This window comes from Amblyraja radiata, chromosome 11 (assembly GCF_010909765.2).
Source record: "Amblyraja radiata isolate CabotCenter1 chromosome 11, sAmbRad1.1.pri, whole genome shotgun sequence".
Classification (NCBI taxonomy): Eukaryota; Metazoa; Chordata; class Chondrichthyes; order Rajiformes; family Rajidae; genus Amblyraja; species Amblyraja radiata.
In genome coordinates this window covers 60,673,995-60,818,173 of record NC_045966.1, presented here as the reverse complement: position 1 = coordinate 60,818,173, position 144,179 = coordinate 60,673,995, and the positions used below count along the sequence as shown (strand labels likewise).

General features: G+C 43.6%; 1 protein-coding gene across 1 annotated transcript; it reads right to left on the bottom strand.

Moving 5' to 3' along the window:
• Positions 1-39,899: 39,899 nt before the first annotated feature.
• On the bottom strand, positions 39,900-143,809 carry fgf18 (fibroblast growth factor 18). Its single transcript, XM_033030004.1, has 5 exons — positions 143,335-143,809; positions 143,152-143,188; positions 138,312-138,489; positions 42,007-42,113; positions 39,900-40,811 (listed from the first exon to the last, which is right to left on the bottom strand). Exons 1-5 carry the CDS (start codon positions 143,364-143,366, stop codon positions 40,545-40,547), a joined length of 621 nt encoding a protein of 206 aa, XP_032885895.1. The 5' UTR covers positions 143,367-143,809; the 3' UTR covers positions 39,900-40,544.
• Positions 143,810-144,179: the final 370 nt, after the last annotated feature.

The following is a 144,179-nucleotide window of genomic DNA, read 5'->3' as shown; positions in this document are numbered from 1 at the left end:
ACAGGCCCTTAAGACTGTAGTAGGATGTAGTCAGAGCAGAGTTGGGCAGATCTTTGGCAAAAGCAATTTGGTCATAAGGTCAGAAGTGATAGGACGCATTTGTGATCATTTTCCAATGCTCTATAGATTCAGGATCAGTTCCTGTGGATTGGAGGGTAGCTAATGTTATCCCACTTTTTAAGAAAGGCCGGAGAGAGAAAACAAGGAATTATAGACCAGTGAGCCTGACATCAGTGGTGGAGAAGATGCTGGAGAATTATAAAAGATGAAATAGCCGCACATTTGGATAGCAGTAACAGGATCGGTCTGAGTCAGCATGGTTTTACAAAGGGGAAATCATGCTTGACTAATATTCTGGAGTTTTTTGATGATGTAACTAGGAAAATGGACAAGGGAGAGCCAGTGGATGTAGTGTACCTGGACTTTCAAAAAGCATTTGATAAGGTCCCACATAGGAGATTAGTGGGCAAAATTAGGGCACATGGAATTGGGGGTAGAGTGCTGATATGGATAGAAAATTGGTTGGCAGGCAGGAAACAAAGAATAGGGATTAACGGGTCCCGTTCAGAATGACACGCAGTGACTAGTGGGGTACCGCAAGGCTCGGTGCTGGGACCGCAGCTATTTACAATTTATATTAATGATTTAGATGAAGGGATTACAAGTAACATTAGCAAATTTGCAGATGACACAAAGCTGGGTGGCAGTGTGAACTGTGAGGAGGATGCTATGAGAATGCATGGTGACTTGGACACGTTGGGTGAGTGGGCAGATGCATGGCAGATGCAGTTTAATGTGGATAAATGTGAGGTTATCCACTTCGGTAGCAAAAACAGGAAGGAAAATTATTATCTAAATGGTGTCAAATTGGGAAAAGGGGAAGTACAATGGAATCTGGGGGGTCCTTGTTCATCAGTCAATGAAAGTAAGCATGCAGGTAAAGCAGGCAGTGAAGTAAGCAAATGGCATGTTGGCCTTTATAACAAGAGGAGTTGAGTATAGGAGCTAAGAGATGCTTCTGCAGTTGTACAGGGCCCTAGTGAGACCACACATGGAGTATTGTGTGCAGTTTTGGTCTCCAAATTTGAGGAAGGACATTTTTGCTATTGAATTTTTATTTTTATTTTTATTTAACCTTTATTTAACCAGGATAAGTCTCATTGAGATTAAAAATCACTTTTACAAGAGAGTCCTGGCCAAGACAGGCAGCAGCACAGTTCCACAGTTACAGACAATAATTTAAAAAAAACAACAGAGAACATATAAATAGAGTCACAGTCAGAACATCATCAAACAAAGCATGTACAGACAGAAGAGCCCGCTTCAACATCATTAAGAAGGGATTTAAATCTGTTTATAGAAACCAGCTCCTTAAGTTTCAGTTCATTCTGCAGCTGGTTCCATGCGAAGGGAGCAGCATAACTAAATGCCCTTTTCCCCAGTTCAGTACGGACTTTAGGTACAGTTAGTAAGAACAAGTCCTCAGAGCGGAGCTGATAAGTTCCTGTGCTTTTTCGAATTACATACTTGAAGGAGTGCAGAGTAGTTTCACAAGGTTAATTCCCAGGATGGCGGGACTGTCATATGCTGAGAGAATGGAGCGGCTGGGCTTGTATACTCTGGAATTTAGAAGGATGATGGGGAGATCTTATTGAAACATATAAGATTATTAAGGGTTAGGACACGCTAGAGGCAGGAAACATGTTCCTGATGTTGGGGGTGTCCAGAACCAGGGGTCACAGTTTAAAAATAAGGGGTAAGCCATTTAGAACGGAGATGAGGAAACACTTTTTCACACAGAGAGTTGTGAGTCCGTGGAATTCTCTGCATCAGAGGGCGGTGGAGGCTGGTTCTCTGGATACTTTCAAGAGAGAGCTAGATAGGGCTCTTGAAGTCAGGGGATATGGGGAGGAGGCAGGAACGAGGTACTGATTGGGGATGATCAGCCATGATCACATTGAATGGCGGTGCTGGCTCGAAGGGCGGAATGGCCTGCTCCTGCACCTATTGTCTATTGTATATTGTCTATTGACCAGAATTAGGCCAGTCAGCCCATCAAGCCTACTCTGTCATTCAATCATGGCTGATGTATCTCTCCCTCCTAACCCCATTCTCCTGCACTTCTCCCCATAACCCCTGACACTGATACTAATCAAGAAACTATCTATCTCTGCCTTAAAAATATCCATTGACTTGGCCTCCACAGCCTTCTGTGACAGAAAATTCCACAGATTCACCAGCCTCCGGACTAAAGGAAATCCTCCTCATCTCCTTCCTAAAGGAACATTCGTTAATTCTGAGGCTATACCTCTAGTCATAGACTCTCTCACTAGTGGAAACATTCTCTCCCCACCCACTCCATCCAAACTTTTCACTCTTCAGGAAGTTTCAATGATGTCCCCCCACATCTTTTTGAACTCCAGCGAGTACAGACTCCTAACAAGTGTGAAGTGATGCATTTTGGAAAGTCAAATAGGGCTAGGGTGTGTGTCATGTGTGGTAAGGCACTGCACAATGTTGATGAATAGAGGAGAAACTTAGCGATCCACATCAATAGATCCCTGAAAATTGTAGCTTGGGTCAACACAGTAGTGAGGGAGGGGTAGGTGATGCATGCAAAGGTTTTTCCATCCACCGCAAGGACTAGACAGTGATGACAGGAAAGAGGAAGAGGCAGTGGTGTCGTCTTCATGATAAACTCAGCATGATGCTCAGACGTGGTTGCGTCTCATTCCTGCTCCCCCGATCCGTAGCTTCTGGCTGCAAACGTTCTAGTTTGAGTTTGTGTTTATTTTATTTTAATTTAGAGATACAGCGCGTAAACAGGCCCTTCGGCCCATTGAGTCCGCCCCGACCCATGATCCTCACACATTATCACTATCCTGCACACACTAGGGACAATTTTACAATTTACATTTATACCAAGCCAAGCCTGTACAAGCCTGTACGTCTTTGGAGTGTTGGGGGAAACCGAAGATCTCGGAGAAAACCCACGCAGGTCACGAGGAGAACGTACAAACTCCATGCAGACATGACCCGTAGTCAGGATCGAACCCGGGTGTCTGGCGCTGTAAGGCAGTAGCTCAACCGCTGCACCACCGTGTCGCCCGCGTTCTCCACCCTTCAACTACACCTGGGAATATCTGACCACCTGGCTGTGCCTCTGAGCAGCGGCGGAGGACACCACGGCTCCGCTTGGCCAGTCCAGGACTTTGAACTTGATGAAATGGTGCCAAACATGGAGGTGCCGGCATCATATACAAAATGAATTTCACTGTGTAATGTTTAATTCCATACGTGACAACAAATATCCATATAAGCATTGAAATGCTGGTAATTGCTGCCTTACAGAGCCAGAGACACGGGTTCGATCCTGACTACGGGCGCTTGTCAGTATGGAGTTTGCACGTTCTCCACGTGACCTGCGTGGGTTTTCTCCGAGATCTTTGGTTTCCTCCAAAGACGTGCAGGTTTGTAGGTTAATTGACTTGCTGTAAGTGTAAATTGTTTTTAGTGTGTGTAGAATATCGTTAGTGCGCGGGGACCGCTGGTCGGTACGGACTTGGTGGGCTCAAGTGCCTGTCCTGCACTGTATCTCTAAACTAAAAGTTCTGCAATGAGCATTCCAGTAACACTTCTCTACCAACAACCCTGAGGCACAGTAGGGAAGGCTCAAGTCAGACCAAACGATCGTGACTCGATTAGATGGGAGAACAAAACAGGAGATTCTGCGACCACAGATGGGAATCATGGATGGTGTGTTGCCTCCCTGGTGCCAGAGTCCAGGATGTCTCAGAGCAGCTGCAGAACATTCTCCAGGTGGAGGGTGAACAGCCAGAAGTCATTGTGCACATTGGCACGTCATAAGATCATAGGAGCGTAAGTGATAGTAGAATTAGGCCATTCGGCCCATCAAGTTACTCCGCCATTCAGCCGTGCCTGTTTCCACTTTGTCTGACTCTATGACAAGAGGGAAACACGGGTCACTTTGAACAGATGGTTCTGAGATGAGTTCTCCTGTTTGCTAGCTAAAGATAACTTTTCAGTATTTGTTTGATTTTCAAGTCTGTGTTTTCTGAGGTAGAGGTCTATGACGTTCAGTTTCAACCTTTCCCCCCGACGTACCTGCATGTAGACAGGAGTCATCATTCCAGCTGTACCCACATCCCCTGGTCGCTGTGAAAAGGTTAGTGCACAAATGGAACTTGCTCATCGTCTGTGGTTCCAGAACTCATTCACTAACCTCTGAGTCAGAATGTTGTGGCTGTTTGGTTCCATCCAACATCTTGAGCAGAAAGACTAGACAAACACTCTGGGAATGCTGCACTGTCAGAGATGCTGCCTTTCAGATTAACCTTGTTACTAAAGCCCCTGTCCCACTTCGGAGACCTAAACAGCAACCTCTGGTGACCTTGCCTGCCACCCAAGGTTTCCATGAGGTCACCAGAGGTTTTGGTCACTCTCCCCAATGGTCGAAAGTAGTTTCCGCGTGGTCGAGGTTTCATCTAGGTTGCTGCTATTTTTTCATCATGTTTAAAACCGGCCTCGACTAAAAATAGGTTGCCTTTTTAAAAATCGATAATTTTTTAGTCGCAGGTCTAGTCGAAGCCGGTTTTCTTCATAGTCGAGGAAGGTTTTCAACATATGCGTGGGAGGTGGTAGGAGGTTGCCGGTCACCTTGACCTTGATTTTGTTTTGGGTGGTGGGCAAGGTCACCGGAGGTTGCTGTTTAGGTCTCCTGAGTGGGACAGGGGCTTAACTCTCTCGTGTTTCGGAAGGAATACAGATGCTGGTTTACTTTAGAGATGCCGCGTGAAAACAGGCTCTTCAGCCCACCAAGTCTGCACCAACCAGCGATCCCCGCACACTAACACTATCCTACACACACTAGGAACAATTTTACATTTACACCAAGCCAATTAACCTACAAACCTGTACGTCTTTGGAGCGAGAGAGGAAACGGAAAATCTCAGAGAAAACCCACACAGGTCACGGGGAGAACGTACAAGCTCCATACAGACAGGATCATCTTGTGTCTCTGGCACTGTAAGGCAGCAACTGTACCGCTGCGCCACCATGCCACTCTTTAAACCAAACATAGACACAAACTGCTGGAGTAATACAACGGGTCAGACAGCTGGAGAAAATAAATAGGTGACATTTCGGGTCAAGACCCTTCTTCAGACTGAGAGTCAAGGGAGCTGGAAATAAGAGATTTGGACGGTGAGATAGAGAGAAAAAGAACAAATGTATGAAATATATGCAAAAAAAGATACAATGATAAAGATACATTGGTAGCTGTAGGTTAGGTGAAAATGAGTTGCAGACAATGAGACTCAACAAGACGGCTTTGAAGAACAAGACTCCCTCTGGCCTGTCAATTGTAGTGATCACATGGGACCTTGGTACAATTTGTCCTCGAGTTTCAACTGGATCTTGGACTAACTGACTCATCACAATAAGTGAGGATAGGCAGCAACACATCCTCCGTGAAAATCCTCAACGTTAGTGTCCTGCAAGGATGCTTTCCCAGCCTTTTAATAAACTCCTCGTCACTCACAACTGTGTGGTTACATTTGCTCCAGCCCCAGTTACAACTTTGGGCCAGCATATTAGGTGGGATCTCAAGTAATGACAATGCAGAGTACCGGACGGAGATAGAGAGCTCAGTAACATGGTATCAAGACAACAGCCTCTCCCTCAACATCACGAAGACTAAGGAGCTGGCCATTGACATACATTAATCATTAGTCCTGGGCCAACCACATTGAAGTTACGGCCATGAAAGCACTCCAACATCTCTATTTCCTCAGAAGACCAAGAAGCAACTCCAAGACCAAGAGTCACTTCCCTCTGGAAGGCGACTCCGGATTGTCAAAGCTGCCACAGCCAGACATAAAAACATTTTTTATCCACGAGTAGTTGCTCTACTCAACAGCCAAAAATCTGTTTCCTCCCTTTGATCTGGTATTTTGTTGGTTCACATGCTTGATCAATGGTGTTTCATCATTAATATTTTATTATTATTAATGTTTAGTGTTTTCTGAGTCATTCGTAACTGTCACTGTATGTCATGTTGTTACTTGTGGGTGGAGCACCAAGGCAAATTCCTTGTATGTGAATACCTGGCCAATAAACTTACTTACTGACCAATTTCAAAAGATGTACCATCGAAAGCACCCTGTCATGAAGTGCCACAACTTGATGGCAACTGCTCTGCCCAAGACTGCAATAAATTGCAGAGGCTTGTGGATGCTGCCTAGTTCATCGCACAAACCAGCCTTATCTTGAGGTCCAAATCCACAGCTCCCCGACAGTAGGTAGAGTGATCGAAAAAGCATATGCTATGCTTGCCTTCATAGGTCTAGGTATTTTTTCCCGGAGTCGGGAAGTCCTGTTGCAACTTTATAGAACTGTGGTTAGGTCAGATTTGGATTATTGCATGCAGTGCTGGTCGCCCAATTGCAGGAAGAATATAGAGGCTTGGGACCAGGGTTACCAGAATAATACCCGGATTAGAACATAAACCATCAGGAACAGTTGGACAAACATGGATTATTTTCTTTGAATCATTGGAGGCTGAGTAGAGACTGTACAAGGTACAGGTAGGGAAGAAACCAAACCTTTTTTTTCCCTGGGTGGATATGTTAAAGATTTAAGTGCGTGGAGAGGGGAGGATGTTTACAGGAGATGTGCGGGGTAAGATTTTACACAGAGAGTGCTGGGTGCCTGGAACGCACTGCCTGGTGTGGTGGTGGAGGCAGTTATGATAGTGTAAGTCAAGGGGATTTTGGATACGCACATGGATAAGCAAGGAACGAGAGCTATGATCAAATGCAGGTGGAGGAGGTTGCTTTAACTTGACATCGTGCTTAGCATGGCCATTGTGGGCAGAAGGGCCTGTTCATGTGCAGTAATACATCCTATGTTTTAATGCCATCTACACTTCATGTTGCCTTGGGAAAGCAGCCAACATAATTCATTCCCCAATCAATCCGTCTTCTCTCCTCTCCCAACGGACAGGTACAAAAGCTTGAAAACACAAATTACCAGATTTAGAAACACCTTCTTCCCCACTGTAAACAGACTACGTAACAGACAGCTCATAAACGAAAGCTGTAGAATTAATCTCCTAGCCTACTTCCTTGGGGCCCTTGCACTTTTCTTACATGGTATGGTATGGTATTTTATTTGTCACGTGTACTGAGGTACAGTGAAATTCATTTTTGCATACAGTTCAGTACAAGTATCACTATACATAAGCACTTAGATACATATTAGATAAGCATCTCAGATACAGTGCAAGTGTACAGCAGTGGTTCATTGAGACAGTGTACAGAGTCGCCATTTTCAAGCCCCAGTGTTGTAAGTGCAGGGATCTTAACCTGACCATGAAGGTCCATAGTCCTGGTGGCGTTGGAGGGTCGGCCTGGCCAAGCGTGGCCGTTGTGTTCTCTGCCACTACTCCATCGCTCCGTGCCGCTGTTGGCCGCGTCCGGTCCACGTGCTCGGTCTCTGGTCCAACCGAGCCCCAGACTGCTGCAGGGTCTCCAGCGGGCCACTACACCCACCCAGCCGGTCTGCTTCCCGGCCCTCCGTCCGGCTGCTTCCACTCTAGGCGGATGAGCCGGACCTTCCGGGTGGTTTCCCGGTCCTCGATCCCCCGCGGGTGAGTTGGGCCTACTGGGCGGGTTCCCATCTGCGATGCGTGTCTGTCCTCATCAGGCTAGCCAGGTCTACCAGGTGGCTCCTCTGTCCATGGCGGGCGAGTCCCTGATCTGCAGTGGGTGACCTGGGCCTTCTTTTTTTTTATTTATTTATTTATTTTTTAATCAAAAATATTTATTCAAATATTAAAATTGTATTTACAATACAATAAAACAAAACACCACCATAATACAAGATGAACACATATGCTAAGCAACTGCTAAACAACTATATTACAATCCTTGTCAAGGATACATTCAACCCCCCTCGGTGCCCAGCGGTCGCGGAACTCCCTCAGGGTGCCCGTAGACAGGGCGTATTCCCTTTCCATCCGCACCCGGGCACGGACGTAACCCCGGAAAAGGGGCAGGCAGCCGGCTCGGGTAGAGCCCTCCACTGTCTGGCGCCTTGACTCACGGATGGCCAGCTTGGCCAGGCCCAGGAGCAACCCAACCAGGACATCTTCAGCCCTACCCTCTCCCCTACGCACAGGGTGTCCAAAGATGAGGATGGTGGGTGAGAAATGCAGCCAGAAGGCAAGGAGCAGCCCCCCTGGGCCTTCTTGGCAGGTTCCCAGTCTGCTGCGTGGGTCCTCGATCCACGGCGGGCAGGTCGGGTGGGTCATCCGTCCACAGGGGGAAAGGCCCTGGTTTGAGGCAGGTGAGAGGGCCCTTCCAGGCGGGCCCTTGGTCTTCTGGCCGTGACTTGTCGGGATACACCTGCCGTGCGCGGCTTGCTGGGTTGTGCACTCCCTGTATCTGTGGCAGTGTATACATCGCTGTAACTTTAAATTCTGTATTTATTTATTTTGTGCTTACAAAATAAATATTTATTTAGCTCTTTGTTATACTTGAGCACAGCTTGATTGATCTCATATATGGGATGATTTGACTGGATAGCTTGCAAACAATGTTTTCCACTGTATCTCAGTGCAGGCGGCAATGATAAATCAATATCTATACCAATTAACCAAGGTTCATTGTCATTTGTGGAAGATTGTGCCAAGTTGTATCAACCATCTGTGTGTAGAAACATTTCCCAATTTAATTCCTGGAAGACTGGTCCCAAGTTTCCCAATCAGCAGAAATGGTTTCTGACCATTTTCCCCCCATAATATTTTGAAAATTTCAATCATTGCTTAACCTTCTAATCTCCAAGGTATTGCAACCTTAGTTACGGAATCTCTCCTCATAATTTAACTTGGGGAATTTGTAGTATTCTTTGCAACCTAGGCTATTCTCCATCCTTCCGTCTGTGGTTCACTGAACTGGAGATTGATTTATCCGCAGCGTAACCTCCACCCCCTGGATATATACACCAGATTTTTGGTTATTTTCTGCTCCTATCCATGACATTTTATGAACCTTGTGCGCAGGGATCTGACACTCATTGGATGACACAAAGTAGCTGGAGTAACACAGCGGGTCAGACAGCATCTCTGGAGAAAAGGAATAGATCTATCTTGGGTTTAAAGCAGCAACTGCAGTTCCTTCCTAACAATCTGTCCTCTGCTGCTTCCAGCTTTTCACCACTCAGGAAGTATTCTATTCTATTCTCTTTTACATCAATCACGTTAATCAACAAGGAACCCCATTTGTCACGGTTCAGCCCTTTCGTATTTAACGCTCTTTGTAATTTAATGCTTCCATTTACTCTGCTAAAGTGCTGCCAATCCTGGTGTCGTGGGTGAGTTTGCAAATGTGGCTCTCTCTCCCTTCTTCTAAGCAGTTTATAAATACTGTGAATAGTTGCGGCCCCAATAGCGATCCTTGCGGGACACCACTAGTCACATCTTGCCAATTTGAGCACCTGCCCTTTACGCACGCTCTCTGTCTCAGGAGGTTCAACCATTTTCCCAACTAGGTCTTCAATTCCCTGAGCTAATTAATTGCACTGTCTTGCAACTTACTTAATTGGCTCCACAGCACTTTGGGATATCCTTGAAGTTAAGGAAGGTTCTAATTGCTACTTGTATTCTATATGCCGATCTTCTGGATGGCAAAATGAAGGGAGGTAGGATTGAGTAGGAAGGAACTGCAGATGCTGGTTCAAACTGAAGACAGACACAAAGTGCTGGAGTAACTCAGCGAGACAGGCAGCATCCCTGGAGAGAAGGAATGGGCGATGCTTCAGGTCGAGACACTTCTTCAGACTTGAGAGTCGGGGGAAAGGTAGAATTGACATTGATAGCACAGAATAACAAACATAGAACATAGAGCAGTACAGAACAGGAACAGGCCCTTCAGCCCACAATGCCTGTGCCAGCCAAGATGCCAAATTAAACTAATCTCTTCTGCCTGCATGTGATCAATATCCCTTAATTCCTTCCATATCTTTGTGCCTATCCAAAAGCCTCTTAAATATATTTATCTCCACTACCACTCCTGGCAGCACGTTCCAGGCATCCACCAAACTCCGTGTAAGACACTTGCCCCTAGTTTTGCCCCTATATCCAATTTAGGGAAAAGGTTCTGACTGTCTATCCTATCTATGCCTCGTATAACTTTTTATACTTGTGGCCAAGTCTGTCTAAAATCTCTCTGTAGCTAATATCCTGTAATCCAGGCAGCACTTTAGTAAACCTCTTCTGCACCCTCTCCATAGCCTCCGCAGCCTTCCTGTAAAGTTGCAACAGAAATCCATGCTACGCTCCAAATGCGGCCTAATCAAAGTCTTGTAAAGCTGCAACATGACTTCCTGAGTGTTATACTTAATGCCCCGTCCATTGAGCGCAAGCATACCATATGCCTTCTTCACCACTCTATTTACTTGTGTTGCCACTTTCAGGGAGCTATGGACTTTTGAACTCCAATAGTTCTCTGTACATCAATGCTGTTAAAAAATGTGCCATTAACTGTATACTTTTCCCTTACATTTAATCTCCCAAAGTGCAAGCTCAAAAATCCCAAAGGGAAATCCTGCAACCCAATTTCAACATCTGCAACATGACCTCCCAACTTCTATACCCAATACTCTGACTGATGAAGGCCAATGTGGCAAAAGCCTTTTTGACCACCTGATCTACCTGCAACTCCACCTTCAAGGAACCATGCACCTGGACTCCTCTACAACACTCCCCAGAGCCCTACCATTCTCTAAGATTTAATAGGAATCTAAAGGGTAACCTTTTCACACAAAGGGTGATGGGTGTAAGGAACGAGCTGCCAGAGGCTGGGATGATCCCAACGTGTAAGAAACAGTTAGACAGGTACATGGATAGGACAGGTCTGGAGGGATATGGATGAAATGTGGGCAGGTGGGACTAGTGTAGCTGGGACATGTTGGCCGGTGTGGGCAAGTTGGGCCGAAGGGCCTATTTCCACACTGTGTCACTCTATGACTCCTTGACTCTATCACTGAGCTCATGCATGACACCAGTTCACAATGAACGTTCAAGAGACTAAACTCTTGGTGAATCAAGGCTACCACCATTTCTGTCCTGCACAAGTTAAGATCAGCTGATGGGAAGACAGAAGAGCAAATTAATCATGTCCTCTAGCTCTTGCTCATACTTCAAACTTGTGGTCGAACAGGAGCCAGTCAGAATTTCTTTTCAAAATATTTGTCCCTGGGACATGAAGGACCAAATGTTGGGGCAGGATTTATTTGCTACATGTGTTTGTTCACCCTCTCAATGGATAGCCTTGTGGTTGTTGAATAAGCCAAGCAGCACAGAGAGAGTGGGATCAAATCCAGCCATGGGAAGCATGGAAATTCATTCCAACACGACTGAAATTTACTTGTAGAAGATCAAATTGAAAAGGTGCTTTAAGTAGAGCATGAAGTCGATGGCTAAGTGACCGGTTCCTACACTCAATTTCCTCTGTTATCCGCTGCTAATTCCAAGATTCGACCATGAAATCTGCCAGTCTTCAGTCACGTCAATCAGAGAAGGGAATCTGCCATTCTGCAGAGTGCAGGCGTGGAATTGACCAGTTCCACGCTGTGCGGTTCACTATTCATGCCTTCAGGGAAGCAAGTGCTGGCCAGTAAATGTCAAAGCAGCTTATATTCTGAGAATCGTTTTAAGCCGTGAGTGTTCACAGATTTGGCTATTTGTTCTGGTCAAACAGATGTCCCCACAGGTTAATGTTACGCAGCCTTGCTTTACAACCAATCTCTGAAAATATAAGATAGATAGCAGTAGATAATGGTGATCCCCTGACACACTTTAACTCCTCCTCCCATTTCCACACTGACCTTTCTGTCCTGGGCCTCCTCCACTGTCAACCTTACAACCCAACGGTATGAATATTGATTTTTCTAACTTCAAGTAACCCTCTCTCTTCATTCCTACCCCATCCTAGTTCTCTGACCAGTCTGACTGTCTTCCTGATTAAATTTTATTTTTGAAAGCTTCATAGTCACCTTCCCCTAGCTAACAATGATCTAAACTAAATTTTCCTTGAACCTCATTCCCTTTGATCTCTCATTTTCACACTTTACCCTTCCTTATCGCTGTGTCTCCCTCTCCCCTGACTCAAAATCTGAAGAAGGGTCTTAAAGATAGCGGAGACAAGGGATATGGGGAAAAGGCAGGAACGGGAGTACTGATTGGGGATGATCAGCCATGATCACATTGAATGGCGGTGCTGGCTCAAAGGGCCAAATGGCCTTCTCCTGCATCTATTGTCTATTGTCTATTGTCTCAACCCGAAACATCACCCATTCCATCTATCCAGAGATGCTGCCTGTCCCACTGAGTTACTCCAGCATTTTGTGTCTCAAAATGTGCAGGTCAGGAGGTTAATCTGCTGCTGTAAATTGCCTCTCGTTTGTGACATATCTTTACGAGCTCTATCTTAAACCCCTGTCCCACTTAGGAAACCTGAACGGAAACCTCTGATGATATTGCGCCCCGCCCAAGGTTTCCATGAGTCGCCAGGGGTTTTGGTCACTTGCCTGGAAAGCCTCGACCGAAGCGTGAGCTGCATCAACTGACCAAAGATCGTACAGGATCTTTGCTACCGACCACACACACACACAAACACACACACACACACACACACACACACACACACACACACACACACACACACACACACACACACACACACACACACACACACACACACACACACACACACACACGCACACACACACATCGCGAAGGTGGGGGCCAGAGACAGCGGAGGAGCGCTGCCTGCGTGATGAAGAGGAAGGTAAACGGTTGCCACAGAGCACGGTACGTCCTTTAGAGAGCGCGGGAGGGAGGGAGAGAAGGGGAAAGAAGGGAAGAGAAGGACAGAGAAGGGGAGAGAGAAGGGGAAGAGAAGGGGAGAGAAGGGGAGAGAAGGGGAGAGGGAAGGGGATAGAAGGGGGGAGAAGGGGAGAGATGGGGAGGAGAAGGGGGGTAGAAGGAGTGGAGACAGTTTTAAGAAGTTTAATAAAGTTAGCGGGCATTTTACCTTCCGGCAGATCTTCTAGGTCCTGAAAACCAAAGATCCTACAGGATCTTTGCTGAAAACTCCAATGAGCCAATCAAAATGGTCGGTCAGCGAAGGAGATTGCCTTCGACTGCCTGTAAGTAAATAGCGATCCCACTCCACCGGCTGCGACCAAACGGCAACCTATTTTTAGTTGAGGCCGGTTTTGGTTTTGTTGAAATAATCGCAGGAACATAGAAGAAGCCTCGGCTACGCGGAAACCACTTTCGACAATTAGGGACAGTGACGAAAACCTCCGGGAACTTCACGGAAACCTTGGGTGGGGCGCAAGATCTCCAGGCGTTTACGTTCAGGTTTCCTAAGTGGGACAAGGGCTTAACTCTCTCTAGAAAGCATCCAGAGAATTGGCCTCCACTGCCTTCTGAGGCAGAGAATTCCACATATTCACAACTCTCTGAGTGAAGTTTTTCCTCATCTCTGTTCTAAATGTCCAACCCCTTATTCTTAAACTGTGGCCCCTGGTTCTGGACTCCCTCAACATCTGGAACATGTCCAATCCTTTAATAATCTTATATGTTTCAATAAGATACCCTCTCATCCTTCCAAAGGGCCTGGCGACAGTCACAGACGAAGCAGGTCGCCGAAAAAGTGGCGATTGGCCCCCCCACGACAATGTCTATGACAAGCTACGACAACCTACCAACTAGTCGACGTCAAGCTGCCAACAACCGGCGACCGATTAGGACGTCCACCTACGACCACACCTACCACAACCTACCACAACCAAAGTCAACCTACGTCCACCCACGACAAGCTACGACAAGCAACGACCCTGTCGGCGACAACTGAAGACAATTCAGTCGCTGGTAACCTGTCGCCGGTTGACGTAGGTTGTCGCCAATGGAATTCACCAGTCAGCACCCAGCGACAACCAACGTTACCTGGCGACAAACTGCGTCATCCATGGCAACAACTTACGACAGCACCTACAACACGGAATAACAAGCTACATCAAGCCCACAGTCGCTGAAAAGTTTGGAAAATTTCAATATCCGGCCGCGACCAGAAAACGTTACAAACAGGCGACTTGAGGAGACTACTCGCGGCCATACAGGCATCACCCCGCGACCATGTGGCGACAGCCTAGTCGCCTGTAGTCGCCAAAAAAATCACCTAAGTGGGACAGGGGCTTAAGTTCCAGCGTATACAAGCCAAGTCACTCCATTCTTTCAACATATGACAGTCTCGCCATCCCAGGAATTAACCTGGTGAACCTACGCTGCACACCCTCAATAGCAAGAATGTCCTTCCTCAAATTAGCAGACCAAAACTGCAAACAATACTCCAGGTGTTGTCTCACTAGGGCCCTGTACAACTGCAGAAGGACCTCTTTGCTCCTATACTCAACTCCTCTCGATATGAAGGCCAACATGCCATTAACTTTCTTCACTGCCTGCTGTACCTGCATGCTCACTTTCAGTAAGGGTGGGTGATAGTGTGGGTGAGAGTTTGGGTGTAATGTGAGGAGAACAGGTGGCAGAGGATGTTTGTGGCATTTGGTAATGGTCCCTGAGCCTGCATGGATCTAATGGGCTAAATGGCCTCCTTCTAGGTGGGAAGTAACAACTGGTCAGTAACAGCACATCGTGGACAAGTAACATCGCAGGAACCTTAGAGGTTACTTGTGGTAGAGGTAAGAGAGCAACCAAATAAAGAGTAATCGATAACATGCATTGGAGAAGGCAGGTGCCACCAATGGATCAGTTGTTCAATGATTCTTTATTACCACATGTACCGAGGTACAGAAAATTATTTTTTCGCATACATTTCAGTAAATTATTACCATACAATACCATACAAGCACAATCCTAGTTTAAGTACAAAGTGTATAGAAATTGTCCACGAGATCACATACATGAGGCTAGGTCTTGACCATTTTCAGAGATCAATTTGCTCTAGGTGCAGCTGGCCATGAAGGCCCATTGTCCTGCAGGCGTTGCAGGGTCAGAGTTCAGTTCCGTTCAGTTACAGTTCAGTTTGGTTTATTGTCACGTGTACCGAGGTACAGTGAACAGCTTTTGTTGTGTGCTAGCTAACCAGTCAGCGGAAAGACAATACGTGATTATAATTGTGCCATTTACAGTATATAGATACACGATAAGGGAATAACGTTCAGTGCAAGGTAAAGCCAGTAAACTCAGATCAAAGATAGTCCGAGGGTCATCAATGAGGTAGATACTGTAGTAGTTCAGGACTGCTCTCTGGTTGTGGTAGGATGATTCAGTTGCCTGATAACAGCTGGGAAGAAACTGTCCCTGAACCTGGAGGTGTGAGTTTTCACACTTCTATACCTTTTGCCCGATGGGAGAGGGGAGAAGAGGGAGTGGCCTGAGTGTGACTCATCCTTGATTATGCTGCTGGCCTTGCCAACAGGGTTGGCCTGGCTAAGCCAAGGTGCAGGTGTCCTCCACTGCTGCTCCACCTCTCCGTGCCACTGCAGGTCGCGTCTGGTCCGAATGTTCGGCATCCTGGAGCAGCGCCCAAATCCCTGTCCAGCTTGCGTGCTTCAAAAGGTCTACCCACTCGATAACGACATTACCATTACATATCATACCACACGCTTGGAAGGAAAACTTGATAAAGCTTCTCCCTGTCTTGATGCATTTATTTACATGCACTTAATATGACACAGGTGAAGGCCATTCAGCCCATTTAGCGTCATTGCTGGCTCATAGTATTTCCCCCTCTCCTTATTTCCATGTACCTTATTTCACCGTACCTTAATTGGTTAAGTGACAATAAAAGCAAACTTGAACTTGAACTATAGTTTTTCCCCTCACATGTCAACCAACTCTCCTTTGATTCTATTGCCACCCACCTACAGTAAGGAGTAATTTATAATACCCAAAGAACCTAACACAATCTGACCACATGCACCCCACTCCCAGCTTTCAGACAGTGTCCATATCTGTCTCAGCAACCATCTTGTTTCACTTGGAACTCGAAAATACCACCAGGTGAATGGCTAACAAATGGTTGAGCTCAGATTTCACAGCAGATTTTGCTGTTTCAGATTCTGCTCTGACCACAAACTCTGACATGGCCACAGACTATTAAACAAGTCCACACCACATCCACCCCCCTTTTTTCCCCCAGAGTAAGAAAAAAATCCAGTGGGAAAAAATAAAAAAAATTTAAAAATCTGGCCCGCGGGATAAGGGAGTGCCCATTTCGCTGGGCCTGGGGAGGGGGGGGGTCTGCCAGCCTGGTCCAACGTCTCCATCCGCGGCGTCGGAGCCTCACCAACGGCTTGCCTGGCGACCGGGAGACTGTCCTCCCGTCGCCGGGCGGCAGTGGCTGAATCTGAACCCAGCGGCTGTAACCCCAACACCAGATGCCGCTGTGGCGGGGCCCGCTCCCCTCACCTCCCCCCACCGCCGGGACCCAAGCCATCTTCCCCCCACGCCACCCCCGCTGGGCCCACACCACCCCTGCTGGCCCACGCCACCCCCGCTGGGCCCATGCCACCCCCACTGACCCCTGCTGGGCCCACGCCACATCCTCTGATCCCCGCTGGGCCCACGCCACATCCTCTGATCCCCGCTGGGCCCACGCCACCCCCGCTGACCCCCGCTGGGCCCACGCCACCCCCACTGGGCCCACGCCACCCATGCTGGGCCACGACACTCTCACTGGGCCTAAGCCACCCCCGCTGGGCCCATGCCACCCCCACTGGGCCCAAGCCACCCCCGCTGGGCCCACACCACCCCCGTTGGGCTCACGCCACCCCCACTGGGCCCAAGCCACCCCCGCTGGGCCCACACCACCCCCGCTGGGCCCTCGCCGCCCCCGCTGAGCCCCGCTGGGCCCACGCCACTCCCGCTGGGGCCACGCTACCCCAGCTGGGGCCACGCCACCCCCACTGGGGCCACGCCACCCCAGCTGGGGCCACGCCACCCCCACTGGGCCCATGCCAACCTCGCTGGGCCCCATGCCACCTTCATCTGCGTCCCCCAACCAGAGGGGGGGGATGTGGGAGGGGGAGAGAGAGAGGGGAAAGGAGGGGAGAGAGAGATGGGGGAGGGAAGGGGGAAAGGGGGATTATCTTTAGTGAGATTGCAAAATTAAGGTAGGTTTTAGAGCTATTATATTTTCTCCTCCATATGAATAATTTTAACCAATATCAAATAACATCAAATAATTGGAACTGCTTTCTTTTCCTTGATAATAATACTGAAAAATATGAATTCCATAGTTTGTGACATAAATATACATTTAAGTGGGATCATTATATACAGATGTAACATTTCCATTTCGAGATCGGGGGGAGGGGGGGGGGGGGGGGCAAATATGCATCAAGCCGATAGCCTAATCGTTAAAGAGTTAAAAGATAGCCTAATCGATAAAGAGCTGAGAAGAGGAATCGGAGCTGCCAAGGAAAGGTACTCTGAGAAGTTGAGGAGCAAGTTTTCAGCTAGTGACTCTTCTTCAGTTTTGAAGGGCATGCAAGAAATCATCAGCTATAAGAGGAAAGCCCCCCGCTCTTTGGACAATCGTCAGCTGACGAACTACCTCAATGAATTTTACTGCAGGTTTGAAAATCAGAAACGTAACCCTGGTACCCTCTCCCCAACAAACACAGCCAGACCCCAGTCTGCAAAGAATGGACCATGCACCCTCTCCTTCCCATTCACCACCTCACACCTACTTAAGGCAAGACTCTAGTAATGAATAGAGTGGACCCTTTCCCACCCCCACCAACACTTCACACCCAATTACTCATTTTTAACCAGTCCTTGCAAAGATGCACTGTCACTGCCTGCTTCAAAGTCTCCACTATTGCCCCTGTACCCAAAAAGGTAAGGATTACTGGCTTGTCGCACTGACCTCTGTAGTCATGGAGACCGTTGAAAGGCTTGTGCTGGCCAAGCTGAAAAATATCACAATCCCTCTGCTGGACCCTCTGCATTTTGCATATTGGGCCAATAGATCTGTGGATGATGCAGTCAATCTGGGCCTACACTTCATCCTCCAGCACCTAGACCGCCAGGGGACCTAGGCGAGGATTTTGTTTGTTGATTTTAGCACTATATTCAACACCATTGTACCAGAGCTACTACGCTCCAAACTTTCTGAGTTGACTGTGCCTGAACCCCTCTGCCGGTGGATCACCAGCTTCCTGACAGACAGGAAGCAGCATGTGAGACGGGAAAGCTTTTCTCTCGGACCCGCAAACGCTCAGCATAGGAGCACCGCATACTCTCCCCTCTCCTCTACTCTCGCCACACCAATGACTGCACCTCCACAAACACCTCTGTCAAGCTTCTCAAGTTTGCGGACGACACAATCCTGATTGGACTGATCCAGGATGGGGATCTCTGTACCCTTTGACATCTTTCCTATAACATGGTGCCCAGAACTGAACACAATATTCTAAATGCGGTCTCACCAACACCTTATACAACTGCAACATGACCTCACAACTTCTATACTCAATACTCTGACTGATGAAGGCCAAAGTGCCAAAATACATTTTGACCACCTGATATACCTGCGACACGACCTTCAAGGAACCATGCAACCATCAACCATTCCTCTGCCCACCTGGCTAATTGATCCAGATCCTGCTGCAATCTTTCACAACCATCTTCACTATATGCAAAACCACTCACATCTGTATCATCAGCAAACTTGCTAATCTTGCCCTGTTCTGTGACGTTTCACAGAGTGCTGGAGTAACTCAGCGGGTCAGGCTGAGTATGGAGGTTGGGAGGTCTGTGAAATTTCACCTATTCATATTCTCCGCAGATGCTGCCTGACCCACTGAGTTACTCCAGCACTTTGTGTCTATTTTCCCTTCACCCATCTGCCCAAGCCCACTCTCCCCCCTCCTTTCCTATGTTCTTTTCCACCTATAAACCTCTCTCTGCCTTTACATTTCACTCCTCTTTCAAATCTGCTCTACTTATCTACATTCGTTTGTCTTCTTAACTTTTTAGTCATAAAATGATGCAGTGTGGACACAGGCCCTTCAGCCCAACTTGCCCACACCGACCAACATGTCCCATTTAAACTAGTGCCACTCACACGCGTTTGGCCCATATATCCATCTAAATCTGTCCTATCCATGTACGTGTCCAAATGTCTCTTAAACATTAGGATAGTCCCAGTCTTAACTACTTCCTCTGGCAGCTCGTTCCATACACCCAGCACCCTTTGTGTGAAAAAGCTACCTCAGATTCCTGTTAATTTCTGAAATATTGGTCATAAATTTGGTGCAAAAATGCTCCAAAATAAGGCTCAGAATGAATCAGAGAGCATCTAAAACCCCAGAGCTTCCAGGACCCTTAAGCGGGCCCTGAACCCCGGCATCGAGGGACTTCACGCTTTGCGCTCATGATGTGCGCAATGCGCACACTATTTCACATTAAATTTTTTGTAAACTTGTCATGCCACCCCCCTTTTTGGAAAGCTTCGTACGGGCCTGCTCGTCTAACTATCCGATAAGAAGCAAGATGTTGAGATGACCTTGATGTTGCTGGGATCAAGATGTATGATTAACCAGTGACATAGTACAGCTTGACTTCAACTCTATGCTGCAACACCACTATTAGGATATACGGTATGAATATTGACTTCTCTAACTCCAAGTAACCCTCGCTTTCCCTCTCTCTCCATCCCTCCCCCTTCCTAGTTCTCCAACCAGTCTGGCTGCCTCCCTGATTAAATTTTATTTCTCTATGTTTTGTTGTTACTTCCCCTAGCGAACAATGATCTACTTCCTTGATCCCCATCCCCTTTGATGTCTTGTTTACACTCCTTAGACTTCCATATCTGTGACTCCCCCTCCCCTAACTCCAACAGACTAAGGAAGTGTCTCGAACCGAAACGTCACCCATTCGTTCTATCCAGAGATGCTGCCTGTCCCACTGAGTTACTCCAGCATTTTGTGTAGATCTTCGTCTCTGCAGTTAATACCTAACCAGCATCTGCAGTTCCTTCCTACATTTTACATTTTCAAACATTGTCTCGTTGTTACATGAGGTACAATTTTGTGAGCCACCAACTTCAATTAAAACTGGTAAACTCCTACTGAAGCTGAGTCTGGGCCTTTTAGAGAAGTTCCCTTTGTCAAAAGCTAGTGACAGCAGTGTCGAGATGTTTGGAGGAGCTGGTCACGGCACACAGGTTTGGCCTGCCTCCTTAGTGACATGCACTGCGCTGAGTCTCATGATCAAGAGGCTGGAGCAGAGACTTGGCCTCAACTCACATGAAGTCATGTCCTGTAAACAGCATGGAATATAGAGCAGTGGAGACAGGAACAGGCCAATGTCTGTGCCATACATTATGCCTGTATTTGAGAGTATTAGCTAAAACAAAAGGTGCTGCAGGACAAACCTGGATTGGTTTCTAGTAAACCCCTTTTGCACCCTTTCAATGGTCTTCACATCTTCCCTGTAATGGGGCAACCAGAACTGCACACAATATTACAAATGTGGTGCAGTCAAAGACCTATGAAGGAATGAATGAATAAGTTTATTGGCCAAGTATTCACATACAAGGAATTTGCCTTGGTGCTCCGCTCGCATGACAACATGACATACAATGACAGTTAGGAATGATACATAAAACATTAAACATTAACAATAAAACATTATTGATTAAACATGTGGATTAAATAAAATACCTGAGCAAAAGGAGGCGACAGATTTTTGGTTATTGAGTAGAGCTACTACTCGTGGAAAAAAAAGCTGTTTTTATGTCTGGCTGTGGCAGCTTTGACAGTCCGGAGTCGCCTTCCAGAGGGAAGTGATTCAAAGAGTTTGTGGCCAGGGTGAGAGGGGTCAGAGATGATCTTAACCACTCACTTCCTGGCCGTTGCAGTGTACAGTTCGTCAATGGAGGGAAGGTTGCAGCCAATAACCTTCGCAGCTGATCGGACGATTCGCTGCAGCCTCCGGATGTCGTGCTTGGTGGCTGAGCCAAACCAGACTATGATGGAGAAGGTGAGGACAGACTCTACGATGGCCGTGTAAAATTGGACCATCATTGCCTGTGGCAGATTGTGCTTCCTCAGCTGTCGCAGGAAGTACATCCTCTGTTGTGCCTTTTTGCCTGTGGAGTAAAGAAAGCTGCAATATGCCTTCCTAATTCTTATACTAAATAGCCTGAACTATGGAGCCAAGCCTATCGTACATCTTTACCACTCTATCTAGCTGTGCTGCCACACTCAGTGAGCTATGTACCTGCACTCCAAGATCCATCTGCATATCTTGCCATTAAGTGTACACTTTCCCCTCACATTCAACTTCCCAAAGTGAAACACCTTACATTTGCTCAGTTTAAACTCCATCTGCCATTTTTCAATTAATTTTTCTGTAGCTGACCTACACACCGCTGTATACTTTGACAACCTCTCTCGCTGTTCACAACTCCAGCAATTTTGATGTAGTCTGCAAACTTATTAACCAACTATTCTACATTTACATCCATAACATACGGGGCGGCACAGTGGCGCAGCGCTTGCAGCGCTCGCAGCACCAGAGACCCGGGTTCGATCCTGACTACGGCTGCTGTCTGTACGGAGCTTGTATGTTCTCCCTTGTGGGTTTTCTCCGAGATCTTCGGTTTCCTCCCACACTACAAAAACACACAGGTTTGTAGGTTAATCGGCTTGGTACAAATGTAAAAATTGTCCCTAGTGTGTGCAGGATAGTGTAAATGTGCGGGGATCGCTGGTCGGGGCGGACCCAGTGGACTGAAGAGCCTATTTCAATAGACAATTGACTATAGACAATAGACAATAGACAATAGGTGCAGGAATAGGCCATTCGGCCCTTCGAGCCAGCACCGCCATTCAATGTGATCATGGCTGATCATCCCCAATCAGTATCCCGTTCCTGCATTCTCCCCATATCCCCTGACTCCGCTATTTTTAAGAGCCCTATCTAGCTCTCTCTTGAAAGCATCCAGAGAACCTGCCTCCACCGCCCTCTGAGGCAGAGAATTCCACAGACTTGCTGTATCTGTCAACTAAACTAAAAAATATCACATGGAGGTCCCAGCACAGATCCCTGCAGAACTCCACTGGCCACAGAATGCCGGTCAGAATAACATCCTACCACTACAACTCTCTGCCCTCTATGCATAAGCCAGTTCAGAATCCAAAGTATCAAGTCGCCGTGGATCTCATGGATCAGCCTACTATGAGTGACTTAGAGTCATAGTCATATTGCACGGAAACAGGCACTTTGGCCCAACTTGTCAATGCTGACCAAGATGCCCCATCAAGATGCCCCATCTCCCATTTGCCTGAATTTGACCCATATCCCTCTAAACCTTAGGTAGACATAAAATGTTGGAGTAACTCAGCGGGACAGGCAGCATCTCTGAAGAGAAGGAATGGGTAACGTTTTGGGTCGAGATCCTTCTTCAGATTCCTCTCTCTAAACCTTTCCTGTCAAAGTACCCATCCCAGTGTCTTTTAAACACTGTTATAGTATCTGCCTCAACTACTTCCTCCAGTTTCTCATTCCATATACCCGCCACCCTCTGAGTGAAAAAGTTGCCTCTCAGGTTTGTATTTAATCTTATACCTCTCACCAGATTCCCCTACCCTGGGTAAAAGACTGCACATTCACCGTATCTATTAGCCTCATGGTTTCATACACCTCAAAATGATCACCCCTCAGTGTACTGCACTCTAAGGAAAAAAATCCTCACCTACACAACCTCTCCCTAAACCACAGCCTCTCTAGTTGGCACAGTGGCAGTGCTCGTGGGACTGCTGTGCCACAACGCCAGAGACTAGGATTTGATCCTGACCTCGAGTGCTGTCCGTGTGGAGTTTGCACGTTCTCACTGTGACTGCGGGGTTTCCTCTGGATGCTCCGGTTTCCTCCCACATCCCAAAGACGTGCGGAATTGTAATTTAACTGGCCTCTTTAAATTACCCTTACTGTGCAGGGAGTGGATGAGAAGATGGGATATTGTAGACTTTATCAAATGCTTTACTAAAATCTATAAATATATAGATGGCACAATGGGCTAAGTGTTCGGCTGGCAACCGGAAGGTAGCCGGTTCGAATCCCGCTTGGAGTGCATACTGTCGTTGTGCCCTTGGGCAAGACACTTCACCCACCTTTGCCTGTGTGTGAATGTGTGTGAATGTGTGTGAGTGACTGGTGGTGGTCGGAGGGGCCGTAGGTGCAGATTGGCAGCCACGCTTCCGTCAGTCTGCCCCAGGGCAGCTGTGGCTACAGAAGTAGCTTACCACCACCGAGTGTGACTGAGGAGTGAATGAATAATGCGATGTAAAGCGCCTTGAGTATTAGAAAGGCGCTATATAAATCCCATCCATTATTATTATTATTATTATCCACTGCCCTATCCTCATCGATCACCTTGCTGACTGTCCCTAGGTAGCCATTTCTCTTCCAATTAGCACATTCACTTCCATTTTTTTCTTAACATGACTCTGTATGGCTGAGATGGTGAACCCTGGTAGTGGACATACGAGCAAGTAGAGACATTACCTCGCATCAACCTAATCATGTTTCACAATACATTTTTATTTTTCTGGAGATCACCTGTCAATCTTCTAAACCCAGGAGAATAAGGGCCAAGTGTGCTTAAACTCGCCTAATCTAACAGTTCCCACGATCCTATTAAACATCATTATCATCTGCCTCTTCCACCACCCCAGGTAGCGCATTCCAGGCATCTATCACTTCCTGTGTAAAAAAAAACTTGCCCCACATGTGTTCTTTAGCGATTTTTTCGGCAACTGCTGGCGTCATATTTCAAAATCCAGCAGCGATAAAAAAAAATGTTGCGACACTTGAAAAAACATTGCGTGTCAATACGTCATCACGCCGCGTCACGCCGCAAATTTTTCGCTGACCTGATACGTCAATCAATGATGCCGGTAGTCGCTGAAAAAAATCGCCGTGGTACGGGCCCTTTGAACTTTCCCCCTCTGACCTCTAGTCGTTGACTCTCACCCTGGGCAAAGGGATCTGACTGTTTACCCTGAAGTCATTTTTCCCCAACCCAAATTAATCTGTTAATTCTGTCTGTTATCTGATCCCTAATCCTCACCACTCACTCAATTTGTTAACCTGTTGTGTAGCAACTTATTGATGGCCTTCTGAAAGTCCAAATATACCACTTCCACTGCTCCGCCTATATTAACATAGGAATTAAGAGCAGGAGTTGACTATCTGGCCCATCAAACCTGCTCCACTGTTCATGTAGGTCCTGGCAGATCTTCCACCTCAACGCCGCTTTCCTGTAATACCTTCAGATCCCTTGAGGCCCTGGATGTCTAGAAATCCATCGACCTCTGTTCAGAATGAACCCATTGAATGACCACCTACAGTCAAGGTTAGACAATTCCAAAGGATGACCATTCTCATGAACAAGTTCCTCCAGACGTCTGTTCTAAACAGCCTAGCTCGTATTCTAGAGTCTAGAAACAGTGCCCCTAATTCTGGACTCCTCAGCCAGGTAATAACTCCTTCCTTGCTTCTACCCTTTAAGCCCTGTGACACAGTGATGAACATATCCAATTCGGCATGGTGGGCAACTGTAGAAGCTTGCCGGTGATCATATTCCCTTGTGACTACAATTGTTACCCATCTAGTTTCTGAGTTTCACAGGTGTAGAGGTGCTATGGAAAGAGTTGCATCAGGCAGCTACAGGGCATTTTGTAAATAGCATGTTACAAAGCAGTGTACCAGTAGGAGAGGGACTAGATCAGGGGTGGGGAACCTTTTCATGTTGGAATGCCGCATTAAGTTAGCTGTAATCTAATAAAGCCGCATTGAAGAAACTTCAATTAGATATACTGTCTAAGCGGAAGCTCAGAGGGGATAGAGCCTTTTCTGTTGCTGCTCCGGCACTCTGGAACACCTTGCCGCTGCACATCAGACAGGCCCCCTCACTGTCCATCTTCAAATCCTCCCTAAAAACACATTTTTATTCTTTGGCTTTCGACACTGGCTGAGGCATTGCTCCTGTTTTTAGTGCTTTTAATGTCTTTTAATTTTTAGTGTGTTTTTATAGTCCTTCGTTTTACGGTTTTTAATGGTTTTTAATTGTTTGTAATAGCTTTTTGTTCATGAGTTCTCATGTACAGCACTTTGTGGCAACTGTAGTTGTTTAAAGTGCTTTATAAATAAAGTTATTATTATATTATTATACATCAAAATGTACATTATTTTATAAATATCTAACTAATATATACTAACTTCAAGAAAATGAAAAAAATTTGTTAATTCTAAAGTTAACTAACCTTTTAATGAGCGGATTGAACATTGAATTCTCACAATTCTGTTAACCCTTGCTGTCTCCTCCCCTTCCTGCCTCAGCCCTCGGGCTCCTCCTCCTCCTTTTTCCTTTCTTCTCCCCACCTCCCCCCACCCCCTATCAGTCTGAAGAAGGGTTTCGGCCCGAAACATTGCCTATCTCCTTCGCTCCATAGATGCTGCTGCACCCGCTGAGTTTCTCCAGAATTTTTGTGTACCTAACCTTTTAATGACTTTGTTGTGACTGCTTTCTAGAGTCGAGAGTCGCATTAGAACTAAATCATGAGTTTAACAAGTGTTAAATTAGCCCTCATGACTTACTAATGTTTTAATTGTGGCCGCCAGTTGGGGAGGATTCTTTCGTTGAATCTTCTTTTACTCTTTGGTTTTTAAAATACGTTCATTTTAAGACTAAAATAAAAAATAATAAAAGACGAATAAAAACACATTAATTTGCCTGCAAGAAGGAATCTCATATCTTCCAGGTGTAATGTTTCAAACATATTTGAAATCCACATATTTATTGTTGGTCTAGGAGCGTTTTTCCAGAATTTAAGTATAAGCTTTTTTCCCGTTATTAACCCGTAATTAAATAGATTATTTTGAAACACATTTAGTTCAGGGCTACCTTCCATTGTTCCAAAGATAATCCATTCAGGTTTTGGTATCAATTTTATTTTAAATAATTTTTTGAAGATTCCGAAAAGTTCAGTCCAAAATTTTTGAATTTTTATACAAAAAACAAATTAGTGCGCTTTAGTGGCTTCTTGATATCGGCATTTATCACAAATTTATCTCATCCAAAAGATGTGGTCTGCATTTATCGACTTACTACAAGTATAAGGTGCAACAGTACTTTAAAAGAAATGGTGTCAGGATCTGGTAAGGAGGGATGAAAAATACAAAGTTGGTATATCCCTTTTTCGACGGTCTTCATAATAGAGCTTTTGTTTCTTTTTCTTTTTTTCTTTTCTATTTCTTAACTTTTTTCCCTAACTCTTTGTTTAATGGGTTTTTCTTTTTGATCGCTCTTTCACATTATCACGACTTTCTCTCACTTTCTTTACTTTCTTTATTTCTTTCTCTCTTTAAAGCTTAAAAAATGAAGTGGTACAATAAATGTAATAAGATACATTTGGCTTGTACTATTGTAATGTACTGTACTTCTAATAAATAAAATTATTTAAAAAAACCAAAAAAAAACATTAATAAAAAAAGGATATGTTCTACAAATTTTGGATTCATTCAAAAGGCCGCACTTAATGGCCTAGAAGGCCGCAGGTTCCCCATCCCTGGACTAGATGCTTCTCTTAGTGGAATGAGTTCCAGTTAAGTGGACTGTTCTGTTCTGGGTTGGGTCACCATTGCCTGTTGCATGTCATACAGCACCAATACAGGTCCATTGGCCCACCCTGCTGACCTTTTGTAGTTGGGCCTGGACTCACCCAGATGTGGGGGGGGGATTATTCTACCACATTCTGGATATTGGTGAGGATTTGGAAGTCATTCACTGTCAAATAATATGTCTTTGACAAGTGCTTATTAGCAGTAACCTCAGTAACCCCTCTCCTCCACACCTCCTGTCGGCAGATGTCTGGAAATTTGGTAAAGATATTGTTATTGTGCGGCACATCATGAAGTTAGACTCACTCTTGTTGGACACAGTCATTGCCTGGTGGGTGTAGTTAGCAGGGAGAGGTCTCAACCCAAAACATCACCTATTCCTTTTCTCCTTAGGTGCTGTCTGACCTGCTGAGTTACTCCAGCTTTTTGTGTCTATCATTGATTTAAACCAGCATCTGCTGTTCCCTCCTACACATTTAATCTGCTCCAGTGCTAAATCTCCTCAAGGTACGCCAACTTTGAAGAAGTTCTCCTCTCTCTGATGAGAGTTCTGCAGCATCCTCTCTCTCTGCTTCCCCTCCATAATTCTTCCTGCTCATTCATTTGTTCAATATCTCTGTACATCACTGTCTATATCTCTCGTTTCCCTCTCCCCTGACTCTCAGTCTGAAGAAGGGTCCCAACCCGAGACGTCACCTATTCCTTTTCTCCAGAGATGCTGCCTGACCCGCAGTTACTCCAGCTTTTTGTGTCTGTCTTAGGCAGTACTTGCTGTTTAACAGCCATTCAGATGTTACCTGTGGGCATGGACTACTTCATCATCTGAAGACAAACAAATGGAGTGTGCACTATGCAATTATTCCTTTCAAAGGATGGAGGCTAGACAGATCCAATTACACTCCAGACAGTTCTTACTCATCTTACCCATCACAACATACTTACTGGAATTCTCTCTTCCCACCCTTTCCCCATATTCATCTGGTATTTTCTACTTTTTGCTATTTGCTTCAATTGTTCAATGTATGAGTTGCTTCCACATCCCCACCACCTAATGTGTAAATAAATTCTCCCTATGTTTGAACAGTTTTAATGGTTATCTGATCTGAGTCATCTGAGCCTCCCTCTTCCTGGACAAGGTCTCCAGCTTGCTCCGTCTGCTCTGTTATTTTGCTACATAATTATCCTGCTCTCATGATGATCACCCGACCCACAAGGGAGAGGAGTGGTGGGAATGGCGTTGAGGTGAACAAGATGAATGTCCTTGGAAAAACTAGAGGAAGAACGGAAAACAATGTATAGCGGTAGGCAGCTCCGCTGATGCACGAACACCAACATAAAACTGGGCTGGCAACTTTCCCTGAGCTGAGACTCAAAGCCTGCAGCAAACGAGTACCAGCAAGATGTCAGCAGTGGAATGCCTAATTCTGACCATACGCGCATAGAACTGTACAGCATAGAAATAGACCCTTCATCCCACTACATCCATATCAACCATTATGCCTATTTATTATATCATTTATAATAATATTTATAATAATACTTTATACATAATAATTATTTATAATAATTAATGATTTATAAATAACTATTTATAATAATTATTACAATAATCCCATTTGCCTGCACTAATTTCATACGGTCATATGGGGTTGGAGTAGAATTAGGCCATTCGGCCCATCATGTCTACTCCGCCATTCAATCATGGGTGATCTATCTCTCCATCCTACCCCCTTTTCATAGTTCATATCCCTCTCTGCCCTGCTCATTCAAGTACCTATCCAGATGCCTTTGAAATGTTGTCACAGTTTCTCCCTCCTTCACTTCTCGACACCAGTGATTTTTTCTGTGAAGAATTTGCACCTTAGGTCCCCTTTAAATCTCTTCAACCTCTGCCGTCATGTTTTCCATCACACCCCAAGCAAGGCAAACAGACACTGGCTATCTACCCTATAGGTGACTCTGATCATTTGATATACCTCTATGTATTCTATAAAACCTATCATTCCTTGAGACATCATTCCTTAATTAGACCAAACATCTCCTTTGACCAAATTAGACCAAACATCTCGTACAGAATACATTAAAGGAAGAGATGCAGAAGCAGAAGTGTAGATTGTTAGTGAGGGGACATGTTACACTTGGAGGAACAAACACAAGAATTAAGGAATGCGGAGGAAGTGGGCTCAGGGACTGCACAAAGACCCTTGTTGAGTAATTTATCATGCAATATGAGCAGGTGTAGTTGGTGACCTTCCAATCAGGCTTGCCAACCTCTGGGGTCTGCAGAGCCCCTGCAGCTAAGAGATGTAACTTGCTATAAGAAGCATTCACATATTTTTTTACCAATAGGACCATCCTCTCACTGGTGATAGACACAAAATGGTGGAGTAACTCAGTGGGACAGGCAGCATCTTTGGAGAGAAGGAATGGGTGACGTTTCGGGTCGAGGCCCTTCTTCTATCACTTGGTGTATTGGCTTGTAGAGTTACCTGTAGATGAACAATTCTTGCACACTTCTGACATAAGTCAAGCTAGTTAACCAAACAGCAAAAGTACCCAGCCTCAACTACCTCATCTGGCAGATTGTTCCATACACCCACCACCCTTTGTATTATTAGCTCCAACAGCAGATTACTGCAGTGTTAACTCAGCGTCTTTCTCCACACCTGCTGTGGGCTTTTATTTTATATTTCAGAAGGAAATAGTTTGCAGTGGACACATGGTCATCGGAGGTATTGGGAAGAAGGGTCTCGACCGGAAGTGTCACCCATTCCTTCTCTCCAGTGATGCTGCCTTTCCCGCTGAGTTCCTCCAGCATCTTGTGTGTGTCTCTCTGGAGGTTTTGGGAAGCTGGCTGGGAGCAGTTGCAAATTGCTGAAGTGTGAGGAGAGGTCTCGTCCCATCGTACGTGGACTTCCAGAACAAGGAATCTTCCGTTCAACGCCGGGGCCCTTCACACCCAAGATCGCTCACACCAATTCCCAAAACTCCAACAGCCCATTAGATAACTGTGCTTGCTGTTTATGGATGATTCAGGGGCCATCTGGACTGGAGCCTTAAACTGTTGCCAGTCTCCTTGAACATAACAACACCACAGCTTGTTTACTGCCCTCTCAAGCAATGGCAAGCATCCAGCACAATAGTCAGCTGAGACAAGCTGCTCAAAGAATTAGGATACAACTGAGAAAGGTCAGTCTGTGCAACATTAGCCGTCAGTGTAATCTGATCCTAATGGCACAGTAGGTGGCCACAAACCTGTTGCTCCTGTGACTAAAGCCCCTGTCCCACTTTCCCGAGTTACCACCAATTCTCCCGAGTTTTTCCCTTGATTCAAACTCGGAGAATTACGGTAATAGCTAGCCGGAGGTACACGGGTCTATTTTTTTTAACTAGTGGACATTTTTCAACATGCTGAATAAACGTCCCGACTTACCTGATGCCCCGAGTACCTACGGCTGGCATTACGAGCCGCTACTAAATATCTACGGACTCCTACGGACTCGCTACGGACATTCTCCGAGTTTGAATCAAGGGGAAAACTCAGGAGGATTTGTGAGTAACTCGGGATCGTGGGACTGGGGCTTTAGACTAATGCCTCAAGTGTTCATTCTTGGCATTACAACCTCAGGTGGCATCAGACAATGCTAGTCAGAGCTTATTTATCTGTCTGTAATACCTTGATTAACATAGATCCAAAAATCAACACAAAGTTATTGTCTGCAATTTTACTGACTTGATTTTTTAAACATACATTCATACATGTTAAAATGTACAAAATCATGAGAGGAATAGATCAGGTAGATGCACAGAGTAGGGGAATCGAGGACCAGAGGACATACGTTTAGTAGGAATCCGAGGGGTAACTTTTTCCACAGGTGGGTGTATGGAACAAGCTGCCAGAGGAGGTAGTTGAGGCTGGGACTATCCCATCGTTTAAGAAGCAGTTGGACAGGTACATGGATAGGACAGATTTAGAGGGCTATGGACCAGGCGCGGGACATGTTGGCCGGTGTGGGCAAGTTGGGCCGAAGGGCCTGTTTCCACACTGTATCACTCTAGGACTCGATGACTCCCTACAACATTAAAGCCATCTCACTAGACATACACATGTAGTGTGACTATTAGATGACCTTTCTCTATTTAGTTCAGTTCAGCATAGGGCGCGGAAACAGGCCCTTCGGCCCACCGAGTCCGTACCGACCAGCGATCCCCACTCAATAACACTATCCTATATTAGGGACTATTTTTACATTTATACCAAGCCAATTACCCTGTCCCTGCATGCTTACTTTTAGTGACTGATGTACAAGCACACGCAGGTCTCGTTGCATCTCCCCTTTTCCTAATCTGACACCATTCAGATAATAATCTGCCTTCCTGTTCTTGCCCCCAAAGTGGATGACCTCACATTTATCCACATTGTGGGCCTTGCATCTGCCCACTCACCCAACCTATCCAAGTCACCCTGCAGCCTCATAGGACCCTCCTCACATTTCACACTGCCACCCAGCTTTGTGTCATCTGCAAACTTGGAGGTGTCACAATGAGGTGTCCCTCATGTAAATCGTTAATATATATTGTAAATAACTGGGGTCCCAGCACTGAGCCTCGTGTCACCCCACTAGTCACTGGCTGCCATTCTGAAAAGGACCCGTTAATTCCTATTCTTTGCTTCCTGTCTGCCAACCAGTTCTCTATCCATGTCAATACCCTACCCCCAATACCATGTGCTCTAATTTTGCACACTAATCTCTTGTGTGGGACCTTGTCAAAGGCTTTTTGAAAGTCCAGATACACCACATGCACTGGCTCTCCCTTATCCATTCTACTTGTTACATCCTCAAAAAATTCCAGAAGATTAGTCAAGCATGATTTCCCCTTCATAAACCCATGCTGACTTTGACCGATCCTGTCACTGCTTTCCAAATGCGCTGCTATAACATCTTTAACAATTGACTCAAGCATCTTCCCCACTGATGTAAGGCTAATGGGCTTGTCCCACTTAGGTGATTTTTCAGCGAACGGCCACGACTGTCAAGTTGCTGGCAGTCGCCTGAAAAATCGGGAACTGGAATGGCGACTGTCAGAGTGGAACACACACACACACACAAACACATTGTAAAGGCGGGGGCCAGGGCAAGCGGGGGGAGCGCTGTCTGAAATTCACACGGTGCAAAGCCAAGGTGATACAGACACATACTGCGATAAACAGGAAGGTTGGCGCTGTCATTAAGACGGCTAGCACAGTGTACGGTAAGTCCTTTAATAGAGGGGAGAAGGGGGAAGAAGGGGGGAGAGGGGGGGAGATGGGGGGTGAAGGAGTGGGACAACTTTTAAGAAGCCAGACAACTTTTAATAAGCCAGAGATACACAGCTGTGAAGTTCGGCGGGCATTTAACATTACCGGTCGGTTATCCTTGGTTCTGAAAACTCCTGCTTACGTTTTTTTCCCCCAATGAGCCAATGAAAATGACCAGTCAGCAAAGGCGATTAACTAAAACTACCTACAACTACCTCGACTACCCATAACTACATGGCGACCCCACTACAACTGCACCTACGACTACATGATTATCGATTTTCTCCATGGCGGCCAATTTTTGGTCGCAGAAAATGTTTCAACATGTTGGAAAATTTGCGACGACCATACTGAGGCCGCGATTAGTTCCCAGAATGCGGGAACTCTTCGCGACCATGAAGGAGACTCACCAGAGATCACCAGTGAACATGTGGCGAGCGCAGAGTCTCCTATACTCGCCTAAAAAGTCACCTAAGTGGGACAGGTCCATGACTGGTCTACAATTCCCCGTTTTCTCTCTCCCTCCTTTCTTAAAAAGTGATTACATTGGCTACCCTCCGGTCCACAGGAACTGATCCACAGTCGAGAGAACATTGGAAAATGATCATCACGATTTCTAGGGCCACCTCCTTGAGTACTCTGGGATGCAGACAATCAAGCACTGGGGGTTTATCTGCCTTCAGTCCCAACAGTTTACCTTTCTCCACTTCCTGACTAATATGGATTCCCTTCAGTTCCTCCCTCCCACCAGATCCTTGGTTCCCTAGTATTTCTGTGAGATTGTTTGTGTCTTCCTTAGTGAAGACAGAACCAAAGTACTTGTTTAACTGATCTGCCATTTCTTTGTTTTCCATTATAAATTCAGCTGTTTCTGATTGTAAGGGACCTACATTTGTCTTTACTGATCTTTTCCTTTTTACATATTTAAAGAAGCTTTAGGAGTAAGTTTTTATGTTCCCACAAGCTTTCTTTCTTGCTATCCCCCCCCCCCCTCTTAATTAACCCCTTTGACCTCCTCTGTTGACTTCTAAATTTTTCCCAGTCCTCTGGTTTGCTGCATCCTATGGCCAATTTGTATGCCTTTTCCTTGAATTTAACATTATCCTTGACTTCCCTCGTTAGCCACGGTTGAGCCGCCTTCCCCGTTTTACCCACATATTCATGTTACCTGAAGACCTAATGTCTTTGTAGGTCCACTGTGTTGCTTTGGACTTTTCAAAGGTATTTGTGTTGTGAGCACTTACTTCTTGACGAAAATGACACAATCAGTGGAAACTTGTCACTCGTTCCAAAACTTCCACTGGGTTAATTGCCAGCATATAACCACATATAACCACATCTTCTCTGTGGATTGTCACCTTGTCGTGGTGGAGAAGCTTGTGTGGACCTGAGACCTGGAGAGCGATGCCGTCTGGAGCTATGCTCCTGGTAGGGCCACCCATGGCGGTAAGGTGGAGGGGGAGGTCTCTGACAAAGTGCAATCCAACCAAGACCTCAAGGGTGGAACAGGCGGAGGACGATGGCTGACCTTAGTGGAGCGTCACAACGGCTGGGAAGGCGGATGAAGGCTGCAGCAGAAAATGGTCTCCGGTCGTCTTGGACTCCATGCCACTGGATCCTGATCCAGATCCTGTCAAGGACTGTGGGGTGGCTGTCTGTGTACCGGTCTCCCCACGTTAAACAAAGTCATGCACAGGCGTCCCCCATATAGGGAATAGCACCCTGGAGACACCCATGGTCAGCCATGACTGAAGGGGGCCTAAGAAGAATAACCACATAACTCTTCAAAATCATTTTGTCTGTCTCTTGTTAGAATTAAATGACTTGCGCGTGCATTCCTAATTTATTAATTTACTTTCACAAGGAATGCCTCCCGCATCCTATTCCTGAATATTTGATTTGCTAGTTGGTGTTAATGCATGAATTCACTCATGTTGTCTAAATTGCCTTTGTCCATGGCTTGAGTCCTAATACATTTCCTATTCCAAATGTGTGGCCTGGCTTTTCTCTCAGTTTATTGTCACATGTACCGAGGTACAGTGAAAACATTTTGTTGCGTGCTATCCACTCTGCAGAAAGGCCGTACGTGTTGCAATCAAGCTATTTACAGTGTCTACTGTAGATACATGATAAGGGAATAACGATTACTGCAGGGAAAAGCCAGGAAAGTCCGATCAGGAATAGTCCGAGGGTCACCAATGAGGTAGATAGTAGTTCAGCACTGCTGTCTGGTTGTGATAGGATGGTTCAGTTGCCTGCACGTGGCTAAACCAACTTCACCAACCCACTGGTATGATCTTGCAATTTTCCAATTTCAGATCATCTCTACACTCTGTGGGCCATTGTGTCTCTCGTTCCCATCCAGCACAGGTTCAATCAGCCATCATTTCCAACCCCATTCCCCTGTTTTTGCTTTCCTCCCACACCTGGTTCCATCTGCCTATCACCCACACATTCTACCTACTGGGTCTTCAATCTACTTCCCCAGCTGGTCCCTTCTGCCCACCACCCTCCTTTATCTGGCTCCACACATCACCTTCCTCATTTATCAGATTCCAGCATATGCAACCTCCACTAACCACCTTCCAGCCTCTGTCCCTACCTTCCCCTTCCCTCCCCCTACCTGGTTCCATCATGCCCCATTTTCTTAATCTACCTCTACCACTCACCCACCACCTCCACCTCTTCCCTCCCCAACATGGCTTCATTTGTCAATGAAACCCCCGACCTCAACTGGTTGAACCCATCACCTGCCTCACTCTCCCACCTCACGTCTTTATACTGACTATTTGTGCTCCTCACTGCCAGTCCCGATGCAATGCCAACCACCCCTTTACCTTCACCGATGTTGCCTGCCCCTCTGAGTTGCTCCAGCATTTTGTTTCTTGCTTCATATTCGAGCATCTTCAGTGCCTAATGTCTCAGTCAGCTGGATGTAACCTATTGTGCAATTTGGCACGGAGTTGCAGTGTTCTCATTGATGTGCCATTGTTAAACTTGAACACCCGATAATCATTGTTTTTAGTGCCTCTTTGATCATTCTCACTGATCCCATTTGGCACTGGAAGTAAATAGCAGGATCAACAAAGGAGAGGTTCAACAAATAGTCCTCCGTCATTCTCGCCACCTCCAACGTGACCCCGCCACTCGCCACATCTTCCCTTCTCCCCCCCTGTCTACTTTCCGCAAAGACCGCTCCCTCCATAACTCCCTGGTCAATTATTTTCTTCCCACCCGCACCACCCCCTCCCCGGGCACTTTCTCTTGCAGCCGCAGGAGACGCTACACTTGTCGCTTTACCTCCCCCCTCAACTCCATTCAAGAACCCAAGCAGTCGTTCCAGGTGTGACAGAGGTTCACCTGCACCTCCTCCAACCTCATCTATTGCATCCGCTGCTCTAGATGTCAGCTGATCTACATCGGTGAGACCAAGGCTTGGCGAGCGTTTGGCCGAACACCTCCGCTCGGTCCGCAATAACCTATCTGATCTCCCGACGGCTCAGCACTTCAACTCCCCCTCCCATTCCGAATCCGACCTTTCTGTCCTGGGCCTCCTCCATGGCCAGAGTGAGCAACACCGGAAATTGGAGGAGCAGCACCTCATATTCCGCTTGGGCAGTCTGCACCCCAGCGGCATGAACATTGACTTCTCCAATTTCCGGTAGCCCTTATTGTCTCCTCCCTTTCTCAGCCCTCCCTCAGACCTCTGGCTCCTCCTCTCCCCCCACCCCTCCCCCTCGACCCTACATCAGTCTGAAGAAGGGTTTCAGCCCGAAACGTTGCCTATTTCCTTCACTCCATAGATGCTGCTGCACCCACTGAGTTTCTCCAGCACTTTTGTCTACCTTCAACAACGGAGAGTCAGTGGATGTTGGTCACGTGGATTTTTAGAAGGCCTTTGATAAAATGCCACATGTGAGGCTGTTAAACAAACTGAGAGCACATTGTGTTAGAGGGAAGATACTACCATGGATAGAAGTTTGGTTGAATGGCCGAAGGCAAAGAGAGGGAAGAAAGGGGTCATTTTCTGGTTGGCTGCCACTGAACACACACCCCCCATAGCCAAGTCTGAAGACGGGTTTTGACCCGAAATGTTGCCTATTTCCTTCGCTCCATAGATGCTGCCTCACCCGCTGAGTTTCTCCAGCATTTTTGTCGAACCCCCATAGCCAATATTTTGTGCTGCTACAACACCATACTGTGAAATATTGCACATTCTGACAACGTTTTTCTTGCCGTTTTTGTTGTTTCCATTGTCGTTATTATTTATCTGTTATGTTGAAGCTCCTGAAATTTTGTTGTATATATTTACAATGACAATAAAGTATTATTATTATTATTAGTGGTGGTCAGTAGGGGTCGGGGTTGGGTCCACTAATCTTAACCTTGTACATTAATGATTCGGATGATGGAAATGATGGCTTTGTGGCCAAGTTTGCAGGTTTTCTGGAGATAGATGGAGGGGCAGATAGTTTTGAGGAACCAGAAAGGCTGCAGATAGGTTGGGAGAGTGGGCAAAGGAGTGGTAGATGGAATACAGCACAGCAATGAGTACAGTCAAGCACTTTGATAGTAGGAATACAGGTGTAGATTCTATTCTAAATTTGGAGACGATTCAAAAATCAGAGGTGCAAAGGGACTTGGGAGCGTTGGTGCAGGATTCCCAAAAGGTTAAGTTACAAGTTGAATCGGTAGTAAGGAAAGCAAATGCATTGTTAGTATTCATTTCGAAAGGACTATAATATAAAAGCTGGGGTGTAATTATGAGGATTTATAAGGCACTGATCAGACCACATTTGGAGTATTGTGAGCGGTTTGGGGCCCCATATCTGAGGAGGAATGTGCTGGCATTGGAGGGGGTCCAGAGGAGGTTTACAAGAATGATTCTGGGGATGATTGGGTTAATATATGATGAGCGTTTGATGGAGAATGATGAACAGGGACCTCATTCAAAACTCACCAAATAGTGAATGTGGAGAGGATGTTTCCACTAATGGGAGAGTCTATGAGCAGAGGACACAGCTTTAGAAAGGAGATGAAAAGTAATTTATTTAGCCGGAGGATGGTGAATCTGTGGAATTCATTGGCACACAAGGCTGTGGGGGCCGTCAATGCGGATTTTTAAAGCGGAGATTGACAGGTATCAAAGTTTACGGGGAGAAGGCAGAGAAAGGGGCTGAGAGGGAAAGATATATCAGCTATGATTGAATGGCAGAGTAGACTTGATGGGCCGAATAGCCTAATTCTGCTCCTATACCTTATGAGATGTACGTATAGGCTTAATGTCTCATCATCAAGCACTCAATTAAGTTAAGGGTCATTACCGAGTCTCCACAAAATCCTCCTGACACAGGAAGGTAAACTTGAATTCCCCGGAGAGTGGCACGGTGGTGCAGTGGTAGAGTTACTGCCTTACAGCGCCAGAGATACGGGTTCGATCCCGACTAAGGGTGCTGTCCGTATAAAGTTCCACACGTTCTCCCCTTGACCTGTGTGGATTTTCCCCGAGATCTTCGGTTTCCTCCCACATTGCAATGAAAATTGTCCCTGGTGTGTGTATGGTAGTGTTATGTGCAGGGATCACTGGTTGGTGCGGGCCTGTTTGTGCACTGTAACTCCAAGAAATTTAAGAAAAAGTAAACCAACTTCCATATCCTCTGTGAGGAAAACATCTGCAACATCTGATTCCCAGCTTTGCATTGTGCAGGCCACAGCAATCACATGTCCAACACCAGTCTCCTTAAACAGTCTATTGCACGTTCCCTCACAACCATCATCACCAGGCAGACAGAGAAAATAACTTACAGTTGTGCTCAAAGCCCATTTAAAAAAATGCCATATCCCTCGACAGGTCCCTAATGTTGGAGAATTCATCGTTTATACCATTGGGTTGGAAGCTGGCATGTAGAATATGAGGTGCAGTTCCTCCAGTTTGCTTGTGTGACCTCATTCTGACAATGAAGTTGGGCCCAGGTCAGAAAGGTCAGTGAGGGTATGGGAAGGGGAGTCCAGCCGCAGGCAGCGCTGGATTTAAAACACCACGGAGCCTGGGGTCCGAGATCGCCAGAGTCGGAGCTCCAACCAGCGCGGCCTGTTGACTTCGGGAAGCGCAGTCTCCGGGGATGAAGCGGCCGCTCCAGACATTCCAAACCGCTGAGGAGTGTTCACCCGATGCCGGAGTTCCATCTTCCCGGCAAGAGGGCCTGAAAACATCGGACTGCCATAGCAGCGACTGCAGAGGACACAAGCATCTTCAGTCAGAGACTGATTGCACCAATGTGCAAAACTGAGAGACATAGGAAGTCTTGTATACCAGCTGCTATAAGGTTATATAATGCGCATAAATAACTACACTTTTTTTCATTCATTGTATTTTAACTTGTATTTTAACTTGTATTTTAACTTGTTAAGTATGGAAGCTATTTGAGGAAATGTGTGGTGTTATGTCTGTCTTGAAGCTGTCGTGGCACTGTAATTTCCTGTAAAGGATTATTAAAGGTATAATCAATCAATAGGCCAGACTACGGGTGAACAGTGGACGGGAGTAGACTTTGCTGCCTTCCCCCACATTGTGGGTGAATAATTTTATGTTTATTGTTAAATTCTTTAATGTTGTGTCTTATCTTTATTCGTGTGCTGCAATGGCAAGTCAAGTTTCACTACACCATTTGGTGTATGTGATAATAAATGTCCTTTGTATCCTTAAAAATGGTTATCTCCCATGTGCTAATGTTTTTTAACTCCCCTTCCCATTCCCCAATATCAGAAGCATAGTTGAAGGATAGGCAGGGTATAGAATTTTGAGGCAGGACAGATGTTGCAGGGTTGATTGAGGAGTCCATAACCACAACGGGAGGGGAAACATCCTGGAAAGCTCTTCAAATGGGTGAAGCTTAGACACACAAATTAGTGCGAGGAAATGATACATACTTGGCCCAGAGCAGATAGTCATAGAGTTATGCAACACGGGAACAGACCTTTTCACCTAATAAGGTGAAGTTCTGTGAGCAATCCTAGTCACCATATTATAGGAAGGAAGGATTACATCGGAGTATGCACACAGGAGATTCACCAGGGTATTCCCTTGGAAAGAGCAAGTCAGCTTTGAGGAGAGATTGAAAAGATTGATTTGTGACCCTTGGAGTGCAGGAGACTGAGAGAGGACCTGGTGGCGGTATACACAATTATAATTGGCGTCGATAGGAAGGGAAATCTAGAACTTGAAAGAACAGGTTTAAGATGAGCTGAGAGGGGTACATTTTCACACAGATGACAATGAATATCTGGAATGAACTGCCAGAGGAGGTGATGGAAGCAGATACAATGATATGTTTCAAAAGCATTTAGACAAGTATGTGGATAAGAACATATAATGGAGGGGAACCAGCCTAATGTAGGCAAATGGGATTAGCATAAATAGGCACCATGGTCAGAATGGACAAGGGGGCATGAAGGCATGTTTCAATACTGTACCGTGCTATGAAACCAAAGTGTCCAGTGACTGGACAACTCAGATCTACTGGAGGAAGGACAAAGGTCAAGCAGGTCACGAGATGAACATGAAAAACATCAACAAAGATTAAAAACAAAATGCTGGAATAACTCAGCGGGTCAGGCAGCATCTCTGGAGAGAAGGAATAGGTGACCCCTCAGATAGAGACCCTTCTTCAGATCCGAGTCTGAAGAAGAGTCTCGACCTTAAAAGAGATGCTGCCAGTCCCCCTGAGTTTTGTATCTATTTTCGGCGTAAAGCAGCATCTGCAGTTCCTTCCGACACATGAAAACAGCAACATTCCAGCTGACAATTCCATTGAAAGTTTTCAGAAAGAACCAAATATTTCAAAGACCAAGAGCAAATTTTTAAATATGTTCTCGCATTTAATCATTGAGGCAGTATAGCTTGCTTCAAGGGACCTGTATCATACATGGAAATGAAATAAATAGTTGCTCATTATGTAGCTTTAACAGAAGAGGGGTTTTTCTGACGTGTAGCAGCATACAATAGCTCTATCCAGAACAAAGGACAGGTCACAGTCACACTTTGGAAAAAATAGTTTGGTTGCCTTGAGAAGCATTTTGAGATCCAGGAACAGTTCCCAATCCTTGTATTTCCTTCCGTTGGAAGATCATCTTCATAGCTTGAAGGAGTGAGACTTGTACATCCATCCATCTTCTCCTTATCATTCCGTTCTCCTCTCCCAGCAGTGCCAGTCTCTAAAGAAGGCTTGGGCTATTTCATTGACCAGGTCTTTTCATTTCCATTTTGATCTCGGTTTCTCTGTGTTTTATTCAAATTACATTTTCAAACCAACAGCTTTCCTTTAAATAAGGACAGGTTGATTACATTAAAAGGGTTGGAACAAATACGTACAACTCCGCTGTCCCCAAAACCTGCCGCACGATATACAAAAATAGATCTTCTTCCTTTGGTTTCTTTTCTTTATTAATAATAATGATGCAAAAATAATGCTCTGGGACAGTTCAGGGTTGTGAGGTGTTCTAACTGGATTTTGAAGATCGTATTCGCTTAGTTCTTTTATTAACGGTGGTGAATTTAAACGGAGCCTGGGTTTCTCCTTGGGTCTTGGGATACCTTTTCATGAAGTGCACCTCTTGCTGGTTTTGCTGGGTTTTGGGGCCTTTTCTGGGCCTCCCCTTTTTGGTGAAGCCCACATACCAGCCTGTGTACTTGGCAGACATTAAGGCCGTGTAGTTGTTCTCCAGCACTATCTCAACGAAGACACACTCCTTGCTTCTCCCACTGAGCTGCATGAAGCCAAGAAACAAAACGGCAGGAGTTAGTGATTCATTGCCTGTTAAAGTGGCCATTACACCAGTCTATGCCCATGACCTATATCCACCAACATGCCTCCCCTCCCCTTTACCCCGAGCTGCTTTGAATGAGAATGGAATAGCAGGCAGCCAAAAAGACAGCCAAAATCATCAAGGATCCACACCATCCTGGCCACACACTCATTTCACCATTACCATCAGGAAGAAGGTACAGGAGCCTGAAAACTGTGACGTCCAGGTTCAGGAACAGCTTCTTCCCTAACTATTAAACACAACAACAAATAAGCTCTGAACTACAAAAGACTATATTATTACTGCACTACATTTGTTATTAATTGGACTTTTTTTTCTCTTCCCCTGGTATGTATTATGTTTACATATGCACATATTCTGTTGTGCTGCAGCAAGTAAGAATTCCATTGTCCCATCCGAGACATATGACCATAAAACAGGTGTAGTGAGGGGAACTAACTGAACCCAGCAGAGAATTGCATGGGTGACATTGCCCTGCGGCTGGTTCCACAGACTACCTTTGCCAGCTGTAGTGCCCATGCAGCTGTATTCCTGACATCCAGATGCGTACATCACAACACAGCCACCAGCAATACACAAGGAGTCAACTTCTGGTGTACACAGTCTTTTTATTTTCAAAAATACACTCTTATACATTAAAAAAGTACTAAACAGAAGATAGACACAAAAATCTGGAGTAACTCAGCGGGTCAGGCAGCATCTCTGGAGAAAATAAATAGGTGATTGAAGTCTTCAGACCGAGTCTGAAGAATGGTCTCGACCTGAAGGTTCACATATTTCTTTTCTCCAGAAATGTTGTCTGTCCCACTAAGTTACTCCAGCTTTTTGTGTCTATCTGGTTTATACCAATAGACAATAGACAATAGGTGCAGAAGTAGGCCATTCGGCCCTTCGACCCAGCACCGCCATTCAATGTGATCATGGCTGATCATCCCCAATCAGTACCCCGTTCCTGCCTTCTCCCCATATCCCCTGACTCTGCTATTTTTAAGAGCCCTATCTAGCTCTCTCTTGAAATGTATCCAGAGAATCTGCCTCCAACACCAGCATCTGCAATTCCTTCCTACATATGTACTGAACAGGGTAGGACGTTCAGGGATATAAAGTGAGGACATGCCACCTTGGCCATGCTTACCTTGCCCACCAGCTTCCCTCTCTTGTTCATGCACAGGTAGTGATCCGTCTCCTTGCCCTTGATCCTCACTTGGCTGCCAAACGTGTCCGTTTCCACTAGGAGCTGGGCTTGGAAAGTAAGAAGAGAGAATCATTAAGGATTGAGAGTTCCCATCACATTTTTTAATTTAGTTTAGAGATACAGCGCGGAAACAGGCCCTTTGGCCCACCGAGTCTGCACTGACCAGCAATCCCCGCACATTAACACCATCCTACACACACACGCAGTGGCGGACTGGGTCTAAAAATATTGGTTGCTAGGAGACAAAGGGGGCCCACTTCATCAGGGGCCCACTTGCCATCGGGCAAGCTGACACCCTGGCCAGTCCGCCACTGCATACTAGGGACAATTTACATTTATACCAAGCCAATTAACCTACAAGCCTGTTCCTCTTTTGGAGTGTGGGAGGAAACTGAATATCTCAGAGAAAACCCACGCCGGTCACGGGGAGAACGTACAAACTCCATACAGACAAGCACCCGTAGTCAGGATTGAACCTGGATCTCTGGTGCTGTAAGACTACCGCTGTGCCAACGTGCCGCCCAAACATTGACAACTTCCGTTTACGACTATCTAACTCAGGTCCCATCACACACAGCAGTCATGCTCTGATATGGGCAGTGATCAAACTGGCAGAGTAAACCACCTGGAGGTGGAAATGGCATGAAGACCTCATTCACTCCCAGGTCAGGCTGACCGGGAATGATACTGATTGCTGAGTATTCCCAACATTTCCCCATCTGCATTTGCACTCGTCAAAGTCACTCTAAACCATTCCCTCAAACACCCACAGGGCAGAAGTAGGGTCTCGACCCGAAACGTCACCCATTCCTTCTCTCCAGAGATGCTGCCTTTCCCGCTGAGTTACCCCAGCAGTTTGTGTCTACCCTCAGGGCAGATGTGCAGTGCAGGACCTATCTCCCTCTGCACTGCATTGTTGTATATGGTGGGAGGGCAATACGGCACAGACTGAAGTGAGAATGGTCTGTCTGTAACACGAAGCATAAATCTAATTCATAATTGGTTAATCTGGCAGCTATGAGGAAGTTAGCGTAGAGACCTTGGAAAGAGCCAACAGAAAATGAATCTAGTAGACATAAATACAACAGGAAACAGGCCCTTCAGCCCAGTGAGGCCATGCTAACACCAACCATCTACAATAATCCTAACCTCAACCATTTTATTCTCACCACATTCCCATTGAGTCCCCCATAAATTCTATTACTCATCTACAATGGCAGGTTATCTACCGACCTGTATATCTGTGGAAGTGGGTGTAAACCAGAGCACCTGGGTGGCGAGTGTTGGTGAAACCCATCTGATCACAGGGACAAGGTGCAAACTCCACACAGGCAGCACCCGAGGTCAGGATTCACCTCGGGATACTGGAGCTGTGAGGGAGTATCTCTACCAGCTGTGCTATGTATTTTGGAAGCTCAATTTCCCACAAGTCTTGTATTGGAGGCACACTTAACAGCAACAAGAAACGTCTACAGCAGGTAGCAATTCACCAGTAAAATGTGATCGTCTGATCATCTGTTTCTGTGTCTTTACCTTAATGAAACTTCTCCTCAGTACTCTCTCTTCACGTTCAGTCCCTGCCTGGTCTGGGCTTTCACAGGGGTCTCTCCTGTCTCCAGAGACCTGGTGCTAAATACCTCTCTTCTCCTTTACATTTTCTTCACCCTTCCCCCCTCCCCCCCCCCCCCCCAATCTTCTCCCCACCCACCCATTTTCCATATCCCTGCTTGATCACATACCTCCATTGTGCATCTACCTACTCGCGACCTGGCTGCTGGCTGCCCTCCCAATGCAAAGGACCCGTGGCCAACCAACAGAAACAGTAGGTACCATGTTGTAACAATAGCAACTATACCAGCAGGCTCAATGCATACCTGCACAAGCAGGCACGCAGATTCACTGCACAAGCAGAACAAGAGACATGTTGTACCAATGCCAAAGTACTACAGCTGATTCTCTGCACCCATTTCCAATAATGCCACCTTTACTGGAAAGATGCACAGCTGCACCAGCAGGCTTACTTCATCAATCTATAACCTGGTAGATGTACTGCAACAACGCACAGAATAACAATGGGCATATTGTGTCAGTGTGCATATATATAGAAATAGACTTTCTGTGACAAGGTACACTGTACCAACAGACTCACCAAGTCCATGTAAGTTGGTGTCAAAAGATTTAATGTACACTGAATGACACAGTATGTCATTGCACTGTTCACTAGCAGATTTTCTATATCAACATATCTGTACACAATCAGACACAATCCTTCAGTTTACAGGTACACAGGCATCCATTGGCCCTGGTGACTTGTATACCACCAGACTCACTGTGCCACGATGCCTGGATATCAACTGAGCCACTTTACTGCGAACAGATGTTATTCTCAGGGTACATTCATACATTGCTTGACACTTCATACCAAATGAATCACTGTGCCATGTTTCCACAGACGGCAACTGGCTTTGACAAGCAGATGAATTGGAACAATACCTCAGGACTCAACAATATCTCCTAGCCACCCACCCTTTTATCCCAAACTTTATTTGATCTGCACTTTTTCAATGCCCGATGTACTCTGCCTGGATAGAACATAAAGATTTTCACTGCATTCCACCAAATGGATATATTACACACAGTTACACTGGAATATATTGTTTAGTTTGTTTAGACATACTAAATGTGGATTATGGCACTCAGCATTCATTTTAAAACTTACACTAAGAAAAATATTTTTTCTTTCATGGAATGCTCTGGGACCAGACAGCATTGCAGGCAGGCATGCCGATCTTCTCTGCACAGCCAACCGAGTCTCTAGTTAAGCTGCAAGAAGGAACTACAGATACTGGTTTAAACCGAAGATAGACCCAAAAAGGCCAGAGTAACTCAGCGGGTCAGATAGCATCTCTGGAGAAAAAGAATAGGTGAAGAAATCTGACAATCTGAAGAAGGGTCCCGACCCGAAACGTCACCTAATCTTTTTCTCCAGAAATGCTGTCTGACCTGCTGAGTTACTCCAGCTTTCTGTGTCTTTAGGGCCTGTCCCACTTGGGAGTCATTTGCGCGTCACGCAGGTGGCACGCGAAGATTTTGTGAATCGCAAAATCCTGGGGCGCCGCGCGCGTTACTACCTTCGTCACCATGCGCGCATAATGCACGTCACACGGGTCGTGATGCGTAAAGGATGTCGCGTAAATGACGCGCAAATTACGCCCAAGTGTGACAGGCCCTTAACTCTATTTAAACTAGTTCCATAACATTGCAACACTGACATCTATCCCACACTGTGGAAACCTGCACTAAAATCTCCCCAGTCGACAACAATTAATACAGTCTAGCTAATGACCACCCAGACAATTAATATCTGTCACCAAGATTAATAAAGTGATGGAAGATACCATAAATTGTATCATGAAATGAACATCTTGCTCAATGATTATGTCAGGAACATATTGCTCTGAAGCTCAGGATAGATTTGCACCATGACATGTGGTCAAGGGAAAAATTCATCATTGGCATAGATTCATGTATCACATATCTGAAGAAGGGTCTTGACCCGAAATGTCACCTATTTGGAGATGCTGCTTATCCCGCTGAGTTACTCCAGCATTTTGTGTCTATCTTCACATAAAGGAAGATGGTTTTGGTTGCTGGTGATTAAGTGGCCAGGACATCACTCCTGGAGTTCATCAGGGCAATGACCTGCTTGCTTACAACCATCTACAGCAACCTTATCAATAGCCTCTTTTCACCACAGTGCACACAGTCACCGATGATTGCACAATGTTTAATTCTATTTGCAACTCTCAGAAAATGAATCATTCTGTGTCTGCATGCAAAAGACCTGGATAACTTCAGCCAGATAACTAGAATCTGACCATTGACTTGCACAGAGTTGTATCATTAATATATTGCAAGTTACCATTATACAGAAATGCAAATGTCCATTCACATAAATACTATGGCTACAATTGCTCTACACACCAGTCACTGTGGCAGGTACCATCTACAAAACGCACCTCAGCTGGTTTTCCATGCTTGTCTGACAGCGTTTTCCAAACCCATAATTTTACCAAGAAGAAGGACATGGGCAGTGCGTGGGTGGGAATGCCTCCACTGCAGTTTCCCCTCCAAGTTGCATACCATCCTGACCTTTGAAATCTATCGCTGGTCCTTATTCATTGCTGGCTACCCAAAAGCACTGCGGAGCACCTTCACCTGCAGGTCTGCAACATTTCACGGAGATGGTCCATCATACCCTTCCCAAGGGAATATAGGGATGAGCAATAAATGAGGGCCTTCTTCATGCTGCAGAATCCTATTAATGGCATTTTTATCTAATAGTTCCCTTATGTAGCTCATACTTGATTTATCATGTATAGTTTGTATTACAGATTACAATAGGAAGTCTTGTACCATAGATCTGTTACGTAGATTATACAAGTATTTCTCATTTACAGTTCCAGTATACAGCATTCACCAGGATATGTTGCCCATGGCTTTATTATAGAGATTACACAGTTCAGTTTATTGTCACGTGTACAGTGAAAAGCTTTTCTTACACAGGCTTTTATTCATTATTGTTATTAAAATAGTGTTTGAATATCTCAGGGAAAGCTCCATATTAAAGATATATTGCATACACAAGTTTGAGGATAATGCAGTAATCCTTTCAATACAGTTGTATGTTAAGCCACAGATATTGCACTCTCAGATGTAGTGCATTTTCTAAAATGTAGTAAGACAAATGGAGGTTTGCCCAGAGACAATAAAAATTCCTCCAAAATCCATGTAGAATCCTTTGAGAATATAAAAACGAGTGTTAGTACATTCTCAGTGCACGGCTTGGAGCAATTGAGATTGATCACCATGCAGGCATGAAGCTTTGCCTAGTGTGGATCAATCCGATTTTCAACTGTATTTGAATTTAAACCTATTATAACTAAGTACTCTGAACTGAAATATACCAAACATATTAAAATATACCAAACTTTGGTGCAATTTCTCTCTTCACAAATCAAGAGGAATGAGGGGCATGTTTGTATAAAGAAAAACAGTTGTTAATGGCCAATGTTATTGCTAGATGTTTTGGGTTATTAGGTACCCGTGTCATTTTCAAACAGTGCCACCAGCATGCTCTGCTTAACGATACAAGCAATCGCTTTGTTGAATTTAGTCATCATCTTGAAGGATAGGTTTTGAAATGGCAAAAGAGATGAATAATTGAGGAAGGATGTGAGAATATTACAATGCAATCACTGGGAACTGTCCATACCATTGTCTCCATGATCCCATGAACTCACATCTGGATGGATACATCAATACAACACACAGCAGTTAGTGGAACGCACTGTCCTAACACACAAACGTTCCATGAATTTACCTTCCAAATCCTCCACAGCCAGCTCCTCAGTCCAAAGCTGAAGAAACAAAATAGCCCAAATGGACACAAAGTGCTGGAGTAACTCAATGGGTCGGGTAGAATCTCTGGAAATCATGGATAGATGAAGTTTCAGAATGTAACCCTTCCCCTTCTTCAGACTAAATCACAAAATAGCCCATTACCACAGGTCTGGAGGAATTCACCAGCTCAACAGCCACTATCAGGTGAACTTCACAAAATGCTGGAGTAACTTAGTCTGCAGTCTGAAGAAGGGTCTCTACCTGACATGTCACCCATTCCTTCTCTCCAGAGATGCTACCAGTCCTGCTGAGTTACTCCAGTATTTTGTGTCTATCTTTGGTGTAAACCAGCATCTGCAGTTCCTTCTTACGCCACCACATCAGGTGAACGTCACAAGGGGACCAATTCAATGCTGTAGGAATACAGCATTTCAACATCCGATGGCTGGATAACTTCAAAAACCTAATAGTCGCAGGAACTCGCACGCAGAAATAGATTAATCTGGGAGAACAGACATTCAACAGCCCACAACAGCAGGAAGTCACCATCCCAACAGATATCCATTGGTGGAACTCACCAGCTAAACAGGTCACAGCAGTTGTGGGATGATCAAGGCCTATACGCCAGTGGAGAAAGCAAACCCATTACACAAGTGGAGGAATGAGGAAGCCCAGCACCTCACAACCAGAGGGTCCACCGCCAGACATCTCACAGATTAAATAATTAATTGGCCCAACAACCCACAGCTCGTGGAACACACCAGGCCAAAATGGACAGAAGGTGGAACTCATCAACCACGTGTGGCGGAGCTGGAGGGATTGAATAGCCCAACACCTCTCAGCTACACAAACCCACCAGTTCAACGCTCCATCGCTGAATGATCTAACCAGACCAAGACCCCACTGGGTGTAAGTCACCAGTTGGGAATCCCACCAACCCATCACCCTGCATCTGGAGGAATTCAACCAGGCAGTGTTGCAGGCACACAGGAAGATTGCACGGCCAGGCAGAGCCAGTCACCAACACAAGCCTGTAGGTCACCAGCAAATAGCCACAGCTGCAGGAATGAACCAGCTGGGAAAGAGCACATGACCCACAGCTCGGAGGAGGACAACCCAACATAGCTGGTACGGTAACAACCTGACACTTCACAGCAAGACTCAGCACTACCACCCCACAGCAGGGACAACTACCCAGCACACCACAGCTGGACTCAGCACACTGGCACCACACTGCAGGTGAAAGTATCAGGCCTAACAAACTACAGCCAGAGAAACTTAGCAGCCCAACTCCCACCCCTCCCCCTTCACAGATGCATGGACACAACATTGCAAACAAGAGGATTTCACCAGATCAACCCCCTGTAGCTGCTGAAATGACAGCACAACATAAAGAATTCACACATCTAATGACTCACAGCTCAACAGTTTAACACACCACAGCATTGGTAAAATAAACAGGCCCGACACCACAGCAGGAAGTCTATTGCCAAGCCAACACACTACTGGTGGAGGAAGTCACCACTCCTACCACACATAGGTGGAGTTATTCACTAGCCCAACAGGTGGAGGAACTGATCAGCTCAACACCCTGTTACTGGAGCAAATAATGAGCCCATTAGCTCTCGGCTGAAGGAACTCAACAGCCCAACACCCAACCACTAGGTCACCCCACAGCTAGATGGTCACCCCACAGCCCACACCCAACAGCTGGACAGTATGCTGCAACTGGAGGTCCCAGCAGGCCGACGTATCCCAGTTAGAGGAATACTTTTGGCCAACCGCCCTTCTGAAAGTGCCAGTCTAAAACCTAGATGAGCTCCACTGCACAACTGGAGGAATTCATAACCCCACAACTTCAAGAACTTGCACCCCAAATCCCCCAGCCAGTGGAACTCACTGTAAGACACCCACAGCCTCAAACCCAATTACCGATGCACTGGTGCAGCTAGCAGTGCAACTGCCTCCTCACAGTTCCTGGGTTCAATGTGGCCTCAGGTGCTGTCTGTGTGGAGTCTGCACGTTCTCTGTATGGGTTTCGAGCCACATTCCATGTTGGTACGTTAGTTTACCAAGCCAGGAGCACACAACTGGAGGAATGCACTAACCCAAGAACACAAAGACAGAAGAACCCAGTGGCTCAAGAGCATACAGAGTTGGGAACTCACCAACCAGGTAGGTCAAAGCCGGCAGAATTCAACAATGCAGTTGTTAGATCTTAGATCATTTACAAATTACCAAAGAGGGGCACTTATATTGTTAAAGCTTTATTTATTACTCTAGATAAATCCCCATGGCCTGAGCCAGTGTCTTCTTGTGGAAAGCCAGGGAAGAAATGATGGTGAACCTTACAAAGATATTAGCATTTTCTTGGCCAGAGGAACATTTCTGGAAGACTGGAGGACAGCCTCATGTTGTACCGTCATTTAAGAAGGGCAACAAGAACAAGCCTGGGAACTACAGAATTGATGTCAGTGGTGGGAAGTTGTTCAGATAGCTATCTGAGGGATAGTATCTACCAGCATTTGGAGAGGCAAAGACTGATTAAAGATAGTCATTATGACTTTCTGCATGGGAAATTAGATTCTCACAAATCTGATACAGCTTTTGAAGAGTTTTTTGCCTTACAATTAAAGCAAGGCAGTAGACGTTGTCCACATGGACTTAAGCAAGGCCTTTGAAAAGGTCCCACTGGGGCGGCTAATGCCGAGGGGACATCTGGAGGAACACTTGAATCCAGGAGTCCATATCTGGGGACCTCACCAACACAGGAGCAAACATATGGAAGAACTCTCCAGCCCAGGAGCACACCATTTTAGAACCATGTGCATCCAGGAGCACAGCTGGAGGAACACATCTAAACAAAAACTAACAGCAAGAGCAATATATCAATGGAGGAACCTACAGCTGGAAGAAGTCCACATCGCGGGAGCACACAGCTGGAGGAACACACAAATGCGGAGCTCACATCTGGAGGAACTCGCCAATCCAGCAGCCCACCATTGGTGAGTCTCACGAGTCCAGGAGCTCACAGCTAGAGGCATGTACCAACCCAAGAGCCTACACCTGGAAGAACACATCAACACAGGAACCCACACCTGAAGGAACACATCAATACAGGAGGCCACGCCTGAAGGACATTAACACAGGAGTCCACAGATGAAGGAGCCCAGGATCGCACAACTGGAGGATCTCACTGAGCCAGGAGTCCATAGCTTGAGGGAATGACAAACCGGTGAGCTCCCAGTTCAATTAAGTTACTAGTACAGAAGCACACAATTGGTGGAACTCACCAACCCATCTCTGGAAGAACTCAACAATTTAGGAGCAAACATCTGGAGGAACTCAAGCAGATCAGAAGCTCACAGCTTTGGATCTTGTCAATCTAGGTGCGCGCAACTGGTGAGCTCACTAACTCAGGAGTCCACAGCTGAAGAATTGCACCCGCACAAAGCACACATCTGGAGGAACACACCAACCCAAGACCCCACCTCTGGAGGAACTCCCCCACAAAGAGCACACTGGGGAAAACCATCATCTTGGGAACCCACAGCTGGAGATACAATAAACCAGCAGCACACAGCTGGAGAAATTCAATTTATCAGGACCCCACAGCTGTCAGAACGCAGTGGCCCAGAAGCCCACAGCTGGAGCAACTCAACAACCATAAGCCCACAGCTGGAGGGACACACAACTCCAGGAGTTCACACCAGAGTGAAGCACTCAGCTGGTTCGACACAACAATCCAGGAGGGTGCATCTGGAGAATTCACCAACCCAGGACCCACACCTGGAGGGATTTAATAATCCAGCAGCTCACAGCTGGAGGAACTCGCCAACCAAGAGCCCACATCTGGAGGAGTTCAATACCTCACCGTGCCATCACTTCAAGAAATCAGCCACTGAACTCCCCACCCCCACCGCAGGAGGATAGACCTCTCTACTCTGACATCCTGTGAATGGAAAAAAATACCTTTCCAACACTTCACAGTTGGACAACAAGCCAATGTTTCACAGCTGGTGTCCATCAGCCTAACACCCTGCAGCTGGAAGTAATCATCGATCCATCATCAGATAGCTGCAGGAATTAACCAGCTCAGTGCCCTGCAGCTGTCAGAACTCACAGCAGGGGAAGTACACAGGACCAATGCTAAATAGCCCGAGAAACACAATAGCACACTTCAACCCCCCTCAGCAAAGGGACAGACACATTCTGAGGAAGCCTCCAGCTGTATGAACTCACAAACACAGCATTGCATAGGAGAACATCTGCAGCTCAGATTTGCACATCTGGAGGAACAGAATAGCCCCCCGCATCTCACAGCTGGAAGAACACGCCACAACTGCAATAACTCACCAAACCCAACACCATAGCAGGAATGAGTCATGAACTCAACATTCATCAGCTGGGGGAACATATTCAACCAGCCTAGCTGGAGAAACACGGTTGAGAGACACTCACAGCTGGAGGGACGCACCAGTCCAACATATACAGCTGGTGGAACTCACCAGTTCAAGACTCGCAGCTGAGGGAACTCGCCAACCTAACACCCACCAGCGGAGGAACTCTGCAGCTTAACACCCACCACTGTAGAAACAGTAGGCCAACATATCACAGCTGCCAGACTTCATTAGTTCAATAACCAATTTGGCTGTTGAGTTGCCTTCATTGTGGGGCGTTGCGATTGGGGATTCCTCTAGCTGTAGTTCTTGGGCGTGAGTTCCTCCAGATGTGGTATGTTGGACTAATGGATTTCTTCATCTATACTAAGTTGGGACTGCTGTCGTATCACGTCACAGACGTCTAATCAGAAAATCATCCTTCCATAACTACCTTCCGACTCCAGATCCACAAGACAATATTGAACCCGTTTAACTCATTCACCATAGATTCCATGTGCTCGACTCATACTCGCAACATGGTCGCCACGAGGTCGTAGGGGGTCTTCATAACTCTCCTTCATGCTCGAAAGTGGTCTCCGCGTACTCGAGGCCTCAGCTAGGTTGTGGCGTTTTTCTCAATATGTTAAAAATGCCCGCGAGTAAAAAAAGGTCGCCATGGAAAAATCGATACTTTTTTTACTCGTAGGTTTAGTCGTAGTAGGTCGGCATGTTAGTCGTAGGCAATCGAGGGTAGTCAAAGGTAGTCGTAGATAGTCTTCATCATAGTCGAAGGGGGTTCGAAGGAGGTCGTCTTCACTCTCCACCATTCGGTGTCTAATTTTCCCGAAGTTAGTTGTCGCTAGTTGAAGCTGGTCTTCAACGAGGTCGAAGGAGGTCTTCAACGTGTCATTTTTTCAAACTATGCTAAACTTGCCAATTAGGTCACCCAAATGGGACAGGCCCTTAACAACCTATAATTGAAGGAACGGCAGCCCAAGATATAACAGCTGCAGGAATCCACAAGTACATCACCTCACAGTTGAAGGAACACACCAGCCAACAAACTGCAGACAGAGGAAATCACCATCATAGCAGAGACTGCTGCCAGGACCCTTGTTGCTTGTGATATAATAGAAACATAATAAATTGGTACTGGAATAGGCCATTCGGCCCTTCGAGCCAGCACTGCCATTTGATATGATCATGGCTGATCATCCAAAATCAATATCTCGTTCCTTCTTTTTCCCCATATCCCTTGATTCTGTTAGCCCTAAGAGCTAAATCCAACTCATTCTTGAAAGCACCCAGTGAGTTTGCCCCCACTGTCCTCTGTGGCAGAGAATTCCACAGATTCACAATTCTCTGGGTGAAAAAGTTATTCCTCATTTCAGTCCTAAATGGCCTTCCCCTTATTCTTAATGACATGGATGTTAAGGTAGGAGGTATGATTAGTAAGTTTGCGAATTATAACGTTGTTGGTGTTGTGGATAGCGAGGAAAGCTGTCTAAGGCTGCAGCAGGATCAGTCGGATAATTGGACAGAGCATTTGCAGATGGAATTTAATCCCAATAAGTCCAAGGTGCTGCATTTTGCTAAATTGATAGTTGTAGTAAATGTTCGGAATCCAGGGAATTTTGATGAACAGAGGGACCTTGAGCGTTCAAGTCCATAGATCCCTGAAAGTGGCAATGCAGGAAGATAGGGTGGTGAAATAGACATACAGCATGCTTGCCTATGTAGGTCAAAGCACAGAATATCTCCGCCACCATAGATGAGGCTCACACCAGGGTCTCATCCATACCCCGTAACACTGCTCTCTCTCCCCATCCCCGCACACGCAACAAGGGCAGAGTCCCTCTGGTCCTCACCTTTCACCCCACCAGCCGGCAAATACAACACATAATCCTCCGCCATTTCCGCCACCTCCAACGTGACCCCACCACTCGCCACATCTTCCCATCTCCCCCCATGTCTGCCTTCCGCAAAGACCGCTCCCTCCGCAACTCCCTCGTCAATTCTTCCCTTCCCTCCCGCACCACCCCCTCCCCGGGCACTTTCCGTTGCAACCGCAAGAAATGCAACACCTGTCCCTTCACCTCCCCCCTCGACTCCATTCAAGGTCCCAAGCAGTCGTTCCAGGTGCGACAAAGGTTCACCTGTATCTCCTCCAACCTCATCTACTGCATCCGCTGCTCTAGATGTCAGCTAATTTACATCGGTGAGACCAAGCGTAGGTTGGGCGATCGTTTCGCCGAACACCTCCGCTCAGTCCGCAATAACCTACCTGACCTCCCGGTGGCTCAGCACTTCAACTCCCCCTCCCATTCCCAATCCGACCTCTCTGTCCTGGGTCTCCTCCATTGCCAGAGTGAGCAACAGCGGAAATTGGAGGAACAGCACCTCATATTCCGTCTGGGGTCCTTGCGCCCTTATGGCATCAACATTGAATTCCCCCAATTTGGCTAGCCTGTGCTGTCCCCTCCCCTTCCTTCACCCTCTAGCTGTCTCCTCCCACCCTCCCATCCGCCCGCCCTCGGGCTCCTCCTCCTCCCTTTTTCCTTCTTTCTTTCCCCACCCCCCATCAGTCTGAAGAAGGGTTTCGGCCCGAAACGTCGCCTATTTCCTTCGCTCCATAGATGCTGCTGCACCCGCTGAGTTCCTCCAGCAATTTTGTGTACCTACAGAATATCAATGTTGGGATATTGTTTGCAACTTTACAAAATGTGGGCGAGGCTGCATTAGGAGTATTGTGTGTAATCTGGTTGCAAGACTATAGGAAGAATGTGAGTGCCTAGGTTGGAGGACTTTAGATAGACACAAAATGCTGGAATAACTCAGCAGGACAGGCAGCATCTCTGGATAGAAGGAATGGGTGACGTCTCGGGTCGAGACCCTTCTTCAGACTTTAGTTACAGGGAGAGATTGGATAGCCTGGGCTTGTTTTCCCTAAAATGAACGAGGCTGAGATTTGATGTAATAGAGGTATATAGAATTATTATTATTATTATTATTATTATTATCAGATAGTGTAGATAGTCAGAATCTTTAATTCCATGGAAGGTTTATTAAACACAAGAAGGCATTTGTTCAAGGTGAGAGGTTGGAGTTTTAAAGGGGATTTGAAGGGAAAGTTTTCTTACAAAGAGAGTGATTGATATCTGGAACTCACTGCCAAAGGAGATGGTTGTATCATTATGTTTAAGAGACATTCAAACGGACACCTAAATAACAAGTCAATGAAGGATACGGTACTAATGGATCGGTAAAAAGGTTAGCTGGGACAAGTTGGACTGAAGGGCCAGTTTCTGTACTGACCAACTTGATGAATCTATGATCTCACAGGAAATGAAACACAGGTTGAGGGATTCAACCCCAACTGCATTCACATGGTGAATTAGCAGGCCCAATACACTGAGCTCGAAGAGCACATTAGCCTGGGCTGCCAGAACTGGATTCACTCAGCTGCACAATGCACAGTGGGGCCAATGCACCAGCTAATTATTCCACAGTTAGTGGTACTCACACGCACAGCACCATACATCACCACACCACACATCACAGAGCAAAATGAAATAGCACGACCAACAAAGCACAACTGGAGTAACTCGACAGCCCTATCGGACAGACCTGGAGGAATCCAGCACAGCACCACCGCCAAGAAGGACGTTACCTGGCCATTCCTGTATTGTGGACAAACTTCCCAGCGCAGCACCCTGCTGCTTAAGATACACCGGCACACCACACCCTGCAACAGGGATGCTCACAGCACAGCTGAAGGAGCTCTCCATTCTATACCTTCACAACTGGAGGGGCACAACACGCTCATCTGCCCAACGCTCAACATCTGTCCAAAACCCTGACAGATGTTAGCTCACCTGCTGAGGGAAATCAACAGATCAACACACTGTAGCTGGGGTCTGTCACAAGTCCATGACTGAGTTACTCTAGCTTTTTGTGTCTACCTTCGGTGTAAACCAGCATCTGCAGTTCCATCTTACACAAGTCCATGACTCTTCAGCTGGAAGAACTCACCAGCCCAAAGCCTCATGGCTGGAGATGGTCTAACACCACACAGCTAGCAGAAGTCAACTGACCAACAATACCAATCCCCACCACAGCAGCAGGAATTGATAAGTATTACAGTTTAGTTTATTGTCACGTGCACCAAGTGAAAAGCTTTTTGTAGCATGTTATCCAGTCAGCGGAAAGACAATACATGATTACAATCAAGCCGCTTGTAGTGTATAGATACATGATAAGGGAATAACGTTTAGTGCAAGGTAAAGCCAGCAAGGTGCGATCAAGGATAATCCGAGGGTCACCCAAGAGGTAGATAGTAGTTCAGCACTGCTCTCTGGTTGTGGTAGGGATGATTCAGTTGCCTGATGCAATGAACTAGATTATCTCAGCTGGATGAACTCACCAGCCAACATCACAGCTCATCACCACAGAACAAGTGGGAGTCATGAGATATGTGGAGGACTCTGTCGCTACAACTGGAGGAGTTGATCAGTTTAATTTGTGCAGGAGGAATAATCTGGAAACCTGTCACTCCACAACTGGAGGACCTCACCAGTGTAACAAACTGCTCCACATAATGTCACAACCACAACCAACCATAGCTGGAGAACCTCTTTGCTGTGAGTCCAGCAACCCATGGTTTAAGGACTTGTACATCTCAGAAGTGAACAACTGCAGCAACATCAGCCCAATGTCACAGGGGCGATACTGACGTTTGTAGCAAGTCTCACATTCCATGCAACTGTCAGGAAGTGAGTCAGTCAGATGAACCACCGATCCTTTTTGCAGATAGCTATCAGGACTGTGGGGGAAGTAGTAAGAATCAGGATGTTGCTTTGCAATTAAAGGGGCTGTCCCACTGTACGAGGTAATTCAAGAGCTCTCCCGGGTTTAAAAAGAAAATCAAACTCGTGGTAAGTACATAGAATGTACGTAGCGGCTACATCGGAGCTCGTGGATGTCTCGTAGCGGCTCGTAACGGCAGGTACTCGGGAAACGCGGAAACTCGTGAAGTTTTTTCAGCTCTGTGAAAAATGTTCACGAGAGCCCCAAGTACCTACGAACGAATGGCTATTACTGTAATTCTCCGAGTTCGAATCAGGGGAAACTCGGGAGAAATCTTGAATTACCTCGTACAGTGGGACAGGCCCTTAAGATTGAATAAGTCAATTTATCCTCTTAAATGAAGGAAACCTTTGGTTAGGTAGCACTGCACACTCTCTCAGGTATTCAACAAAACTGTGAACATGGACACACATAAGCATCCACATGAAACGTTTATAGGCTTGAATATGACATTTTTCTCTTGCTCCACTGACCACAACTCTGGTACAAGTATGGCCCCATGTCTCATGGGTTGAAGTGGGGGCAAAGTAACGGTAAAAGTGAACACGATTACAGAAAGAGGCTGACAGAGATCGGAACGCTTTGATTAATATCAGTAATCACATGAACAATGCAAGGCAGACATGAATTATACAGCTGAAAGCAAGCATATGATGTCAGCACCATTTTGGCAAGCAAGTTGACAACAATTGAGTTACTGGGCATTCCTTGGCTACTGGCCTGGTCTACTTTTAAGTCTCATCATAGATTGATGAGATTAGTTTAATTCATTTGAAGCCTTCCAACCCAAGAAACTAGATGAAAACCTTCAAAAAAACAGATGAACTTTGAATTACAAATTGTATAGGATCAAGAGGAATAATTGCGACGAGATCCAAGGGATAAGTGAGTAATACCTTGACAGATAAAGCCGAGAACATGAAGCTCACGTACTTTGTTTCAATTAATGGGATTGTACATTAAATAACTCATATATGAATCTGTGGCAGATCTTCAATCAAACAATTAAGTATTTCATTGGCAATCCATCCTGAATAGTCCAGAAAATGCCAAACTTTTTCAGATCTTTGGTTGATTGAGGAATCGGGTATTTGTAGATCAAGACTTCAGATGTGGTACAAAACATACAGTCTACCAAGCAGCAGTTATACATTCCCTCTTGTAAACTTCCAAGACCTAGACTATATTTTCAACTCTTCCTACAGCACAGAAGGAGAACATTTGGTGATTGACTCTATGTTGAATGCAAGAACACTACCATTAATTTTTTCCCCAAATTTATTTCACTCGTCCCCCTCTCATTTACCTCTTGAATCCCCTCCAGATCCCCCATCAACCATCTACACTAGGGGTCACCTGCAGCATCCTTGGGATGGGGGAGGAAACTGGAGCATCGGGAAGAAACCCACGACCACAGTAAGAACTTGGAAACTCCACACAGATAGCACTCTAGGTCAGCACTGAACTTGGGTCGTTGGAGCAGTGCAAGATCCTCTGGAATTGAAGTTGGTTTTATTATCTATAAAGCCACGCTGACGTATTTCTGTTAGAATCTGTTTGCATGAGTGAATAACCAAGAGCTAAGCAAAGGGCCCATGTTTATTATTCAGTCTTGTCAGTGTTAGGCTTTGCCTGTTGCAACCCTGCATCTTATTCCGAATCCTCTATAATGGTATGATTATAGTTCAACTAATTACTAAATGATAACTTCTTAATAACCCATCATTTTGAACAAGCCCCTATAATGGTTGGCCAAAAAAACAAAACAGCTAGATGATTCACATGTAGATTGTGATTTATGATTATATAGCACAATCATGCTTTATACATACGTATATATGCTTTCTTCCCAAGATTTATTACACACAACGTGTCAGAATTTGTCAATGATAAACATTAAATCATAATATCTCAGTTCTGATAAATATTTTACTGATATGTAGCTTATACTAGAATACACCATTTCTAGTTCTGTCATGATTTGCTGGCATGTATTAACTCCTCACAGATCTATATATAGATCACACAGATATTTATCACTTACAATGCTTCTCTAAAGAATGGAAGGCAATTTATTCAGTGCAATGCAAATTACAACTAAATATTCACTGTAAGTCTTATGATAGGACTTCAGCACTTTGTATTTCAGCTCACTTATATAGATTACATCAAGATATACATTAAGCTTTGTCACATAGGCTCCAGAAGCCATTGCTTCAAAATGTCTTTCACATAGATAAACTGGTGCTCAGCTGACATTCAGTCTAGCTATTCATACCATATTGGTATATAGTTCAATTGCCCTTCTTATATAGCTTAAACAGCATATACACCTCTATTTTGTGACACAGCTTGCATCATGACGTTGATGATGCTTTGAGTCTAGTCTGTAGAAAGGTCTTGACCCAAAACATCACCCATTCCTTCTCTCCAGAGATGCTGCCTGTCCCGCTGAGTTACTCCAGCATTTTGTATCTATCTTGCATTATGACGTATTACTCACAGTCCAATAATGTATATTGCACCAGGATTTTTCATCCGTAATTCGATTTATGTACTTGTTTACAAAATAAAACAAAATAATGTTACATAATACTAATATTAATCTCCGACACTTCAGTTATGGATTTTACTCCAGTTCATCAAATTCTTGTTCTTTGAATATCATATTCCATTCGGCCATTCCATTAGATATAAAGGGTTTCTTACACATATTTTTAATACATAAATTGTCCTGAGATTGATCTTTCAGCAAATGATTATATACTCGAACTGGGATCTATAACAGAGATCATATCACATCTTACTTTGTACTTATAGTTGAGATGTATCACTCAGAGTTAAGGCTTATTACACTTATTACCCATAAAGAGGGGTCAAGGAAAGAGCGTTCCCGTCGCGACCCTGTTTCCACCAATCTTTCCACCACCACGCACAAGAAGCACAAGAAGCGACAAGACAGACACCATTGTGCAGATGCCGAGAGGTGTGTTCAGCTCTGGCTGAACAACTTCTAATCCTGTGTGTGGACTCGATAAGAAGAAGAAGACCCATAAAGAGATTACATCATGATTTGTCACAGGTAACACAATTAAAATACACCTAGTTACTTATGGTTTTATCGCGTATTTGTCCCTGTTATACATCAATGACCATTGCCTGAAATAAATCCCTTTGGAAGACGCCATTCCATTGGCTGACATTTCAACACATTACTCATAGTATGGTTACAGAGTTATTGGCCTGGATACCTGCTCACTGCTGAGACACACAAAACCATCAAACCTTCTTTACGCAAAACCAGCGTTACAGAGTCAGAGAAAGATACAGCACGGAAACAGGCCCTTCGGCCCAACATGTCCATGCTAACCAAGGCACCTACCCGAATTTGCTGGAAAGGCAAGATCTGAAGATCTGAACAGGCAAGGCCTTGTGTAACAGCAAGGTCTTACATATTGTTAACAGCTGGTGAACAGCGGTGATCAAACCTTTAATAGCTGCCAAGGCTGTGTCGTCATATCCACCAACTAACAAAGCTGCCATTTGTGATTTTATCGAATGACCCTGACATTCTAAAGCAATGAAAAGCAATTAAAACTCCGCTTAAAAAATGCATTTCTTTTTAACATAAATGTCCTAAAAAAATCTTGAAACTGTTAAAAATCTTGCAGCAAACTAAACTAATTGCTTATTCTACCATTCCTCCTTCTGCTATATTTAAACCAATATGCCCAATAATCCACACAGAATCCAGCCGTTCAGATCAGTCAGTAAATCTGAGCGTCCTGAACATGCTGCTACACACAAACACATGCATAGGCTACAGTGGGTTATACCACACACAGTTCTGTTATGTAGCAAAGGCACCTACCACTCCGCACACACACACACACAGATACATGTTACTCCGTGTTTGTCACTTGGACTATATTGAAATATATTATACAGTTTCTTCCATTGATTATAATGAGAAACATTATACATAAATGCACTAAATATGTTTTTTTTAAATGAGCATAGACCAAAGAACAGTACATCCCAGGAACAGATCCTTCAGCCTGGGATGTCTTTACCACTGGGATGTATCAGTGCACACAGTGTATGTCATTGAGATGTATCACTCTCAGCCTTGCTCTGAAGAATAGCCTAATGGGCCTGTCCCACTTAGGCGATTTTTTGGGTGACTACAGGCGACTGCGGCAAAATTTTCAACATGTTGAAAAAATTTCGGCGACAGTAGCGCCAATTTTTGCTGTCGTAGGTGTTGTCGTAGGTTGTTGTAGGTGCTGTCGTAGGTTGTTGGAGGTGTTGTCGTAGGTGCTGTCGTAGGTGTTGTCGTAGGTTGTTGTAGGTGCTGTCGTAGGTTGTTGGAGGTGTTGTCGTAGGTTGTCGCCAGGTGTGGTAGGTGAATTCCTTTACAACTACGCCCTGGCAGTCGCCTAAAGAGTCGCCTAAGTGGGACAGGCCCTTAAGACATTTAACACAATTTTAAAGCAAAATAGATTATACTGGAATACATCAATCACAGTTAATTACTGTAGATTCATTTTAGGAATATTCCTTAATGTTTTGACATAGATGACACTGTGATACACTGCACACTGATGCTTCATATCCTTTGATCCAGGACATCTTATTTTCTATGCATTGCCCTGGAATATATAATTTTCATCCAAATCCCTATTGTGTAGACTGTACCTCTCTCAGCAATGCTCCATCATTAGTTCGACAATATGACCTAAAACATTGTTATGTAGATAATGAGGACATATGTTCATATATCACCAACATTTCTATTACATGAATAGAACTAAATCTTTCATGGTATGGATTGCCTAGAATAGATTAGTTTGTTGAAATGTATCAAACTTGCCGTTATTAGGTTAACAATTATATATTTTACCCAAAATTTCAATAAATCTTATTAGGAATGCATGAAACAATGTTCAGTTGGAGAGATAACATTGAACCATTTCACCAACGTGTTTACTAATTATCCTGTGACATATAAAGTTATATTGCAAAGGGTATCATAACATAAATTGTATACTAAACCCCAAATTGGTTACACAGGATATATCACTCAATATTCTAGTATATAGGTTACACTGGAACATATCATTCAAACCTGTACGTCTTTGGTGTATGGGAGGAAACCAAAGATTCATTGGTGAAAACCCACGCGGTCATGGGGAGAACGCCCAAACTCCACATTGTTGCATATATTACATCAAACATATATATTTTAGTTGACTTTCTTACACTGCAATATGTTAATAGCAATCTGCTACACAGATTACACTGTGATATGACACTTGCAGTTTTCATATTCAGATATATTTGGATATATCATATTATGCTCCATCAACCAAGGAATGTGGACTTCGCAGGTTGACCCAGCATTTAATTGCCCATCCCTGGACAGCCATTTGAAAAGTTGCTGTGAGCTGCCTTCTCAAATCGCAGCAGTCCTTGAGGTGTGGGCATATCCACAACGCTGTTCAGGAGGGAAGTTCCAGGATTGTGGCACAGTGTCTGCGAGGGAATGACAATACATATATACAATACAATACATTTGATTACAGAAACGGCATTTCGTTTGGACCTCAACGGGGTCCAAATGACAAATAAAAATATTGTATTGTATTGTATTGTATTGTTTTCACTGTACCTCGGTACACGTGACAATAAACTAAACTGAAACTGAAATTTCCTTCACAGTTTAAAAAACAAAACATCAGTATATGTCCTTCACAGTTTTGTCATATCCATCATATTCAGCCTTATCCCTCAAATGTTGATTAAAAAGAGAACTTTTGGATCTATAATTGAGGCTTGATTTTCTACTTACACTGAGGTAAGACCAGCTTGTAGATAAAACTGCAATATAGCACATCCCTCCGGTATTGTATTGCAATACACCATCTGAAGGTCTCTTACAATGTATTGCAGAGGCGTCATTCGCAGACCACTATATGGATACATTGGGGCATCCTTTACACACTCCTACTATGTAGTTCAAGCTTGGTCGGTATCAATCACATATCTGTGATATGAATTACACTGAATATATTACTCACTCTCCTCTTGCATAGGTTATAATGGTGTATAATGTTCACTTTGTGTTGCATGATTTATGTTGGTATATTGCAGTTTTGTTTTATGGATATCATTCACATCCTGTTACATACTTTACATAGAGCACAAACAATTTGGTTGAACAGCCTAAATTGTGATGAAGTTCAGAGTTCTGTTCTATGGTTTACATTTTTGTTAAGTACTGTGATGTTTCACTGACAGATGGCACAGAAGTGCCTTTGACAAAAATAACAAAAACTTGAAACTTGTGAAAGGTAAACTTATAATAACTGTCAGTGCTAATATTCCTTTTGTAGAGACCTTGTCCTTCGAGATCACCAAATAGGTGTGAAGGAAGTTGATTTGATTCTCCTGCTGAAATACATCTTTGCTCTTGGAGTATGGTCATAGATGAATGGTCCCTCTTCCTCATGGGCCATTTCCTCCTTAAATTCTTAACAGCTCTAGTCAAAAATAAAAGCAACATTTAGAAAGGTGAGTTACAAGTGGACAAAAACACATCGCCAGGATGACAACAGAGGAAGCAAGTACTGCACAAAAAATTCACACGCTCAGAATTTCAAATAGGGGTCACACTGTTAAGCTGGGACATATGACAAAAAAACACTATTGACTACAGGGCAACAGGATATTGCTTTGAATTAGAATGGGCTATAAGCCAAATATCCAAGGCAAACAATGATGATCCCCAGCTTCCAATCTACATCGGTGGTCAACAGATCGTAGTGGTGAAGAACTTTAGTTGCAGATGAACCTTACAATGGATAATCATGGGTAGCCAATATACATCAGATTGTGCTGAAACAATCTAGCGATGAACCTTTATGGAGAGACCACTGGTTCATGACGAACATCAATATTTGATGAAATTTAGCTCACAATTTCTATCTTCCGATAAATCATAGTTGCTGCTAAAATTTAAATTCCAATGAACCTCAGCCGATGATGAATAGTACGGTCGATAAACTTCAGCTCACGGTAAATATCATAGACAACGAACTTCAGCTGATGGTAAATACCATAGACGATGAACTTTATCTGACGGTGAATCATACGATCGATGAATTTTGACTGATGGTGGAACTTGCAATCAATTAATTTTAACTCTTATGATTGATAAATTTTAGGTGACGGTGGATCTTACGATTGATGAATTTTCACTGGTGATGAATTTTACGATCCATGAACTTTCACTGATGGCAGATCATCCAGATCAATGAACTTTAGCTGGTGGTGAATATTACGATCAATGAACTTTAGCTGGTGGTAGACATTATGATTGATGATCATTTGTTGGTGGTGGATATTACAATCACTGAACTTTAACTGTGTGTGGATATTACCATCGAAGAATCTTAGCTGAAGATAGATTTTATGGTGATGAAGGTCAGCTAACGGGGAATATTGCAGTCGACGAATCTTGCTGACAGTGAATATTACAGGTTGATGAACTTTGAAGATTTACTTGAGCATCTTAGCTTATTCTTCTTATTATTCTTGCGAATGAAACATAAATAAACCAAAGGAATAGTTAGATCTCGAGCCGGGTGTTGAGCAGCCAGTTTGTTGTCTCTGCGTCAATGTCTGCCAGGCCCTGAGCTCCATTTGGTGGGTGGTAGAGCGGGCACCCAGAGATAACATGGTTGGCTGTCTGTTGTTCTGCTCCGCATTCACACGCTGGGCTCTGGCGGAGCCCCCATCTCCACATTCTAGCATTGAAACGTCAAACTCCAGTACCAAGTCTGTTGAGCTTCACCCATGCTCCTCTGGGGAGGTCAGACCCTGGACAGCTTTTATCTGGTGAAGAGTTGTAGCTGTGTAATGGAGATGAGGTTGCCTTCCACTTGGTGGCTATCCAGTGTGCTTTTGCCTCAGTTGGCTGGATGGATGCTAGTAGTTGTTTTCCTCGTGGAGTAAAGGGGTGACGGGACTTCAGTCGGGCTGGCCTCTTCTCTCTGCTGATTGCCTGATGGAGGAGGTGATCTGGGCTCATGACACGACGAGATAGTGCCAGAGTTGCTGCTTGCCTTCGGATCCCTGCAGGCGGAATGCCTGCAAGTATAGGGAGCTGCTCGACTGGAGTAGGTTGAAGGCACCCAGTGATGGTTCGCAAGCATCTTAGCTGCTGATAACCCTTTAATGACATTGTCCATGGCTGCCGAGACGCCCAGCCAAACTTAGTCTGTGAATCATTTGTTCCAATAACTCTTCCCAGTTGTAGGTCTCCAGAAACCTGCCTGAAAGATGAGATGATGATTTTTAGTGAGTTTAACTCTGTCATGCATTTCCACAAGTTCAAATAATGTTCTCTTATATACCTGGTCTTTGGTGAACTAAAGCCCCTAATATGAAATTTGTGAACAAAGAGAAATTTGATGCTGAGCTGAGAAATATTTATGTTTTAAACTACTGTAACAGTCAAGTAAATTGCCATACTCCCTGTCTTGTACATGGCAATCTAAAACACAAGAGATCGTGATCTGAAAGGACATTGTCGAGAATGGTTCTAAATCTCAAACTTAATCAAATAACAGGACTAGAGTGTATGTAACACAATCCTGTTGTAGAATCTATACTAGGATAAAAGATGAAACATGCTGTTAAGATTGCTGCAGAAACCATCATCTTACGGTTCTTTCTGCAAATTATAATATAATAATAATAATAATATATCTTTTATTGTCATTGCACGTCAGTGCAACGAGATTTAGTATATTGGAATACATAAAAAATAACTATCATATATAGATCACCAACTAATGGAGATAGACAACTAACAGTTCTACCACTTAGATGACATGCTTAAATTACAAATTATCTCCAAATATTTAACATAGTTCTGTTCTGTAAATATAATATAGCTCTTTTGCCCATAGAGCTATGCCACTGCACCTTGCACTGGAATATATGCCTCCATTCGGTAATAGGGGCTATATTCACCTATATATAGATTACTATGTTAAAACATTAAAAAACAGATGTTATATTGATTATATATATACACACACACACACACACACACACACACACACACACACACACACACACACACACACATATATATATATATATATATAAATACACACACACACACACACACACACACACATATATATATATATATATATACACATATATACACATATATATATACACTTATATACACATATATATATACACATATATACACACATATATACATATATATACATATATACATATACCGATATACATAGATATACATATACACATATACAAATATATATACATATACACATATATATATATATACACACACATATATATATATACATACACACACATGCAGCAAGACTTTGCTTTGCTTGCTATCCAGGCAGCTCATACCATACATGGGTCAAATCAAGTGGTGCGAAAGAGAAAATAAGGTGAGTGTTTTATATCGTGTTACAGCCACAGAGAAAATGCAAATGAAAATGCAAGGGTTGCAACATAGTCATCATGTCAAGGCATGATGGGCTTATTGTCATCTGCTCAAATACAGAGGTGAACGCCATAAGCAGATAGACACACACACAAGACAAAAACATAAATTGTAAAAATCATGGATAAATTATACATAAATTATGCAAGACAGTAAAAACAAAATGACTGCAAGAAAGACAAGATGTTAGTGCAAAAGTAGACAATTAGAAAAAAACAATCCATGGTAGTTCAAGATGTGGTCTACAGTGATCTGCTGTTGAGGTAGGATTAGAGTTGTGCAGATTGGTTTAAGAACCTATTGGTTGTAGGAAAGTAGCTGATCCTAAACCTGGTGGTGTGGGCTAAGGCTTCTACACCTGCTGCCCAAACAGTAGCAGAGAGAAGAGGGCTTTGCCCAGATGGTGGGGGTCCAAGGTGCAAGATGCCACCTTGCTGGTACCATTGGGAAAGGCCAGAGGCAGATGCAGGAAACACCCTTTTGGATAGTGTTGGGGTGATGAGGTCAGGGGAGAGCAGCAGCAACAGTCAGGTCTGTGGCACTGGGCTTGATGCTGAGGCACGGCGGTTAACGGTGAAGGCGGACAGAGCAATCGTGCCAGGAGACTCAGTAGTTAGGCAGACGGACAGGAGATTCAGTGGCCACAAATGGGGCTCAAGGGTCTCGACCCGAAACATCACCATTCCATCTCTCCAGAGATGATGCCTGTCCCTCTGAGTTACTCCAGCGTTTTGTGTCTATCTAGGATTGTGTTATGTCCTTGGTCCCAGGGTTCAAGATGTCTCAGAGCAGCTGCAGAATATCCTCAAGTGCGAGAGTGAGCAGAAGTTCAGTTTAGTTTAGTTTGGTTTACTGTCACGTGTACCGAGGTACAGTGTAAAGCTTTTGATGCATGCTATCCAGTCAGTGGAAAGGTATACATGATTACTTACCATCGAGCCATTTACATTGTAATGAATGTTGGCACAAATAACACAGGTAGAAAAAGGGATGAGGTGCTGCAGTGAAGACTTCGGCAAGAGATTAAAAAGCAGGACCTCGAGATTCGTAATCTCCAGATTACTCATGGTGCCACGTGCTAATGAGGGTACGGGTAGGAAGATGAATGAGCTGCTGAGGAGTTGGTGCAGGGGGAATATATTCAGATGTTTTAACCATTGGGATCTCTTCTGGGACAGAGGTGACCTGTACAAGAGGGACAGGTTGCACCTGAAGTAGTTAGTAGGGGACCAATCTCCGCTGGTTCGCTGCTGCTACTCAGGGGAGTTTAAACTAAACTCACTTGGTGGCATGTTGGCGCAACGGTAAGTTGCTGCCCTACTGCGCTTGCAGCACCGGAGACCCGGGTTCAATCCCGACCACGGGTGCTGGCTGTGCGGAGTTGGTACGTTCTCCGCGTGACCTGCGTGGGTTTTCTCCGAAATCTTCAATTTCCTCCCACAGTCCATAGACCTACAGGTATGTTGGTAAATTGGCTTGGTATAAATGTAAATTGTCTCTAGTGTGTGTGGAGGATAGTGTTAATGTGCGGGGATCACCGGTCAGTACAGACTAGGTGGGCCGAAGGGCCTGTTTCTCAGCTGTATCTCCAAACTAAACCACAATTAAAACTAAAGCAGCAGTAGGGTGGGAACCAGAGCAAAATAACTGATGGGAAAGAAGAAGTTATGACAAGCCAGTCTCAAAGAAAGGACAGGTAGGGAGAGTTTAATGAATATGATGAAAATGAAAATGTGCTATTTTAATGCAAGGTGTATTTTGTTTAAAGCAGATGAACTTGGTGCATGGATCATTAGAGAGACTGAGTGAGGAGAGAGACAGGGACTAGCAGCTCAATGGTCCGGGGTTTAGATGTTCAAATGTCTAGAGAGTTGAGGAGTTGCTTTACTAATCAGGAGAATGTCATGGCAGCTCTCAGAGAGGATGTACTGGATTGTAGGTGATATGGGTAAAGCTCCAAAATAGAAATGGTACATTCTATTAACTGGGACTTACTCAGTGAAAAGGCTTAGACAGGGCAGACTTCATAAGGTGTATCCAAGACGAATTCCTGAAATTGGATGTGGACAGTTCAATTCAAGGTAGGACCATACTGGGCCTTGTGCTGGGAAACATGCCTGGCCAGCTAACTGGTGTTTTCAGTGGAAGAGCATTTTGGGAAAAGTGATCACAACTCCATTAGTTTTACAAAAGGCACTAAGTGCTGGAGTAACTCAGTTGGTCAGGCAGCATCTCCAGAGAACATGGATAGGTAACGTATCAGTCGAGACCCTTCTTCAGATATTGCAGGAGAGAGGGGAAGAAAGCTGGCAGTGTGGAGGGCCAGGACAAGGACTGGCAAGTAATAGGTGATACAGGTGTGGGGTCTATTGAGAGACAGATCGTTGGACAAAGACCAGAGATGAAACGACGGAAGGTGTGAGACAAAAGGATTGAAGAGTTGTGGATTGTGAAGCTGGAGGAAGGAATGCAGGTGAAAATGGAGGGAGAGAGGAGAAATGTGTGAGTCCAGGCAGGGCACAGGGGAGAGAATGGGGGTGAGGGAAAGTGGTGGGTGGTTGTGGGGGAAGGATATATGACCCAAAGAGTTGCGGAGGGAGCGGTCTCTGTGCAAGGCAGAAAGGGGCGAGGATGTGAAGATGGTGGGATCACGTTGGGTGATGGAAATGTTGGAGGCTGGTGGGGTGAAAGGTGAGAACCAGCGAAACTCTAAAATGGAAACAGGCGAACTGGAGGAACAGCGCCTCATATTCCGCTTTGATAGATCACAGCCCAATAATATTGAGCATTGAATTTTAGGTAACTGCAACCCCCCCCCCCCTCCCCCACCTTCCATCTTCCCCCACCAGTGCGCTCTCCTCTGTTCCCTACTGGACTCGCACCTCCCGCTCCCTTTCATCCTACATTCCTTCATCTAAATTCACAATTTGCAACTCTTCAATCCTTTTGTCACACCTTCTGTCTTTTCATCTCCGCCCTTTTTCCGACTATCTGCTTTCTAAAATCCCTTCACGTGTAGCAACCTATTACCTGAAAGGCTTTGTCCTGTCTCTCCTCTCTTTGCTTTCCTCCCCCCATCCCGCAATCAGTCTAAAGAAGGGTTTACATCACCTATCCATATTCTCCAGAGATGCTGCCTGACTCGCTGAGTTACTCCAGCACATTGTGCCTTTTTTGGTAAACCAGCGTCTGCAGTTCCTTGTTTCTCCATAAGTTTTAAGATAGTTATGAACGAGGATAAGCCTGGAACTTGGGGGGGGGGGAGGTACTAAATTGGGGTACGGCATTATTATGCAGGAACTAGGGAGAGAAACTAATTTGAAGAAGGACATCCTTGTGATTGAGGGAGTGCAGCGTAGGTTCATGAGATTGATCCCTGGGATGGCGGGACTGTCATATGAGGAAAGATTGAAAAGACTAGGCTTGTATTCACTGCAGTTTAGAAGGATGAGGGGGAATCTTATAGAAACATATAAAATTATAAAAGGACTGGACAAACTAGATGCAGGAAAAATGTTCCCAATGTTGGGCGAGTCCAGAACCAGGGGCCACAGTCTTAGAATAAAGGGGAGGCCATTTAAGACTGAAGTGAGAAAAAACGTTTTCACCTAGAGAGTTGTGAATTTGTGGAATTCCCTGCCACAGAGGGCAGTGGAGGCCAAATCACTGGATGGATTTAAGAGAGAGTTAGATAGAGCTCTAGGGGCTGGTGGAATCAAGGGATATGGGGAGAAGGTAGGCATGGGTTATTGATTGGGGACAATCAGCCATGATCGCAATGAATGGCGGTGCTGGCTCGAAGGGCCGAATGGCCTCCTCCTGCACCTATTTTCTATGTCGATGTCTAAACTTGGGAGCAGATGTCATTGAGTAAGTCTACATCTGACATGTAGGAGTAATTTAAAGGTCAACTGGACTGGCATGTTCCAAGCAGAAGAAAGGTTAAACAAGGCAAGGGGACCTTGGATAGCCACAGATGTTCTAATTTGGTTAAAAAGAAAAAAGGAAGCACATGTTTAGAAAGATGAAATCAGGTCGGGCCTTTGAGGAATGTAACGCAAAAAGGAGAGAACTCAAGCCAGAAATTAAAAGGCCCAAAGAGGCCATGAAATGTCATTGGCGAGTAGGATTAGAGAAAATCCCAAGGCTTTTTATATGTACATTAAAAACGAGAGGGTAACCAGGGAGAAGGTAGGACTGCCCAAGGATAAAGTAGGGAATATATACTTAGAGTCGAAACCCTTCTTCAGGAAGGGTCTGAAGAAGGGTTTCGGCCCGAAACGTTGCCTATTTCCTTCGCTCCATAGATGCTGCTGCACCTGCTGATTTTCTCCAGCACTTTTGTGTACCTTCGATTTTCCAGCATCTGCAGTTCCTTCTTAAACATAATATACTTAGAGTCAATGGACGTAGGCGAGGTATTAGACCAAGGAGAAGTCACCAAGGCCACGGATATGGAGGACAGTGAGATCAAAGTGGGGAATACTAATATGCTACAGCAGTTTGACATTATGAAGGAATAGGTGTTTGTGCTCTTGAAGATAGTCTGATGGGATCTATCCCAGTTTATTGAGAGAGGCAAGAGAGGATATTGCAACGGCACTGATGACAATCTTTGTTTATTTTCTAGCCACTGGCGAGATCTACAGGCCTGGAGAGTAGCCAATGTTGTGCCTTCATTTAAGAAGGGAAGTAGAGAGAATCCAGATTTTTTTTGGCGGATACACCACACATCAGTGTTTGGGAAGCTATTGGGGAGGGTTTTTCGGGATAGGATTTTCTTGCATTTGGAGGAGAATGAGCTTATTTGGGACAGTCACCATGGCATTGTTTGTTATAGTCCATGTCTTACGAAATTGATTGTGTTTTGAGGAGATATCAAAGGTGAGCGATGAGGATGAGACAATGGATGTTGTACACATGGACTTCAGCATTCGATAAGGTCCCTCCTATGAGGCTGATTCAGAAGATTAAGCTGCATGGAATCTATCGTGGCCTGGTTAGCTAGAATCAACACTGGCTTAGTTATAAAGGGTTGTGGTGGGATGATGTTATTCTGGCTGGAGGTCTGAGACCAGTGAAATTTCATAGGGATCTGTATTATGTTCTTTGTTGTTTGTGATACATATCAACAACATTGATGTAGAGATGCAGACAATGGGGAGGGCTATGAAAGTATACTGTGGGAGATAGATCACCTACAGAAATGGGCAAAAGAAATGGCAAATAGAGTTTAATCTGACCAAGTGTGAAGTGTTGTACTTTGGAAGGCCGAATGTAAAGGGAAAAAAACAATTAACGGCAAGACACCAAACAGCATTGATATACAGAGATAATCAAGGATGAGTCGCATCCGAGCCATTTCCTCTTCTCCCCTCTCCCATCAGGCAAGAGGTATAGAAGTATGAAAATGCACACTTCCAGATTCTGGGACAGTTTCTTCCCAGCTGTTATCAGGCAACTGAACCATCCTACCACAACTAGAGAGCAGTCCTGAGCTACTATCTACCTCATTAGAGACCCTCGGACTATCTTTGATTGTACTTCACTGGACTTTATCTTGCACTAAATGTTATTCACATTAATCCTTTTATCATGTATCTTTAAGGGCCTGTCCTACATGGAGATTTTTTCGGCGACTGTTGACTGATGCATCAGGTCACCAAAATATTTGCGGCGTGACGCGGCTGTGACGCGGCGGTGACGCGGCATGATGACGTATGGCGCGCGGTGTTCTTTCGAATATTGCAACTTTTTTTTTGTCGCCGCTGAATTTTGAAATGTTCAAAATCTTTGGGCGACACTGATATGAAGCCGGCAGTCGCCGAAAAAGTCGGCAAGTGGGACAGGCCCTTTACACTGTGGATGGCTCGATTGTAATCATTTCCGCTGACTGGTTAGCACACTATAAAAGCTTTTCACTGTACCTCGGTGCACGTGACAATAAACTAAACTTAACTTGACTCAACTCAACATCCATAGCTCACTGAAAGAGTCAAACACAGGTGGATAGAGTAGTAAATATGGTGTGTGGTATACTTGCCTTAATTGGTCGCGGCATTGAGTATAAGAGTCAGGAAGTCAAGTTCCAGTTTTAAAGGACTTTGGTTAGGCCGCATTTGGAGTGTGGAATGCAGTTCAGTTCGCTCCATAATGCCCCTGTCCCACTTAGGAAACCTGAACGGAAACCTCTGGAGACTTCCCGGAGGTTTTTGTCAGTCTCCCTACCTGCTTCCACTACCTGCAACCTCCGGCAACCACCTGCAACCTCCGGGAACCGCACAGAAACCTTGGGTGGGGCGCAAAGTCTCCGGAGGTTTCCGTTCAGGTTTTCTAAGTGGGACAGGGGCATTACAGGAAGGATGTGGAGACTTTGGGGAGGGTGCAGAAGAGGATTACCGGAATACTGCCAGAATTAGTGTGTATTAGCTATAAGGAGAAGTCAGTAAACTTGTATTGATTTCTCTGGAGTGTCAGAGTCTCGGAGGAGAAGCAATAGAAGTTGATGATATTATGGGAGGCCTAGGCAGTGTAGGCAATCAGAACCTTTTTCCAAGGGTGGAAGTGCCAAAGACATCGTTTTAAGGTGAGAGGGACCAAGTTTAAAGGGGCATGTTTTTTGTAAAGTTTAAAGGGGTATGTCTTTTACACGGAGAGTGATGGGTGCCTGGAACATATAAATGTGTTGTGATGGAGGCAGATATGATTGTGGCATTTAAGAGGATTTTGGGAAGCGAATGGTTATGCGGGGAATGGAGAGATATGGATTACATGCAGACTGAGGAGTCTAGTTTAACTTGGTGTTATGTTTGGTACAGACATTGTGGCCAAAGGGCCTCTTCCAGTGCTGTTCTGTCTTCTATCTCTCTCCTATATGTTGACACATCACCACTCATGATGCAGCCAGTAACAGTGGTGTGAGCACATTTAGAGATAGCATTGGAGCTCCGCCTAGTCGCACAGTCATGGGGATAAATAAATTGCAGCGGGGGGCTAAACAAGCAGCCCTAAGGTGCAATTGTGTTGATGGAGTTGATATTACTGATCTGCACCGATTGGGAAGTCAAGGACACAGTTGCAAAGAGAGGTACAGGCCTTGGACTAGCCCAGGTCTCGGAGCTTGGTGATGAGTTTGGAGGGGATGATAATGTTGAAACCAAGCCATAGATAATGATGTTTGTGTTCCAGCTATCTAGGTGGACCAGAGCAGAGTGGAGGGCCTGTGAGAAAGCATCTACTGTTGATCTGTTGTGGCGATAGGCAAATTGAAGTGTTTCCCGGTCATTGTGAGGCAGGAGTTGAGTTGTGCTATAACCAACCCCTTAAGAATTTAATTACAGTGGATGCAAGTGTGATCATATGGTAGTCATTGAAGCAGGTCGCCGTGCTATTCCTGGGCATGGTAGATTGGAAGATTGGGATATTCATCCCTACCATTTGAGAGATCCATTCTAGAGTCCAATAATGGTGGGCAAGTTGTAACCTTAGCAAGTTGTAACCATGTGCATGTCATGTGTTAGTGAGGCAAGAAATGGAAAGATAATGCAATTTAAAAAGTGGCTCTGGAGCTGGGGCAGGAGGGAGGGCTTCAGGCATATAGAGGTTATAGAGTTACACACAGAAACAGGACCTTGGATCCAACTCATCCATGCTGACCAAGATGCTCCATCCAAGCTAGTTCCATTTATCTTCACCTGGCAAATATCCTTCTAAATGTACCTGTCAAAATGTTTTTTAAAAGTCATTGTGGTGTGTAACTCTACAGCTTGTTCTGTGTACACACCACCCTCTGTGTGAAAAGTTGCCCCTCAGGTTCCTATTAAAACCTTTTCCTCTCACCTTAATTCCTCGACCTTGGGATAAAAAGACTGTGCATTAACTATCTATTCTCCTCATGATTTCATACACTTCTATAAGATCACCCCTCAGCTTCCTTTGCTCCAAGGAATAATGTCCTATCCTACCCAATCTTTCCCTATAGCTCAGGCCCTTAAGTCCTGGCAACACTCGTGAAAATCTTCTCTGCACTCTTTCCAGCTTAATTGCATCCGTCCTATAACACTGAACACAATACTCCAAATGTAGCCTCACCAACATCTGGTACAACTGTAACATAACATCCCAACTTCTATACTAATTTCCCTGACATGTAGGTCAACATATCAAAAGCCTACTTTATCAACATATCTACCCGTGACAGCGATTTCAGAGAACCAGATATTTTCACTCCAATATCCCTCTGCTTTACAAGATTCCCCAGGGCTCTGACATTCATTGTGAAAGTTTTACCCTTGTTTGACTTCCAAACCTGCAACACCTCACACTTATCAGAATTAAAATCCATTTGACATTCCTTGGACCACTGGCTCTGCTGATCAAGAATCCACAGTAATTCTTGATTACCATCTTCTCTACCTACAATACCACCTATTTTAGAATCATCCGCAAACTTACTAGTCATGCCTTGCACATTCTCATTGAAGTCATTGATATAGACGACAAACATCAATGAGCCCAGCATTGATCCCTGAGGCTTTCGGATACAAACGGTTTAAAAGGATATGGGCCCAACACAGGCAGGTGGGACTGGTGTAGATGGGGCAACTTGGTTGGCGTGGACAAGTTGGGCAGAAGGGCTTGTTTCCATGTGCCATGACTCTATGCCACACCATGATTCACAGGCCTCCTGTTGAAAATATAATAATTCATCACCACCCTCTGTTTAAAAACATAAAGCAAATTCTGTATTCAATTAGCTAGCTCTCCCTGGATCCAATGCAATCTAATCTTCCAGAGTGGTCCACCATGCAGAACTTTATCAAAGGCCTTGTTGAATTCATATAGACTACATCTATTGCCCTGCATTCATTGACCATCTTGGTCACTCATCAATCTTCTTGCTTACTCAACATCCTTCTTGATGACAATGGGCTCTCTTCCAGGGCAGATGGGACTTGTACAAGAGGGACGGGATGCACCTGAACTGGAGGGGAGCCAACACCTGGCAGTAAGATTCACTCGCGCTATCAGGGAGTATTTGAATTGGAATGCAGGAGGGGAAAGGCCAGAGCAGCAGGTCAGCAAGTGGAGGGATTGATGGGAATCAAGAGGTTATGACAGGTAAGTCTCAAAGAAAGGACAAGTTAGTGTGCATGGTGGGACTAATGGGCTGAAGTGTGTTTAGTTCAGCACGGAGTATCATGGCTAATGCAGATGAACCTAAATCCTGGATCGGTGCATGGAGCTGAGATGTTGTGGCTATTCTAGAGACTTCATTGCATGAGGGGCAGAATTGGCAGCTCAATGTTCCAGGGTCTCAATGTTTCAGACAAGATAGAGGTGGAGGATTTGCATTTAAAATCAGGGAGAACGTCACAGCTGCTCTCAGAGAGGACATACTGGAGGCTCATCCACTGAGGCGAAATAGGTAGAATTCAAAAAAAGAATGGTGTAATCATTCTAGACCCACAATAGCAAGATCTCGGAAACCGAACATAGGAGAAAACCCACACAGGTCACAGGGAGAACATACAAACTCCATACAGACAATATTCCCCCATTGTAAAAGCAAAAGGGTTGGCATAGCGAACAAAAATTGCTGGAGAAACTCAGCGGGTGAGGCAGCATCTTTGGACAAAAGGAATAGGCGATGTTTTGGGTCGGGACCCTTCTTTAGACTGGCATAGTGGGTGACTTTAACTTCCCCTATATTGATCGCGACTTCCTGTGTGCAAGAGGCTTGGACGGGGCAGGATTTGTTAGGTGTAGCCAAGAGGCCATCTTGGAACAGTAGCTGGATAGTGCAACTAGAGGAGGAGCCATACTGGCCCTTCTATTGGGAAACGAGCCTGGCCAGGTGGCTGGCCCTTCAATGCGAGTGCACTCTGAGAATTGTGGTCACAACTCTGGAATTTTCAAGATGAATAAGGAAAGGTTTGGACCTTGGGGGAAAGCACTAAATGGGGGAGAGCAAATTACAACATTATTAGGCAGCAGTTAGACAATAGACAATAGGTGCAGGAGTAGGTCATTCGGCCCTTTGAGCCAGCACCAGTTAGGGAGAGGAAATTGGGAGCAGTTGTTTATGGGTAAGTCCACATCAGACATGTGGGAGTCGTGCAAAGACCAGCTGATCAGAGGTCAGGATGGGTATGCTCCAGTAAGGAGGAGGGAGGGACAAGGAAGGCAAGGTAAGGGAATCTTGGATGGCATGAGTGGTTGTAAATTTGGTCAGAAAGAAAAAGAGAAGCATACATAAGGGTCTTATTGAGCCTCATTGTGTGTAACACGTTCTCACCTAGCACACAGCTAACAATGGCCTGTTACCTTTGTCATGATTACTTTTATGCATATCTTTCATTCATTTGTCCAATATCTCTCTACATCACCATCTATATCTCTCATTTCCCTCTCCCTGACTCTCAGCCTGAAGAAGAGTCTCGACCCAAAACATTGCCTATTCCTTCTCTCCAGGGATGCTGTCTGACCCGCTGAGTTACTCCAGCTTTTTGTGTCTATCTTAAGGTTTAGGAATATTCAAAGAGACAGGACCTTCGAGAAATACAAATAAAACTGGAAAAAAACTCAAGCATGGAATTAGAAGAGTCAGAGGGAACATAAAAGTGTCCTTGGCAAAGCGGGTAAAAGAGAATCCCAATGTTCTTGTACACTATCTTAAAAACAAGTGGGAAAATATTAAGAGGACAGGACCACTCAAGGATGAAATAAATAATTTATCCATGGAGTTGGAGGATGAGCCAGTGAGCCTCGCATCCATGGAAATGTAAAATACTAGAGGACATAGGTTTAAGGTGAGGGGGGGGGGACAGTTTAAAGAAGATGCGCGGGGCAAGTCTTTTACACAGAGTTGTAGGGCATGGAACACAATGGCAGGGTGGGTGAAAGCAGTTACAATAGTGGCATTTAAGAGGCATTTGGATAGGCAATTTCCCTTACAGGGAATGGGGGATCTGATTCACATGCAGACGAAAGAGAATATTTAATTTGGCATCATCATTCAGCACTGACATTGAGGGCTGAAGAGCTTGTTGTCATGCTGTCTTATTCCATGTTTTATCTTCTCTGTGTAAACTGGTAAGAGTTACTGTCAAAGCCACCTGATGGTAGTCATTAAGGCAGAGAGATAAGAATGCAAATACTGGAATCGTAACTGAAGAAAAGCACGAGAAACTCAACAGGTCAGGCAGCATCTGTGGAGGAAAATGGACAGACAATGTTTTGTCTACCTTGCTTTTCTTTGGCAACATATGGAAACCTCAGATTGGAGTAGGAGAAGCAAAGGTTGTCCCTGAATATTCCTGCCAGCTGATCCATTCAGGTTCTGAGGACATGGCTGGGGTCTTGACCCGGGTCAATCGCATTCCATGGGTTGACTCTCAGATGTTATCTCTGATCTTATCCCTGTAAGAGTGGCCGTGGGCAATGGTGCAGCCAAGGCTGTCAGGGTAGTGGCATATTTCAATGGCCTTCTGTTCAAAATTAGCATTGAGTTCTTTGGGGAATTACAATTAAAACACAAAGTACTCGTGCTATAACTCCAGGATGAGCGCTCAACTAAGAAAACCAAGCCCAAAGCCAAAATATTATCCAACTATCCAACTGAATATGCCAACTTATGCTAATGACAATAAATATAACTCCGTATGCAAAAAACAGCCACCTACATGTCAACTAGCTCTTAAAAAAAAATAATCATATAGAAGAAGGGTCTCGACCCGAAACGTCACCCAATCCTTCTCTCCAAAGATGATAGCTGTCCCGCTGAGTTACCCTAGCTTTTTGTGTCTAATTATATAGAAGGATGTGTTGTAGCCACCAATACTGCCCACCCTCCCTTTGTAGACCATTGTGCATGCATGCCTTGCCAAAGTTGATGGGTCTCTGTGTGGTTAGTCAGGGACTCTAGCTTGGTCCAGAATTGTCTCTTGGTGACTCTAATGACTTTCTGGAGGTCTACCTAGATTTCCTGAACGTGTTGGGATCACCCAACTTGAACTCCTCAGATTTGGACTTCACTAAGGTTGGATCTCACAGTTCATTCCTGGTTTCCAGTTGGGAATGATTTGGATTGACTTCTTTGGCACCCAGCCATCAACGCACTTACTGACAAAGTATTTCAGCAGTGGCATAATTATTGAGAATGGGAATGGATCCTTGAATATGGGCCAATTCACCAAGTAAAGGTGTCACATAGCTCACGTAGCCATCACTAGCCATCACCCATTCCTTCTATCCAGAGATGCTGCCTGTCCCGCTGAGTAAAGGGCCTGTCCCACTTTCACGACCTAATTCACGACCTCTGCCGAGTTTGCCCTTGACTCATACTCGCAGCATGGTTGTCACGAGGTCGTAGGAGGTCGTAGGTAGGTCGTGATGCTAGTCGTAGGTACTCGTGGCATCAAGTAGGTCGGGGCGTTTTTCATGATGAAAAATGTCCACGAGTAAAAAAGGTCGTGAATTAAGTCGTGAAAGTGGGACCAGCCCTTTACTCCAACATTTTGTGTCTATCTTCGGTGTAAATCAGTATCTGCAGTTCTCTCCTACACATAGGAGCTTATCTGTTTCATCAGACTACCACTGTATGACCTTCTGTACCAGATCCTCACACTTCAGTTTTGACTTGTAATCAGGGAGTAGGAACACATCCTGATGTGCAATCCTCATCCCTGAGCCTACATGTTCTTTCAACTGTGCATTAAATTTATGTTGGTTTGTAATAATCTTTTTGTAAAATGTGTAGGAATAATTCCTGAAGTGTAGATGAGTGTCAACATTTGGTGAAGTCTGGAGTGGTCAGTATTTGGTGAATTGAGAAGGAGGGTCAGTGTTTTGTCAAGTGTGGGAAGGGGACTGAGCTTATGAAATGCGAATGGGGAGGTCTGTGTTCGGTGAAGTGTGTAATGGGTTCTATATTCAGTGACGTGTTTAGGGATTGGATGTTTGGTGAATTTTATATACGGCACCTGTGGATGGTGAGGAAGGCTGCCAAAGGATACAGCAGGTTTTAGATCAATTCAATATATGGACTGAGAAATAGCAGATTTATATTTAATACGGGCAAATGTGATGTGTTGCACGTTGTGAAGTTGAATGTAAGATGAATATAGATGGATATCTGAGGAAGGATATGCTGTCTCTGGAGGGGGTCCAGAGAAGGTTTACAAGAATGATCCTTGGAATGAGTGGGTTAGCACATGAGAGCGTTTGACGGCACTGGGCCTCTACTCGCTGGAGTTTAGAAGGATGAGGGGCGACCTCATTGAAACGTACCGAATAGTGAAAGTCTTGGACAAAGAGTGGATGTGGAGAGGATGTTTCCACTAATGGGAGAATCTATGACTCAAGGTCATAGCCTCAGAATTAAAGGACATTCCTTTAGGAAGGAGATGAGGAGGAGAATCTGTGGAATTCTTTACCACGGAAGGCTGTGGAGGCCAAGTCAATGGATATTTTTAAGGCAGAGATAGATAGATTCTTGAATAGTATAGGTATCAGGGGTTATGGGGAGAAGGCAGGAGAATGGGGTTAGGAGGGAGAGATAGATCAGCCATGATTGAATGGCAGAATAGACTTGATGGGCCGAATGGCCTAATTCTGCTCTTATCCCTTATAACCTTATGACCTTAATGGCAAGACTCTTAGCAGCATTAATGTACAAGTGATCTTGGGGACCAAGTATATAGCTCGCTGAAAGTGGCAACACACAGAGATAGAGTAGTGAAGAAGGTGTATGGTATGCTTGCCTTCATCAACTGAGGAATTGCATCCTAGTTTAATTTGGCATGATGTTCAGGACAGACTTGTGGGCCAAAAGGGGGTGTGCCTATTGATCTGTTCTATGTTCTACCTTCTAACATGATGCCCAGTTAAACTAATCTCCTCTGCCCACATATGATTTAATTCCCTCCATTCCCTGAATATCTGTGCTCCTTTTATACACTGCTCTTGTGTTTGCTTCCACTACAATCCTTGGCAGCATATTCCTGGCACACATCAAACCCGGTGTAAAAACGTTTGCCCAGATATTTCCTTCTAAATTTGTCCTTTTCACTTTAAATCTATGCCCGCTAGTCCTTGACATTCCCACCCTGGGGTAAAAGGTTCTGTCCACCCTTACTCCATCTCATCATTTTATATACTTCTTTCAGATCTCTCCTCAGACTTTGAAGCTCCAGTGAAACCACTTCAAGTTTGAAGAACATTTCATTGTAGCTGAAACATTTAGTCCAGGTAGCATTCTGGTGAATGTAGACAAAAGTGCTGGAGAAACTCAGCGGGTGCAGCAGCATCTATGGAGCGAAGGAAATAGGCAACGTTTCGGGCCAAAACCCTTCTTCAGACTGGCCTGAAACGTTGCCTATTTCCTTCGCTCCATAGATGCTGCTGCACCCGCTGAGTTCCTCCAGCACTTTTGTCTACCTTCGATTTTCCAGCATCTGCAGTTCCTTCTTAAGCATTCTGGTGAATCTGTTCTGCACCCTCTCCAACGCTCCACATTATTCCTTTAATGGGGCGAGCAGAACTGTGTCCAATACTCCAAATGTGGCTTACCAAATTTTTATAAAGCTGATGCATGACTTTCAGACTTTTATGCAATTCCTCATCTGATAAAGGCAAGCATGCCCTACACCTTCTTCACTTCTCTATCTCTGTGTGTTAGGATTCTGCAGGATCAGAATTAGGCCATTCGGCCAACAAGTCTACTCTGGCTTGACAAGATCCATATCCCTCAGTTCTCTACATATCCATGTCCCTATCCAAAAGCCACAGTTGTATCTACCTCCACCATCGCCCCTTGCAGCAAGTTCCAGGCATCCACCACTCTCTGTGTAAAAATACTTGCTCAGCACATTTCCTTCAAACTTAGCCCCTCTCACCTTAAATCTACGCTCTCTAATCCTTGGCATTGCCACCTTGGAAAAATATTCTGTGTCCCCGATCTCATAATTTTATTCAATCGTTTATATATATCACAAACAACACAGGTCCCTGTAGAACGCCACTGGTTACAGACCTCCAGCCAGAAAAACACTCTTCCACCACAACCCTCTGTCTACTACGAGTAAGCCAGTTCTGAATCCCAGCAATCCTGTGCGACTTAATCTCCTGAATCAGTCTACCATGAGAGATTTATCAAAAGCCTAACTAAAATTCACGTAGACAACCTCCACTGCCCTATCCTCATCAAATATCTTTGTCTCCTCCTCAAAATACTCAATCAGGCACATACAGTGTGGGCTGAAGGGCCTGTTCCCATCCTATCATGTTCTATATTCTACATGTGTGGAGGCTGCTCAATGCATGGTGATGAGTGGGGGTGGGTCAGTGTTTGGTGAAGTTTGGGTGGGTAGTTGAGGAAGTATCCTTGGGTCAGTGTTTGGTGAAGTGTGGAGAGAGGGATCAGTGTTTGGTGAAGTGTGGACAGGGTTGGGATTTGTGGTGTGAAGTGAGTTTCCAGGCTTGGTGAAGAATGGAGGTGGGCAGTGTTCTGTAAAGTGTGGAGCGTTTGGTGATGCTGTATGTGGAGACATATGTGGAGACAAGTCTGTCTTTGGTGAAGATCAGGAGTGTTCTGTGTTTGAAGAGTGGAGCGGAGACTGAGCTTGGTGAATTGTGGAGAGGGATCTTCCATCGATGAAATGTGGAAAGGCGACTGGTGAGGAGTATAGGGGTCAGTGTTGGTCAAGTGTGGGTCTCATCTGCCGTCTTTTCCTACAGAGTCATAGAGTCACATCGACCAACATTTCCCATCAACACTAATCTGAAGAAGGGTCTCGACCCAAAACGTCACCCATTCCTTCTCTCCAGATGTGCTGCCTGTCCCGCTGAGTTACTCCAGCATTTTGTTTCCATCCTCGGTTTAAACCAGCATCTGCAGTTTCTTCTGGTTGTGTTTGGCCCATATCCCTCTTAATCTCTATCCATGAACCTGTCTAATTGTTTCTTAAAGATGTGATAGTCCCTGCCTCAACTACCTCCTCTGCCAACTTACACCCACCACCCTTTGTGTGAAAACGTTACCCCTCAGATTCCTATAAAATATTTTCCCCTTCACCTTAAACCTATGTCCTCAGGTTCTTGATTCCCCTACTCTGGGCAAGAGACTCTGTGCGTCTACCCGATCCTATTCCTCTCATGATATTATACACCTCTATAAGATCACCCCCTCATCCTCCTGTGCTCCAATGAATAGAGTCCCAGCCTGCTCAACCTCTCCCTAGATCTCACATCCTCAAGTCCTTGCAACATCCTTGTAAATCTTCTCTATACCCTTTCCAACTTTTGTATCATCTGCAAACTTGCTAATCTTGCCATGTACATTCTCATCCAAATCATTGATATAGATGACAAACAGTAACGGCCCCAGCACCGAACACTGAGGCCCACCACTAGTCACAGGCCTCCAGTCCGAGAAACAACTTTCCACCATCACCCTCTGCTTCCATCCAGGAAGCAAATGTTCTATCGATTTAGCTACAGTATCTCTCCTTGGATCCCATGCGAACTAACCTTCCAGAGCAGCCTGCCATGTAGAACCTTGTCGAATGCTTTGCTGAAGTCCATATATACAACATCTACTGCTCTACCCTCTTAATGATATCCTTCCTTTAGCTGGGATACCAGGACTGTACTCATTACTCCGTGTGGTCTCACCAACAACTTGTACAGTTGTTTCATGGTTCCCCATTTGTATACTCAATACCCTTCCCAATGAAGGCTGATATTAAAAACATTTCCTCGCATCTCTGTCCACCTGAACTCCCACTTTCTGGGAACCATGCACATGTATTCCTAGATGTTTCTGTTCCATAACACTCACCAGGGCTCTGCAATTTACAGTGTAAGTCTTGACCTGGTTTGGCATACCGAAGTGCAACACCTCACACTTGACAGAATTAAATTCCATTTCCCATTCCTTTGGCCCACCTTCCCAACAGACATAAATCCTGTTAAATATATCCTTCATCCCCGTCCACTATAAGCACCAATTGTGGTATTATCTGCAAATGCACTAACAATAGAAACATAGAAACATAGGAAATAGGTGCAGGAGTATGCCATTTGGCCCTTCGACAGCACCGCCATTCAATATGATCATCCTAAATCAGTACATCGTTCCTGCTTTCTTCCCATATCCCTTGATTCCGTTAGCCCTAAGAGCTAAATCTAAAGGGTCTGTCCCACTTGGTGATTTGTTTCGGCCACTGCCGGCATCATATCAGTGTCGCCAAAAGCTTCCGAACATTTCAAAATCCAGCTGCGACAAAAAAAATGTTGCGACACTTCGTGATTGTCTTAAATATACTCCTATAGTTCTTATACTCACTGAGGAATTTGCTTGATCCCGACTGCCTAAATCTGATACATGCCTCCTACTTATTCCTGTCCAGAGCCTCAATTCTCTTCAACAAGGATTCTATGAACTTGCAAGCCTTGTCATTAACTCAAGTGGAACATACTGCTCCTATAACCACTACAACCATAATAAAAAGGGTTTCCTCACTTTTTAAAACTACTTTGTCAGACATTCCCTTAATTGCAAGTGTGGAGGGGTCAGGGTTTGGTGAAGTGAGGAGGGCTCTGTGTTTGGCAACTGGGAGGGAAGATAGGATTTGGATTTGATGACCTCTACCTGTGAGATAGAACTTGATGCATATCCTGGTTCATTAAATGGACCACAGTGAAGCAAATCACTCACAGTTATACTTGTATAACACACTGAGATACATCACTTGTGATTCTGTCATTCACAAGCATCATCGCACACTGCTTTGTTTAAACTTATCATATACGTGGCAAGATTAGCAAGTTTGCAGATGATACAAAATACTGCAGATAGTAAAGATAGTTGTGAAAAATTGCAGCAGGATCTGGATCGATTGGCAAGGTGGGCTGAGGAATAGTTGATGGAATTTAAAACAGAGAAACATGAGGTGTTGCATTTTGGGAATCTACAGGTACATGGATATGACAGGTTTGGAGGGATATGGGCCAAACACAAGCAGGTGGGACTACACGCTGGGACCTGTTAGCCAGTATGGGCAAGTTGGGCCAAATGGCCTGTATCCACACAACATCACCCTATGACTCTATGCAGATCTGTTATATAGATTACAGTACAGCTTTTCACTCTCAGCTCTCTGATATTGATCACATTGGAATGTGTCACTGAATTTGCTCGGACGTTTCACTCACAGGTCTGTTACGAAAAAACTTGAACAGTGCAGAGTTTTGCAGGACCATCATCACATGTAACTTGATACTGACCTACAAGATATCAGGACAACTGAAAACAGTCCAACATAGATTTGAAGAATGTAATGAATAGATGTTATCCAAACCTGCTCTGCCATTCATCAAGATTGTGGCTGACCTTTCATTGTCTTTTGTTGTGTTTCGTTGCCACCATATCCCTTAAACAAACTCAATGACCTGCCCACCATTGCACCCTTGGGAAGAGAGTTTTAAAGAGTCACCACCCTCTGATTGAAACAATTTCTGTCCCCGACATCTTAAGATTTCTGAAACTGTGGCTTTTAGTTCTTGGAGTTTTGAGGAGTTTTTGTTCAAAAATGATAGAAGCAGAATCAGGCAATTTGGCCCATCTACTCTGCCATTCGCTCATGGCTGATCTATTTCTCCCTCCTAACCCCATTCTCCGACCTACTCCCCATAACCTCTGACACCCGTACTAATCAAGAATCTATCCATTTCTGCCTTAAAATTATCCAGTGACTAGGCCTCCACAGCCTTCAGTGGCAAATAATTCCACAGATTCACCACCCTTTAACACCCTCTCCTTTCATTCTTCTAACTTTCGCAGAATGAAATCCCAATTTACTCAGAATTTCAATGAGAATTGTAACATCGACGTTTTGCTGGACCAAGAACCAAAGTAGGTCAGTGAGCACAAGATGACTATGGAACAGTGAAGGGTGGAGGATGGGAGGCCAGTAATAGCATGGCGAAGGGTTCAGATTACATGGAGATATTTTACACTCACTCCTGGTGCAAATGTTACAGTGAGATATATCATAACAACCTCTGCTATAGACCACAATGAAGAATCAGCATGAGGCATTATACATTATAACCACAGGATAAAATCCCGAGGTGAAGTGCAGTAATCTGTAAATCCAATGAACTATAAAGTATCAATGAACCTTACCTGCCAATAAACCCTAAGTCCTAATTATTCTTACAAGCCCATGAGATGTAACCACTAATGAACTGTATCAACCCACACACCATTCCTGCCAATAAATGTTAGCAACTGATGAACCCCACTGGACTCTTAGGCCTACTCCATCATTCATTAAGCTCATGGCTGTTGTGATCTTGGCCTCAACACCATAAGCCTCAATGTGTAGGAAGGAACTGCAGATGTTGGTTTAAACCGACGATAGTCACAAAAAGCTGGAGTAACTCAACGGGTCAGGCAGCATCTCTGGATAAAAGGTCTGGAAGAAGGGTCTCGACCCGAAACGTCACCTATTCCTTTTCTCCAGAGATGCTGCCTGACCCACTGAGTTACTCCAGTTTTATGTGCCTATCTTCACCATAAGCCTGAGCTTGTGTGCATAGCCAATGTGAGTAGTTATGTTAGATTCAGTGATGGTCTGAGGTCCCCACCTGCTTTAAAAGGGCATCAATTATACCAGTGCCCAAGAAGAGTAAGGTGACATGCCTCAATGACTATCGACCAGTGGCACTAACGCCGGTGGTGATGAAGTGCTTTGAGAGGTTGATCATGGAGGTTGATCATGGAGCAAATCAACTCCTACATCGACAAAAACCTGGACCCACTGCAGTTCGCGTACCGCCACAACAGATCAACGGTGGATGCGATCTCGCTGGCCCTCCACTCCGCACTGGACCACTTGGACAACAAAAACTCATATGTCAGGCTGTTATTCATTGATTACAGCTCGGCATTTAACACAATCATCCCCTCCAAACTGGTTACCAAACTCGCAGAACTGGGTCTCTGCGCATCCCTCTGCAACTGGATCCTCGACTTCCTCGTCCACAGACCACAGTCTGTTCGTATTGGTGGAAATGTGTCAGCCTCAATAACAATCAGCACGGGAGCACCTCAAGGCTGCGTGCTCAGCCCCCTGCTGAACTCACTCTATACCCATGACTGCGTAGCGAACCACAGTGCGAACTCCATCATCAAGTTCGCTGACGACACCACTATTGTGGGGCGTATCACTGATGGGGATGAGTCAGAGTACAGAAGAGAGATCGAGCAACTGTCCATATGGTGCCAGCGCAATAACCTGGCCCTCAACACCAGCAAAACCAAGGAACTGATTGTGGACTTTGGAAGGAGTAGGAGGGGGACCCACAGCCCCATTTATATCAACGGGTCGATGGTTGAAAGGGTCAAGAGCTTCAAATTCCTGGGCGTGCACATCTCTGAAGATCTTTCCTGGTCCGAGAACACTAATGCAATCATCAAAAAAGCACATCAGCGCCTCTACTTCCTGAGAAGATTACGGAGAGTCGGATTGTCAAGGAAGACTCTCTCTAACTTCTACAGGTGCACAGTCGAGAGCATGCTGACCGGTTGCATCGTGGCTTGGTTCGGCAATTTGAGCGCCCTGGAAAGGAAAAGACTACAAAAAGTAGTAAACACTGCCCAGTCCATCATCGGCTCTGACCTTCCTTCCATCGAGGGGATCTATCGCAGTCGCTGCCTCAAAAAGGCTGGCAGTATCATGAAAGACCCACACCATCCTGGCCACACACTCATCTCCCTGCTACCTTCAGGTAGAAGGTACAGGAGCCTGAAGACTGCAACAACCAGGTTCAGGAATAGTTACTTCCCCTCAGCCATCAGGCTATTAAACCTGGCTCGGACAAAACTCTGATTATTACCAACCACTTTCTGTTATTTGCACTATCAGTTTATTTATTCATGTGTGTATATATTTATATCATGGTATATGGACACATTTATCTGTTTTGTAGTAAATGCCTACTATTTTCTGTGTGCTTAAGCAAAGCAAGAATTTCATTGTCCTATACAGGGACACATGACAATAAACTAACTTGAACTTGAACTTGAACTTGAACTTGAGCAATAAGATGTGTTTAGTGAGTAGACTGATAAAGCATATTAACATTGCTTTAAGAAGAGAATTTTCCAGTGAAGCTGTATGGAAAGCAAAATACTACAGAGGCTGGAAATTCAACATAAAAACTGAGTGCTGGAAGGAGTCTGTAGATCAGCCAGCTTCGTCTTCCCACTTCAGGTTGAAGACCCTTCATCAACAAAGGATCTTCAAGCTGAAACATGAACTCTGGCCCTCTTTCCAAGGATGACATGATAGGTGCTTCCAGCACTTCCTGCTTTTATTTCAATCGAGGTGGGCAAATGGTTGAAACCCTGTCAGCAGATTAGAGGAACAGACGTCAAAATGTCAATGACAGATAGCAGTGAGGAGCCACACAAGTTCCTTCGTACAAAGAGTGGCTGGTAATAACCTTCACTTAGTTGGGAAAAACAAAAGGAATGAGTCCTAAAGGTAGAAATTATTTGAAAGGTTTCTGAAGCAAAGTGTCATGGTCAAAAAGTGATACAACACAGGAACAAGCCCTTTGGCCTTCAACATCCATGCAGCAATCCACTATTCATTTACAATAATTCTAACCCATATTATTCTCCTCGCGGTCCTATCAAAGCTGCATTAACCCACCAACACACCTATGGGATACACAAGAAACACAGAGCACTAGAGGAAATCCACATTTACATTTTAAAAAGGGCATGAAAGATCAGTAAGAACAACAAAAGCTTAACACAGACAAGCAAACTGAAATAAGATATACTGCTCGGCAAGGCCAGCAGCATAATCAAGGATGTCACACCCTGGACACTCCCTCTTCTCCCCTCTCCCCCCCATCTCTCCCATCGGGCAAAAGGTATAGAAGTGTGAAAACGCACACATCCAGATTGAGGGACAGTTTCTTCCCAGCTGTTATCAGGCAACTGAATCGTCTAAACACAACCAGAGAGCAGAGCTGAACTACTATCTACCTCATTGATGACCCTCGGACTATCCTTGATCGGACTTTCCTTGGATCAGCTTTACCTTGCACTAAACATCATTCCCTTATCATGTATCTGTACACTGTAAATGGCTCGATTGTAATCATGTATTGTCTTTCTGCTGATTTGGTTAGCACACAACAAAAGCTTTTCACTGTACCTCGGTACACATGACAATAAGGTAAACTGAACTAAACTAAACTGAGATCAATGCAACCTTGTTGAACAGTGGAATAGACAGAAGGGAGAGACTAACTTAACCTACTCCTGGTTCAAAATTCCAATGTTCATCTACACAACTCATCTACAATGTAAATCTCACCTCTCTTTCCTCTTCCCATTGTTTGATGTAGATTTGTTTGAGAGCTAATAACCTCAACCTAACCAGCACTTTGTTTGTTTGCTCGAGATGGCTGGTGCAAATTAATTCTGAGAAACACAAAGTGTGAAATATTGTGAGGAAGAATAAGACGAGGCCAAATAAACTAGAGGGCAATATAATAGAAGGGATAAATGAACTGAGGGATCTCAAGCTTTGCTTGTAACGTGTGGCATTGGTAGGATATGCTGAGACAGTGATTAAAACACACTGGAAAATACTGGAGACAGACACAAAAACTGGAGTAACTCAGCGGGTCAGACAGCATCTCTGGAGAGAAGGAATGGGTGACGTTTTGGGTCGAGACGATCTGAAACGTCACCCATACCTTCTCTCCACAGATGCTGTCTGACCCATTGAGTTACTCCAGCTTTTTGTGTCTATCTTCGGTTTAAACCAGCATCTGCAGTTCCTTCCCATACACTGGAAAATACTGGGCTTTGCAACTAGAGGCACAAAACAAGGAAGTCACAATGAACCGTTATAAAACACCATTTCAGCCACCGCTGGAATAGTACGTCTAGCTCTGAATGCCTTATTTTAAGAATGATGCATGCACTTTAGAGATGGCACAAAGGAGATTTATTGAAATGATTCCAAAGTTGAGGTTTTTACTTTTGTAAATAGACTGGAGAAACTAGAGTTGTTCTCACTGGTAGAGGAGCAAGTGAGGGGATCTGAGAGGGATATTTAATGTCATAAACAGTAAAATCGTTCCTAGTGGTGGAAGGATCAAATACTGGAGGACATAGATTACTATCTAAATACTATCTACATTCTTGCTATTGAGGGAGTGCAGCATAGGTTTACAAGGTTAATTCCCGGGATGGCGGGACTGTCATATGCTGAGAGAATGGAGCAGCTGGGCTTGTACACTCTGGAGTTTAGAAGGATGAGAGGTTATCTCCTGAAAACATATAAGATTGTTAAGGGGCTTGGACACGCTAGAGGCAGGAAACATGTTCCCGATGTTGGAGGAGTCCAGAACCAGGTGCCACAGTTTAAAAATAAGGAGTAAGCCATTTAGAACGGAGGCGAGGAAACACTTTTTCTCACAGAGAGTGGTGAGTCTGTGGAATTCTCTGCCTCAGAGGGCGGTGGAGGAAGGTTCTCTGGATGCTTTCAAGAGAGAGCTAGATAGGGCTCTTAAAAATAGCGGAGTCAGGGGATATGGGGAGAAGGTAGGAACGGGGTACTGATTGGGGATGATCAGCCATGATCACATTGAATGGCGGTGCTGGCTCGAAGGGCTGAATGGCCTACTCCTGCACCTATTGTCTATTGTAGAATGAAAACAATCAGAAAATGAATCAACATGAGGAGAATGGGCCGTGAGTGATTGGGGCATGGAATGCATTGCCAGAGGTTATAGTGGTATCAAATTCACTAAGATCAGAACGTAGCTGAATAAGAATTTGAACGGATATAATTTGGGGAGAGGAGGGTTGGAGTGGTTCTAGCAAAACTGCTCTTAATTGTAGTTACAGATTCAAAGGGGTGAATGATCGAGAGGGCATAGCTATCAGAAGAGAGGAGCAAAGTTTAAAGGAGATGTGCAGGGCAGGTTTGTACATACGGAGAGGTGCGTGCTTCGAAATAACTGCCAGGGTGGTGGTGGAAGAAGATACGATAGTGGCGTTTAAGAGGCATTTAGTTAGGCACATGGATATGGAGGAACTGTTGCAATTTTGGAAGTCTAACATGGGCAGGACCTACACAGTGAATGGTAGGGCTTTGGGGAGTGTTGTAGAGCAGAGGGATCTAGGAGTGCTGGTGGATGGTTCCTTGAAGGTGGATTTGTAGGTAGATCGGATGGTCAAAAAGGCTTTTGGCACAATGGCCTTCATCAGTCAAAGTATTGAGTATAGAAGTTGGGAGGTTGTGTGCAGTTGTATAAGACGTTGGTGAGGCCACATTTAGAATATTGTGTTCAGTTCTGGGCACCATGTTATAGGAAAGATGTTGTCAAGCTGGAAAAGGTACAGAGAAGATTTACGAGGATGTTGCCAGGTCTAGAGGGTCTGAGCTATAGGGAGAGGTTGAGTAGGCTGGGACTCTATTCCTTGGAGCATAGGAGGATGAGGGGTGGTTTTATAAAGGTGTATAAACTCATGAGAGGAATAGATCGGGTGGATGCACAGAGTCTGTTGCCCAGAGTAGGTGAATCAAGGACCAGGGGACATTGGTTTGAGGTGAAGGGAAAAAGATTTAACAAGAATCTGAGGGATAACTTTCACACAAAGGGTGGTGGGTGTATGGGACAAAGGAGGTAGTTGAGGCTGGGACTATCCTAACATTTAAGAAACAAAGACAGGTACATGGATAGGACAGGTTTGGAGGGATATGGACCAAATGTGGGCAGGTGGGACTATTGTAGCTGGGACATGTTGGCCGGTGTGGGCAACTTGGGTCGAAGGGTCTGTTTCCACACTGTATCACTCTATGACTGTAACTGGAGGGGTATGGATCACATGTAGGCAGAGGTTATTAGTTTAACTCAGCATCATCTTTGGCATGGGCATTGTGAGTTGAACAGTCTGTGATGTTCTACGTTTCATATTCTAACGATTGGAATGGTTTTATTAATTCCTCCCCACCTCCTTACCGACCCATTCACCTACAGCCACCTCCAGTAGTACTAGACATTTGATTCAGTTTCATTCTTCTACACGAAGAGTAGTCTAGGACTGTGAATAGAGAAGCCAGAATTCATGGCATTTGAGCCAGTAAATGTCCCACTAATGTTGCAAATGCTCCTTGAATTAATCTAGAGTTTATTGATTCCAGTGAAGAACACTGAAGCCTATGCCCATGGGAGCCCTGAAATCAGTCCCTTTACTAAAGATAGACACAAAATGCTGGAGTAACTCAGCGGGACAGGCCACATCTCTGGGAAGAAGGAATAGGTGACGTTTTGGGTCAAGATCCTCCTTCAGGCTCACCTATCAGAAAGGATCAGAATCACCGATCAGAAAGGAAAGATCAGAAAGCCTTGCCAGATCAGAAAGGCATGTGACTTGGAGGATGGTTTTCCCCTGCACCTGATGCCTTTATCTTCTTGGTGTTAGAGGTGGCAGGTTTGGGAGAAGTGGTTGGATCAGCTGAGGTGAGCAACTGCAGCCACTGTGCAGTGGCAATGGAGGGCGTGAATGTTCAGGGTGTTCAAGGCTGCGTTGTCCTGGGTGGTTCGAGCTTCTTGAGTGTTGTTGGGGGCAAATGAAGAGTACCTCATCACATGTGTAGGAAGGAAATGCAGATGCTGCTTTAAACCAGAGATAGAAACAAAATGCTGGAATAAAGGGGCTGTCCCACTGTACGAGCTAATTCAAGAGTTCTCCCAAGTTTCCCCTGATTCGAACTCGGAGAATTACGGTAATGGCCGCTCGTAGGTACTCGGGGCTCTCGTGGACATTTTTCACCATGTTGAAAAATCTTCATGAGTCTTCACGAGCTTACCGCGTTTCCCGAGTACCTGCCGTTAGCGTTACGAGCCGCTAAGAGACGTCCCGAGCTCCGACGTACCCGCTAGGTACATTCTACGTGCTTACCACATGTTTGATTTTTTTTTAAACTCGGGAGAGCTCTTGAATTAGCTCTTACAGTGGAACAGCCCCATTCACTCAGCAGGACAGGCAGCATCTCTGGAGAGAAGGAATGTGTGAAGTTTTCGGTTGAGACCCTTCCTTCTGTACTAATCTCCATTGATTATATTTCCTAATATTTTTTCCAGTAAATAGTTGAGTTACTCAGCAGGTCAAGAAACATCTCTGGAGGCCATGCACAGGCAATGTTTTAACTTGGGATCCTTCTTCAGTTGAATTGTAGTGGGGGGAGAAAGCAGGAAGAGAGGTGAAGCGAGACAAAGCCTGGCAAGTGATAGGCGGGTGAGAGAGGTTTAATGAGCAGACGGGTGAATAATGGCCAGAGATAAAAAGAATAAAAAATACTGTGAGATAAGGAGAGAAGTAGCATGAAATGGGTTTAGAGTTTAAAGCAATGGCGTGGAAACAGGCCCTTTGGCCCTCTGAGTCCATCAATCACCCATTCACATAAGTTAGGCCATTTATCCCATCAAGTCTACTCCGCCATTCAATCATAACTCATCTATTTTTCCCTCTCAACCCCATTCTGGTGCCTTCTCCCTGTAATCTTTAACACCCTTTACTAATCAAGAGGTTATACATCTGCACTTTAAAAATACCCAATGACTTGTCCTCCACTGCCGTCTGTGGCAATAAATTCCTTAGATAAACTCTGACTAAAGAATTCCTCCTCATGTCCTTTCTAAAGGTATGCACTGTTATTCTGAGGCTGTGCCCCCTCTGGTCCTGGACTCTCCCACTAATGGATACATCCTCTCCACATCCACTCTCTCGAGGCCTTTCATCATTCAGTAAATTCAATCATGTTTCCCATCATCCTTCTAAACAAACCTTGAAGATGGGTCTTTACTTCTCATTTATTTGTTGTTTTATCATTGAATACCATGCCCAGGACTGCACTGAAATCAGTCCCTTTATCCTCCTTGAAGAATCTCCTTTGAACATATTTTTCACAATATCTATGAATGTATAAAAAGACACACAAGAAACATAGTTTGATGTAATCCCACTTCTGCATCCTCTCCTGACACACACGGGAGCAGTTTACAGATATCAACGAATCTACAAACCTGCACGTCTTTCGAATATGGGAGGAAACCAGATCACCCGTAGGAAACCCACGTGTTCACAGGGAGAAGGTACAAACTCCGCACAGGCCAGGACTGAACGCTGGTCTCTGGTGCTGTCAGGCAGCAACTCTACCGCTGCACCACTGTGTTGCCCAAGAAGGAGCCAGAGGAAGTGATCTCATTGGAAAGGGTCAGCGGGAAGAGGAAAGAGGGGCAGGATATTGGGAGAAACAGGTAAAGTACAGGGGAGGAGGAAGGTGGGAGAGGTTTTGTGGGAAGTGAGTGTAATTTGTTGATGAGTTATTAAAAATTGGATAAATTTCTCCCCCTACGACTATCAGTCTGAAGAAGGGCCCCGGCCCAAAACGTCACCTATCCATGTTCTCCTGACATTGCTGCCTGACCAGTTAGTTACTTCAGCACTTGGTGGGGGTTTTTTTGTGAACCAACATCTGCACTTCCTTGTGTCTCTAATTATGTACAGTTTGGTGTCAGACTTTCAGTGGCTGTGTTTATGTAGTGTGCATCATGGCATTTTACTAGGAGATGAAATGTATGTTGTTGGTAGCAATAAATCTTAGATGGTGATTTCAGCCGTTATCTTTGCCAAACAACCAGCTTTACAGATTAATCTTTGCCCAATTAATTTTATCTGCTGATGAGGTCTACTATTTGTAGAATCAAAGACTCTGATGAACCTTAACTCCTAATAACAGGTAGCTACCCATTACGCTTGGCTTCAAGTTAATCTTGTTGCCACTTTATAACAGAACATTGGCTGCTGATTTGGTTTGTCAAGAAATTTTAGCACTCGATGAACAAGGGTGACATGGTGACGCAGCAGTAGAGTTGCTGCCTTCCTACGCCCGAGACCCAGGTTCGATCCTGACAATGAGTGCTGTCTGTGCGGAGTTTGTATGTTCTACCTGTGACCGTCTGGGTTTTCTCCAGGTGCTCCGGTTTCCTTCCAAATTCCAAAGACACGCAGGTTTGTAGGTTAATTGGCCCTAGTGTGCAGGATAGAACTAATGTATGGGTGATCATTGGTCAGCGTGGACTAATTGGGACAAAGGGCCCATATCTGTGCTGTATCACTAAACTAAACTAAACTAAAAGTGACCAAAGACAATCCCTGTGAAGGGTCCATAAAAAACCAGCAGCAGATGAAGTTCAGCTCCTTTTAATCTGTCGAAGAATCTAATGAGAATCTCCATGGCTGCTGATGACCCTTAGATACAGATGGATCCTAGCAGAACATCAATGACTCTCAACACTCCACTCATGGTCAGCTGACTGAATCATATGTAGGAAGGAACTGCTGATGCTGGTTTAAATCGAACATAGACACAAAAAGTAGGAGAAACTCAGTAGGTCAATCAGCATCTCTGGAGAAAAGGAATAGGTAACATATCGGGTCTAGACCCTTCTTCAGAGTGAGAGTCAGGGGAAAGAGAAGCAAAAGATGTAGACGGTGATGTAGAGAGAGATATAGAACAAATGAAAGAAAGATATGCACAAAAGTAACGATGATGAAACAGGCCGTTGTTAGCGGTTGCCTAGGTGAGAACGAATATCATTCTTGACAATGGGCCTTTGTTCTGGTTAAAACTAATCCCTGATGAGCGGACAACTTTAGAACCCAATGAACCCTGGAAGCCAATCTCCTGATGAGTCTCCGCAGATGATGAAAGTTAAATGTTGATGAATCTTGCCATCCATTAAATGTCTCTTAATGTTATTGGGAGATGAAAGCTAGATATTGATGTAGAATTTTTTTGCCAGGATGGAAAAATCAAATACTAGAGGTCATAGCTTCAAGGTGAGAGGGACAAAGATGTGCAGTGAAGTTTTTTCACGCAGAGGATAGTGAGTGCCTGGAACGCGCTGTCGGGGATGGTGGTTGAAGCAGATATGTTAAGGTGAGAGGAGCAAAGTTTAAAGGAGATGTGCAGGGCAATTTTTTTACAGAGTATAATGGTGCTGTGGAGAGGGCTGCAGGGGTAGTGGGGAAGACAGATACAATAGTAGCATTTATGAGTCTTTTAGATAGGCGTATGGATATGCAGGGAATGGAGGGATATAGGTTATGTGTAGGAAGATGTGATGTGTCTTGGCATCATGTTCAACATAGTGGGCCAATGGGCTTGTTCGTGTACTGTACTGTTTTATGTTGATGATTTTTTTATTGCTGATCACCTGAAGCTGCCTGTTTAGTGGACAACAGACTGATGGTGAGTTCATGGGGTATAATAAGCATCAGTTATGTCGCTTCTATGTACATAAATATCTCTAATATTTACTTGTCTTTCATTGAATGATCTGATCTGATCTGAAGTGGGACATGCGCATGTCAACATCTGAAGCTGGATAAATGATGACATCTTTAAATTAATCAATTTATTCTGACATGGTTTATTGGGAGCCTAAAGAACAGGGCCGGCCTTAGGAGGTGCGGGGCCCAATTGGGAACAATTTTCATAGAAATATAAATATATAATTACAAATGAGTCATATTCAGTCACGTGACGTGAGTAATATGACAGTCAGTCGGCTTTAAAAAATCTTAAACCACGCATGCACAGATTGATCTCCTCTCCGTAAAGTATCCGATCAAGTTTTAATGGCGCCGCGTGAATTGTATTCAAAGAAACGCAACGTCATTAATACTTGTTCAAAACACAATTACATTTACTGAGGAATGTGGATCGATGCATTGATGACACATTGTATAACTACGTGTTAACTACTGGCTGCTAACAAGTGCTAACAGTAGTAGTTAACAAATCGTTTGTGTCTGATGGCCGTGCAATAGTTGTTATCCATGTTCGCTTTGTAATAAAATCTGTATGGCAAATGTTTTTTTTTAAATCTTTATTTAACAAAGCGAATTTGTATTTCCGTATGAAATACGGAAAATTAACGCGGGGCCCAATTGGGAGAAATCGGTCCAATCGGATTAAGGCCGGCCCTGCTAAAGGACAAGTCGCTCCTCTTAGCCGCTGGAGAATTCATTCCAATCCACCAGAGCAGAGGCTAGTAGAGATGGAGGTTCTCAAGTTAAGTCCTTTCTGTCATGGAGAACTAGTAACTAGCACAGACACTATAGATCACACTCAGATATATTATCCATTTGCTATATAGATGATATCAGTTTATAACACTTACAGTTCCCTCATGACGTTGATGAATCCTAGCTGCCGGTGAATGTAAATTCAGCCGTGAGTCCGAGCTGTGGATGCATCTTAGTTGTCGGCGTATCATTACTGCTGGAGAGCCTCAATTGCTGATGAATCTTATCTGCAACTGCCTGCTTGAAGGATAATAGAAAGATTATTGGTGAGGTTACATATTTTTGGTTAGTCAGAAGTATGTAAACTGTTCCATTGCCGCTTGCCACTTGCCCTTACTGAAACACATGCATGGAGGAGAATTAGTGCCAAATAAATATTTAATGTTTGAAACTAATTGAATAATTGGCTCAATTCACCATACTAGCTCTTGAGGCACAACAAGGCATAACAGTTGTTGTAATCAGGCAACTGAACCATCCCATCAACAACTGAAGAGCAGTCCTGGGCTACTATCTACGTCATTGGAAACCCTCAGACTATCTTTGATCAGACTTTACTGGACTGTATCTTGCACTAAACATTATTCACATTTATTCCCTTTATATGTTTGAACACTGTAGAGCTAATGATAAAGATCTCGAAGGATAGATGGGAAAAGTATTTGATGAATACACATAACTGTTCTATTAATACAAGACATAATTTAATTCAATTCAAATTATTACATAGACTATATTATTCAAAAACGAGGTTGAATAAATTTTATCCAAACGTCTCTCCCAGATGCGATAAATGTTTGTTTCAAAACGCTAATATAACACATTCATTTGTAGGATGTACAAAGTTGAATAAATTTTGGAGTGATATATTTGATATATTTACAAAGCTCTTCAAGTCAAGAATAGAACCCAAAATGGAATGGATTATATTTGGAATAATAGGAGAAGATACCAATTTTAAATAAAGACCAAAATGTTTTTTTTAATTATGGGTTAATAATTGGAAAGAAATTGATACTTAAATTTTGGAAAAATACAACCATACCAACTGTTAAAATGTGGATTAGGAATATGATGGACATAGCACGCCTTGAAGAAATGAGACACCGACTAATAGATAAATATGACCAATTCTTAAGGAGTTGGTCCCCTTTCATCGACTTTTTGGAGTCATGTGATGCAGCGGTATCGTAAAGATTGCTGATTTCAGTTCATGACGTGGATAGATCTACATCTCCGAATAAAGATTTGAAAAATTCTCTTTTAAGGGGCCTTCTCTTCTATTTCTACTTTCCACCTTTTCTTTTTTATTTTATTTTTTTATTTTTATTTTTTATATACACACTTCACATATTTCTACTCTCTACCATCTATTTTTACACTCTTTCCCCTTTCTATTGTTTTCTTTTTCTTGTCTTGCTTACTTCCTTCTCAAAACATAAAACTAGAGGTTGTACATAGAATGGATTACGGTATGACATAGTTGGCACCTAAAATTAGGTGCCACTGTATTGTTTTGTATTGTATTAACTTCTAATAAAATAAAAAAAATAAAAATAAAAATACATTTGAACACTGTGATTGGCTCGATTGTAATCATGTATTGCCTCTCTGCTGACTGGTTCACACACAACAAGAGCTTTTCACTGTACCTCGGTATATGTGACAATAAACTAAACTAAACTAATCTAATCTCTGGTTGCTATTATCAGTGATTTCACATCCACTAGAGATTGCAGCACACAGAGGGATTTAAACATCATGTCTAAGTTCTGTCAGAATTACTCTGAGATACCTGACACTTAAATCTATCATATAGATCAGCGTATCATATAGATCAATGTTTCCCTCGTGATTCTGTTAATGATGTATTGTGATATATCCCTCATTGATCTGTTATGTAGAATGCATTTCCCAAATCTGTGATATCAAGAGTTTGTTGGGATACATCACTCGCAGTTCTTATACATGAAATCCATTGAGATCCATCATCCCCAATTCTTCAAAGAAGAATTTGGCTGAGATATATCATTTTCAATTCTGCTGTTCATACGCAAATTTATTTGGGTATATTTCTCATGAATGGAAATATGGAAAAAATAGGAGCAGGAGTAGGCCATTTAGCCCTTCAGATCTGCTCCATTATTCAATATGATTGTAGCTGATCATTCATATTCAGTGTTCTGTTTCTTGAGGCCTTTTATCCTATGAATGATATCTAATTTAAACTCCAGTGAGAGTAAGCCTAATTGCCCCCATCTCTCCTGCTATCGGAAGGATTAGACTGGTGATCATTCATTGCACAATCTCCATTGCAAGAACTACCTTCCTCAAATAGTGGCACACAACACTAAAGGTCTCACCAACTGTCTTTACATTTGCATCAAGAATTACTGCTCCTGATCTCATATTCTCTCGCTATAAAGCCCACCACACCATTTGCTTTTATTATTTCTGCTCTAAGAATCTAATGCCAGCATAGAGTTATTGAGTCATTGAGTTATGGAGTCATTGACTCACACACAGTAAATTTGGCCCACCTTGGCTGTGTCTGACTAATGAAAGAAATATCCTACATACTTTATGAACCATGTCTACCTGTGCTACTGCCTTCAGGTATCCTTAAGCATATACACCAGGATCTCTTAGGTCCTTTATATTTTGGGATGGCCCTACCATTCATGCCTTATTAGTCCTCCAAAATAGAGTGCTTCATGGGATTTCAGGATTAAATTCCATGTACTATTCCTCTGCCCATCAATATTGTTCAATAGCCAAAGATCACCTTCCTCAATATAAATAACAGCACCAATCTTTCCATATTTGTATCCAGATCATTAATGTATACACCAGACAGCAAAGGTCCCCTCACTGATCCTTGGGGAGCAAATATACAACAGAGTTCTGCTCTGCTGAAATTATTAGGATATAATCAACACCTGTCTTTCCAAACATGTGTATATGCTATCCCTCCGAATTCCCTCTATCAAGTTAGCAACCACAATGTCAGGCTTACTGGTCTACAGTTCCCACGTTTTTCTTTGCAACCTTTCTTAAATAAAGGCAAAACCTTAGACTTCCTCAGTCGTCCCACACCTCACCCATGCATATATAACATATAACATATAACAATTACAGCACAGAAACAGGCCATCTCGGCCCTTCTAGTCCGTGCCGAACACTTACTCTCACCTAGTCCCATCTACCTGCGCTCAGACCATAACCCTCCATTCATTTCCCGTCCACATACCTATCCAATTTATTTTTAAATGATAAAATCGAACCTGCCTCCACCACTTCCACTGGAAGCTCATTCCACACAGCTACCACTCTCTGAGTAAAGAAGTTCCCCCTCATGTTACCCCTAAACTTCTGTCCCTTAATTCTCAAATCATGTCCTCTTGTTTGAATCTTCCCTACTCTCAATGGAAAAAGCTTATCTACGTCAACTCTGTCTATCCCTCTCATCATTTTAAAGACCTCTATTAACCTTCTGCGCTCCAAAGAATAAAGACCTAGAATAAATATCATTCCCACTTTTTCCGCAAGGAATTTATTAAGAGACATCAATGTCCTGTAATATTAAATCTGTTTCTCCTCTGTGGTCTTGCCTGACCTGATGAGTGTTTCCAATGATTTCTGCTCTATTATTATTATCTATTGGTTATTTATCACATTCAAGCATAATTCCACTTTCCCTCACCATTGTAGGGGTAGGATTAAATTCCATTTGGAATATATTGGAGAACCAAGAACCAAGAACCAAGTATAGGCTGTGGGAGGATAATTGGTATTGATCTTCTCAAATCTTGTTCGTATCTAGCAAGGCAAGGTGACATTGGCTCAGTGTTCAGCAATGAAGTGTTTAGTAGTATGTAACGCTCAGGATAAGATATGTGCATTAGCTGCTGATGATCCTTACAAGATCCTTACAAATTCTTAAGGGGTTGGACAGGCTAGATGCAGGAAGATTGTTCCCGGTGTTGGGGAAGTCCAGAACAAGGGGTCACAGTTTAAGGATAAGGGGAAGTCTTTTAGGACCGAGATTAGAAAAAAAATGTTCACACAGAGAGTGGTGAATCTGCGGAATTCTCTGCCACAGAAAGTAGTTGAGGCCAGTTCATTGGCTATATTTAAGAGGGAGTTAGATGTGGCCCTTGTGGCTAAAGGGATCAGGGGGTATGGAGAGAAGGCAGGTACAGGATACTGAGTTGGATGATCAGCCATGATCATATTGAATGGCGGTGCAGGCTCGAAGGGCCGAATGGCCTACTCCTGCACCCATTTTCTATGTTTCTACGATCATTTGCTCACATTTCAGGCTGAAGATAGACACAAAAAGCTGGAGTAACTCAGCAGGTCAGACAGAATCTCTGGAGAAAAGGAATAGGTGATGTTTTGGGTTGAGCCTTCTTCAGACAGAGAGTCAGGGGAAAGGGAAACGAGAGATACAGACACATAGAGATATGACAGATATAGTGAGATATAGAACAAATGAATGAAAGATGCAAAAAAGTAACGATGATAAAGGGCACCGCCATTGTTAGCTGTGAGCTAGGTGAAAACGAGTTACAGACAATGAGACTCAACAAGACGGCTTTGAAGCTAGTACGACAACTAGGGTGGGGGGAGGGATGGAGAGAGATGGGATACAAGGGTTACTTGAAGTTAGATAAATCAATATTCATACCGCTGGGTTGTAAACTGGCCAATTTGTTCACGATGAACCACTAATTCCAAGGAAACTTAGGTATCGACAAAGCTTATCTGCCATTGATCTTCAGCTACCTGCATGAAGAACAATAAATTGATGGTTGATCAGCTTGTAAAGTTTAGAGAATAAACCACCATTTTATGTATAAATTGTTGAAACATACTCCTGATCTAAGATTGGAGTTGCAAAAAAATTCTGATGCTAAATATCCATAAATGATTTTAATTGATGAAACACTCTGCCCTGAAATGTTTGCTGCTTCTCTTCCGCGATGCTACCTGACCAGATGAGTATTTTCCGCTCTATATTATGCATTATTTGTGTTATTTATTGCATTCAAGCATGATCGTAGGAGCAGGAGTAGATGACCAGGCTTCCATAGCCTCAACATTAAATATGACCATGGCTCTATGCTCACATCATCTCATCTTCTATTCCATTTCTCCATACCCTTCTATTCTTCTATCGATCAAATATTAATCCACCTCCACTTTTTTAAGTAGTTCTCATGATCCAGCTTCCACCTCCCATAATGCAGAGAGTTCCAGAGATTCACCCACTCTCTGTGAAAATATATTTCCGTGTAGCTCACCTTTAAATAACCAGCCCCTTATCGTGTCTCCTTGTTTGGTGCACCTCCTCTGGACTGCCTCCAATGTTACTATGTGTTTTTTATGTAAAGGAACCAAAACTGCAAGCAGTATTCCAGGTGTGGAATGCCCTGTGCAACTGCCCAAAAGCTCAATATTCTTCAACTTCAAGCTCGAAGCAATTAAGGCCGAAGTACTGATTGCCTTCTGAAATACTCGTTCGACCTGCCTGCTAGCTTTTTGTGCTTCATGTGTTAGAAAACCGAGATCCCTCTGAACTTCACACTCGTGCAGTCTCGCTCTATTTAGATAATATCTGCTTTTTGATGGTGGTTTGATTTGATTCTTCGTACTGAAGTGAATGGCCTCACACTTCCCCATGTAAAACTCCATATGCCCACACAATAACTCCATCTGTCTGTATTCTGATGCAGAAACCGAACAAGCCCTGTCACGTTTTTTTGTATCAGCACCAACCTTACATACTGTGCCTTCCTCCAGGTTATTAATACCAATAGTGCACAATTGAAGGCCAAGAATCCATCCCTGGGGTAACTCCACTAGTTACATCCCTCCAGCTGAAAAAGACCCATTCATCCCACTAATGAGACAACCAGTTTACAAACCATGCTAACACTCTTCCTATAATACCATGGACTTCTCATTTATTCACCAGCTTCTTATGTGGCATCTTATCATGCCTTTTGGAATACTAAATACATTTCAATGACAGGTTCCCCTCTATCCACTCTCCCTGTGACATCCTCAAAAATTTCAAGCAAATTTGTCAAATATGATTTACCTTTCATAAAACATATCAATTGGCTATTATTATGTTCAGTTTTCATAAATGATTAGTTGCCTCCCCTTTAATTATGGATTCCAGCATCATGGCAATAAATAGCTGGCACTAAACATTATTCCCTTATTACAATATGTATCTATATATACACTGTAAATGGCTCGAATGTAATCATGTATTGCCTTTCTGCTGACTGGATAGCATGCAACAAAGGCTTTCCACTGTACCTCAGTGCACGTGACAATAAACTACACTCTAACTGTAGCTGTTGAACCAACTGGCCTGTAGTTCCCTGCCTTCTGCCTTTCCCCTTTCTTGAACAAGACAGTCACTTTGGCTATTTTCTGCTCTTCATGTAATCTCCCAGAGTTAGAAAGATTTTAAACGATGAGCCCACTATTTCTGCAGCCACATCATTGCAAACTCTAGCGCGCACTCCACTGAGTGCTGGAAACGTCTGCTGTGTTTCTCCAATCAATTATCCTTTGTAATTAAGGTTTTTGTAAATTCTTCCTTTTTTTTTAACATAATGATATCTTAGAGATATTATCAATGTCTTCAACAGTGAAGAATGAGGCAAAACACTTATTCGACATACATTGGAGGTTGAGAGACCAGGTATATAAAATTATGAAAGGAATAGATAGGGTAGACAGTTAGAACCTTTTCCCAGGGTGGAAATGCTAAGAACGAGGGGGCATAGTTTTCAGGTGAGAGGGGCAGAGTTTACAGGAGATGTGCGGGGCAAGGTTTGTACAGAGTGCCTGGAATGGGCTGCAGGGGTGGTGGTGGTGAAGACAGATACAATAGTGGCATTCATGAAACATTTAGATAGGCACATGGATATGTCGGGTATGGAGGAATGCAGAGCACATACAGGCCAAGGAGATTAGTTTAACTTGGCATCATGTTCAGCACAGACCATGTGGGCTGAAGCGTGTATTCCAGTGCTGCACTGTTCTATGTTCTGTGTTCCTTATTTGTAATTTATTTGTTATTAATTAACCTGCATCATTCTCTGGAGGCTCATACTTACTTTCACCATCCTCTTTATATGGAAACATCCACAGAAACTTTAGCCGTTTGCTTTTTATTCTATATGCATGTTTTCCCTCAAAATGGGTTTTCTACCTTCTAATGATTGTTTTAATCTTCTGTTACTAGATCTTAAAATCATCCCAGTCCTCTGATTAGTTTAGTTTAGAGATACAGTGCGGAACAGGCCCTTCGGCCCACCAAGTCCACACTGACCAGTGATCCCCGCACATTAACACTACCCTACACACACTAATGCTCCTGTCCCACTTAGGAAACCTGAACGGAAACCTCTGGAGACTTTGTGCCCCACCCAAGGTTTCTGTGCGGTTCCTGGAGGTTTTTGTCAGTCTCCCTACCTGCTTCCACTACCTGCAACCTCCGGCAACCACCTGCAACCTCCGGGAACCGCACGGAAACCTTGGGTGGGGCGCAAAGTCTCCAGAGGTTTCCGTTCAGGTTTCCTAAGTGGGACAGGGGCATAAGGCCAATTTATACGTATACCAGGCCAATTAACCTCCAACCTGTACGTCTTTGTAGTGTGGGAGGAAACCAAAGATCTCGGAGAAAACCCACACAGTCACAGGGAGAACGTACAAACTCCGTACAGACAGCACTCGTGGTCGGGATTGAACCCGGGTCTCTGGCGCTGCAAGGCAGCAACTCTACCGCTGCACCACCATGACCGCCCTACTACCTGTCCTTGCCACGTTGCCCAAGACACCTGTACATCCTAATTTTTACTTTAACAATCTACGTCACCTCCTTTGTTCACCACAGATTGTGTCTCTTTCTCATGGAATCCCGCTCTTTGATTGGAATAGGATTGTATTGAGTATTATTGACCAGCGGTTTGAATATATGCCACTGTTCTCTTAGCTGGTTTATCCAGCCTACCTTGGATAACATGTGTAGGAAGGAACTGCAGATGCTGGTTTGAAGCAAAGATAGACACGAAAGGAATGAGTCCTTCTCTCCAGGGACACTGAGATACTCCGGAATCTTGTGTCTACCTTGGACAACACCCCCTTTGTGCTATTATAACACCCTTATTTAAATTGAAGACATTGGTTATAGGCCTATGGCATTCATCCTCAGACTGCATTTGAAATTCTAGCATACTGTGGATCACTTATTACAACATCCCTTATTAATCTTTCATAATTACATGACTAAATCTAAAATAGCCTCAGGTGGTCCCACAACGTACGCTCTCCAAAAATCCTTGATTCATTGCACAAATTCTTCATCTATGATACACTTGTCAATTTGATTTTACCAATCAACATGCAGATGAAACTCTCCCATGAGAATCACGCTTCCCTTCAAAAATACCCATTAAACAAAGTAGGCTATCTTGTAGAATACAGATTGAACCAGTAGTGTGTGAGGGTAATTGTGATCGATCCTCTAGTTTAAGTTTAGTTTAGAGATTCAGTGGGGAAACAGGCCCTTTGGCCCATCGAGTCTGCCCTAGGCGCCAGGCCCAGTGATCCCTGCACATTAACACAATCCTACACACACCAAGGATAATTTTACATTTATAGAAAGCCAATTAACCTACAAACCTATAGGTCTTTGGAGTGTGGGAGAAAACCAGAGATCTTGGAGAAAACCCACACGGTCATGGGGAGAATGTACAAACTCCATACAGACAGCACCCATAGTCAGGATCGAGCCCAGGTCTCTGGCGCTGTGAGGCAGCAACTCTACTGCTGCTCCTCCATGTTGCCCTAATTGATCATCTCCGGCAAGGAAAGGTAACATTGGGATAAGTGTAGAAAAGAAGTGCAGATGCTGATTTAAATCGAAGGTAGACACAAAAAGCTGGAATAACTCAGCGGGCCAGGCAGCATCTCTGGAGAGAAGGAATGGGTGAAAGTCTGAAGGGTCTCAACCCAAAACGTCACCCATTCTTTCTCTCCAGAGGTGCAGCCTGTCCCGCAGTGTTACTCCAGCATTTTGTGTCTACCTAACATTGGGATATAACGCACGCACGTGCACTCACACAGACACACACACACACATAGAATTTATTGGGATTTGCCAGTCAATAATACTAAACAAGGGTTATTGGAATGCATCAGGCACCAGGGTTAAGTAGATTATATTAGGATATGTCACCTCATGATGGTGTTGAGCATCTAACAGTAGAGAAACTTCCCCAAAGCCACATCAGCCACCAACCACCCACTTACTCTGTTCCTGCACTCATCCCTTTTGACTCTCCCCACATTCCCTTTACCTTTCCCCAGTTCCCACCACCCATCCACACAGTGGTAGCAATCTACAGCAGCTAATTCAGCTGGCAACCTACATGACTTTGAGATGTGGGAGGAAACCAGAACTCCCGCAGGCATACCCACAAAGCTGTAGAAAGAACATGCAAACTCCACACAGACAGCACCAGAGGCCAAGATTAAATCCAGGTCACTGGAGCTGAGAGATAGCACCTGAACGTATTGAGGTGAATCACTCAGTTATTTCTAAATATGGAGTATTGTGGGAGTCGCCACTAATAGCAGTTGAAGTGAGATCTCTATATGTTGTTATATTCATGAAACTACATATCAGTATGGTCTAACTGTTCTTGAGTCTAAGGCATGATTCCATGCTGCAATGTCAGTACATCCCAGTCTGGGCAGTCAGAGAAGTAAGAACTATGTTACTCAGAACAAAGACTGAGAGATCTCAAATACTGCTGTGTAAAGCTAACATTGGAAATTTGGCTAACTAAAGAGTCTGAAGAAGGGTCTCGATACCTTCGCTCCATAGATGCTGCCTCACCCGCTGAGTTTCTCCAGCGTTTTTATCTACCTTGGAAATTTCACATTGTTTGGTTGTACAGATTTAGCATTGATATACCTCAGATCTAGAGTTTTGAACTTTGATTGGATATACAAGTTGATTATATGGGGAACAAATAATTCACAGCTCTGCAGTACAGATTTCACAGGGACTTATTATTCACAAATCTATCATCGCATTGTGTAAAATCCAGATCTGTTATAGGTGACACCATGCAGTTATGTGAGGTCAAGCACAGAACTTGTGGTCACTGTGCTGCTCTCTGGATATCTGAAACACACTCCTGATGCAAAGGTCCTGGATTTCAGGTTTGTAGCAAAGGGACATCAAAGGTAACTGTGAATAAAAGCAACCCTCAAAAAATTGGACATTATGGTGGCACTTCCCCTATTCTGTCTGGGTTCACCATGAGGTAACCAGGCCCATTGCTTCTCCCCAGAGATGCTGCCTGCCCCGCTGAGTTACTCCAGCATTTTGTGTCTATCTTTGCAGTCGAATTATTATGTTGGCTGCGCAGCCCTTCAGGTTGAAGAATTCACAAACCACAAACTAAGAAGCAAATAACAGAGACTTTATTTAACTTGTAAACATCTTACATCAAGGTTTGGACACTTACATGAGATCGTGATAAAACTGAAATATAAATTGAATTTTACAATTTTTTAAATTATAACATTTTAAACGTTGACAAGGGAAACAATCCATACATATTTTTCAAAAAAGGGGTCCATCAGTAACAATATCTTGGTTTTCCATTAAACGTTTAGCCACAATACATTCAACTAGGCTTAACAAATCCAAATTTATGGGAGAAATACAGTATGTTTAAGTTCAGGTTCAAATAGTTAGCACCAATTTAAATCTGCATAATGGTAGGCAGTACTCAGATAAAACGCATTATCTGATTACTGGCTGCCAGCACCAGTGGTAAGAACAGCATTTATGCCTATCCCAGTTGTCATTCAGCCAAGTAGTTGGCCAGGCCATCTTAGAACACTGTCAGAGTCAACATCACTAGTGTTGCCTGAGGTATACACGTAAGCAGCAGGTCAGGGAAGGGCAACTGATTTATATTGCTGAAGGAGATGGCTTTCACCACCAGACATTGCAGGTCATTAATTACACTCAGACAGATCACAAACAATTCTGTTATATAGTTAGACTGAAATTTATCTTTCAATATCTGAAAGAAGGATCTCGACACCCAAAACGTCACCCATTCCTTCAATCCAGAGATGCTGCCTGTCCCGCTGAGTTACTCCAGTATTTTGTGTCTATTTTCGGTGTAAACAGTATCTGCAGTTCCTTCCTACATATCTATCTTATCTATTTTAGTTATATATTTGATGCCCATTGATAAATTTGGGATAGCTCCCGTTCACCTCAACTATATAGGAAGATATATAGGAAGATAGACACAAAATGTTGGAGTAACTCAGCGGAACAGGCAGCATCTCTGGAGAGAAGGAATGGGTGATGTCTCGGGTCGAGACCCTTCTACAGACAGAGTCAGGGGAGAGGGAGAGATATGGAAGGGTAAGGTGTGACAATGAGATATCAAAGGGGATGACGTCCAATGTAGAATAGAATATATATTACAAATATCTGCCTTATTTGATCACACCTGATTGGTCATATACAATTGATATCAAATTTGAGTGTGAATATTAGAATGTTATTACGTAATTTACATCAAAGGCAGATCCATTCATAGTTCTGCATTGTTATTACTTGCACTGAAGTCTTTTACACAGAGATTCTTCAGTGCCATTAATGACGTTTAAGCAAGAATACACAGCTGAGGCAGTTCTCTGAGAGTGATCTCAAAGAGAAAACTGCCTGGATCCTTCACTGGGGGATGAGTAACATTACAGGACTTCAAGGTGTGATGGAGCTCACAAGCTGAGACAAAGACCTGACTGACAACACTTGTCACAGGTGAATGTAACTGAGAGCCTCAGACGTTCAGAATTATTCATGGTGTTACGCAAAATCATTGTCACATGGTTAGTATATATATATATATATATATATAGACTTTAAAGTGATGCGTTAATCATTTTACCAACTTCATGTAGTACCATATTTATGATCCATAGATCAACAAAGGTATGGAGTACACTGATATATATTATGTCATTGACATAAACAAATCTCACTTATAGTACTCTTAAATAATATCCACAAGCAGTTCAGTTGTGGACAGTATGTTTCCCCTCACTCTCGGTCTGAAGAAGAGTCTCGACACGAAACGTCAGCCATTCCTTCCCTCCAGAGATGCTGCCTATCCCACTGAGTTACTCCAGCAGTTAGTGTATCTTCAGTTGTGATTATTCTGCAATGAATCACTCACAGCTCAGTTTTATAAGTTGCATTGTGATATATCAAACACAGTTCTTTAATTAAATGACACTGGTTTCCATTAAAGTTAGTTATCTTTTAAAGATCAGGCTGAAATATATTACCCACAGCTCTGCAATGGTGACACATGACTTTCAGTCATATTATATGAACCATGTTGGAATACATATTATAAAGGTACTGTTATATAAAGACACGATGATAAATAACTTGCACGCCTGTTGTATAGATTACACGGGAGGATATCGTTGTACAGATTATTAAGACCAAGTCCAAAACCAGACTGCACGTACATTTATCATTCTGTTGTACGGATTACATTTGGACAAATCCTGAACGATTCTGTTACGTAGATTAATGGGAATATTTTCCAAACAGTTGCATTAGTCAGATTATTTGAGATATACCATAGCTGGTAAGCATGAAATCAGGATATAAAATGTACAGCTCTGTTACATTGATTACATCAGGGTGTATAACACATGGTTTGAAGGTGTTTATCACTCCCAGCCTGTTACAAGGGATTGCTCTGTGATACATCACACTTTGCCGTTTAGTTGGGCTGTGCTAGGAATCAGACTCTAGGTTTCCCATAAATAGATTGCACTGGAGTTGCAGAACACATACTTCTGTTCCTAAAGCACATTCAGCTCAAGGGCATATTGCCTCAGATCATGCATAACGTTTCAGGCGTAGATAATACTGAATAAAAACATAATGATCTATTTTAAGCTGTTATATGAAGTTATGTCACATTATACCATGGGTCTGCTCTGATGTTGTTTACATATCAGGCAATCATTTGCATCAAGCATTATTTTGTTTTACATATTACACTGGAAAATCAATGCCCCGTTCCCGTTTTCCGCCATTATCACTTAATTGCTTTAGCCCTAAGGGCTACTGTAAATCTAACTCTCTCTTGAAAACATCATACATAGTTTGTTAATCTGGAATAGTCCAACCAATATAATTCATAGATGAGATGGGATAAAGCTTGTTGTATATATATTACACATATTGTGATATACAGAAGACAAGGCAATATTTTACTTCTGTTTTACAAATCACACCAATGTGACACACAGCTACATTTTGTGGATTCAACCTGAACACATATCTTTCATTAATTTGTTCTATATCTCTCAATGTCACCGTCTATTTCTCTCATTTCCCTTTGCCGACTTGAAACATCTCCCATTCCTTCTCTCCAGAGACGTCCCGCTGAGTTACTCCAGCATTTTGTGTCTATCTTCTACATAAATGATAGTTATATTGATTGCATTGATTGAATATATCACATGCTGTAAAACAATTTATACTGGTATATATCATCCCACATTCAGTTAGTTACAATATATATAGGAGGTATAACTAATTGAACCTTAATATTAATTGCATTAGGATACAGGACACAGGGATGAAACCAATGGCTTACATTCACAAGACAGTTCTGCACACTAAAAACCTTTATAACAGGTCAAGTTCTGTTTATACACCGATTTCTGAAATATCTCATCCCAAACACCACTACATCAATTACTTTCGAATGTATCATTTGACATCTCTGTAATATAGATTAATTTGTGATAGACTGCCCAATGTTTAATATAGTTGCAAGATCAAGGAGTCATGAGGGCATATAGACTAACATTGGAATATATTTCCACACTTCTCTTATACAAATTATATAAAATCATAATAAGTAGATACCTGCTTCATAATTTATACCGGAATAAGGTAGGCACTGTGTATAAATGCACAGTGCATTTGCCACTTACCAATGTATACCGATTATATCAAGAGCATTGTGCCCTTTTATATATTTCACAATGTGAGAGCTCTGGTAGTTTTGTCATTTAAATTGCCCAAGATTGTGTCACAATCAAAGACATATATACGAATCACACCATTTATATCATACACTTCTGCTTGACTGGTTGAACCGTGCTATATTTTCTTTAATTTGGTCATATTTATTACAATGAGACATATCTACACATAGGTACAAAATCTACATTGATATCCAATAAGTACGCACATGGACAGCTTATCAAGAAGATGGTTGAAGGAGAGAGTCTTTGCTCAGTCCCCCATCATCAATAGCCGGGGAAGTCACCTTTGACATGAAATCCATCTGGACTTGCCACATAATTGTGTGACAAGACTAGCTCAGAGGATAAATAAACATCCCACAGTGAACGACAAGTAAAGACTTTCCACCATCCACAAGGTGCAAGGCAAGAATGTGATGGGATACCGAAGATGTTGGAGTAACTCAGCGGGATAGGCACCATCTCTGAAGAGAACGAATGGGTGATGTTTCGGGTCGATACCCTTCTTCAGACTGTTCTCAACCCGAAACGTCACCCGTTCCTTCTGTCCAGAGATGCTGCCTGTCCCGCTGAGTTGCACCAGCATTTTGTGTTTATCTTCTGTTTAAAGCAGTATCGGCAGTTCCTTCCTACACATGTGATGAGGTACTCTTCACTTGCCCCCCAGCAACAGTCAAGAAGCTCGAACCACCCAGGACAATGCAGCCCTGAACACCCTCCACTGCCACTGCACAATGGCTGCAGTTGCTCACCTCAGCTGATCCAACCACTTCTCCCAAAGCTGCCACCTCTAACACCAAGAAGATAAAGGCACCAGGTGCAGGGGAAAGCCATCCTCCAAGTCACACACCTTTCTGATCGGGAAATATATCAGCAGTCATTGATTATCTCTCTTTCGAAATCCTCAAAACCCCAACGCACGAACAATGCAGCGTTTTGCTGGTTCAGTTTCAGACAGTTGCCAGGAAGAGGGATGGAACTCATGTCCAGTTTTACAAATCTATCCCAAACATTTTGAGACTAACTAGCGGACAAGAGGATGGCAATTCTGGAGCCTCGCACTGTGAATCACCAAAACTGTTTGCTAAATGGCCATTAAAGATACAATTACAAAAAAAGTGTGGCTATTGGAAGAAACAGCAGAAAGCGTTACAAAGACTCGGCATGTCAGGAAGCTCCCACAGGAGGAGAAATCCTAGAAGTTTCAGGTCCAGGACTCCACATGAATGCTACCTGGCTGACTGACCTTCAGCATTTTCTGTTCTTTCTGCAAATTTTTGGCACCAGCAATTTTTTTAAAATAATAACTCATACGATAATTTGCCGGTAGTTTAACGAAGAGACGATAATAATAATACCCCCATCTTCATGAGGCTAAACTGGTTAACTCGTACATTGACAATGTGTATCATTAAGCCACAGGAAGGGATGGAGCACAGTGTTTTCATGTTGATAAATGATCTAAACTGGTGGGTTGGCTGCTGCCCCTGTGTTCACACAGGGTGTGTGGCCAGAGCCTAGGTCAACAATGCTTGTTAATTTCCTGCTCCCTTTAAACTCACCAGCTTCACTGGGACATTTATTATACCACAATAACATCCAGCAGTCCAGAAATCTGCCAGTCCAGCACCTCCAAAGTCTCCAGGGTGCTGGATCATCAGAGTCTTACTGTATCATAGAGTCATAGAGTGACACAACATCGAAACTGGCCCTTCGGCCCAACTTGCCCACACCGGCCAACATGTCCCAGCTACACTACTCCCACCTGCCTGAGGTTGGCTCACATCCCTCTAAATCTGTCCTACCCATGTTTCATTCCAGACTTTTTTTTGAACCACTATCACATAAGGCTCTGCTCCATTGATTATCCTGGAATATTACAGATCAGATTGATCAGTCTGATGTATTATATTGGAACATGTATAGCACACAGATGGGTTAAATAGATTACAACACCGTTTTGTAATATACATTACCCTGATATATATTACTTTTTCAATCTACATTACACTAATATATATGACTAAGTTATAGAAACATAGAAAATAGGTGCAGGAGTAGGCCATTCGGCCCTTCGAGCCTGCACCGCCATTCAATATGATCATGGCTGATCATCCAACTCAGTATCTTGTACCTGCCTTCTCTCCATACCTCCTGATCCCTTTAGCCACAAGGGCCACATCTTACTCCCTCTTAAATATAGCCAATGAACTGGCCTCAACTACCTTCTGCGGCAGAGAATTCCAGAGATTCACCACCATGAATCAGTCTGGTGAACCTTCTCTGTACTCCCTCTATGGCAAGAATGTCTTTCCTCAGATTAGGAGACCAAAACTGTACGCAATACTCCAGGTGTGGTCTCACCAAGACCCTGTACAACTGCAGTAGAACCTCCCTGCTCCTATACTCAAATCCTTTTGCTATGAATGCTAACATACCATTCGCCTTCTTCACTGCCTGCTGCACCTGCATGCCTACTTTTAATGACTGGTGTACCATGACACCCAGGTCTCGTTGCATCTCCCCCTTTCCTAATCGGCCACCATTCAGATAATAATCTACTTTCCTGTTTTTGCTACCAAAGTGGATAACCTCACATTTATCCACATTATACTGCATCTGCCATGCATTTGCCCACTCACCCAGCCTATCCAAGTCACCTTGCAGCCTCCTAGCATCCTCCTCACAGCTAACACTGCCCCCCAGCTTCGTGTCATCCGCAAACTTGGAGATGTTGCATTCAATTCCCTCGTCCAAATCATTAATATATATCGTAAATAGCTGGGGTCCCAGAACTGAGCCTTGCAGTACCCCACTAGTCACTGCCTGCCATTGTGAAAAGGACCCGTTTACTCCCACTCTTTGCTTCCTGTCTGCCAACCAGTTCTCTATCCACATCAATACTGAACCCCCAATACCGTGTGCTTTAAGTTTGTATACTAATCTCTTATGTGGGACCTTGTCGAAAGCCTTCTGAAAGTCCAGATATAACACATCCACTGGTTCTCCCTTATCCACTCTACTAGTTACATCCTCGAAAAATTCTATAAGATTCGTCAGACATGATTTACCCTTCATAAATCCATGCTGACTTTGTCCAATGATTTCACCACTTTCCAAATGTGCTGCTATCCCATCTTTAATAACTGATTCTAGCAGTTTCCCCACTACCGACGTTAGACTAACTGGTCTGTAATTCCCCGTTTTCTCTCTCCCTCACTTTTTAAAAAGTGGTGTTTAATGTAACACCCTCCAATCCTCAGGAACTACTCCAGAATCTAAAGAGTTTTGAAAAATTATCACTAATGCATCCACTATTTCTGGGGCTACTTCCTTAAGTACTCTGGGATGCAGCCTATCTGGCCCTGGGGATTTATCGGCCTTTAATCCATTCAATTTACCTAACACCACTTCCCGGATAACCTGGATTTCACTCAGTTCCTCCATCTCATTTGACCCCCGGTCCCCTGCTATTTCCGGCAGATTATTTATGTCTTCCTTAGTGAAGACAGAACCAAAGTAGTTATTCAATTGGTCTGCCATGTCCTTGTTCCCCATGATCAATTCACCCGTTTCTGACTGCAAATTAGTTAAAACATTTGTTTTAACTAATATTTTTCTCTTCACATATCTATAAAAGCTTTTGCAGTCAGTTTTTATGCTCCCTGCCAGTTTTCTTTCATAATCTATTTTCCCTTTCCTAATTAAGCCCTTTGTCCTCCTCTGCTGGTCTCTGAATTTCTCCCAGTCCTCTGGTAGGCTGTTTTTTTTCTGGCTAATTTGTACGCTTCATCTTTTGTTTTGATACTATCCCTGATTTCCCTTGTTATCCACGGATGCACTACCTTCCCTGATTAATTTTTTTGTCTAACTGGGATGAACAATTGTTGTAGTTCATCCATGCAGTCTTTAAATGCCTTCCATTGCATATCCACCGTCAACCCATTAAGAATCAATCGCCAGTCTATCTTGGCCAATTCACGTCTCATACCCTCAAAGTTACCTTTCTTTAAGTTCAGGACCCTTGTTTCTGAATTAACGATGTCACTCTCCATCCTAATGAAGAACTCAACCATATTATGGTCACTCTTGCCCAAGGGGCCACGCACAACAAGACTGCTAACTAACCCTTCCTCATTACTCAATACCCAGTCTAAAATAGCCTGCTCTCTAGTCATTAATGTAGATTGGTTCCTCTACATGTTGGTTTAGAAAACTATCCCGCATACATTCCAAGAAATTCTCTTCCTCAGCACCCTTGCCAATTTGATTCACCCAATCTATATGTAGATTGAAGTCACCCATTATAACTGTTTTACCTTTGTTGCACGCATTTCTAATTTCCTGTTTGATGCCATCCCCAACTCCACTACTACTGTTAGGTGGCCTGTACACAACTCCCACTAGCGTTTTCTGCCCCTTAGTGTTTCGTAGCTCTACCCATATCGATTCCACATCCTCAAAGCTAATGTCCTTCCTTTCTATTGCGTTAATCTGCTCTCTAACCAGCAACGCTACCCCACCTCCTTTCCCTTTCTGTCTATCCCTCCTGAATATTGAATATCCCTGGATGTTCAGCTCCCAGCCTTGGTCACCCTGGAGCCATATCTCCGTGATCCCAACTATATCATAGTCATTAATAGCTATCTGCACATTCAACTCATCCACCTTATTACGAATGCTCCTTGCATTGAGACACAAAGCCTTCAGGCTTGTTTTTACAACACTCTTACCCCTTATACTATTATGCTGAAAAGTGATTTTTGCCCTGGATTTTTGATTTTTGCCCTGGATTTGCCGGCCTGCCACTTTTACTTTTCACCTTGCTACCTATTGCTTCTACCCTCATTTTACACCCCTCTGTCTCTACGCTCACAGATTGCATTGGGAGATAACTGTTTTAACTGTTCTAGTCATGTTACACTGGCCTGGGTCTTGTACTCACTGGATAGCTGCCCACAAGGAACAAACATTCCATATTGTGGATTTGAACTCTCCTGATGTCCGTTCTAGTCTAGCATCATCATTCAGTATTGGCAACCAATCACATTGAAAATTCAACACTACCAGTTGTGAACCCAGGAAATAACAGATTCTGATACATTTTGATAACTTTTCAGAAAGTGAAAATAAGGCTGGGTCACATAAATGTAATTGGGCTAGAAGTTAATGCAACAAAACCAATCTTAAATAAAAGGAACATTTTCCTTACATCCTGTGGTAAGTCCCAGTAATCCTGGACATTGATTGCAGACAGTGAAGTAATTTTATCTTAACTCATTTTTAATTACTTTGTTATCTGTATGTATTTATGGTGTTGTGGAGCTAAAAATATTGTTTCCATTTTTTAATTGAAATGACTTTTGTTTTATTTACTTACTCAGTACTATTTACAGGCCCTTATATCTTTGACAGCCAGCAAAGCTGACGGTCGGGCTCCACAGACTTTAAGACCTGGGCTCGTCGTCCTACTCCTAAAGACTCTATTGGTGTTCAGGGTATATTAGGCCAATAACATGGGGCCTTCCACATCACCACCAGATGGTTTGACCACTGGATGACCATTAAGACTTGCATCCCCTCACTATTAAAGTTAGAATGGATAAATTAATCAATTCCATTGTTACAATATTATCTTTGCAGGAACCAAAGAAGTTGGTTCAGCAATATTTCTAACCATTATAAACTAATTTCTTTTTTGTTCAATAAAGCTTAACACCTCCACAGGAGGTAGACCCAAAATGCTAGAGTAACTCAGTGGGACAGGCAGCATCTCTGGATATAATGGGTATCTCTGGATACCCATTCCTTCTATCCATAGGTGCTGCCTGTCTCGCTGAGTTATTCCAGCATTTTGTGTCTATCTTTGGTTCAAACCAGCATCTGCAGTTCCTTCCTACACATCTCCACAGGAGGTGTTAATTAGACATTCTAAACCATTTTTAATATGTTTTTCATCTGACTCTAGGATCTGCACAGTACTAGTGTGTGCTTGGGCTCACACACTTTAACTGCACATGCTGCAGTATGTTTTACAAGGTGCTGACAGTTTTGCTCTCATGTTAACCACAAAACCTGGGTGGTAGATCACACTGGAGCCCATCACACACCGCCCTACTTTATGGGTTGTTGAAAGATACAAGTCCTGTTACATATCCGTGCTGGGATTTATCAGAAATTGTTGTTATATTATCGTGCGCTGAGAGCATGAAAATATAATCTCACAGCGCTGTTATACAGGATGCATTACACAAAGCTCTGTTTTATAATTTGCACTAGCATGTTACACACAGTTCTGTAATATAGATTAGACATAAAACTCCAATGTTTCCCATCTTACCATCAGTTTTGTTACAGAGATATCATCGTACCACAACCAGACAGCAGTGCTGAACTACTATCTACCTCCTTGATGACCCTCAGACTATCCTTGATCAAACTTTGCTGGATTTACCTTGCACTAAACATTATTCCCTCACCATGTAACTATATACTGTAAATGGATCGATTGTAATCATGTATTGTCTTTCTGCTGACTGGTTAGCGTGCAACAACAGATTTTCACTGTACCTAGGTACACCTGACAATAAACTAAACTGAAGCTGAAACTGAAGATATATCCCCTGCATTATGATGATAAAGAGCTAGCCTGTGTAGTGGTCTGGGATATACTGACAAAGCCAGCATGCGCTGCCTATATAATCACTAGGAAAAAAGACACAAAGTGCTGAAATATAACAGCGGGTCAGGCAGCATCACTGGAAAACATGTACAGGTGACATTTCAGGTTAGGTCCCTTCTTCAGACTGATTGAGATGTGTGTGGGGGAGGGGGGGGGGGAGGGGGGAGGGAGCTGGAAGAGAGGAGAGGTAGGACAAAACCTAGTAAGTGATAGGTGGTTCCAGGTGAGGGGAGGAGGTTGATAGGCAGAGGCGGACTGGCCAGGGTGTCAGCTTGCCCGATGGCAAGTGGGCCCCTGATGAAGTGGGCCCCCTATATCAAGTGGGCCCCTGATGAAGTGGGCCCCTGATGAAGTGGGCCCCTGATGAAGTGGGCCCCCTTTGTCTCCTGGCAACCAATATTTTTAAACCAGTCCGCCACTGTTGGTAGGTAAATGGTTGTCAAAGGCTAGAGATGAAAAGACAAAAGGCATTAGAGAGGGATAGAAGAGGTACGAATTGTGAAGCTAGATGAAGGAATATCAGCAAAAGAGGAGGAGGAGGTCAGGAATGGGTGCTTTGTCTAGGTCGTGTACAGGGACCAAGGGTGGGGGAGGGGGAGTAGATGGGGAGTGGGTGGGGTTGGTAGGTTCCATAACTAAAATTGGAGCTTTCAATGATCATCTCGTAGGGTTGTAAGCTTGTATGGTTGTAGGGTTGTAAGTTATGTATGAGGTGCTGTTCCTACAGTTTGTATGTGACCTGTCTGACAATGGACGAGATCCAGGACAGAAAAGTCATTATGTGAATGGGAAGGGGAGTTAAAATGGTTGGCAACCGAGAGATCCAGCCGGCCTTGGTGCACTGAGTGCCAGGGTTCAGTGATGCAATAATCGAGTTTACGCTTAAAAGAGGCCACTTGGGAAATATTGGATACAGTAAATGAGGTTAGAGGTGGTGCATGTGAACCTCCGACTCACCTGGAAGGACTGTCTGGGTCCATGGATGGAAGTGAGGGGGGGGGGGGGGATATAGGGACAGGTGTTAAATCTCCTGCGGAAAGTACCTGGGGAGGTACGGTTTGGGTGGGAGGGGTAAGTGGACTAAAAAGTTGCAGAGCAAGCAGTCTCAACAGAAGGAAGAAAAAAGACGGGAAGGTGGTACTGGTGATGGAATCCCCTTGAAAGTGGCAGTAATTTCAGGGAATGGCATTTTGAATGTGGATGCTAGTGGGGTGGATGGTGAGGACCATGGGAATTGTATCCTTGTTTTGCCTGGGGGGAGGGGGAGCAAGGGCGGAACTATGGAAGAAAGAGGCCACACAGGTGAGGAATCCATCTATGACAGTGGGGGAAACCACATTTGCTAAAGAAAGGGGACATCTCGGTTGGGCTAGAATGGTAGGCCTCATCTTGGGAGCAGATGCAACGGAGTCTGTGGTGGTCAGCGTCTTTGCAAGAGGCAGGGTGGGAGGAGGTGTAGTCCAGATAACTGTGGAGGATGGTGGTGTTGTGTCCAGATAATTGTGGGAGTCGGTGGGTCAGTAGCGGGTTCCTTACAGAGCCTGCTCTTACTGGGATTCCCCAGCATCTGCTGAGATGTTGCCCTTGGGCCCCGATCCAACAGAAACTTGCCCCAGGATCTGAGAGCCCACAAGGTTCAGAGAATTGTGGGACAAGGGATTAGGAGATAAAGGGGTGTGTGCTTCTTTTAAAAATATATATATTTTGCCTTACTTTTGCTGTTTCTAAGTATTTGTGTTTTCTAAGCTTTTGGTTAATGTTTTCCAATAGTTCATTTTGCTTATTCAGTAATATTCATTGATTTAAAACATACTTTCCTTAAACATTTAACTTAAAATATTCAAATCAATTAGAGGTTTAACTGCTGGCAAAGCTGTGTCGACAGCTCTGTAGGCAAGATAAATCTCTCAGGCACAGGGGCTCTCACTGCCTAAAGGGCCTGTCCCACTGTACGAGGTCATTCAAGAGTTCTCCCGAGTTTTCCCCTGATTCGAATTCAGAGAATGTCCGTAGCGGTAGTTCGTGGATGTCTCGTAGCGGCTCGTAATGCTAACGGTAGGTACTCGGGAAACCCGGTAAACTCGTGATGTTTTTTCAACACTAAGAAAAATGTCCATGAGTAAGAAAAATACCCGTGATGAAAAAAATTGTTACTTTTTACTCGTACGAGCCGCTACGAGACATCCACGAACTCCTACAGACCCGCTACGGACATTCTCCGAATTCGAATCAGGGGAAACTCGGGAGAACTCTTGAATTGCCTCATACAGTGCGACAGGCCCTTAAGGCTCAGTCACCATCCACAACAAGGTACCCGAGTGCTTGGTGCCCAGTGAGAGAAGCCCCTCACACCCAGCTGAGCCAGTTTAGTTTTGTTTTAGTTTAGTTTAGAGATACAGCGCGGAAACAGGCCCTTCGGCCCACCGAGTCCGCACCGACCAGCGATACCCGCACATTAACACAATCCTACACACACTAGGAACAATATACATTTATACCAAGCAAATTAACCTACAAACCTGTACGTCTTTGGAGTAGGGGAGGAAACCAAAGATCTCGGAGAATACCCACGCAGGTCACGGGGGGAGCGTGCATACAAACGCCGTACAGACAGCACCCGTAGTCGGGATCGAACCTGGATTTCTGGCGCTGTAAGGCAGCAACTCTACTGCTGCACCACTGTTCCACTGTGAGTATAGGTTCTGGGGATTGGCTCGGTTTAACACAACATATATGGCACCCAGTCCATATACGGACTGTACAGACTCCTGATACCATATACAAGGCATTTATCACCAACAACATGTAGGTGAACTTAGCTGCTGTATCTCACACAAACTATTGAATGGGTTAAAGTTAGCTTGCATGAGTTAGAAAGGGCTATCTTATATTTCTACAATTTGGAATTGAGTAGGTAAGAGCACAAAAATATCTCTACAGCCAACAAAAGGGATATATTCATATATAAACCATTATCTTGCTGTATAGATGACACTGGGGTAAATAACTAACAATGCTGTTTACTAGATGACACTGGGCCTGTCGCAGGAGATGGTTCTGATACATTGACCCAAAAATCATCACCACTGTTGTTGTGTAGCACCCACTGCTGACATCCATTAACCCTGCCTGAGACCTGTAAGCAGGAACAAGCTGCAAGGGATTCAGTGCATCCCAGCAGCAGTAACGTTATCCAGCAGGTCAAACAACCAGGCTGATAAATCTGTTCAAGAAGGAACTGCAGATGCTGGAAAATCGAAGGTAGACAAAAATGCTGCAAAAACGTTGCCTATTTCCTTCGCTCCATAGATGCTGCCGCACCCGCTGAGTTTCTCCAACATTTTCATCTACCTAGGCTGATAAATCTCACACACAGTCGACAAAAAGGCAGCAAGTCTATTTCATTGCCGAAACATTTTGCAGAAGGTGGCGTAATAAATTGATAATAAATACAGGATTCCGGTAGAATCTTATATCATTAACAAAATGTTATTATTTTTAAACCATCAGTTTTTAAATGTTACCAAAAGCAATAAGTCTATTAACTAAGCTGAGATATTTTATCAGTAATTATTGTTCACGGTGCAATGAAGCTCTGTCACACCTCAAACAACTAGTTCAATATTTTTGGTGCCTTTTAATAAGAATAATGCATAAAATGTTAACATTTGCATCTTATCAATGGTCACTTGTTGAGTACATGCATGAAGGTTACAAACTCAGTCTACAGAGGAGCAACACCAACAACAACTGGTGAATGTAATTCTTAACATTACACAAGCTTAATCCAGTATTTATTATCAGATTTACAGAGTAATGGTGGTAAATGTTGACAGTGTTTCTGTCAGTAAAACTGCAAGCTCCAGGCTATTAATTCACGCTTAGAAATATTACACAGAGCGATGTATATTGATTAGACTGAAATAAATCTTCTCCAGTTCAGCCCACCGAGTCCCTGCCGACCAGTGATCACCCGTACACTAACCTATACGCACTAGGGACATTGTTACAATTTACCAAAGCCAATTAATCTACAAACCTGTGTGGGAAGGATCCAGAGCACTCAGGGAAAACCCACGTGGTCACAGGGAGAACGTACAAACTCCCTACAGACAGTACCCATAGTCAAGATGGAACCCGGGTCTCTGGCGCTGTAAGGCAGCAACTCTGCCGCTGCCCCACCGTGACGCCCTTATTTGGGGCCTAAATACAGGTCTCCAGGATTGGGGTTTTCAAATCTTCACAGATCTTTAGATGGCTTAAATCTCCCCGGCAGTCGAGGACTGATCATTTGTGATCCAGGTTACTTCGCATTAAGTTGTTAATGCATAGTGGCAGTTAACGAAGTTACTAGTTAATTAAGATTAGTTTTAATGGACTTAATTCTTGTACAGAAATTCATGTTGTCTGGAAAGCACTGCCAGGGATGGGGATGGAAGCAGATGTGACATAGATCGGCCGACTTGGGGTTACTGAACATCCCGCGGTCTAGGTATAAGCTCAGGGGTGACCGCGCCTTTGCGGTTGCAGCTCCTAGACTGTGGAACAGCATCCCTCTTCCCATCATAACTGCCCCCTCCATCGACTCTTTTAAGTCGAGACTTAAAACTCATCTTTACTCTCAAGCCTTTCTTGACGTCCTCTGAGGGAGGGCTATATGTATGTATTTATGTATGTACTTAATCTATGAACCAATGTTGTATAACGTTAGTACCTCCACCAATGTAGAGCACTTTGGTCAACGAGAGTTGTTTTTTAAATGTGCTATAGAAATAAAAGTGACTTGACTTGACTTGGCTTGACATTGGTGCTAAAGAGTCATTTACATATGCTGGGCATTGTGGCAGCGGAGATTAACAGCATCAGGTTCAGACATTGTTGGCTGAAGGGCCTATTCTGAACCATATTTTATTATGTTATATTCCCTGGGAGTGGATCACACATAGTTCTACAAGCTCCATGTCTGATCACTTTGTGGTATATTTCAGAAAGTATATTAGATTTAACTGAGTTAGATCATACTAAATGACAAAAACAAACAAAAATACTCAGCAAATCAGGCAGCACCTGTGGAGACAGAAACATAGTTAATGTTTTGATTGAATAAACTTTCACTGGAACTTTCATTCATTTCACTTCTATTCTGATGTCAAGTTAACAACTTGAAATGTTAACGCTGTTTTTTCTCCACATATGCTGCCTGACCCACTGAGTGTCTCCAGCATTTTTTGTCTTTATTTCAGATTTCCAACATCTGTTTTGTTTTACATCATTCCACGCCTGGTATGCAGAACATGTTGGTTCTGTTCTGTAGAATGCACTGGAATACATCAAACACAGCTCTCTTAAATAACATAGTGAGATATATAATTTGCAGTTGTGCTAGATAAACATAATATGCTGGAGTAACTCAGTGAGACAGGCAGCATCTCTGAGGAGAAGGAATGGGTGACGTTTCAGGTGGAGACCCTACTTCACAGTGTTGACCCGAAACGTCACCCATTCCTTTTCTTCTCTTCAGAGATGCTGCCTGTCCCGTTGAGTTACTCCAGCATTTTGTGTCTATCTTCAGTGTAAACCAGCATCTGCAGTTCCTTCTGACACAGTTAAGTTCTGTTATACAGTTCTGTTTATACCCCTATAGTTGTACTGCTCATATTGAGTTATATCACTATTATGAAGGTTAAATGCCAATTCTCACTAATAGGTCTACAATTTACATGAAACAAGGTATTTCACATTCAGTTGTATAGAACACTTAAAGGTAGGCCTGTTGCATATCTGTTACATAGATAACATAGAGATATGAACGCTTAGTTATTATATGGAAAGTACACTAGGATATTTGACACGGCTGACATAATTTCAGGCTGTGACATCTTACACTGCTCTGACGTGAGACCAATATATCATATTTAATTTCCACTCTAGCATCTCACTCAGTTCTAAAGATCAGCAATTGACATTATAGCACATACTATAATATAGACCAAACAGTATTCTGTCCTCACAATCTATTATAAAGAATAAAGCACATATTCCACACAGCTCTTTTTCAAATGAGGTTATTATATCTCAAACTTAATTATGTTACATGGATAAATCTGTGAAGTATTAAATACGCAGTTCTGTTTTACATTAAAGCGAATGCTTCAAACACAGTTCCATTCAATAGATTTTACTGAGCTGTATTCTGCTTAGTTGTTATATACAGTTCTGTTTAATAGATTAAGTGGACGCATTTCACATCTTTTTCTTGTTCATATAACATTGCAAATTTCACACCCACTTCTATTTAATGGATTACATGGAGACACATCACTCACAATTCTTGTTAGACCACACTGGGATATCTCACATCTAATTTTGCAATAAAGATTGAACACAGATACATTACACACAAATCCTGTATTATGTAAAAAAAAACATCTGTAATATAGATTACACTGTGAAATATTAATGCAGCTATGTTCCATTATCGCACGTACTTTAGTTGTATAGGTTCTACTTACGTATGATCTGTTGAATGCATCATATTGAGATATATCAAAATAACAATGATAATATAGCTAACATGGTTTATCCTGATGTAGATCATATATTTAGTATTTCCCTGCTATCTAAAGGACTTCACAATTGATCACATGCAATTGTGTTATATGATACGATATGAGACGATAGAACTTTATTTATTCCAGGAGGGAATTGTTCTGCCAATAGTCATAAAACACAACAAGATCCATGAAACATGAAATTAAAGTGACGAGTGGAAAGTCCAGGATTGGGGATGTGCAAAGATTAGGGAGGGGGTGGGGGGGGGAGGAGAGGGGGGGAGGAGAGTCTGTCTACCTCACGACACATGGGGGAGGGAGGAGTTGTACAGTTTGATAGCCACAGGGAAAAAGGATCTCCTGTGTTGCGTTCTGTCCTGCATCTTGGTGGAACCAGTCTGTTGCTGAAGGTTCTCCTCAGGTTGACTAGTGTGTCATGGAGGAGATGAGCTGTATTGGCCAGGATGCTCCGCAGTTTGAGGAGCATCCTCCCCTCCAAGACAACCTCCAGTGAATCCAATTATGGGGGTTATAGAGGGGTGATTATTGCAGTTCTATTGCACAGATTAGACTTGACTATACACTTCATAGATAATGATTTGTATTACCATGGAATATATCCATGGATTATTTTACATAGATTATGCATGCTAACTCACACACCATCCTGTATTATGGGTTAATCTAGATTTGAGACAAACGCAACAATATAGATTCCTTTGTGATCGTGCCTTTGAATAGTTGCCTCTGCAGCATACCCCATAACATCTTTAGTTAGCAATGCCTCAACCGCTGACTCAAGGCAAACTAATCACTAGTTGTGCTGCGTGAAGATTTCAAAAACCCGCAACTCTTTCAGTGTGGAAACATTTCCGAAATTCATCCTGAAAGCCCAAGCACTAACTGTAGACTCTGGCTGTAGACACAGAGTGCTGGAGTAACTGAGCGGGTCAGGCAGCATCTCTGGAGAAAAAGGGTGGGTGATATTTCAGACTGAAGAAGGGTTCCAACCCAAAACATCACCCATCCTTTTTCTCCAGAGATGCTGCCTGACCGGCTGAGTTACTCCAGCACTTTGTGTCAATCTTCGGCATAAACCAGCACCTGCAGTTCCTTTTTACGTACTTGGAGACTATGGCTCCTGGGCTAAGACTCTCCAACCAGCAGTGGCTTCTCTCTCTCTACAACTAGTCAATTCCTTTGAATATGCTGAAAACGAATTGAATCACCCCTCTCAAAAATGGTACGTGAATGATGCTGGAAATGTTAGGCAGGTCAGATGGTATCTAGTGAAATAGAAATAGTTGTCTCTTAAATCCATGCGTTTCCCTTTGTGGAAGAAAATGTGTGTGGATAGAAGAAATATCTGATCATTTACACCACAAAACTGTAGCTGCCTGACCTGCTGAGTATTTAGAGCACTTTCTGTATTTATGTCAGATTTCCAACATCTGTAGAATTTTGTTTTTATTCTACAAAGACCACTTTGGCATGTATCACTCACAGAACAGTTATGTTACCAGGACTTAGTCGTTAGTTGCATGTTGTTAGATAATTAATACTGTCATATATTGTCCAAATTCTGTATACAAATCACATACGCTATGCAGATGCTATGAGAAACTGTAACAAACATTTCTGATATTTATATATTTCAATTTTACCTACTGGACCATAAGACAAAGGGGCAGAATCCCATTGAGTCTGCTCTGATTTTCAATCACGATATTTCAACATATTATATTAATATTTCACATTTAAGGTTTGTTTCATAGATTGCACGGAGGTAAATCTCTAAGAAAATCTGTGATGAATGTTATATATACTGTTATACTGATTATATCAAGAAACATCGCACCCAGTTCTAGTCCATGAATCATAGCATGATATATCATGAATAGTTCTGCTATGTCAATTTCACAAGAAAAATAATGCAGTCATTATATAGGTTGAACCAAGATATATATCATAGCTCTGGCGGTTACACCAAGATATTCATCACAGCTCTGGCACCATGATTGCAGAGGTATTTGTTCGAGCACATGTTTTATAGATTACAGTGGAATATAAAACACACTTTCTGTTACATCAATACCAAAAAATAAATATACCAAATTGCAGTTATAAATATTTCACAGTGATGTATCTCTCCTCGTCTTGTTATATTGATCATACGTGACAATTCACACCCTGTTATGTTATATAGCTCACACCTCATCCAGAAACATAGCTCGTACAATAATATATCGCTCCTATCATGTACAGATCATAACAGAATGCAAGACACAGTCATTTGGATTGCATTGTGAAACATTGTGCCTACATTACATGTATCATGCTGTCATATTATATAGATCACTATGATATATTATTCCTAGTCCAGTTATATATATTACAATGCAATATCTAACATCTAGTCTTGTTGTACTGATAACTGTTATATATAATACCAGTCAGTTTACATAAATCTCAATATAACATATCAAGTTCTATTATATAGCTCTGCCATGATACACCACCCAGAACTGTGACACAGAACACATTGTGAAATCTCACGTTAAATCCTGTTCTATAGATTATACCATGAAACACTACATATAATTCCTTTACAAAGATTACATTGAAGTATATCGCACACTTTTTCAGAATTAAGATTATGATATAACTTATAATACATATTTCTGATTTAACATCTGACCAGGGATTTTTCATTGATAATTATTTTGTGGAGATTTCCCTTGGATACACAGCACTCTATTCTGTGAGACAGGTTCAACAAAGATATATTATTCATGGTTTTTTTACTATTTGAGCAAAACTGTGGAATCAAAACACAAAAGATCCTTTGATTATGTCAGGGTGTTTCTTGTTTGGGCTATATTGCACCGTTCCTGTAATATTGATCACACATGATATCATATAATGTCCTTTTAATAAAATGCATTGAAATATATCACAGTAATTCTGTAACATAAATTGTTTGTTACTTGATAAAATCTGCATAAATGTACAACTAAATATCTCCACATTTCTATTTCATGGGCAGTTCCTTTGTATATATCAAATTCTCTCTCATAAGCATTTTTGTTATGCTTAATCTCACATTCATTCATTCATATACATTGCTGGAATATAACACACTGCTTCATTATATGGATCCATTGCATGATCTTAAGCACAGTTCTATCATGATAACTCTCACACTTTTAGAAGACGCAGATACTAACTAGTTCTGTTACTTGAACTACATGTTATTTTCTTAACCAGATTACCCCAGTTTCTTACCTTTATTATATTTTAATGTATCACTGGCAATTAACCCAAATAGACAACACAATTCTTCAAGCATTTTCCTTGCATGAAGACTATACAGGGTTTTATCCCACATTGCTGGTATGTAAATCATACTTATTATAGGAGGCTGCAGTCAGAGACAGTAAACATAGTTAAGTTACACAGATCACAGCATGTCAAGTACTTTGTATATTACATTAGGACGTATTTATTTTATTAATTCTACAACCTAATCAGATTACTCGCAGTCAGCAGAGATAGCTTTGTTATGTAGAATCCACTCATAATTTTGTTATATTGTACTGGGATAAGTCACTCAGAGTTCCTTTACAATGATTATACCAGGATTTATTGCACACTGTTATACAGACAAAGGAGTATATTCCTGACAGCTTAGGTTGCAGCTATATTTTCCATACCTGCTATGTAGAATATATCACAGATCTTCCTGTATCATAGGTTATAACAAATTAAAATCAAAATCTCTGTTATAAAAATAACAGCAATCAATGTCATATGATGCTCTATTATACAAATTACAGTGATCTGTATTGTAAATTATCGAGCACACAATGGGAATATTATTCACAATTCAGTTATATATGTAATTTTGGACTAAATCATCATGGGACATTACGTGGCATTATGCACATAATTTATCATCCACAGTTCTTTTACATTCATTTCACAGATAAAATAACACTCATTCCTATTATAAAATTGACATGAGGCGTATTACTAATAATTTCATTATGTTGATAGCAGTGTGGTATCACACAATGCTTGGTTATATTGGATTTCTATACCCACACACACACACATACGCTGCTCTATTACGTTGATCAGCCTGCATATATTGCACCTTCTCCATGTATGTTACAGTGCTGGATTTCATTCATAATTTATTGTATGGATAACAAGCACATATAAGATACACAATTTTGTTATTCAGTACACTATGACCTTGCAGACAGTTCAGTATGCAGAACACCCCAGGTTACATTAGTTGCAATGTTCTGATCTAGATTACATATAAAATAAGACATTTAAAAATGTGTCTACTCTAATCTATGCATTGTACCAAGATGTATTACACATAACTGTTTTATATGTGTTTACACAGATGTATCATTTATGGTTGCTATGCTTCCTGCATTATACCAATGGCAGCAACACTTCAAAATCACTTTGTTGCTTCTGTCGATTAAACATATACTGTATATCACACTCTTGTGTAGATTACATTACTCAGTCCTTTGATATACAAATTGTACCTGCATTTGTCTAATCTGAGTCATATTATAAAGATTGGATCAGATTGCTGCTATATATTAGATTGTGACATAGTATATGGTGTTCCTTTATAAAGGCTCACCACATTATTCCTCATAATAAGATTCAACTGCATGCAAAATATCACAGATATCCAAAATAGATTACATTAGGAATTTAATACAGATTAACCTAGCATATAACATGCACATTCTGGTTCTTAGGTTATATTGAGTTCCATTGCACTAACATCATATTCAGTTTATTCAACAAGTTATCAATCAGAGCTCTGTTAAATAAAATGTCATTGGATATATTTTCTATAGATTAAATTGATCATACCACGTATAAATTATTTCAGACGTTTCAAAGTAATATGTTACTCATAATTTTGTTTTCAGGTGTTTCATGATATATTCCAAAATATTTAATTACTTGTATATATTAAGTATATTACACTGTGAGATTTCACATGTTGCTTTGATCGTTTGATCACCATGGATACGATACGCCTAGATTTCTTCCACACTGTGAAACACCAAATACGGTTACATTATATATATTTTACTGTTACTCAGAATGTCCTGGATATATATCTAATAGTTCTATTGTATAGATTTTGTCAAAATACAATACTCACAGCTTTATTGTGTAGACTATGCAATGCACATAAGCACCATGTAATATTCTCGTACATTAATTGAACTGGCATACATCCCAGAAAATGATGCAATACAAATAATACCAGGCCACATCAGGGTATATAACACTGTTCTGTTACATGGGTTATACCAAGATATATTAAGATCTAACACGCATTATTGTGATAAAGTTTGGATTAGCGCACATATTTCAACACATTCTCAGTTCTATAAGAAAAATAACATCCAATATAACACATAATTTCATTATGTAGATAATAGGATAGATAGTTCACATCATTAAATATCGCACCATCATCGTTGCTGTCAAGTTTGTAACAGAAAATCTAACTCATATTTATTTTATTTTATTTGTACTTCACCTTCTCTTCCATTGCAGAGATTGTAAAGATATGTTAAACAGGACGCTTATGGTATGTAGACTAGCCTAACATTTTCTATGATATAGATTGTGACAGGATTTAACTGAAATAAAATGATATAAAAATGAGCCAAAGTATTTGTGCTGACTCTAACTGAATAAATAACATAGTGTACTGTAACAAAGATTACACCGAGATGTAGCACATGGTCTTGCATGAGAAAGGCTCTGCCAAGACATAGGACAAATACTTTGATATAGATTCCATTTTGATGCAATGTTTAATCTTATTGGCACGGCAAGATCAGCGTGCTGTTCATGGGATTATTTTGAGATCTTAGATTGAAAATTCTGAAACATAGATTAAACAGGAATATACCATTCTTGACGTCATATATTAATTCACTGCAATTTCATAGACACAGATCTGCTACATTGTAGAGATATGTACAATGTAGTTTTGAGACAATGCAGTCTGCATCGAGATATACTTCTATAAGTAAAAGATTCACTGGCATATGTCACACCTTTCTTTGCACAAAGAACAAGCACATACACAGCCCCTTTATATAGATTGCATTGTGAAAATAACACCCAAGCCTGTTTTATAGATTACACAAGATAAATTGAAAGCAGTTCTGTCATTTAGAGGGCAGAAGGACAAGGACACAGTGGGCAATACAGTTTATCCAGCATATACTGCACACCAAACTCATGAAGGTTGAACCTCATTACAAACCATTGTGTGTGTATATTTGTGTGTAAAACTGTAATATATTAATCATAACATGCTATTATATAAAATATCCTAAGGGTTCTGTTATACAATCTATTCCAAAATGTATTCCAAAACGCAGTGTTACATAAGTTGAGGAGATATTTATTCTGCTTCATTGCAACATCTCACATTCAATCTTGTTGTACACAGTGTACAGCAACATGCCACATCCAGCCCTGCTGGAGACTCAAGTCAAGAGGCTCGATACATTGATTGGCCAGAGATAAATCACAAATGCTTTATAATATACACTTTATACAGGGACTGTATCAGCAAATACCCTGTTATATATATTGTAGCACGATACAGAATTCATATTTATTTTCTAGTATCACAAAGTATGTGTTTGTGTAGTTTGTTTATTCCAAAAAATGATATCCCATATTAATTTAATTGCATCAGAATAACCTATGCACTGTTCTGTTATATAAATAACACAAAGGACATTGCAGTATATTGTGTAAAGATTACGGCACAAGGTTCTGTATCATGGACCATACTCGAGTGCATGGCCGGCAACACAGTTATATGTGTTACACCAGAGCATAGCACATCTTTCATATCTTACACAAGAACATCACAAGCAGTTCTTTTACATTGATAGCATTATACATGTTATAGTGATTATATTTTTCCATGCACAGTTGTACTGTGAAACATTTTGTAATTCACACTGAGCTTCAATCACACCGATTTATTTGCAAATATCATAAACATATATTATACTTAGCCATGTAACATGGATGACTCATGAATCTTTGTGGATCATTAGTTATTTAATTCTCATTCACAGTGCTTCCACTGTTTACACTGATCTACCCAGAGAGCTGTCATGAGATACATCACTTATAGTTCTGATTCAGAAATTTTGTAATATGACACACATAACTCTAATATATACCATGAATGCAATATTCCATACGTACAAATATTCATCAGGCCATTTTGTTTCACACAGTTCTATTGCACAAGGATATATCAACCACGAGTCATCCACATAGTTTACACCCTCACGTGTATTTTTCTGTAACACTCACAACTCTGTGACAAATCATGCAGAGTTTTATGAAACCTGCAACACTGTCATATTATACAGATTTCCACGGGTTTAATCTCAGAGTATGGTACTATATTGTGATTTATTGCACATTCATTAAGCTATTTTTCACAGAGCTTTGTTGCATAGATTACACAAAGCCATATTATTCTCAGCAGTGGCATATTGATTACATTCCCCTGCTGTTTAGTTATACACTGTGGCTCTGATGATTTGTTATGTAGATTATTCTCAACAATATAATTTCCATGAATTATGCCACAAAAGCCCTTTTATAGATTACATGCTGAGATATCGTTCATACGTCTGGTTATCACATGCAATGCATTATATTAGCTCCAATCTACACACTTCATATTGATTAAATACATGTGATATTGATTGCAGTGTGATGTGTAGCACTCAGTGTCATATGGAACACACACATATACATTTTGTTACTGAAACTCCATGGGAAACTGCATGGAGATACTCATCGTTCAAAGTCCTGTCTTTATAGATCTTGCTGATATACATGCAGTTGTGTATCATTGATTAACCACAGTTGAGTTCTATAAATACCAATTACAATATACCGCACATACTGCTATATTTATTGAACTATGACATATCACACATTATGTTGCACAGGTCACTGACGTATTATTGCATACACATCTGTTCAATACATTGGACTGCAGGATCTCACGTACAGTTCTGTTATTTCAATAACGCTGGCCGGGATAAATTGCCCAGGGCTCTATTTACTGGATTAAACCAAGGTGGATCACACTAAATTCTGTAATACGAATTAATCTGGGATGCATCACTCACAGCCAGACTTCTTAGATTGTACTAACATATATCATACGTAGTTTTATAGACTCCAATGTTACACGTTTGTAGCTCTAGTATATGCTTTGTATAGTACTGCAAAGATCCTTCTATGATATCAATTAACAGAGGATGTGCTTTTCAAAGATACATTACACTAGAGGGTGTCAAACACAATCCATTTGTATACATTGAATTGTTATACCGAGGAGAGCACTATGGTATATGTCACACTGTGTTAATATCACACTTTGCTTTGAAATAATGACTAAAATGGGAAGGTTCACACACAACTCCATTATACAGATCACTCTACCATATTGCTCAGCTACAGAGATTACACATCGATATACCGCACGCAAGCATGGTGTACCAAGTCATACTTTATCACGCTCAGTGAAATATGCTTGGCCCCACGTCTCTTCCCTCCCACCCCAAAACACATCTGGTGATATCATGGCTACATGCTGGGATACAGTGGCTGGGATAACTGATGAGGTAATTGTTTGTATTCACTTCTACTTTATGTAAACCTTCCAACATAAGTACCAGAGCATCATTAAAATCTCACAGCAGGTAGCACATTCCCCATTGGGAAGCATTGCACTCTGATTTGTCACCCACATTTCTGTGGTATATATTATACTGGGACATATAACATACAATATGTGATAATGGTTACGACATTATGTATCATACAAAATTGTACAGTATGTTATACTGAGATGCATTGCTCATAACTCATTTAAATTGACCACATTGGGTCTACTGCTCACAGTTCTGTCATATAAATCACACAGGCAATGTTCACATACAACTGCACTATATACCCTGCACTATAACATTGTACATAGTACAGTTTAGTTTATTGTCAGGTGTACCGAGGTACAGTGAAAAACTTTTGTTGCGTGCTACCCAGACAGCAGAAAGGCAATACATGATTACAATCGATCCATTTACAGAGTATAGATATAGTTCTGTTATTTATCATATGTCATTACTATATGTCATTTATCATATGCAGCTGTGTTTTACAGAATACATTGTGGAAACCTGATTTGCTCTGTACCTACATTATACTGGAATGTGCCACTAACTCTCTTTTATAAGTTGATATATCACACCTAGTTATGCAACGATGTATTGAACATCAGTTTGTTGCATAGATTACATTTTATAGATATCTCACTATGAATTACAGTAACATAAATAGTGATGCTGGTTTAAGCATTGTAAATAACTCACAAATCTGTGATGATGGAGGGGCATAGCATTATAGTTCCAGTAACATACACATTATATCCATTAACTTACAAAATCAGATGTACTAGGATATATGATGTGCAACTGTGGTGCTGGATTGATATGGCACAAAGCTGTTCAGTCTTACTTCATCAGCCAAACTATTGCGTACTGCAAACTGATGAATGTGATAGGTGATACACAGATAGATTATACTGAAACACATCACTCTACTTATTTAGTTGTGTCCTTTGAGATAGACCATGCACTGTTTCATTAACACTAGGATGAAGCAAGCGACGTTCTGATATATACATTGCAGGGGAAGTCTCACAGGCATCTATTCTATTGATTATATCAATCTTTCACTCTCAGCATGGATACATAGATTGTCCCACAAGATAGGATGCCTTTTTCTTGTACAGATTCTGCTACTTTCTGTTCTTGAAAGGGATCTAGCCATCACTGACAAATCAGCATGTGTTGGTCTTGCAGGTCTTTCATCAGTCAGCCACACATTGCTGTGGCTCCAGAGTCATACACAGACCAGGTATGGAGGGCAGATTTCCTCCCCGAAGGACATTAGTGAACCAGCTGTTTCTTTTCAAACAATCCAGTAGCTTCACCATGCTAACTTTATTTTCTTCTGTATTTATTTAAGTAACTGAATTTATATTCCTTACCATTGCCATATGGGATTTGAACTTAAACCTTCGAATCATGAAACTAGGGCTTTGAATTAGTACAATAATTTAACCCTCTAACACCATAACTCCAAGAAAAACTACGATATATCACTTGGCGGTCTGCTATAAACATTACACTGGAAATAAGCCACAGCTTACGGTTGGATATCTCACGCACTATTCTGCATTAAAATTACATAATCAAATATTGCTTATTGCTCTGGTTAATAGATTAGATTGGGATAGATCAGTCACAAATGTGTTTTACAATTTACACTGAAAGGACTATCACTGTCTTGCTTCATAGATTCTGATAAAATGTAGTTATTAATATTCTGATACATTCTGTGGGGTGGGGGAGGGGGGTTGAGGAGAAGGAGTGGGGAAATGGGGTTAAGTTTGTCAGCCAGGATGTGAAAGGGGGTCAAAATCCTACACTCAGCTGAGGCAAAGGTTTGTAGGTCAGTTTAGTTTATTGTCACGTGTACCGAGGTATGGTGACAAGCTTTTGTTGCGTGCTACCCAGTCAGCGAAAGACAATACATGATTACAATCGAGCCAGTTACATTTTATAGATACATGTTAAGAGAATATCAATAGAGGAAAAAGCTTTGTTAACTACACTAAAGTGAGAGAACTGGAGGCGGGGGGGGGGGGGGTTTAATACTTTTACACAGAGGAGGGAAAGAGTGAAAGGCCAGCACCTGAAGTCGAGGATGGGGAGGAAGTAAAGTTATGCACAGAGCTTAAATCCTACATCCAAGTATAGGGAAGGTATGTGAGTATGTACCTGGAAAGGTTGGGAGAGTTAAAGCCTCAGGTAGGGGAGGGTTGTCTTTCCGTTGACTGGATAGCACGCAACAAAGACTTTTCACTGTACCTCGGTACACGTGACAATAAGCTGAGCTGAGCTGAACTAAAGCCCTGGTGATAAGGTATTGTCCCTTCCCACAGCAACAAGAAGGGGTCATAGACGGCACCAGGTTGGAGGGAGGGTTCATCATAGAGTCACAGAGTGATACGGTGTGGAAACAGGCCCTTCGGCCCAACTTGCCCACACCTGTCAACATGTCCCAGTTACACTAGTCCCATCTGCCCGCGTTTGGCCCATATCCATCCAAACCTGTCCTATCCATGTATCTTTCCGACTGTTTCTTAAAATTTGGGATAGTCGCAGCCTCTGGCAGCTTGTTCCATACACCCACCACCCTTTGGATTCCTATTAAATTTTTTCCCCTTCACCATAAACCTATGTCCTCTGGTCCTCGATTCACCTATTAACAGCGTGTGATGACAACGTTCCACAGCCAGGAAGGGGAGCAACTAAAAGACTCTGGTTACAAAGTGGGAATGTTAAAATCTCACTGAGAAAATGGACATGTTAGATACAAAGTGTAGAAGGAGTTAGTGCTCAACTTCCCGAGAGAAGGTTTGGATGCTGCACATCCAAGGGAAGAGAGGGAATGGGTTCAATTCCATGCAGAGCAAAGGGACAGGAATTAAACCCTCAACCCAGGGAATTATTAAAAGAAAGGCCAGCATGTCTGGAGAGGGAATAATTGCAATGCATGTGCTCAACATTCCCTCAAATCAATACGAAGAATGCTGGAGACACTCAGCAGGTCAGGCAGCCTCTGTGAAGAGAGAAACAGAGTTAGTGTTTCAGTTCAAAGACCCTCCTCTGGAGCTGGAGAGAGTTAGAGATGAGAGAAGCTTCAATATGGAGAAAAGGAAGGATGGGTAGAGAGAACAGAGGCAAGGGTCTGTAGGAAAGACTGTGTGTGTATAAACTCATGAGAGGAATAAATGCACAGTCTCTTGCCCCGAGCAGGTGAAGAGGACATAGGTTTAAGGTGAAGGTGAAAAGATTTAATAGGAATCTGAGGGGTAACTTTTTCACACAAAGGGTGGTGGGTGTGTGGAACAAGCTGCCAGAGGAGGTAGATGAGGCTGGGACTATCCCAACATTTAAGAAACAGCTAGACAGGTAAAGAGGGATAGGACAGGTTTAGAGGGATATGGACAAATGCAGACAGATAGGACTAGTGTAGCTGGGACATGTTGGCTGGTGTAGGCAAGTTGACCGAAGAACCTGTTTCCACACTGTATCACTCTATGACTCTAATGTACAGATACTGCCTGATCTGTGTTTGATTTGATGCCAGGGTTTTTACTTTGGACGCCTTATATTGCCCTCCGTGTGGTTATATCTGCGTGCAATGGGGATGCTAAATTGGGTTACAATGTCTGTACTGAGAGGGAACAGTTATACTGTGCTGAGTGAGGTGGAGGGAGGAAGCTGGAGCACCCATAGATCAGCTGGAGGTGAATGCCCACAGGATCACTTCTCCCGGTTGCTCACTGGTGCCTCCTGCTGGCAGGTCACGGGCACGGCGATGGTCACAGGAGTTAGTAGGCAGGGGAGTGGAACGGGAAACAACATTTGACATGGAGCTGGGAGAGGAGAGGAGTAGCAGAGAAAAGCCAAGAAAATGGAAACGGGTGGTTTAGAAGAGGAGGCTTGTTGCTTGCTGTGCAGACTAAAGCTGGAGAGATATCCTTGTGTGTTCTGCACACCCCCTGCACAGGTATCTACCTGGGAGTCCCACTGAGACGCGAGTCTCCTGGGAGGATGTTATGAAAAGTAATCAATAGCCACTTTATGCTGTCTAGTGTCTACAGTCAAACAAAGGCAGGCAATTGCTTTGTGGTTTCAGATATCCAATGCTGAGTTTGAGAGTCAGGAATCAAATTGCGAGATGATAGAGAAGGCCTGTGGCTCTTGTTCTGGACTGTAAAGCCCTGCCTGACTGAAGAAGGAAAATACACCGACTCCCCGCGCCTACAATCGAACCATCCATCACCCTGATTGATCGGCTTTGTACATAAAGACCGCTGTCAATTATTCAAACAAGCCGGAACAAGGCCCCGAGGCGTGCAAGGTGACAGCTTTGCAAGTTCCTCACTTTGTCCTGCTTTGAGTATCAAATTAACAGCACATGATGGAAGAGGATGTCTACACTAGCCGGACCCTGCAATTGCTCCACCGAGACTGTGTCCCCCTTCTTCCTCTGTTGACCTTTGCTTTGGTGTGACTGCCATCTGGTCCACAAGCTCTCCGCCCGGCGACTGCGGCCAGTGATTCGGGTTTTGTTTTGAAAGTCATTAGTGTTCTTTCTCTACGATATTAAAGCCCGCGGAGAGGAAAGGGAGCAGGTTCTGAATTGAGGCGAGTGCAGGTGCCCTCTGGTGGATATGTGGCAGTGTGCGTGGCCGCTCTCAACTTTGCCTCTTCACACAGGAAAGAATGCAGCCCAAATCCCGTCTAAATGCTGGATTGTGGCCAAACATTGATATTGGGACGGGATAGAACTGAGTTTAGGAGGGATCTCGGCGATTGAAAATAACTGTCCTATCAAAACAAACATCTCAACGAGCAAAGATGGAGAGGAAAACAAAATAGAAGTGATCTCTCTACAAGTTTGTCATAATAGACAAACAAAACTCTACTTCTTACGGTTAACAAATCAGACCATTTGCACACCCTGCTACCAGTGTCCCCCCTAACCCCTGCAACCATCCAGTAACCGGTCCACCCCAGCCTTTTCACCGATCCACTGGCTTCCAACCTATACACATGGGCCTGGGACTGATATCTGTTGTGTGCTGAACTAGAGTTTAATTTTGGCCACTGCCGTTCAACTAAAGATATAACGGTTTTATAGCGTGAAGAAACGCAGGTGAATTCTCACTGCAACCTGGCCAGCGTTATCCCAGAACTAGCGCTCCCCCCAAACAGACTAGTTATTCTCTTCTCCCTCTTGGATGGTAGTGGGATCTTTCTTTGTAACCAGCTGGCTGCCAGATCTTTGCCTTCAGAACAACTTCAAAGGTTGACTTTGAAGCCTGCGGTTTGTTTTGTGGATGTGAGAGACGCGGCGAGGACACACGTTCTCGCCGTCTATTCACAAGAACGAAGATGGAGCAATGATTCTGCTTACGTGGGCCTACCATGTTTACTAGCTAGCGTTGCCTGGACACCGCCTAGCCGCCCGCTGTCCACCAGGCTTGTGCGTGGAGATGGGCTAAGTGACCGGATTGCCTGTTCTAGCTGCAGAGGGAGTGTAGCTCAGTGGGAAATTGGTCAAGCGTCAGACGAATGCCATCCAGTAACGGCCACAGTGCACCTTATCCCCTGCCTCTCCTGCACTTGCCTCCTACATTCAGTTGATAACTGAGGAGCTCACACCTTCGGCCAGCAATGCGCTGCATCTATCAGCCAGTTCTTACCATACTTGTTCCCATCCTCGCCCTTGGCACTGATCCTCCTGCCCAGCACCTGCAGGTGTTTGCCACTGGTGCGACTGTACAGCTGGTACAGCCGCACATACTTGCGGCTCGTCTCGTCCCTCAGCCTGGTGTGGTTCTCTACGTGAGGCCAGAATTCCGTGTCCTCCTCCATCGAGGCCTGTGATCAACACCAACACAAGAGCGGCGAGATGTAACACGGCGTGTTTCCCAGCACCAGCACAGCCCCGCAACCCACCCAACTCTTAAAACAAACATTCCCCACATCGTGAAACAGAGGCTGCTTGTCCTGCACCTGGGATATGAAAGCAGACAGCTGGGAGTTCCATTCCTTGTGGCTTCCTCCTTCTGTTGCCGTGGCTCAGTGGCTGGCATTCTGGCCTCACGCACGGAGACCTGTGGCTTTTGTTCCATTCCAGAGACACCTGCACTCGGTCTGAGCTGCCATGCATGCAGCACACAGAGAGAAGGGCCCTGGGTGAGACTTCAAACCTGGGTTCATCTGCCCATTCAGCTGGGATGTGCCACAGAGTCATGGACTCCTAGAGTAATGCAACTTGGCCACACCAGCCAACATGTCCCAGCTACACAGTCCCACCTGCCCTCGTCTGTTCCATGTCTCTCCAAACCTGTCCTATCCATGTACCTGTGTAACTGTTTCTTAAATGCCTCAATTACCTCCTCTGGCAGCTTGTTCCATACACCCACCACCCTTTGTGTGAAAAAGTTACCCCTCAGATTCCTATCTCTATTGTTTCATATGAAGAAAGACTGGATAGACTTGGCTTATACTCGCTAGAATTTAGGAGATTGAGAGGGGATCTTATAGAAACGTACAAAATTCTTATGGGGTTGGACAGGCTAGATGCAGGAAGATTGTTCCCGATGTTGGGGAAGTCCAGGACAAGGGGTCACAGCTTAAGGATAAGGGGGAAATCCTTTAGGACCGAGATGAGAAGAAACCTTTTCACACAGAGAGTGGTGAATCTCTGGAACTCTGCCACAGAGGGTAGTTGAGGCCAGTTCATTGGCTATATTTAAGAGGGAGTTAGATGTGGCCCTTGTGGCTAAAGGGATCAGGGGGTATGGAGAGAAGGCAGGTACGGGATACTGAGTTGGATGATCAGCCATGATCATATTGAATGGCGGTGCAGGCTCGAAGGGCCGAATGGCCTACTCCTGCACCTATTTTCTATGTATCTATGTATCTATGTTCTTCCTGCCAGAAGAACCAAATGGGACCAAAGAGTTCAACTGGAGTGTGAGCTAATTGTCATCCTTCGGTTAACATTATCAAGCAGATGATCTGATGCCACTGCAATTTCAGACATCCCAGAGCACCTGACAGCTAGTGAAGTGTATCTGGAGTGTGCTCCCTGCTGCATCACAGAATGCGAATGGTGGTGGCCATGTTTGTTTGGGTAAATACATCTGACGAGTGTTCTCCCATTCTGTTTTAAGCAGTCACTTCACCTAACAGGGGAGAAGGAACCAAGGTTTCTGCCCCTTCCAAAAGTTGGTACCTTGTCTCTGAAGCAGGATGTGACTCATGACCTGCTGACTGAGAGGAGATGGATAGGACAGGTTTGAAGGGACATGAACCAAATACTGGCAGGTGGGACTAGTGTAGCTAGGACATTGTTGGCCGGTGCGGGCAAGTTGGGCCGAAGGTCCTGTTTCCACGCTGTATTCGACTTGTACTCGCTAGAATTTAGAAGATTGAGGGGGGATCTTATAGAAACGTACAAAATTCTTAAGGGGTTGGACAGGCTAGATGCAGGAAGATTGTTCCCGATGTTGGGGAAGTCCAGAACAAGGGGTCACAGTTTAAGGATAAGGGGGAAATCTTTTAGGACCGAGATGAGAAAAACATTTTTCACACAGGGAGTGGTGAATCTCTGGAATTCTCTACCACAGAAGGTAGTTGAGGCCAGTTCATTGGCTATATTTAAGAGGGAATTAGATGTGGCCCTTGTGGCTAAACGTATCAGGGGGTATGGAGAGAAGGCAGGTACAGGATACTGAGTTGGATGATCAGCCATGATCATATTGAATGGCGGTGCAGGCTCGAAGAGCCGAATGGCCTCTCCTGCACCTATTTTCTATGTTTCTATGTATCACTCTATGACTCTATGTGAGGCACTACCCTCTGAGGCATGAGCGGACAACATTCCACATGCCAAACAGTTGTCTCTGCTGGTTTTACACTTAGAAAGTTGCATTTGTGTTATTGCAAACTCCCTGTTGTGTCCAGTGCACTTCACTGTTTCACTCTGTCTAAAATTATTGTTGGATTTCAATCTAAGCTTTGGTCTGATGGTTTGTTCATTCATCCAATTACTAATCGGTTGCAGCTGGTGTTACATTGAACCATCTCCGGGCTCCAGTGACAATGGCTGCAGCAATCCGGTCCAAACCCAAGCTCTTGGGGTGAAGGGAGACAGATTCTTGGTGGCAGGGTCTATGAAATCTGCTCGTGGGACTGACTCCCTCTGAAAATGTCGGGTGTAAGGGAAGCCAAAAGAGGCATCAATGTGTCCTAAAAAGAACTGCTGAGATTTTTTAATCAGTTTCAAACGCTGATGAATTTTAAATCAAAATGTTTTACTTTTGCAGCATTTCACTGCAGATGGACTGTGGATTAAGTTATAAAACCATCATACTCGATGATGTTGAAAAAAATAGCATTGGATTTTCTCGGTACAATTTCTTTGAGTCACTGTTCATGCTAATATTGCCGCAGAGAATGTGAGTGGGAGCCATCGTTTTAGTCCTGTTTGATACATCTCAACTGCGAGTTGGGGCAGTACAGATCAAATGTTATAGACCCCCCCAAAAAAAGGCAACACATTTCTGTCTGTGAAACCTGATAGACTTGCTGCTCGCTGTAACTTATATCTGCCTTTAATTGCAGGTTTACTTAACCAGCCCAGGGGTGGCGGTGAGATTTAAACCGACCAGCACCTACATAGAAGGTAGACAAAAGTGCTGGAGAAACTCAGCGGGTGCAGCAGCATCTATGGAGCGAAGGAAATAGGGCGGAAACGTTGCCTATTTCCTTCGCTCCATAGATGCTGCTGCACCCGCTGAGTTTCTCCAGCACTATTGTCTACCTTTGATTTTCCAGCATCTGCAATTCCTTCTTAAGCACCTACACAGATACGTCTTGGAGAAGGAAGTCAATCTCTTTCGGGGGAGTATAGATTTAAGTAGGTGTAGGAAGGAACTGCAGATGCTGGTTTAAACCGAAGGTAGACACAAACAAGCTGAAGTAACTCAGCGGGTCAGGCAGCATCTCTGGCGAGAAGGAATATGTGGCGTTTTACAGTCGGGACCTGAAGAAGGGTCTCGACCCGAAACGTCACCTATTCCTTTTTATCCAGAGACGCTACCTAGCCCGCCAAGTTACTCCAGCTTTTTGTGTCTACCTTCGGTTTAAACCAGCATCTGCAGTTCCTTCTTACACTATATGTCATTTATTATTATGTCATTTTATACCCGATACTGTGTTTTTGTTTAAGAAGGAACTGCAGATGCTGGAAAATTGAAGGTAGACAAAAATGCTGGAGAAACTCAGCGGGTGCAGCAGCATCTATGGAGCGAAGGAGATAGGCAACGTTTCGGCCCGAAACGTTGCCTATTTCCTTCGCTCCATAGATGCTGCTGCACCCGCTGAGTTTCTCCAGCATTTTTGTCTACTGTGTTTTTATTTATCGGTTGCTTTGTGCACTAATATAGATTGCAAGTTCTTCCTGGTTCCATGTACAAAGCGTGAAAGGCAAGTGCCTCACACCGGTGACCCTCCAGCTGGCTATTGGGTTGTTTTCGTGAGAAACGGACAAAATGTTCGTCACCCTACCGGCTGCAACTTCGGAGTCCTGCATGCGGGGTGAGGACACGAAGCAGCGGAGATAGAACCACTGGGCGGGGAGGAACGGGGAGCGCACTCTACACTCTCGCCTGCCCTGGGGTGTCCGAGTTGTGGGGGAGAGCGCGGAGATTGCCCTGCGAGCAGTGTTTGCAGGCAACCCGTGTGCTGCCCGCCCGCAGTCTCTCAACCCGTGTGCGCCCCCCTTCTCGTCTTGAAGGAGCTACATTTACACAGTGGCTGAAAATGCCCTTGTTTCGGCCGAGCCTGTCGAGCGGGTCAGGTGCTGATGTGCGCGTCTTGTGGAACCTCATCTCGTCGTATTCTAGTTTCACTAGTTTCGCAATTTTAGTGTTCTTTCCGCTAGCACCAGTTTAAGGGAAGATGGACACAAATTGCTGGCGTAACTCAGTGGGACAGGCAGCATCTCCGGAGAGAAGGAATGGGTGGCGTTTCGGGTCGAGGCCCTTCTTCAGACTTCCCTCGGCGGCAGCAAGAAAGGTCGCCGTCGTGATGTGGCGGAGGAGGGAGTTTCTGATCGATAAGCGACTCCTGACTGAAGCAACCGCTCACATCTGGAAAATCCGTGTTCCAACCCCCCCCCCCCCCCCCCCTCTCTCTCTCTCTCTCTCTCTGTGTTTAGGACATCTATTTCGCTTCGTAAGGCGCACCATCTTTACAATCGACAATCCAAACGATAGCACAAAACCTCAAGCCAAGTAAAGATGACAACCTCCTATTTATTTTTTAAAGTGCCGCTGTATACAATGGAAATATTTAGATTGTAGCTTAAAACACTTTTGTAGACTCGGCTGTCGAGGAGTCCAATTTTGGAAACTAACATTCCCAGGTCAGCGCCTTATTCCAATTTATTAAACACATATCTCCAACCCAGTCAAATAATCGCTGTTCCACAATGCCAGTAAAGTGTAAACTGCTAAATAAAGTCCTTACCTCGATTCCAAAGCGTAGTAGCCACACGTGTAAACATCTGAATGGAAAAATGCAGGAAAAGATCAGTTGGATTCTCCGCAGGTTAAACCTGGCTTAATTTCCTCTTTATTAAAATAAATTAATAACATGAGCATTAAAAAATATCCATTAGTCTTAAACGATATAAAGTTCGAAAATGCTTACAGGCAGGCGAAGGTTGAATGGACCGGATTCATGGCTGCGACCTGTGGATGGTGTGGGTGGTGAGGCTGGCGGCTCGGCAGCGCTACAGAGTCGGGCAGGGTGCAGGACTCAGCCGGGGCTGATGCCCAGAGGTGTGACAGGGCGGGGGCTGCTCTTGCACCGAGCCAGTGTGCGCGGGGGGCGGGGGGGCAGTCGGCTTCCTCTCGGTCGCTTGCACTCAGAGAACCACCTTTCAACCAGCCAGCCCTGCCGAGTGCATCTCTTGCACGGCGGACGCGACTGCGATCAATCTACCGACCGCGGCGAATATCCGCCTTCACGGCCTTTGCTGACTCTCAATATCCGAGCATCAATCCTTTATCCAGAAAGTCTCTCTACCTTCTGAGTCAGTCGGCGTGTGGGTTTGCAGTGCGAAGCGAAAGTGCTCTCTCTCCGCTCTCCCTGTCTCTCTCTCTCTCTTTCTCCCTCCCTCTCCCCTTCCCTCTCCCTGTCTCTCTCTTTCTTTCTCCCTCCCTCGCTCCCTCCCTCTCTCCCTCCCTCCCTCCCTCTCTCTCACCCTCCCTCTCTCTCTCACACACACACACGCTGAGGAGGAGGTGGGGAGACACAGAGTGACAGCTCTCCTCCACGCCAGCCAGGACCCTGCTTGCTTCCCCTCCCGAACAGGCGCTCAGTGCCCGCGTTGGCCGCTTGCTCAGCAAAACATCCTCGCCTTCCCCCTGCAGCAGCGAGCCAGCCCCTGCAATCCCAGCTCATGGGCGCACCGGCAAACGTCTCCCTGAAGGGACAAGTACTGAATCCTGCTCTATCCGGGGAATCCCTTCAATTCAGTCGGCAAACCCGGC

Excerpts from the sequence above, each read along its gene's own strand:
- fgf18 (XM_033030004.1), bottom strand. The coding sequence starts at position 143,366 with ATGAATCCGGTCCATTCAACCTTCGCCTGCCT. Across the intron at positions 143,189-143,334 it reads CATTCAACCTTCGCCTGCCT|ATGTTTACACGTGTGGCTAC; the intron begins GTAAGCATTTTC and ends TTTTCCATTCAG. Across the intron at positions 40,812-42,006 it reads GAGGGAAGCTGGTGGGCAAG|CTCAGTGGGAGAAGCAAGGA; the intron begins GTAAGCATGGCC and ends GGCTTCATGCAG.